General features: G+C 36.1%; 1 protein-coding gene and 1 non-coding gene across 2 annotated transcripts; one reads left to right on the top strand and one right to left on the bottom strand.

The window, feature by feature from the left end:
* Window positions 1–17941: 17941 nt before the first annotated feature.
* On the bottom strand, window positions 17942–115400 carry Dkk2 (dickkopf Wnt signaling pathway inhibitor 2). Its single transcript, XM_026403202.2, has 4 exons — window positions 114470–115400; window positions 24362–24512; window positions 22738–22893; window positions 17942–20387 (listed from the first exon to the last, which is right to left on the bottom strand). Exons 1-4 carry the CDS (start codon window positions 114689–114691, stop codon window positions 20137–20139), a joined length of 780 nt encoding a protein of 259 aa, XP_026258987.1. The 5' UTR covers window positions 114692–115400; the 3' UTR covers window positions 17942–20136.
* On the top strand, window positions 66611–66726 carry LOC113192927 (U5 spliceosomal RNA). The gene has a single exon (XR_003302080.1). It is a non-coding gene; the product is annotated as a U5 spliceosomal RNA (small nuclear RNA).
* Window positions 115401–144179: the final 28779 nt, after the last annotated feature.

Raw genomic sequence — 144179 nt, forward strand, 5'->3', positions numbered from 1 at the left:
AAAAGAAAGAGGAAAGCCAATGGGGGTGGAGGATGGGGGGGGACACTTTATAATGGAAAGTGTTAGCATTTTAAAGATGAGCAGCTGGGATTTCCATATCAGGCAATCAGAGCTAAACCCCTGTGTATTAATGCACTAATGCATTCTAAAGATTTTCTAAAAGTGTTTTAGAGTCAGGCTGTACATGCTCTCTCACTCTGTCTGGGAGCCTTCATGTGCATAATTTCTAATAAAGATGGCCGCGGCTCACTTTTCCCCATACCCAAGGGAATAGTTCTGCTGAATAAAATTTCTCAGTTTATTCATCACTCTACCTTGTGGACTCTGATATGAAGGCTGCACATGCAATCATTCTATCTTTCCAAGTGATAAATTTTATGTTTCTTTATGTTCCCCAAAGATAGCATTAGGCCTTGAGAAGGAATCCTTCAAAACTGAAGTCCTCTACAACCTAGGGTCAGAGTGAGAATAGGGTCCTGGCCACCACTTCTCCAGAGGTGACCACTAGAGTCCCGTCCACTCATTCAGAGATGAAGCCTGTCAGTAGGAAGGAAAAAATGTGTCCCCACGGCCCATTTCCACTCTGAGTCTTTTTTGACAGAACAAAGACTGCCATTTGGACCAAAGCTGAAGTCCTTTTGTTATGTGCTGGGAACTTGAGTTCTCTGGGAATAGTGCCAAGACCACCAGACATATTGAACTCACAACTTTTTACCATCACATCATCAGAATGAGTTCCAGTCCCTCTGGTCAATATTGGATTCTGACCAATGTGAGTCAGGTGAAAGGTTACTAACTTAAAAATTACTTTGATTTTTTTTCCCCTCTCCCTCCAACCCTTTCTCATTGTCCTGGTAATTAAATTGTGTTTATCACTCCTTAATACAAGTTTATATGTCATTGTACACTGCACTCCAGGCTACTGGTTGACAAATGTTTGCTTATCTCTAGATGACCATAATGGTTGACATGAACATTTTTAGCCTTATTTAAGAGGGTTTAGTTTATAGGAAACTGTACAGATAAAAATTTTAAAGTAACTTTAAAATATGCTTCTCATGTTGTATATGTGTGTGTGCACATATGCACACACACATACATACACATACTTCTACTCCTATTTTGGTCTTGCCTTTCTAAAAATAGAAATGGACATGCCAGTTTCATTGCCTTAGCTAATTAGGGTTATACCAACAGGGAATAATTACCTGGGGTAGGAAAGTAGAGTCAAATTCAATGACACATTAAATTCAATAGTGACACCCATATCTGCATGAGTGATGATATATTTCAAAATGCTTTCTGTAGCAGATGTTATCAAATATTTGTTCAGCATTTCATGAACTACTACCCTTCTCATAATAGTCCATTTTCCCCATAAAATGAGGATGGGAAATAGTCAACCTTTGTAGGCTTGTGTTTTGACAGAATCTGTTACTGTTATAGTCAAGAAGTATTTACTGAGAACCTATTTTGAGTCAAAAATACATATGGAAAGCCAGTTGTTTTTTCTCTTAATGGAATGTTCTCCCCCCAGCACCTACTGGTGAACGATTAACAGGCAGAGTGCGATTGTACTGAACCTTTCAGATTCTGTGACTTGAATAAGTTCAAAATAATCAAGTTTAATAGTTCCAACCACAGTAGTTGCCCCAAATTCCTAACACAAAGAATAGCACCAAAAACATATTAATCCCTCAAAGTAAAAGGTAAGTCTATTTTCTCTTGATGTTTATAGAGGTACATTTGGGCTTTTGTTGGTTTGTTTGCTTGTTTTGATTTATTTTGTAAGTCTTGAGTATATTTATTATTTTCCATACAAAGCAATGCTTCTCTTTCAGTCTTTCATACTCTTTTTTAAATATCAATATCACCTCCATATTATTATCAAACATGGAATGGAATTGTCTTTACACCCATAGAAACAGTTACACAGCAAAGGTCACAGCTGCCTAAGAACCAACACAAAGGGTTGTATCTTAAAAGGGGCTCTCTTAGAACTGAGGAAGCTCTGACTTGCGCTCTTCTCAGCCAAATCATTGGTCTCCAAGAAAGTGCTTTCTTCACTGAAGAAAACTGGCCAAGCATTTTCAAGTTGGGACACTGTAAAGAGTTGGGGGCTTTTGGCTTCTATTCCCAGTGACACCATTAGTTCGTAGAATGACCTTCCATAAGTCAGCTTCTCCATGGAGCAGAGTACCTGGTTAACTAAATTCAGGGAAGAGATAGATGCATGTGCAATATTGGCTCCAAGCATCTTGTCTGAAAGGTGTTGCATGCACTTTGAGAGAGGAAGGTTAGCGTGTGATGTCATTGCTTCCAACATATGTTTAAATGTCAAAGAAAAACACGTGGGGAGGGAGGATAACTAAAGCAATACTATTTTCTTTGAGGGTGTTGTCAGGGATTGAATAAGGGATGCATAGATAAGTAGGTGGCAGATTGTTTTCCTACCATAAAGCACAACTTTTGTATCATGTCATTCTGACAAGTGGAATTTAAAGACTATTTCCAGCAAGGTGTGATGTACACTGGAAATGTTTGATGAAAGAACATGGGGAAGTGATTGGGGACCTGGAAATATGGACTTGATTTGAACCCTTGGATGAAAAACCCCTTTTCTGGGTTGTTTCCATGACTTGTAATATTACAGTGATGACATTTGCATTCTCCAGCCCAGGATTAGCTGGAGGGGAAGGAAGGACTCAATCCAATTGCTTTAGTGAACACATAAACCATGACATCTCCCGAAAGATAATTCTAATTAAAGGATAGCAAACCCTAATACTATTTGCCTCTCAACATGGTAACAAAATTATGCACAATTGTGACATTTGCTGAATATGAAGAGGAAATTTTTCTTCATTGTCATCTGCATCCTGGTTTTCAGTTGAAAGAAGTCATAATTTTCAGATGGTGATGTCAGATCCATTCCCACAACAGAGATTAGACAATACCACAGACACAGATTTATGGTTTCATGGGAGAAATCTCCTGTTTTCAAACATTTTTATCTTTAACAATAGGCTACTGGCAGGGTGTGAAAGCTACCAGTCTCACTTGAGAGGTGGGGTATCTTGTCGTCTATGATAGACAAGACACAGATCACTGGTTCCTTTCGTTGCTCCCACATTTGTCCAAGACCAACACTTCTCTTACGTTGGCCATTATACACCAAACTAGCATAAAATAAATGGCTCAATTGCATAGAAGAATTATCAAAATGTTTATCACAGTCAAAAAAGCATGTAAAGTTACCCTGTATTTCTACCAAGGTAATTTTTTTCTTGCCATTTTTGTTTTCAGTACTGGGGATTGAAACCAGAGACACTTAACCACTGAGCCACATCCCCAGCCCTTTTTCATATTTAGAGACAGGGTCTTGCTGAGTTGGTTAGGGCCCTGGCAAAGTTGCTGAAGAGGGCTTTGAACTTGTGATTCTCCTGCCTCAGCCTCCAGAGCTGCTAGGATTACAGGAATGTGCCTGGTTCTACCAAGGTAATTTGTATATCAAGGCCTAAAAAAAAACCTTTTTAAAATCCATATTTGATAGTTGAGGAAACTAAAGCAAACTCATTGTGACTTTACCTTCCTTCTCTACGATGGCAGGATTTGGCTAAAATACTAAAACTCCAGCTAGCTTTAGAATGATCATCTTACACGTTATTAACTTGTTATAAGTTGTATTTTCTAATAGTAAGATAGCAGTGCACTGAGTAATTTCACAATAAACAGCTATCAAAAGTCATGACGCCATCTCAGCATTCTATGGTGACCTAGTGCTTTTCTGTTATTGTTTCTTAAAATACTGGATTATTTTTTATTCTCAAAAGGATTCAAAGGGATCAGTAAATAGGCACAAAATAGAGTAAGATGAAATAAACTTATAATGAAAGTAAAGGGAAAAGGAAATAAAGGATGGAATTAGAAAGAGGGTAGCGTGGCTGATTAAGACTTTCATAAAGTTGGCTGTTTCCCAGACATGAATCTCATAATTGGATCTCATCTTTCCAAATGCTAGAAATTTTGAATAACACTAATTGTAAGATTCTAGTTTCTCTAAAGCAACGGTTCTCATAATGAAAATACATGAGAGACCCTCAGGTCCTTTGAGGGTCTGTAAGATGGAAGTCATTTTTATTCAAAGCCTTGATGGCCTTTACATTCCCACTCCTTCATCATGGTGTGGAAGAGCTTCCCAGAGGACAAGTGGCATGCAGTGGCACTGTCACCCTGAGGGTCAGTGGAATGTATGCTATCTCTTCTTACCTTAAAATTTTTCTGTTTCAAAAAAAATTGTCTCAAATCCTACCTCGGTAAATATTAGTAGAGCTGACATAAACAGAAGCACTTCAGGGGACCCCCCATCATTGTTGATGATGTAAGGGTCCCGAGGACAGTTTTTAAATGTATGAACCATTTCTTTTTTGTTTCCACTTTCCTGAAACATTTCCTTTGCATAGTTTGATATTAGTGATTTTGTCTGATGATGAATAAAACAAACAACTGGGGTAACTTATGATGAATTGTAATCATTGGAAGTGTAATAGATACCATTGTCCTCTGGTTTTGAGGCTATTTGTCAAAGCCCCTTTGAGGAACTGATGAAAACTATGAACCTTCTCACTTCCACATGATGGACACACAAAATCTTCACAATGTTTTTGAACACCCTAGAGTCTGTTTGTTGACACCAGAGAGTTCTAAGACTCCTGCATAAGGACAAAGGAAGTACAGATATCCTGGTTTCCTATGACTGACTTGTTTGAGTTGCCTTAAAACACACTTTTAGAAGTTTATAGCACCAGCGAAACTTAAGCAATAAGAAAGACTCAGTAAATGGTGGTTACTTTTCTCTTCTCTGTCCTGGGATTCTTGTTTCTCTCTACAGCCTCATTCAAAGTGAAGTACATCTTTGTTAAACTCTCACTCATTATATAGCAGAAAGAAATAGTGGTCTGGTCATGTTGGTGTAAGGAAGCTTTTGGAAGTTCAGCTTTGTTTTTTATTGGATTCTGAAAATAATTATCTCAATTAGATAGCATAAATCCATTTACTTGGAATACTGCAATGACCTCCAAATATTAATGCATAACTTTCACAGATCATATAAACTTGTCCCTATTCAGTGAAGTATGCTAGTGTAGGACTGTAGAGATGGTCATCTAGACTGCTAAATTCCAATTACAGTTTATGAATTCATTAAGATATGTGTACTGAGTGTCTACTAGAGTATAGAACTGGGCACTGTAAGGGCTGAGTATAGTTCGACATTTGGCTAAGACTCAAATAATTTATAAAGATATAATTAATAAGTGAAAATAGACATGAATGCATACAGATGCTCTTTAATTTAGGATGGAGTTACATATACTGGTAAACCCATCATAACTTGAAAATATTATAAGTCAAAAATGTATTTAGGCTGGGTGTGGTGGCACATGCCTGTAATCCCAGCAGCTTGGGAGGCTGAGGCAAACTGAGGCGCTAAACAACTCAGTGAGACCCCTGTCTCTAAATAGACTACTGAGGATGTGGCTCAGTGGTTGAGTGCCTCTGTATCAGAAAATAAAATGCATTTAATACTCCTAGTCTACTGACCATCACAGTTTAGCAACACAGTACCCCATAGAGTGTTTGTCATTTACCCTCGTGATGATGCAATCCACCAGGAGTCGCCTCTCACTACCACTGCCCAGCATTGCGAGAAAGTGTCCTTATTCCATATCACCAAAGATCAAATTTCAAAACTCAAAGTCTAATTTCTGTTGAATGCATGTTGCTTTTGCACCATGGTAAAATGGAAAAATCTTATGTCAAACTATGGCAAGTCAAGGACCCTCTGTAGATGGGAAATTGTGGAATGTGATCAAGCAAAATGGCTAAGGAAAAGGTCTCCAAATTCAGAAACTTGAGTGGATTCTAGCATTTGCTGACAATGACTTGAGAAAAATACTCAAATCTGGTGTATTGAACTGGCATAAAGGCTGTATCTGATGCACAGTTATGGAGAGCATTAAACTAAGTAATATATATTAAATGCAGAGAAAAGCATGTGTCATATAACAAGTGCTCAGTCAACGGTATTACAGCAAAAGACTGTGGAGTGGAGTTCAGTGAAAAATGCAATATGAATTTCGAAGGAGGAAAAGCTCACCAGGGGTCAGAGGGTCTAGGGGAAAGTTTGAGGGGGAGGCAAGTCTTCAGCTGCGGGGCTACTAAGTGAAGCGGGGAGTTATAAAGTTCTTGGTGCACCATAAATTTAAAGTCTAATGGAGGAGAGGGGATCAGCCCCAATATGTATAAGTACAAGTGTCAGAAACATGGAAAGAATGCTCAGGTCTCTAGAGATATACATAGAAGTGCTAAAACACAGGCAAGTGAAAAGGATAAAGAGTGGGTGTGAGTTATTAAAATGATTGGAGTGGAGCTAAGTATATTGCACTACTTATGGGACCAGATTGTTCCATTCATCCTTCCCAAATTAAATTTCACTTTTCTCGTAGGAATCTTTTGAGGGTAATGGTTCCAAAGGGAGGATTTGTCTTTAATTTTATTTATTTTTGAGGAAAACACACCTTATGCAAATGGAATACACATACACACACACAAAAAAAATGAAGCATCAAACTCTATGTTTATGTGCTTTTAAAGTCATTTATATTTTTTGCTCTTCATTGGAAGAACTGGAAAAAAATAAAAAAGATTTTGGAAGGAATTTTGGAAAAGGCTTACAAGTACATGTTAATGGAAACATTTCTACAGAAAAATTTCAAGGATATTCTAAAGTAATGGTTTTGTGATTCTTTGTCAATTTTTTTAATGGTCATGATGATATATCCTGGCTTTGTTAGTGCACCTTCCCTGATTAAGAACCCCCATTTCTCTAATTAAAATAACACCATCTGGTTTTCATACTGCACAATAAGTCTTATACCCCTTAATCCCAGGGCTGAAGCAGTATTCACAATCTGGACCATACTGAGGTCATACAGTGTTAGTTCACTTGCTGCTACAATTTATGAATTCACTGGTAGATGAGTCTGGGAAGTAGTGGAACTGGAAATTTTTAAAAATGTCAAGAAGCCATAAGAAAGAAAGATCAGGACAAAATACTGGAGTCCTATGCATAATACTAGATTCTTCTGTCAAAATGGAGACCTTTGGGCTTTAGACCCAGGACCTTTTACAAAGGTTAACACAGGATTATTCTCAGGAAGCCAGTCATGACATTTGAGTAGAGATGTGTTTGTGGAAACTATACCAGGTTGGAAGAACAAAGAAGAGATGAGTTTGATGAAGCAAGCCTGGTAAGTTCAAGGAACAGAGGAAAGAAAATAAACTTGTTCGGAGTGGAGCAAGAGAAAATGGGAGAGATAGGAAACAGGTCAAAGTGATGAACCAGGTCATGCCAGACTTACAGGCTATCCTAGGAGAATGGGAGGTTGTGGAGTACTTGTAGGTGAGGAATGTATGGCAATTAATTTTTCCCCTTAATATTTAAGAAGAAAAAGTTTACACTTGAAGGAAAAAAAAGGTGGTAAGGCAGGGGAATGAATATACAAAACATCAGGGAGTGGTGGAAACTAAAAAGTAAGAGAACTCTAGCTCTCTTAGCACCAGTGGATTATCCATAAACAGAACTTCAAACCAGAATCTTCCTAGAATTTGGAGTGTTTTGCTTTGTTTTGCTTTGCTTCACTTTTCAGGAGAATCTAAAAATCCACATCTTATGCAATGAACTTTCCAGTTTTTAAATGTTGGCAAATAATTAAATTTTTCCTAGAGTCAGTATACAAGCCAGTCCTCTGACAACAAAAGTGAGTGTGTTTGAAAGCCAGATGAAGCCCTGACTCTGATCCCTTACCATTGTTATGCTGTTACATCCCGACTCTCACTGACTGCAAATAACAGTGAAAAGGAAAATCAGATTAACAGGTCAAGTATCAATCCAGTCTTGGGAGGACACAGGTGACAGACAGTGGCAGGGTGACTGAGGGGACTCCTTATGACGGTGTCAGCAGGGTTAGGAAAAGGCTACAGGAATGTTGCAGCCCTGGACTAGGATCTATAGGCATTACCACCTGAAGGGGCTTCTCCTGAAACCCAGAACAGCTGCTCTCCCAATCCACAGCCTGGGTGCAGAAATACAGCCTCTGCCAAAAGGCACAGAGTCAGTGCAAGAGCCAAGAGGATACATCCACTGAGCTCTGTGTCCTCATTGTGAGAGCTTCCTCAGGTGTCTCCATTTGGACAAACCCAATGAGGAGCTAAAGGTATAGGGAGCCCGACCACTGAAGCAGTGTACAGCAGATAATCTCCAGGGACACAGGAGGACAAACAGAGAACATCCAGCACAATCAGGTACCTTTTAATTTTTTAATATATTATTTGTATTTCAAACATAAATGATTTCAGATATATTACAACATTAATAATTATATCAATCCAGTAAGCAATAAAGATCTCTCCAACTTGGGCCATTTATATGGAAACAATTACAAACTGCTTAAAATCAGTAAAAAGTTACAATCATTTTCTTTAAACTTGCTTATTGCTAGTAAATTATAATCATTATGCGTTTTTTTTTTATTCAAGTTGTTGATTTGTTTAAAAGAAAAAAAATTGTTCCAGACAACATTTCATAATTTGGTAAAAATGACTCTTCATATCCATGTTGTTTTTTAATGACCAATAATCAGCATCACTTTCCTCTTGAAGGACCTGAACACAATGAGTTGATGACATTAGCAAAGCCTTTGTCATATAAGTAATCGATATCTTCCAGAAGCTTATAAACTTCATTATACCACACTACACAAAGAAATAAAAAAATAGTAATATTTTTTAAAAGTACATAAGAAAACTTGGTCAACAAACAAGCACAGGTGTGAAGTGAAAGCTTACTGGTCATGGTTTGGGCAAACCTCCTCCTCTATTTCTCTGACCCCCAGTGACCTTGGCCAGTCCTTTTGTTCAGTCTATATTTATATTTCCACCCCAGGTGATTGGACATTTAAAAATAGAGATTGATGAACATTTTCATCATGTTTAGTAATTATGTATATTATTATAACAGAAATAGTGTTTTGGTAAGGGGCAAAGAATAAAGTAAAAGGTCAGAATTTTAAACTGACTTTAAAAAAATTTTTTTCAAAGAAATGGTGGTTCACTTTCTACTCTGACCTCTGTTTTCACAGCAGAATGTGAGTTGGGGTAGATTGGCATTTTGATTGCTATCAGTGTGTTAATTATACTAAGGCTAATTCCAACCACATACTCCCCATGTCTTTTTTTGAAAAAACCCATTCCTCTTCTTATTCACTTAGTAAAATGTTGAGCTTTTATCCTTTTATATATACATAAATATGTGTGTGTGTATGTAGTTGGACACAATACCTTTATTTTATTTATTTACTTTTATGTGGTACTGAGGATCAAACCCTGCGCCTTACATGTGCTAGGCAAGCACTCTACCACTGAGCCACAAACCCCAGCCCAATTTTGAGCTTTTGAATCACCTTCAAATTGCCCACATATCAAATAATTATAACCTGCAGAATGTTACATATCCATGAAACATTCTTATTAACATCATCCAACTAATAGGGGAATTTGTCCCCTAAAAAAGAAACTAACAGGGAGAAATATCTGCTGGGGTAGAAAGTGATACATTAGGCCATGATTTCAGCACTAGCTATTGTGCTTTTGGAGAAAGTTAGGGAAGTAATTTAGGAAGGACTCCAAAAAGATTGTAGTGTGTAAGTGATTACCAAAGACAGCTGTTATTCTCTGTTCTAATTCTCATAAACCCTGTGTCAGCAAAAAAGCTCTAGAGTACCCCACATTATAAAGGAACAGTTAATGAAAGCAGCATATACTAATGTTTAAGAGTGCAAACGAGGGCCCCAGGCTGTCACAGCCTCAAATCCTGACTCCTTTCCTCTTGGCTATAGAGTGGCTGCCGCAGAGTGACCCACGATGATACAGAGGTACCAGTAAGCCAGCACCTGGCACACAGTATACATTTAAAAGAGACAGGAGTTACAAGTTTATTGTAAGAAATAAAGTGTGGAGACACATTTGGTGGCACTCTGAGGCAAAGCAAAAAAATCTCAATAAATAAGATTATTATCATGACTATTATGTTTGTATCCTACAGGAGAATTCTTAGGAACAATATTTCTTGGCAACTGACAAAATAAGAGCTAGATTCTCAGTAAAATGATCCGAAGAGTCCCAAAAGAATATTGGACTAGCACAGTATTGTTTGGATAGTCCCTAAATCACTGGCTTTTCTGTCATGCCTTCACTCCTAAAAGTTAAGTTTTCATTGAATTGATTCTAGGAATTTCCTTTATTTGTCTTAATTCAAGGCTAATGAAACTGTTTTTCTAAGAGGAAATTTCCATGTCTCCTGCTCTATGAACTTTTTTCCATATTTTTATTGGTGCATTGAATTGTACACAATGGTGGGATTCATTGTGGAATAATATAAATTGACCAATGTCATTTCCATGAACATTTTCTTGCCTTCACCTGCCCCTTTCTTCCAGTTGGTCAATCTTTTCAACCTATCCTAAAACTAACACTGAGTAGTGCTTTCCTGGGGTGCTTTCCCCCCCTATGAAATAACAGATATCTATTCTCTTCTAACTTGAAATAGTATTTTGAGCAACTTCATAATTTTTTAAAGAAATAGATCCTAAGCACTATAAGTTGTCTTTACCCCTTTTATTTTTTATTTCTTCTAATTAGTTAGGCATGTCAACAGAATACATTTTGACACATTTTACATAAATGGAGTATAACTTCTCATTCTTCTGGTTGCACATGGTGTAGAGTTATACTGGTCATGTAATCACATATACACATAGGGTAATAATGTCCAATTCATTCTACTATCCTCTTACCCCCATACCCCCTCCTCCTTCTTAACTTCACTCCTCTCTGTCTAATCCAAAGTACCTCTGTTTTCCCCTAGCTTCCCCCCTTATCATATCAGAAATATGTGGTTCTTTGGGATTGGCTCATTTAACTTAGCATGATGTTCTCTAATTCTATCCATTCACCTGCAAATGCCATAATTTCATTCTTCTTTAAGTTTGAGAAACCAAGTTGGTTCCATAGTTTAGCTATTGTGAATTGAGCTGCTTAAACATTGATGTGGCTGTGTCACTGTAGTATTCTGATTTTAAGTCTTTGGGGTATAAACTGAGGAGGGGAATAACTGGGTCAAATTGTGGATCCATTCCAAGTTTTCTGAGGAATATCCATACTGTTTTCCATTTTTCCATAGTGGTTCACCAATTTGCAGTCCCACTAGCAATATATGAGTGTACCTTTTCCCCCACATCCTCATAACATTTATTGTTGCTTGTATTCTTGATAATTGCCATTCCGACTGGACTGAGATGAAATCTCAGTGTAGTTTTGATTCACATTCCTCTAATTGCTAGAGATGTTGAACATATCCCCCCTTTTTTTAAAGAAATATTTTGTACAACATCTCCACATTCCTCCACAACTAACATTGATTTTCATGGTTCCAAATTGAATCCTCTGGCGTACTTGGAAGTTTATTCCCAATAGAAAATTCAAGGTTCCTTGAAATATATGCAATGGAGTTTCTCTGTGTGTTCCTCTTAGGAATTATAAAAGCCAACATCACTTGGGAAGTTATAAGGCACGGACACATGTTAAACAGCTTGAACATTACCAGGGGAGCTCCATAGATGTTACTTGGTCTTCATGTTATCTAAAGCAGCTTTAAGTATGGCATACAACTGGGCACAGAATCAGTAACTATTGGAACAGATGAGAACACAGCTGGAATGAATGATAGACAAGGTAGAAAAAGAAATGGAAGACAAAAGCATCTCTATTTCAAGGTCTGTCTGAAAAGCTTAAGTAGGACTGAGAATATCTTACATGTGCTAGCTGATCCGATGTTCTCCATCTGTTATGAGGCCCTGGAGGCTGACTGGCCATTAAACACAGAATGATGACTGGTAAAGCAGGTGCAGTGAAGTGGGGAGGTGTGGAGCAAATAAAACAAGTCCATGGCATCTATAAGAAATGTTGACCCCAGGAAATTTTAAAAGGTTTGTGTGCTGTGGTATCCATGACGTATGTATGAGAAGTATAATGGCAAGTGCATTTCTCATGCAAGTGCTTCCATTACACGCATACTGTTATTCCTTTAGAATTCCCAGGCCCTATCCTATACGATTACTTAATACTCAAAGAGAACCATGACTGGCTTTGACAAATAGGCCTTTAATGCATCTCATTGGCCCAATGTCAATGGGAGCTTTGCCTGAGCTACACCCTTTGCTAAAGTAATTTTCTAAACCTACTGCTGTGAGTCAACTATTCTCTTCCTGTCAGTTTTCCTTGACACCCTTTGACATCTGTATCAAATTGAAGCCTCTTATTAGCACCTTTTATGACTTCCAGCATTCCACTGATGCATCTCTTTCTAGTACTCCCTCTTGAAACTTTGCTCAGTCTCTCTGCTCCCTCGGTTCTCTTCTGCACACCATCCTGCGGTCCTCTCATTCCTACACTTCAAAATGTGATTCTGCAATCTGCATTTGGGGTAAAATTGGGAGTTCATAACCCACTTCAATCTAATGTATGAAATATGATATGTCAAGAGCTATTCCCCTTCTCGGTCTATTCCCTAAAGACCTAATAAGAGCATGCTACAGGGACACTGCTACATCAATGTTCATAGCAGCACAATTCACGATAGCAAGATTGTGGAATCAGCCTAGATGCCCTTCAATAGATGAATGGATAAAAAAAAATGTGGCATTTATACACAATGGAGTATTACTCTGCATTAAAAAATGACAAAATCATAGAATTTGGAGGGAAATGGATGGCATTAGAGCAGATTATGCTAAGTGAAGCTAGCCAATCTTTAAAAAACAAATACCAAATGACCCCTTTGATATAAGGGGAGTAAACAAGGACAGGGTAGGGACGAAGAGCTTGAGAAGAAGATGTACATTAAACAGGGATGAGAGGTGGGAGGGAAAGGGAGTGAGAAGGGAAATCGCATGGAAATGGAAGGCGATCCTCAGGATTATACATAAGGACATATAAGAGGAAAGGAGGGGTAAGACAAGATAATACAAATCGAAGAAATGATTTACAGTAGAAGGGGTAGAGAGAGAAAAAGGGAGGGGAGGGGAGGGGAGGGGAGGGGAGGGGAGGGGGGATAGTAGAGAATAGGACAGACAGCAGAATACATCAGACACTAGAAAGGCAATTTGTCAATCAATGGAAGGGTAACTGATGTGATTCAGCAATCTGTATACGGGGTATAATTGGGAGTTCATAACCCACTTGAATCAAATTGTGAAATATGATGTATTAAGAACTATGTAATGTTTTGAACGACCAACAATAAAAAAAAAGAGCTTTGTAATGTTGTGAACAACCAATAAAAAAAATAAATAAATAAATAATAAGGTAAAAAAAAAAAAACCTCTTCTCCTAGTGCAGCCAACAAACTCTTTTTGCAGATGCAATCTCTTCTTCACAGAGTTCCTTCTTAAGATCTCAAGATGGCTGGTGAAACATGGAGGGCAAACTTGTAAAAAAAAAATTTTGGTATTCTGCTGAGGACAATTCTTCCTTTAAAATAAAAGGACACTATGCAAAAAAGGGATTTCTTTTAAACTTTTCTTGTCAGAAATTTACCTTCCTGTGCTCCTGTTGTCATGCTATACTTAGACTCCTCCCCTCTCTTTTTTTTTTTTTTAATTTCACAGCCTTTACCTATTCCAACAGCAAATTAAGTTGGATCTATCGCCAACATACCCAAAGTCCAGACATGTCCCAGAGTCTCTACCATCCCTCCCTACTCCAAGTCACCAGAGGCTCCTGCCCAGATGTCCAAATATCTGTCCTTCACACAGCAGCATGTGTGATTGTTAGAAAACATAAGTCAGTTTATGCTGCTCCCCAGATCAAAAGGCTCTGCCTACTCTATACATCTTTCAAAATAAAACAGGATTGTCAATAAGGTTCTACACAATCTGACCCAGCTCCTTCTTCAGGCCTGTCCTGTGTCTCTCTTTCCTCATTCTTGCCATTCCATTCTGCACCATCAAATTGTACCCATTGTCAAGTTTTTGCCTTTATCTTCTTCTGCCTGGGTTGCTGATTCTCTGACATTTGCATTGCTAACCCCTTAGTTTGCTCAAGTTTCATCTCAAATCCTGCCTTCTTTAAGACTAGACTGACTAGAGTATCTAAAATAACACTAACCATTCCTTTATTCTCCTTTATCCTGCTTCAGTCTTCTTTTCAACTCTATCAACTATATTATTGATTTGTTTGCTATTTAGCTTTCTCTTTTCCATCCACTGTGCTAAAAAATAACTGAAGTGTAAAAATAAGAGCATGAATTTCGATGGTTTGATTCTCTGCTTTTACCCACTGTGTCTACAAAGTTTCTTAGCATGTAATAGGTGCTTGGTGAACATGCTAAGTGAAGAAATGTAAGTTAGGAGTTGTATTAATATATTTTGCATTATTACAACAAAATGCTTGAGGTATGAACTTCTCAAAGATAAAAGATTCATTTAGCCCACAGTGTGGGAGCTTCAAGGCTATGGTGCTTGCATTAGCTCAGTTCTGATAAAGACTTAATGGCAAATGGGAACTCGTCAGGCAGGACCACCTGTCACAGTGAGCACATTTCAGACCAGGAAGCTGAGAAGATGACAGGTTTCATACAACCCCTTCTGAAGGCATGCCCCCAGTGAGCAAAGGACTTCCCACTAAACTCTACCTCTTCAAGGTCCTTACCACAGCTTGAGGACCAAGTTCCCAACCCATTTGCAGGGGACATGGAACATATTTTAAACCAGAGCATGAGTAACTTCTGGGCTTTTAGAAGTGTATCCTTTGCTAATATCAGTCACAATCTTGGCTCAGGAATCTGTTGATGTCCTTCTACAATGAGAACAAGTGCAGGGAAGAGGGAGTAAATAATTCCACAGAGCATGAAGCAATAGAAATCACACTGTGATACAGACCTACAAAATGCTAGCTTCTAAGAGACTGTGGAAGCCACATCACTGGACAGAGCCTATTCTCAATTAAGCACTAGTGGCACTTGCATATACTAGGTATGTAAAAGAAAAATGAGGCTAACGCCATGATGAATTTCTAAACTTGACCAGTTATACATGAAAAGAGCAAAACCTCAAATACCACTCGTCCTGTAAAAAGAGACAGAAGTCACAGGTGGAGTATTCACCCACACTACCATGTTGAAATAACAGTGCCATATTTAACTTATTGATGGGACATTTTTCCCAAGTAAGCTCAAGTTCATAGGCCACAGATTCCACATATCTGGTTTAGATTTTTCTCCATCTGTCTTGCTTCACTTGGATTCTGTGCATTTCTGTTATGGTTTTGGTAATACTAAGTCTTATGTGTATCAATAGCAATTTGCTTAACATATCTGCTCTAAGAACAAGAGATTAAATGTGGTAGCATCTTTTGCATAATTTTTTGTGTCATACACATCTACTGTACTTTGTTAAAGTGAGAGATATCAGATATTGTTGTCAAACTAACAAATCTGTCCAGGCATTGTTGCTGAAGGAGTTCTAGCTCACGGAAGTACCAGAACTCCTCTTGTTGAGACAGAGAAGACTATGGAATAATGAAAGAATATAGTAGCCCCCAAATGGAAGCTTTTGAATTTTGATTCCTTTGGATTCATTTAAAAGAGAAAGATAACAATTACAGACTTTAATTCCTTTGGACCTCAACTTATTTTGACTTTAATGTACAAAAAGATTTCATTTTTGTAGTTCAGTTTCTCCTTACGTAATTGTCAATAGAGGAAGAGTTATATTCAAATGAGGGACATTTCTATATTATTGGGATTTTATTCTATAAATGAATTTTTATATTATATTATCAAATATTCTACGTGTCATTTATTTTCACTGAAGAATCTTTAGCAGGATAAATTAGATAATATGACAGACATAATTGAAATGGTAAAAAGAAAGAGGAATTATTTTCCAGACCTGGTTAAAAAGAAAAAGGTCTTGGAGGTGATTTAATTAATATGATACTTGTTTTTACCCATTTTGCAAATCATTGGGGACAAAAATCTAAATTTTGTCCCGCTGGTGCTGAGAAGATACACAAGAAGGAGTGATTGGCTGTGAGAGGATGATCTTTTGAGAGACAATCTGTGTTAGTCAGCTTGCCATTACTATAAAGAAATACTTGACACAAGATATGCATGAAGAAAAGGGACTTATTAAATTTGTGGTTCTACAAGCTAAAAGTTCCAATGGTATAAGAAGGTTATATGGTAAGGGTATAACCTACCTATTGGGTATATTACCTCATGACATGGATAGCAATCATGGGAGCAAGCAAGTGATTAGATCTCCAACCAGGAGCAGCAAGAAAGACTGGGGTCCCCCATCCCTTCTGAATACACACCTCCAATGATCTAAGGATCTCCTGCTAATCACCACCTCTTAAAAATCTAGACCATTTTCCAATACCACCATCAGGGGGATCACATTCCCTACAAACATTTCAGGGGACGCAAATATTATTCAAACCATAGACTGTTCCAGTAGATAGCTGATGAGATCTCATCAGCTGTCTACTGATTCTAACCCCATCTTCATCATAAACAAATGGTTATGTATTGACTTAAAAATTGATTCCAAAATAAGTGATTCAAACTCAACCTTCATCATAAACAAATGGTTATATATTGACTTAAAAATTATCTGGGGAATGATGTGTTTGTGTGGGAAGGACCAGTCCTTCTTTTCTAATCCTTCATGTTAGTTAAATGTGGAGTGGAATAATAATCTTGGTTGACGTGCATCCCTTCCTTGTTTCTCTTATATAATAGAAATTGTCTAGTTTGGTAGAAATTGGAACAAGGTTCTTGAATGGAGAAATACACACTTCAGCCTCTTCCCTCTGACTTCTTCTTTGGTGCTAACTGCCAGAATGAAGTGTGTCATTCTGTCCTGCCCATCCATATTGTAAATTTTACAGGGAAACTCCCGTAGTGTAGAGCTGATGTTTTTAATTTGATAAAACAAATAACTAGGAAAGTCCTAACTGACTGTTTAAAATGATGTGGAACTTACCTCCGCAATGCTTGAGGTATCTTCAACTCTTACCTGTAGCTATGGGACTGTTTTAGCTCCACGGCTACACTTAATTTACCCCACTGTGTTACAGAATGTTTAATCTCTACATCTCCAGATCTTTGGCATTTCTAATAAATCATGGTTTTTACAACTATTCTTGGTCTCATAATTGATGAGTACTGTTGGTCAAACCCTCCTGATATCTCTAGGTTCAGAAAGCAGAGGCAAGAACTATTTCCCAGGAAGTGAATTTGAATTCATCAAGGCCCTTACTTAGTCTATCACCATCCACATATAGAGACATCTTGTAGCTTCTTTGTGCTGTATGGAAATGAACCAATCCCTAAGCATGATGGCTCCTCCACTTTGGAAAATTTTAGCCCAGAGAAGATTATGAGGAAGATGCTGTCTATCTTCAAGAATTTAGGAAAAGTTTGTAGATTCCTTGCTCCAAAGAGCTCCAAAAGAAGAATAAATGAGTGGAAATCACAAGCTGGAATACTTTTATTTAAGTAAAAATTAACTTTCCTACAATTACCACTGTCTTACCATGAAATGAACTACCTCAGTAATAGTAAACTGCCTTGGATCACCTCATGGTGATATCATCCAAAGAATTCCCACTCAGGCTACAGAGTCAGACCAAATACAGTTAAACCATGAAAATTATGGATCCATGAGAATTTTCCCCATAAGCAAAACACAAGGAAATTTGAATTCAATTTTTTTGGAGAGAAAATTTTAATATATTTATCTTATTATACATTTCCCTAAATTACAAAGTCAACAGCTGCAAATATATTCTGCTACAAAGCTTTCTGTAAGAAATATCTCTATAAGAAAATACATCTCATTAACATTTCCTGTAAATAAATTACTTCAAATAATAATTTTGAAAGGGTGAACATAAGGGAAATAATGCAGAAACCAGATTGTAAATGTAATTGCTATATAGGAAATGTTTGACTGAAATGTTCCATTTTCATGTCGCTAAGCTTATATAACTTGTTGACACAAAATTTGGCTCTTGGATAAATTAGCTTATAATTTTAGTTTTTGCAGACATGTGCAGAAAATGTAAGTCTTCATCATCCTAGTAAATGTGTGTGGGAAGCTGAAATTCTTAGTAGATATCCATGCTCAGATTCAATTTCTACCAGGAGAACTTAAATTTGAGATTTCAGGTGGGGTTTAAGTAAAAGAAAATTAAGGTGTGACTTGCAGTCTATAATAGTTTAAAATAACAACTATAAGATAACTTTCTTCCTTTTATGCTGTAGACATAATATTTAGAACTGGTTAAAAATAAAAGTAGCAAAGTGGTTTCGAAGAATTTAGAACTGTGGTTTCTATAGGTTAGCAATATGTAGATTTTACAGGTTATTACTTTTTTTCAAACCTCAGTGGCTGCAAAACCAGATACTATATCTTTGGCAATAAAAGGCTGTTGCAGAGAGAGGTTGGTGCAGAAAAATTAGGTAGCAAAATCAGATGGTTTATCGGTTGATTAGAAGCTTAAGAGGACAAGGAACCTCATGCACTGTCTACCTCATGAGTCGATTCTGTGACATACTCATAATTAAGATTCTTTTAGTACCTCAAAAATATAAAATAAATATTTTGAGGATAGGAAGGGCAAGTGAATATGCACTGAACTCATCTGCATAGTAAGGATTCTAATGGAGAATCCCATGGAGAACTTCCATGTAGGTTTGCAGTCTCTGGTTTCAAAGATGAAACAAAGTCAGCTTGTGCTTCAGACATATGATGTATATTTATATAGATCTATGTGTTGCCCAAACCTGGACAATTGACAAAGCTTTCCCCATTTCTTTACTGTGCTTCAGTGCAATATAGATATTACTCAAGTCCCTATTATCAACTTCACTCTAGTCCATTGCAGAGCATGTAAAAAAAGAACCATATTTATCAATCTAATACTATCAAAACTTAGTGTCAAACTTTTCAAAATAATGATGTCTCCATTAGCTTCGTTTCCCACATATTTTGGATATCTTTAAACATTTTGCAATCTGTGAAAACTCTTCTCTGTGCATTTATTGCACTAGTCACAACTAATGAATACAGTTTGGAAAACCAAATGTACTCAGGGTAGGAATCTTATACAATCAAGAGAGATGCCATGTCATTCCTTCAGAATCAAGGAACTGTTTTTTATTTGTGCATTTAATTATACATAAAAGTGGGATTCATTATGCCATATTGCTGCAAGACAGATCATATTAAGGAAATGTTTTTTATTTTATATCAGTTCTTATTAATTACAAGTGAAGTTAAATTTTTGAAAACAATGTAAATAAGCAGTTTGAGGAAGAACAAGTTTGTTTTTTCCAAAGACCTTGATGAAAGATCTGGCGTTATTTTGAAATAATTTGCTTTTTTTTTCTTTGTCTACTCAAGGCCTTTAGTTGAGCATTTGAAGTAGAGTAGCAAATTAAAAAGTGATTCTCTTGCAAATTAATTCTGCTTTATGTTTTCAATTCCTGTTTATCAATTCTTTTCGTGTTTTAGAACTTATACATCAATGTAAACTGGGAGTATTTTGTTAAACTAGAACTTTGAAAAGAAATGTGGATTTTAGGTTATTTTTATAGGCAATCACCAACCTGAAGGAACTCTCTCCTCCAGCACAACCTAAACTCTTGGAAATTCATATGGAATTCAGTAATTTCCACTATGTGCTTTTTTCCTTATTAATAGCATTTTCACAACTGTGTACATTATTTACATAAACAAGTTGCATAATGGAAGCCTGCTGGTTGCGCTGAGTTTGACACCCTTCCAATTCATTCAGTCCTCTTTCCTTTCTTTCTTTCTGTGGTCTATATTCTTATCACCTTGTCATCTACACCATTCTTATGCATTCCGAACTTTATTTTCCACCATGCCATAATGCGTTAAATACATGAATTCACAGTCTGCTAGTGGTGATTTTCCTCACTGGTGATCAGATTTTCTGACACACGTGGAGTCTGGCTTTGGAAGAGTAGGTGGCATCCTTCCACACTTTGCAAGACAAGCCTTTTGCACAGTCACACCGCTGGAAAATTTCCAGCCCATGAGAACCCTTCTTTCGCTGTTTGGTACAGACTTCGCCCTGATGGAGCACTGGTTTGCAGATTTTGGTCCAGAAGTGACGAGCACAGCAGAACCCTTCAATGCAGTCTGATGATCGCAGGCAGGGGTCTCCTTCATGCCCTGCAGAGACCACCACCAAAAGATATCACTTTGCAATCTGAAGCACATAAAATACTTTACTTATAGTATCTTATACAATTTACAATGAAAAGTCTTGGATTCATACCATCTGTCTCTACCTATGCTCATATAAATCCATTATTGTCTATTTCCATTATTTGCTATTTGGATATAAAACTTAATGATTAGCCAGGATTGTGCTTCATCTCCCCTTTACTTTATGACGGCCTACTTTTAGATAGTTCCCTGATCATTGACTATTTTTTTTCCTAGAGGGTAAGTAACAAAAATGTAAAATAACCAATCTCAAACTAACTTTGAGATCCACAAAGTAAGTTTGTTCTTCTTGACAGATCAGAACAAACTTCTGATTCAAGGAGAAGGCTGAAATGCTCAGGGACTCCTCTTAAGACTACTTATCAATTACAGTCAGGAAAACAGAAACTTTGAGTATTCAAACCAGAAGATATTTTATGCATAGAATTGGTCACACAGTAATGGTTGAGCTAAGAATCACCAGAAGACGGTGAGAAGCTGCTACTACCACATTTAGGCTGGTTGAACCAAAGGAGGAGGTGATGTCAGAATCCAGAGGCTGGATTCAGATGCTAGCCAAGACTGGCATCCTAACAGGCCTACCTGTCAGGAGTTAAAGCGACAAGGAGACACAGCCCTGCCAGAAATACTACCTGAAGCAGTAAAAATGGGAGAATATGTTGGCTCAATGAGCCAGGTGAATCTGACAGAGAGCCCAGGCAATGCAGTCTATAAAGAGCTGCGACACAGAGCAGAGCAGAGAAAGGGCAGTTAATCCATCTGAGAGCAAACAGGCTCCAAGGGGCAACCAAAGACCCCTTATAAGAACATGTGGAACTACAAATCTTAGTATTGTATCCAGAAGTCAGCCAATAGCCCACCCATACATCATGGTTGAATTGATCCGTAATCCATATAAAGCAGGGGTTGGCAAACTTTTCTGCAAGGTGCCATATTGTAAATACATTAGGGTTTTGAGGCCATGTGATCTCTGTCACACTCCTCAGCTCTATTGTTGCTTTGCAAAAGCAGTCACAGAAAAGACTGATATGGACAGACCAATCTGTTTTCCACTGAAACAGGTAGCAGTGCAGAAGGGGATCACAGGACATAGTGAAGTCATCTCCACATCTGAAGGGTTATCTGTTATCCAAGATGCAGCTAGTCCCACTGTGAGATCTGGGAACAACTCATTTGCTATTGCAACCTAAGATTTCTATTTGCCATTCAAAAAATTTCATATATTATTAAATAAAAATTATTAATAATTTTGAACTACTGTACGGTGAAATATATATCTGTGAGAATCAAGAAAGATTCGAATGTAACAGTAAATGGATTTGCTGGAACAGAAACAGGAAAAGAAAATAAGACCTCAATGAGTGTAGAAAAAGATAACTGAAGGGGGATTATTTGTCAGTATGTTTAGCACCATCCATGTCATTAACAGTCTGAGTCAGACTAATGGATCAGAGAGTCTCTGGGATACTAGGTCTACAAAACAGGAAAATGTTTTGTGGTCAAACTATAGAAATACTGTGTTTAAAAAGTTAAAACCAGGTTTTCTCATTGCTAGATTTCTAAGAGACTTTGGTATACCCATGTTTATTATAAATGTCCCAGAAAAGGGAAGATATATTATTATGAAATTCTTTTATACCTAGGGCCCTTTGGTTCAGTAACATTTTGAAAGGGGGTACTCCACAGAATACTCTTTAGAAATGCTTCATTTTATAATGAATATTGAAAGCTTAGGGATTCGAGTTTTCAAAATTTTACTATTAGTCATTCAATCTCAAGAATTTCATAATTTCCAAGCAACTAGGATTCCAAAGTATTCTGATGCAAGGAAGGGGATCATATGGCCATACAAAATCCCAAAGTAAATCAACAATTTGGGATAAGTTGGTTTATAAATAGCATATCATATGGTTGCTTAGTGAAATGATATTCCTGAATCTGCAAAGGTGAGAAAATGACTCATAAGCTTAGTGATTTAATCACATAGCAGCAAAGGCTATTTATTTTTTTATGTATGTTTGTATAGAATATTTCTCCTAAATTTCATATTAAAAGGAAGGCCTGCTTAGAAAATGATCTGAATCATCAGGGTACTATGATTTTCATAATATTTATTTTCAAACAATTTAAGATTGCTAAAGAAACTCTAGCATCCTCAAAAATAAGAATGAATTCATTTTAAATCTTGCTGTTACTTTTTTCCTGAAATCAATGAAATTAATCACTTATACTTTTCTTTTACTTATTTATTGAAACAAGAAAAAGGAAGCACAGAGGTACAGATAGACCCTACCTTTTATATGTGACATCTTGGTGTGTGGTCTTCCAAGATTCTGCCATCCCAAGTCATGGTTTGAATAATGACCATGGCCTCGGTCTCTATGCCTAGTGCCATCCAGAGCTGGGATGTGAGGGGTTAAGATGCTCTCAGTGACCGGGATGCAGATGCCTGGAGATAGAATGCAGACATTTAGAACAGCTCAGTTCTATAAATTCTATCTGTCTCTCTGCATATTCACTCACTCACTCATTCATTCATTCATTCATTCACTTATTTACTAAGGTTGGGTATAGCATACTTTGGCCCTAGAGCCAGGCTTTCTTAATTTGAATGTTATCTCCTTCAAGACCCAAGTAACCTTGGACAAAAATGAGAATAAAAACAGAATTGGGGCTGGGGCTATAGCTCAGTGGCAGAGAACTTGCCTAGCACAAGTCACATACTGGGTTCAATCCTCAGCACCACATAGAAATAAACAAATAGAATAAAGGCATGTTTTCCACCTATAACTACAAAAGATTTTTATTAGAAAGAATAAAAACAGAATTAACTTCACTGAGTTACAGTAAATATATGCAAATGCTTAAGTTATCTGCTAAAAATTAAATTAATGTTAGCTATCATGTTTTTAAAATCATCTGACCAGATAACCCCCTTGGGGATTCAGGGTTGTTTTTGTTGTTGCTGCTGTTGTTATTAACAATACAATCTCTGTCTAAACTGCAAACTTCTCTAATGGTATAAGCTCTTTCTCCACTTACTTTCTGTGCAAGGTACACAGAGTAAGTCTATGCTAGAGGTCAGAGCATGCATAGTGATATGAGCTGGACTCTGTTATTATGTATGACAAATTATGTTTCTAACTACCTTCTGCTATTACTTAATATTTTTATGTGTTATGATTCTTCATTTAATTATTAATGCTGAATTGTCTACTTCTAACTTCATTGAAATTGGACGAATTCAGGCTAGGGGATAGAATCTCAAGTCTATTTTTGGAGGAATTTTGTCACCATGCCACGTGATATCTTCAACATAAGAACTAAAGCAGGAACTGGCATGAAGCTGGAAGAAGGACTCGCAACTGCTTTACTAAATTACAGCAGTTTACCACCTTCTTTTGCTTTTTTGCACGTATTTGCTTATGTGCTTGGCAGAACAGAATATCTATCTATCTATCTACGTGGCAGTTCCATTTTGCAATATCCTAGATCAGCAAACAGCAGAAAATATAGATGGTGGTCAGAACCTAGAGAAACTAAGATTTCAGAGGTAATCCAGGTAATCTTATACTACCTAAAGCACAGGTATTCAGAAGTCTGAGTAAAAAGTTAGACTAAGATGGGCACAGTGGCACACACCTGTCATTACAGCTGTTTGGGTGGCTGAGGCAGGAGGATTGCAAGTTCAAAACCAGCCTCAGCAACTTAGGGAGGCTCAAAGTAACTTAGAGAGAGTCTGTTTCAAAATTTAAAAAATTAAAGTAAAAGAAGGCTGGAGATGTGGCTCAGTAATTAAGAGCCCCTGGGGTTCAATACCTGGTACTCAGGGATTAAAAAAAAAAAAACTAACTTGTAAGACAGTATTCTTACATGAAAACCATAGAGGCCCACGAACACCCAGTGCCATCATTTACCATTATTGCAGCGGTTACCAGGGCAACACATGCCATCTCTATGACAGCGCTTCTTTTTCCTCCGACATGCCATGCAGGCTGATGACCCTTGGTGAGGACTGTGGCAGTATCTCCCAACTTCACATTCCTTATCACTGCTACAAGGATAGGCCTGCAACACAAACAGTGGAACAACACAAAAAAACAAAGGATGAGGTCCTGTTACCCTTATGGTCTTATAAGTGTACCAAATCATCATGGAAACTAAATCCCAATACTTCCCTTCTGAAAAGAAATATACCATTGTAAAAATGTTTGGAACAGAGACCCTCCATAGTGACACTTAATTGAAAACTTTAGAACTATTGATGGTTGATGGTAACAAGGATGAAGGTGACACTATCTATGCATTCTCACTGACCCAATTTGGGGGTTAAGATTTATACTTTGTGCCAATTGGTGAAACTCTTAAGAGTGACTTTGAGGACTCAGAAACAGCCATAATGTTGTATTTTCATTAATTAGTACACATGAAATAGTCATCCCAGTCTCTCCAATTTTCATCCGCTAATGGAAGATGGGGAAGGTAGTGAAACAACAAAGGAATGTCCTAGAAGCTGATGCTCATCTCCTGTCCAGTTAGGAAACAAATACTTTAAGAGCAAGTCCTCACAGTCCCTGCCTGTGAAAAGCAAAAAGGAGAAGTACTTCCAGAATAGTCTGAAACAATGAACTTAGGGCTACAGATAAACCAAGGAGCAGAATCCTTATTCATGCAAAAAAGACTTTCTCTGCCAAGTGGTATATTCTGAAAGCTACATAAGCAGTGTTGGATAATATCTCAAATATATATATATATATATATATATATATATATATATATATATATATATATATATATTTGTGTTTATGTGTATGTATATATATACATACATATATATATACACAATATATATATGTATTTGTCAATATATAACTGGTATGTGTGTGTGTGTATATGTGTGTATACCAGTTACATGCTCCTTGCCAATTGCAAATTTGGAAACATCTAAAATAACCCTGTTTTCCGAGATTTTAATGTCATACCAATCAAACTTACTCATATTTTAAGACAGAGAAACTTATTTGTAAGACTGTTTATTTTAGGTGAAATTTTTTCCTGATTTTCAGAGTAATACATTACTTTTAATTGAAAAATACAAAATATTTTTTTTTCAAAAGCCATGTGCCTATTTTTAAGCAAACATATGTGCTATGAAAATGAAGATATGGATAATTTTTTTGTAACTCTCAAATACTTAGTGTGACCGGATGCCATAATATTAGATTTGATAGCCTAACGTGGTATTCATCGCTCATTCTGCTGTCCCTGTTTTCCCCTTGTCCTCTTTCACTCTCCATTCTTCCAGCACATTTTCTTCCCCTGTCCATCTCATGTATATATGTGGACACATTCATCCCCTACATATTTTCCTTTTGATTCTGATCATATTCAGTTAGAAAGAGGAACTAAAGATGAAGTTTATATGTGATTCTGGGTGAAACAATATATTTGCTCATCATTACAATGACAGGTTAACCCTTAAAAGCATTACACAGAAAAAAGACGAGCTGCAAATCAAAGGGATTGTAAAGAATTGCACAGTGGCCATGTTGAATGCACACATTATAATTGAAATCAGATAGAGCTGTAAAATGAGTTCACATATTATTAGCCCGCTCTGCAAGTCCATCATTAGACTTCACACAATCTGAATGAAGTTGAATTCATAGTACAAGGCCATGTTTCAAGAATCCAAGACTGATGAAAACAAAACAAATGTCCCCTCCCGCCCGCCCTACCACACTCTTTCCCTCAAGCACTTCACCCCTTCCTATTTAAAACCAGTAATTCGGATTGAAATACAATTCACATGTTTCTGATTCATTTACATTTATTTCACCAAATTGTTTTGCAAGAAACATTTGATGTCTTACAAGTTTCTTTCCTCCCTCAAAAATAGGCCATGTTCTGTCAACGGAAATAAACACGTGCCCCCTAATACATCACGTGCTATTTACAACTCCAACAACAAATCATCAGATGATTCTGAATATAGAAGAGTACTTGGCTCCATCCCTCAACAATAGTCTAAATGGTAGAAAGAAAGTTGTTTTTGCTAAAAGTAGCAGTTTGTTTATGCAGAAAATTGTAAAGGGGCATCATCTTTTTCCCATTTTCGGTTGATGAGACATGGAAAATATTGAAGTGACAAATAATTGATGCAGATGACATTAGAAGAGTGGTACACACAGTAGTCTTACTTAAATGGGATTACAGTAAAAGTCTCAAAACCTAATTTTTGAGAGAGAATCCTATTTTGTCTAAGACAGAAAATATATTAGAGGATATGTAGTTTTATTATGTGTCAACATATTTTATTTAGGATAAAGTCAAAAAGACCCAGGCAAAGACAGTACTTAGGAACTCTTTTTAAAAGTAAAACATTATGAATGTTGTGAACTTGTACTTGGCATTGAATCCCAGAACATAAATTCTAGGGGGGATTTTTTGGAAAATTTCAAAAAGTAAATTTTAATAATTTAAATGCAAAGTTATATTACACATCTTCTAGTACGCTTAAAACTCCTGGCTCCAATAAACAATTTTCATAGATGAATAAAAACAAGAATGAATAGAACAAATTGATAGAAGCAAGTTTTGGGTAAAAGAAGTGATATTTGGAGGCATACTCACTCTCAAAAATCAGTGTCCCCTGGCACAAATTTGCTCAGCCACAAGGCTTTTGTTCATCTGTTTGTTTGATTTTGCATAACCATGAGCTTAAGAAAACTATGAGAAAGTGCAGATCTAATCAATTAATAAAAATTCTCATGTTATCAGCATTAATGCATTATTTTTCAGTAAAGATTTTTAAACAGGGCATTTTCAACTCAAAAATTACAAGGGCTTGGTTTTTTGCCTGAAAATCCCCTTAAAGTGTGTGGGAATGGTATCACCACAGGACAGTGAGAGAGAGACACAGGAGCCAGGGAGGCAGGCACAGGGTTAACAGTCTTTAGGAGAGACTTGGAGGAGTCAATTAGAGTGGCAATGAATGCACCACTTGATGGGAACTATGTATGTTAATAAAGTTGGCATTTAGGAAATTCTATATGGGGGCTGGGGATGTGGCTCAAGCGGTAGCATGCTCGCCTGGGCCTGGCATATGTGCGGCTGGGGTTCGATCCTCAGCACCACATACAAACAAAGATGTTGTGTCTGCCAAAAACTAAAAAATAAATATTTAAACAATTCTCTCTCTCTCTCTCTCTCTCTCTCTCTCTCTCTCTCTCTCTCTCAAGAAAAAAGAAAATTCCATATGGAAAATCCTTATTTTCCTTTAGTTTGTCCTCCAAAGGCTGTTATGTGGTCCCATCTGATGATGGTTTTGTGACAAAAATGAGTTTGAGCCAGGTACTGTGGCAAAAACCTGTCATCTCAAAGATTTGGGAGGCAGAGGCAGGAGGATCACAAGTTCCAGGCCAGCCTCAGCAACTTAGCAAAATAAACTATCTCAAAATAAAGTAGGTTGGCAATATAGTTCAGGGTAAAGCACTCAAGGATTTTCTCCCCAGCACAAAATAAAGACAAAGTGAGTTTGAGCACTAAATTTTCACTTAACAAAATCAACCATCATGTTCATCTGGAACATATTTTAGAAGTGAATAACAAGGCTGATTTTTTTTTTCACTTGCTATAAGAATTGACTTTATGGCTGTTCATTTTACTTGGACTATAGGTGAAGAGATTAGATAACTTTTCTTTTTTTGTCTGAGGATCAGTGATGGTCTATGTGAAAGAATGAAATTTAAGTGAAAGAGTTAGGGGAAGACTTCAGAACCTATGTCCCTGCTAAAACATCCCACAATTAAATCAGAAATTCTGCCTTGTGAATATCCAGAGAAATTTAGCTTCATGCAAAATAACCCATTAACCAGCCTTGATCACAGTGAGAAGAAAAATTAATTTGGGACACGTAATAATAGCAGAAGATTAGCCATAAATTAAGAATGTATGAGAGCTGCCTGTGATCAGGCCAAAAAAACAAAGTTTGTCCAACCCCCCCTTCCAGGCTAAAAATAATGTGGTTTCCATAAATAGCAGTGCTAGTGATCATTACAACCATGACATGAACTAAAAAAAGAGAGAACACATTGGGCACAGCTTGAAAATAAAGTCTATCAGAAATTAGCATTTCTTTTTAGTAGAAAGTATTTCTTTTAAGTCCATTTCCTCTGTGCCAGTTTGAAGTCATTATTCAAAATTTTAGCAATGAAGCAAAAGAGAATCAAGTAATGCACTCAGTGGCAGAGAACTGGGGGATTCTGAGCCCTGTCCTGGCTTTTAGGTCCCAGTGTGTCATGACAGAGCGTTTCCTAGGGAGGGCCTGACGTTCATAGAGACAAAGGTGATTGAGTGGAGTCGTATGGGCCAGATTTAGAGATTAGAGAAATAAGCTTGGCCACATCTCTTTCTAATACCAACAGCATGTCCTGCTGCAGCTGTTGGAAAGACAGAATACTGGTGGGAATCTCTGACAATGCTGTAAACAACACTTCTCGTTCCATTTCTTGACAATAGTTTTATGTCCATTTAAACTCAGTGTAAATCAGAGTTAAAAGTAGATGCTAACCATGCAAATCATGATAATTAAATGATATTCTAATAAGCAAAGTAAAATGAAATGTAGTTGATCCATTTCATTTGAAGTAATTGGTCTTTATTTCCCCAGTTATTCTCAAGACAGACAATAGACTAAATCAAACGTAACTTTCCTGTGTGCATATATGAATACATGAATAGTGAAACTCCAAATCATGTACAACCACAAGAATGGGAAGTTGTACTCCACGTATGTATGATATATCAAAATACGTTCTACCGTCATGTATGTCATGTAAACCTAAAAAGAATAATAACAACAACAACAACAACAACAAAAACTGCAGGTAAAAAAAAAACCTAGTAATTCAAGGCTTACATTTAGGATTTAATTTATTCTTATTTTTCAGCAACTACTTGTCCCTTAGAATTTGCACATGCAGCGAAGTAATCAGATCCCCAAGAATAATGAGATGAGGAAAATTGTTTCAGATATCTCAACAGCACTGAGCCCTAAATAGAACTTTGTCTATGGCGAGAACCTGTTTAGTTCCTAAGTTTTCAAAATAATGATATTGTTCTGTGTAATGATTAGCTGTTTAATGAGGAGGAGGGACAAAAAAAGAAGAAGAAGAGAGAAACATCACACAGTGTTCATGTGGGATGGCCACCCATCCGGATGCTTGCAAGACCGCCCTAGTTTTGTTGTTGTTGTTTTAATAGGGACAATCCTTGTCCCCCCAAGCACTGTTTGTAACAATCTCTTGGAAGTGTTCTGGAGCCAGAAAAACGTCATCAATTGGTCAGGCAGAAGAAGCCTGCAGGGGACAACCCAGCTGTGGGAAAAAATAACATTTGAGTGGACAGAGAGAGGTAACAGCAAAGGGCTGAGGGTGGGAACATATTGGGGCTTCTGGGAACCTAACAAAGGTTGGCAACTACATTTGGGAAACCAGATCAGATTGTCTTGCCCCAAATCCTCAGAGAAAACATTAATTTCCCTTTATGCTATTCCACATGGTAGAAGTATATTTCCACAAACACACAAAGTACAATACCCTTAAGGTGGTCATTTTGAAATCAAACAGTAAAATTGCAACCTTGGAAGGTGCAGGGACCTAGAATTCAATCTGGCCATGTGCAGTTGTATACTGTCTGCCAAAGGCTGTGTAATCATATCTTTTCCCATATCTTCAATTACCTCTAGGGGTTAGAGGTGTATTTTATGCATCTTTGTGCATTCATGAACATCAGGCCAAGAGGCCTAAGCCACATTAAATCTGAGGGGAAAAGTTCAGGTATTTCATGATGTGTTCATAAAGGTTCATGAAGGCAGCTGCTTTGGTATCAGTTCAGCTGATAAATATTGATTCAAATTTTAATTATTGAACAACAACTATGACCCAGATACTTTTAACAACTAGTTCAGTGATCTGCATATTTTCCCTATTAACCCTAAGATAAATTTGAAGAACATAATCTCATCCATTGGAGACCTAAAAAATTTTTGGCATGTGTTTAAATTTGTTTTATTTAAAAATATGATACCTAATGTTAAGCATTTTATAAGATGAAGTTCATAGTAATATTATATGATTCAATAAAATATCTTTTAACTAGTTATTATTTACTGATCCTAAAATTAATCACAAGATATATACCATAAGCATTTTTTCTTAAAAAATATTGTGGAAATTATTAAGCTAAATTTTGACATATACAAATCACCACCACTATTTTGAATGTTTGCATCAGAATTTTCAGTGGGGGTTAAGTGTCACTTAATAAAGATAAGCTAAGGAAAGAGAGTTTAAGACAACTCATTAATAATATATTTATTAAAATAAAAATTCAAGATTTTATTTTTGTTTGACATACAAAACAGTTCTTGTTCCTTTGGCCAATGTAAAACTTGGAATATGTTGAGGGTTTTTTTTTAATTTTTACTGACAAAATGAAAAAAAAAAAAAGCTCTCACAAACTCAGGCATATTCCTGGACAATTTTAAGAACAAATAACCATGCAAATTGAGAATCTGGAAATTGACTCCATTAAAGTAGCTAAGACTGTGCACCCCATGGAAAATCTTTGAGTACATTTTCCACATATTTATTTTAAAGATAAGAAAGGTAAAAAAAAAAATCTTTGATGCACACGTTCAAAGCCAAGAGAATATCTACTGATACTCCATGGATTACAAATGATTAGGAATGATGGATTTCTCACAATGGTTCATTAGCTTTTCTAATGTATTCAGAATCTGAAGAAACAATAATTATATGAAATAAAGACATGTGCTCTCTAACTTTGGTTGCTTCATTCTGTTCTCTGTATATTATTAAGCAGAAAGGATATTCTAGGGACTTTTTCACTTTGAATATAGACCATGTTCTCATCTGTGACATGATTGATCATGGAGTGAATGGGGCAAGCTAACCTTTTCCATATAGTGGTGATACCAAGAGAAAGCAAAAAGATGTGGTTTACCTGGCTCCTAGTTATCTTTGTTCAGCTTTCAGCCATCCCCCAATTTAAAATATATAGAACAAAACACTTTCAGGCCAGGCTCACAAAGCAGTATCTCAGAACTTGCAGCAGTGGCTGGAGCCCTTTATCACTTGTATATAATTATGAAGTCCTTCATAATTCTGCGACTAGTGAAGTACAACCACCCTGGCCTAAACAGAGGAAGAAATTGCACAATTTTAAGGTTTCTCTCAAATCTTGGATTGATTGTCTATAGTATAAAATTTTCTTTATAGATTTACAAGTTTGTCTGACCTCATGATCTTCAGAGATGTAACATGGTAGGACAAATTTTGGAGTCATTCTATGTTTTAAATTATGCCTCCAAAATTAATTTGTTTTGGTATCCTTATCTAAATTACAGAGTCTCAGTTTCCTCCTGGTTAAAGTGGATGTAGCATTTCTAACTTCAGCTATATTTCCATACTTAACTAATCATAAAAAATTCCATGGAGTCTCTTTAAAAACTACTTATTCAGAGATTACTCTCCTAGAGATTCTGTAAGACTGGATGGGGTCCAAGAATCTGTATTTTAATCCTCTCCTGTTGACCATACAATCAGGTAAGATAAAGAAACACTGCTTTAAAGAATTGTTGCAAATATTAATGATGTCTCATGTATCATCATATAGATGGTGCTGGTCTATGTAAGATGTGGACCAAATATTAACTCCAGATAGACAAGGCTCTAATGGGGGTCGGGGGGGGGGGTCCCTGACAGCACGAGTCTCAGTAAGAGATTCCCTGACAACAACCACTATTTCCAGGAAAGTTCATCTTTGCTCCTAGGGCTTAGCCACTGGGCTTAAGGGCAGGCTTGAGAATTTCTAAAGCTATATGAAAAAGTAAAATAACACATAACGAACACACCAGTGCACTTTAGGAAGAATGCAGTGTGGACTCAGAGCTGTCAACACACCCATTATGGCTGGATTGTCTCATATCCTCATGTGGTATACACCTGTGTCTTGTTGGCAGCACTTAACTTTGTGAATTTTTTTGTATCATATATCCTGTGGGTCTTTACAAAACAAATACTTTTTCTCCTCATACCAAGTATGATAAATAGATGATGTATGTTTTTATTATTTTCTATTATTTGTACATAGAATCAATCTTTCCTTTTCCAGTGGAAATTACATTCAAAATTCAAAAGGTGATATCCAAGTGTATATGAAAACATATTCTTTCAAACTGTTGCTTAGAAAAGAATTTCTTTATGATAATAGAGTAGGTCAAAGTTGGCAAATATTTCTCTGCCCAAAATGTAAACACTTGTGTTTTTAACATTAGATTAGTTTGATTAATTTTTGCTTGCAATATCATGGATTTAAAAGTGAGGATATGAGATTTCAATGTGTTTGTGGGGGATGTGGGAGTAGATATATGCACACATATATGTGTGCATAAAATTACCTTAAGTAATCTCAGGAAATATATTCAAGAAATATGTAACAGAGTTTGCCTGTGGGAAGGTAGACAGGATTATTGAGAACGGAGGAAAGAGAAAAATTTAGTTTACAAGGATGTCTTTAAAAATATTTTATTATTTCCACTATATGCATGCATTGCCAAATAAAATTAATACAATTTTTTTAAAGAACTAACATTTTAAGACTCCAAATAAATTTCTTATTTGTTGTTAATTTATGCTTTATTGTTTTATATTACAAAAGCTTGGAAGAACTTGGGCTTCCTGTAATCAGAGCTCATAAAAGCGATATTAATTTTTCATATTAGTTTTTTAGATGTCACACTATCAGCAGAATAAGGTTTTCAATGAAATTTACAAAAATATATACATAAGCACATGCAAACATACATTCACACGTGTTGTGTGCGCACATACGCACACAGACACATACACAATGCGTGTTTAGCCGATTATTCAAGTGAGGTAATGTTTATTGTCTTGGCTGATTTCACTTAATATAGACCATTCAAACTGTAACACTTCTCTAATCTTTAATTTTTTTTAATTTCCTCTAGGAATTATGCCAGACTAACCATCAAGTGACCATTGACCATATTTCTATTCTGATTTTGAGAAAACAATTTGCAGAAACAGATAAAATTTGAAAGATTGCTCTTTTAAGGTCAAGAAGATGGGAAAAGAGCACAGACAAATATAATCTGAAGTATTCATTCTTCAGTAAAAGGAATTTTTAATTTCTGTTTAGGAGATAGGCTAAGCTCGAAGCACATATTTCTCAAATATTATAAAATGTTCCCATGTGAGCTTAGAGGATTTTGTAAACAAGAAGCTAGGCAGCATTTTATCCTCCCAGGTGTGCCAGTGTAAAGATTTTTTGTGGTGGCTTGAAGAAAGGCTGACCCCCTGTGATCGCCAAAAGGTTTTCAACAAGGAGTTTACTTGTAGCAATCAGCACACAGAATAAATTACTAAGAACGTTTTGATTAAAAAAGTAGGACAAGGAGGTGGTTCAAAGTTCAAACACAGAACTCTGCCAAAGTAACCCCTCTATTTCTGCCTCTGTCATTTGGAAGAAAACAAACTGTAAGTCTGTGAAAAGTACTGGAGTGGAATTATTATAACATCTCTATATGAGAAGAGGGAGGACTTAAATTCGAATTGTAACTGCAGCAGAATGAAGGACTTTAACTCCCAAACTTTGAGAGAGAAAGGAAGAAAGTTATCTCTTATGATCTGTAATTCTACCATCCTTATTCTTTGCCATTTTTGAGCCTGATTCCTTTGCTAGGTATCTCAATCCTGCACTTGTATAACCTTTAAAATAATTAGGGATCTGTGCTCTGTGCTCATATTTTATTCTCATTTGTTTGGAATGTTCAGTTGACAAGACAGACCTCCAGATAAAAATTTATGCAAGGAGCACTCCAAGTACACTTATATTGTCAATCTCATCATTTCTGGGTTCCAAAAGCCAAGATAAACCATGAGAGAGACTGAAAGCAATCTTGCAGTCTCAACATCATTTAGGTGAAAGCATCCCAGTGGAAGAGGGACTTGATGTCCTGACAGATGAAATTTTACCAATAGTTGAGGCTGCTCATTTATTTCAGACATTTTTAAAGTGATTGAATTGAAAAGCTTTGGCTTGGAGAGTAGTTTTAGTTTTAGTTTTTGATAATAATAGTAATATGGCCACATGTTGTTTATTAAAGTAAAATATTTTTTCCAAAAAATAATCAATATCTCAATACACATATGGATTTGCTTCTCAGCCTTCTACCCCTCCATGAACCAATTTAAATTTTTTCTGTGTGGAAAAAAAGGAAAGAAAGGTCAGCACAAAAGGACAGAGGAAATTTGTGTCTAGAGAACAACATGGTATAAAGACATCACTCATTGTTATTTTTTTTTTTGCTATCAAAATATTCTATTTAAATTCTTTGCTAGAGGATCAGAAAGGAGAGAGAGATGAGCCAGAGGATGATGCTTTGTATTTGTGTGACCCTCATGTTCAAATATCAGCTTCGGAAATGTGGTGCATCTTGTGATGACATACTCAATGTGTTAGTAATCCCAAAGAGAACATATTGAAGACGTTGGTCCCCCACACCACCCACATCCCAGTCCATCTGCTTTGGTGTGGTGACCAGTACATTCTGAAGAGTGCAGGAAAGGTCAGAAGACTTGTTACCAGATGATAAAAAAATGAAATCATGTCTCTGGGTTCCAGTCACTTTCCCTCCATCCCATTGATTCTTCCTGCCTGTGCAGAGTAGGCTCCTGTGGGTTTCTGCTGCTTCTCTTGTAGTCCCCTATTTGTTACTGAGAATCCCCAGACACATGGGCATTGGACACTTTTAACACTTTCGTGTCTGGCCTCCGATTTCAGCAGGCTTTGCAGCAAATATGGGGCTTGAAAATGTGCGATGGAGGGAGAGTAGGAAAGAAAAGTGGAGTGCAGCTAAGAGACCAAAGATCCCCACCAGGGACTAGGACAGACGTGTCCTACCTCAATACAACCCAAGTGCTATTTTGGTTCATAGAAGTCTAGACAAACAAAGTGAACAGAATTCATTAGCCAAACATCTAACGGAAAGTTCTAGACAAGGTCGCTAAGGTCATTCTGTAATCCTACACTTTATTCAAAATATTTTCCCCCTCTAATCAAACATTAAACTGTGTCTGGAGCTGTGTATAGAATGCTATTCCGTCCAGTTTTATGTTTGGTTGTTTTAACCAAAGAAGAAATCTACATTACAAATGACTCCAAAGTGTCCTTGTTATTGGCACAGTATGTGATCCCTGTAATTTCAACCTTTCCCCCCAACTTTTGCATTATATGCTCCAGCTACACAGGGTGACCTGTGCATCCCTTAGTCATCCACACCCCTTCATGACTCAATGTATTTTGCAAGCATTTTGCCTCCGCCAAGAACACCCTTCCTCCATTCACTTCATCATCAGAATATTTCCAACACATCATCCAGAGATTATATCAACTGACTTCACTTTTAAGAAATCCACCAGGTTGGCTCTCTAAGCCCAGCTGAGTTAGATGCCCCATGCAACTCATACCCTGATGATGCTTATCTGTACCAGAATATAGATCACGCCTCATTGAATTCTTCATCTGCCTCCTTGAGTAAGGAAATCATTTTTTTAATCTCTGTATCCACAATGGCTACATACTTTCTGAAATAATTTAGTATTCCACTATTTGTTCATTCATGAATCAAGGAATGAGATTTTTTTTGCAACAGTAGTAGGACATTTATGGCGCTGAATTGATCAAAAAAAAAAAAAAAGCACCAAGAAATGGTAAAAAGCAAAAGCTTGAAAATTGAGTGACTTTGTAGATATTTTGAAATTATTTTTTAAAAAATCAGTCACATCCTCTATGAGCCATGTATAACTGCAGCTATAGAGAAAAGAGCAGTATATGTATTTAAGAAGAGAGGAAATTGGCTGTTGAGTAATTTTCTGGCCAGCAACTTGGCTGCAAATGTTTCATGTTAAACCACTAGATTCACATTTTTTAGTGCTATCATCAGTTCCTTACCTTACATTCCTCTGCTGAACATATTTTTCATGTATAAATTATATAAAGAGAAAAGCAAGCTCTTTCATGTGTAATATAGATGATGTCTGCTGCAGCAATAATGGTCCTCTTACAGTCATCCAGAGGAGCAACTGCATTTAATCTCTTTCCTAATTGTTTTCTGGAAATGGTTTAAGCCACTTAACAGATGGGAGCTATGACAAAGGGTACTTCCAAGGACAGGAGAGAGCTGGTAACACTGCCATGCCAACTGCTTCTTTCTTTTCCTTGCACTTGTCTATAAATACAGTTCTGTTGGTGGATTATATCTGATAGTCTTCTTTCTCCCAGTCAACCCACTCCTAAGAAGCACTATTGCAAAGCAGTAACTCACAATGGCTTCCTTTCCATATCTTGGTGGTATTAAATGGATCCAATTTCTCAATGCACCTTGGTCACAGCAATACAGTATCCAGCACATAATTAAATGGCATGTAACAAGTTCTTGCTTCATAGAATGCCATCATCAGAATATTTATATGATATCTGTTTATGATCCTAAAGTAATTGAATTAAACAAGGTTTTCAACCAGCCACATTAAATTAGTTAAATCTCATTCAACTGCCAATTTGCAACAAAAAAATGTAGATTGTGATTCTAGGTTTTGAACAAAATTTATTTCAAATATTGCCTACAATTCGTTATACAGTTATCCAACTCCCATAGTTATGACCACATTTATTGAAATTTTAGAAATACCCATACGTTTTTTAGGCCTATCTCATAGGTTTAATAAAATAAAGAAATCTGCCAAAAGAACTTTTTTAGCCCATATTGGTTGCATATTTAGAATTTTTGGAAAGATGATATGAGCCTATTAATTGGGAAATGAGGCAAGAAGAAAGAAGTCTACTTCCTAAGTTAAATTCCCTAAGATCCATGTTTGCTACATGTTTTGAGTCTAGGCAGGGATGTCACTGTGCATTTGAAAAGGTTAAGACCTTGTAAAACTCCTAGGCAGTCTGGCTGCACAGATAAAGGCTAGAGTGATTGGATTCCCTTGTTGTATAGGAAGAGGAAAGATATAGCCACACCTGGGCACAGCAGGTATCAGACAGGATGGATTACGCTACGGTCTGACTATAACATTTCCTGGGTTTAAATGAGATCACCAGAACTTTATTCACACAAACAATTCAAGTTGTTTCCACATTAACATTAGATGAAGTGATTTTTATTACAAAACCCAGCACTAGCCAGACTTCTGTCTGAGGGCAGATCAAAAGCACAACAGTCTGCTCATGGGCTGCTTTTCATCTGCCCTCCTGGAACATAGCACTGTCTAATACATGCTGATCAAATTCCACCTGGGATTTTAAGTAGGATGGTTTGAAAAAGCCAGGAGTAGGCCCTTGAACTAAGATGGCTTATCCCATGGTAATAAGAAAGGGAGCTGTACTTTTTATCAATGGCACATTGAAAACCATTTACAACTTGTAAATGATGCTTTCAAGAAACAACAAAATACTTTTCTTACACAGAAACATTAATAAATATCAGCAAAATTTGCTAAAAAGTCTATGCCTGCTGTCTGCGGAAACTTTCAGTAAGAATTCAGAGATCTTCAAAATACAATGTCCCAGAACCAATCAGAGCAGTAATCAGCCACTTACTGATTATATAATAATAATTAATATTAAACAGAAACTGCAATAGATCTTTGTGTTTTAAAAGTAGTGTTCTGACTCTCTCTGACGAAAACTGCCAATCCATGTTTGGAGAGCTCCAAGAACTGTATTTAACACTCATGTGTCCTGTCCTGTTCATATCTGCAATGGCATCCTTCCATGGGTAGATAAACATGCTTGGATGTACAGAGGTGGGGTAAAAACACACACCCTGCCCCAAGGTCTGACTAGATCAGCGCTAAGTTCTCAACCAATACCCAATCAAAGACAAAAATAGGTTTTGAGTGATAGAGAGGTATGGTTTTCATTGAGGACAAATTTAGCTGAAAAAAAAATACAGAAATTGACTGGGAATTTGGGTGCATAACCTGGGTGTGGTGAGGATGAGCTTTTCACATTTCTTACTAGAGTTCAGCAACTCTACACATAACCTCAGCCCAGCTGAGGATCCTTAAACTCACCATCCCGCCAGCCAAGAAGACTCCTCCTGCTAACAGATGCCACAGTTGCTACAGCTTCTCTACAGACTGCACATATTTCCAGGAGACCCTGAAAATAACAGGCTCCTGGAAACTACAGCTATTTTGCAGATGTGCCTTTTACAAAATGATTTCACAATTTGCCTAGGCATTTAATGTGTCACTTTACAGATGAATACAGACCAACCACTGATCTTTATTACAAAGTACACGTTTTAATTGGATCACACTTTTCCTTGGTGATTTCCAAACTTGGGAAAATTCAAGAACTTCCTGTACTAAATATCTAAAGATATGAAGGAATTACTGTTAATTCTTAGTTTTGATGGTAGTATTACATATTTTTAAAGTTCTTTCTTTTTTTTTAAAGAAACAACTGAAATATTTATAGATGGGATAATAGGATGTCTAGAATTTATTTTAAAATTGCCTTCTGGGAAGCAAGAATAAGGTAGAGTGTGGATAAAAAAAAGATTAGCCATGAGTTAAAAGTTGCTAGACCTACAGGATAAGCATGTGGGGTTTCATGAATACTATTCCCTCTCCTTATGTTCTGCTTGAAATTTCTATTTAAAAAAAAAAGAAAGAAAGAAAATCTGCAGTATAGGTAGAACTTCACAATTAATTTTCAACGAGCATCCAACTCTAGCCATGATCTCAAATCACTTGGTTTCTCCACAGAGCATGGGCAGCATCCGAAGAATGTAGAATCAAATTCTCTCCTGGTTCCACCTTGTGCTTGAAGAAGCTAAAAAGTCAACCATTAACAGGGGGCATCAGGCTGAAAAGACCTCTGAGCTTCCACCAGATTGGTCATAATCCATTGCACAGAAGTAGCCATGAGTTAACTGGTCTGAGATACTGGTGCTCCAGCCTGTGTTCCTCAAATTGCTAAAGACCAGGTTATTCTAGGAGGAGCCAAGAGGAAACACACTCACTCCCAGCCATTGCCATCCATTGACTATTTACCAAAGACCAAATGCAGGCATCTCAGTGCAGGTAAATATGCTTAAGACATTGTCACTGCCAGGAAGAGATGATATAATATAGGGAAGAACCAAGACATTGATTTTGTGGGTAGTCACGACCCAGATGGTGATGAAGCTCTCAGCCCATCTTTTCATAGAATGCACAGGAACTCCATTCTCTTAGACTTGGCAGGCAAGGGAAAGAGAAGAATTACTATAATTAGACTGAGTAAAAATTTTCTAGGTACATGGAGTGTTTTCATTTTTAAAATTTATTTGTTGGTCTTGGAATATCTAGGGTGTATATATGACCTGGAGGTACAGGATGGCTTTTCTCAACACTATCCACACTAACCACATCCGTTGCCATCAGGGTCCCCTTCTGCCTACCCTAGCTTCACCCTAAGACAGAAGCCTATAAGCATTATAAAGCATTCTCTTTAAAATGCTATATTGTTTGGCAACACTTGCTAAATGTCTGTCTAATTGAAACAACAGCGCTCTCTGTTTAAGAAGAATGAAAGCATCCAAGTACAACTACTTTCAGAACATAGACACATCTGTATTGCACCTTCTGATTGGCAAATAGCCTTCATCCATGTTCTCTCATCTGACTAGGAAAGTGAATTGAGTAGGTTTATTTTTTTAAAAAAAAATATTGGGTACAAAATGCACATAACACGTAATTAACCATTTTAAAGTGAACAGTGGTATTTAATAGATTCACACACTCACAATTATGCAACCACTACCTCTATTCATTTTAAAAGACTTTCATCACTCTAAAATAAAACCCCATGTGCACTAAGCCTGTTACAGGTGAGGAAGCCTTCTTAGAGACTTTTATGTGACATGTGGTTGGTAAGTGTGGGAGTTGCAAACAGAATCAGGGTTTTCTAAATTCATTTCCAGAGCAGAGGGTTCTTAAACTTCAGTCTCCATTGGAATCCTCTGGAGGATGTGTCAAACACGGATTTCTGGTTTCCATCTACCAACTCTCTGATTCAGTCTGTAGTGAGGCCTGAGAATCTGCATTTGAACAACTTCCCACGTGTTGCTGATGTTGGTGACCCTGACACTTGGATTTCAGAACTGCTATGCTGTACTGAGTAGCCCACTCCTTACTTTCCTAATTATAGGTTTTGTTAAATGAGTCAAGAATGGTAATGTAGTCTAACAAATTAGGCTTATAGAAGGTACATGATTTCTCTACCACAGAGGGTTTTTGGCTATATCACCATTAAATAAATAAACAATATAGGTAAAAACACTTAACAGTTACCAGTGGATGAGAATCATATTTCTTGCAGAGGATCAATGATCCTTTTCCCTAAGTAGCTGAGTTTATACCTCTACCAGCATGGCTGAGGGACCTGTTAAACTCTGTGCAATCGTGGGTCAGGAACCAAGGTTAGGTCCTGGAATGAATGTGGGAACAGTGCCCGGCACACAGTAGTGTTAACTGCTTGTTGACTGAATTTGCTTACGTAACAGTGAAGGTACGAGGGCTTCTTTGGTACTACTTGAAGTGCTTTGAAATACATGGCTGTGAAGCAAACTCTATGATTCATGTTGTGGAGAGAGGTTTGTGAATATTTAATCCTCCAGCAAGTCTGGTTCAGGCCAGAGTCCTGGTCTAAATGTACCAAGGAAGAAGCCTTCCTTGGTTCGGGGCCCTTGTTATGCTGCCCGGGGCATCCCCTCTCTCTTGAATCCCTGTATAAGTTGATGCCAATATTTGAAGTTTCCCGGGTGTACATACATGTCTATAGATGAAGTTATAAAATAGCCAACAGATATTCCAACATCTGCCCACCAGATCTGTGCGTGCCCTCCTGGTCACTCAGCTTGAGATTGGGGTAAGGTGGAGCAGGCAGGAGAAGCCACAGAGGAGCTGACAATGTCTTGTTTCTAAAGTGCTGGGATCCTTTAATCTTCCCTCTTCCTTTGATGTCTGAGATTTCCTTCTTCAGGCAGTGACACTGGGACTAAATGCAACACCAGGAAACCATTTACCAGTAAAGAGTGTGTGTTACAAACACCTGCAGAGACCGTGGTACCAGGTGACTTGAATTACTCACACATTTCTAGATCTCTGCTCTCTGGGTGGGTGGCAATTTTGACTTTTCTTTTTTCCTTGGGTAAAAAGATGATAGCTCTGGTCATACTGCTATGACTTCTATTTACTTGTTTGCCCACACATCAAATAAAGGCACAAACCATCAGGGGGAAAACCAACCTCTGTAGCGCTTATGTGTATAAAAACAGTTCCTTGCAAACACATCGAATCTTTTTACAAATGGTTTGTGGATTTAAACCAGAGAGAGAACATTTTGTGGTCAAAGTTGCTGTGCAGTGGGAGACAGAATTGAGGGTTCAGGTTCTGACCATCAATGAGCATGTAGGTTTTGCACATATCACTTAACATTTGTGGTGAAACCTGGTTTCATCTATAAAATAAAGATCAACTTCAAAAATTTTAGCTGTTTGTTTTTGTTTTAAGCAAGCTGTCTTTTAAAATTGATTAAAAATCACCATATTCCCAGGGTCTATTTGTCATCATCTGATTTTCTTTTGCATTACAGAAATAATAGGACATGACCTCCTTTTTTTTTTTTTCTTTTTGGTACTGGGAATTGAACCCAGGGGCACTTCACCACTGGGGTACATCCCCAGCCCTTTTTTGTATTTTATTTAGAGACAGGGTTTCACTGAGTTACTTAGTGCCTCGCTGAGGCTGGTTTTGAACTCGTGATCCGCCTGTCTCAGCTTCCAGAGCCACTGAGATTATAGGTGTGCACCAGTGCACCTGTCGTCTTATGACCTCCTTTTTGTGTTTTTTTTTCCATCTCATAAAACAAACTGGACATCTAGGTAAACAGAGAAAAACATCAACTCTGTCCACTTAGCTGAGCACTACAAAAAATTCTAACAATTGCCAATTTTTATTGTTTACAAGGTCTGGAATTATGCAAACTTCAAAATTCAATGCCATGTTTTAATGTCAAAAGGCTATAGGTAAATAATATGATTTGTAAAACAAAAAAATCCTTATATGTAGGAAGGACATTATAAATGCTGTTTTATTTCTTATTAATAATTGCCTTCCTCATCGCAGTAAATGGGAAGTTTGTAATAGCGTTTGCTCAAGCCAAAAACCTTGGAGCTATTTGAATTTCTTTCACTCCTCATTTCAAGTCCATCAGCAAATCCAGTGAGCTCAGTCTTCTTTTCCCACCATGGGCCTTGCTTCCACTCCACTCCAAGACTCTCATCCTTGCCCCTCCAAGCCTGCATTCTCCAATATCATTTTATTCTCCACACAGCAGCCCAAGTGGACCTATTAAAATGAAAGTTCCACTGTGTTCATGAACTTGCTGAAAATCGTCCACCAGCTTTATGTTTTGCTCAACATGAACACCTGTGTCTCTTCTACTTGGCATAAGCTGACCCTGTGCTGCTTTCTCACTACTCACCCCTTGGCTCACCCTCCTCCAGACACACCAGTCTCCTTGGTACACACCAGGCATCCTTGGAGTGAGGTCTGAGCACTAGCTATTCTCTTTGCTTGAAAGACTTTTTCCCAGAGAATCACATGGCTCGTGTCCTCCTCTCCTTCATGGTTCCATACATGTTGCTCCATAAATTATTTTTCCATTCTCTTGTAAAAAAAAAAAAAAACTCACTACCTAAATAAATTAATTGCTTTCCTGAGTTTGAATAATGAGTTTAGTTAGAAAGAAATAGTCTATTTATTTCTCTTTACTAGCAATTTTTCTTTTCCTTGCAAAAATTTCATATTGAAAAAAATTTCTAGATTTACTCATTCTCTCATCCTCTCTGGAAAGAGGAGTTGACACAGAAAGGAAAATCACCACTCAGCCCTCATTATATTTAGCCTCCTAATGGTTAAATTCAAAGGGTTCTCCTCTACTGCATCATCCTCTCCTCTTTCTATAGGAATTTACTTTCTGGACAACCATTTCCCCTCAGCTAGTGGTGCAAGTCTTCTGGGTTTTCACCTGTCTGAAGTGAGTCCTCCATGTTCCTTCACCTTTTCTAACAATAATTTTTAATAGGTTTGGTCTTGGATTTCTTATTCTCCTATAAAAATTTTCACTCCAGAATTCCATCCATTTATACGGTTTCAAGTGCCTTAGGCAGAAGGAATTCTAAACAATAATGACTGAAACCTCAGGGCCTCTGGATCTCTCCTGATGTCCCAAATGCCATATGCTTACATCCATACTCATGAAGATCAGATCAAAGCTCACCTCTTTTTCATGATGCTCCTATTTCTCTCTTTAGAGAGAAAATTGGGGAAGGTCTGAAAAGGTTTCAAAGGAGACCTACAAAACCCGTAGCTAAAGGTATGGGGACGAGACTGAGGTGGGTGAGGGAAGCAGTGCTCAGAGTATTCTTAATAATAAACATGTTAAGCTCTAACACTTTATTTTTTCAAGCAAAATGGAAAAACATTAGAAGTCTTACTTCTATGTGGTGGGAATCAGGGACTTAATTATTCTTTCACATATTTAGTGTTTTAAAACATCATCCAACATAGGGCTCTTAAGGAAAAATTAATCACTATGTCTACCATTGAGGAAAACATTCATATTACACAGAAAATAAAGCAGACAATTGCCTTATTTTTGAATGTCATTAAATGAAAACAAATATCTGGTTACCACTGCATGTTTGGTGTGGTGTCGATTAAACCACAGAGCTGAAGAATCATAGCTTCATATGTGAGCTCTGCAGTTTTTTTGACTCAACATGAATCTTTTACACAGTGTCTTATATATGGCTTTTCCAGCCTGGGCTCCAAGGAGAAGCCATGACCTCAAAGGGCTTTCATTTCATTTTAAATATAAATTTCTGAACTCTCTTCTCTATGTAAAGGAAAAGTCTAATTCCCTTTCAAGTCCTATCTAGTTTTCCTCGTGCTTTGTAATACATTGAGCAGAATAACTTGTATTCCTGTTGGTCCAGAGATTTCATTCAACTCTCTGAGACTTAAATCTTAAAAGTATAAGAAAAATCTCCTGTTAGTTTGGTTGAATTTGCTTATAGGAAAAGACTTTCTTCTATTTCAGCCATTCTTACGTGAACTCCTCTGAAAGCAGATAGTAAAGACTCTTTGAACACTAAAAAAAGGGCAATTTAATAAGCTTTTCAAGTTAAAAGAGAGCAAGGTTAAGAATCATGCTTCACCATGCCTAACTTTTTGTATATAATCTAACCCTACTCTTTGTAAAAGGATGAGTAATATTATAGTCAATATTCTTTATTTGTATTAAGGTTTACAATGAGTGCTACTTCAATGTCAATATGTATTCAGTGATTCCATGGAGTAAAAACAACCTCCTCAAAAATAAAAATATCAGGGCTGGGGTTGTACCTCAGTAGTGGAACACTTGCCTAGCATGTGTAAGGTGCTGGGTTGGATCCTGAGCACCACATATAAATAAATAAATAAACAAACAAATAAATAAATAAAGGCCCATTGAAAACTAAGAAAAGTATTAAAAAATACAAAAATAAAAATATCATCAAATCCTTAAAATAAAATGATAGTATGGTTAATTTTACAAATAGAAACACAAAATAAAAAGCTATATGCATTAATCACTTCTAGAGAAAGACCTGAATATTTTCTAATCTTCCAACACCTTACCACAATGATCAAGATATATAACTGAACTGGTGAACACAGTTGCCACTTCTGTTAGGGTCTGAAGAGACTCCAAAAGACAGTCTCTTTTTATTAGTCTAAATTCTCCAAAATTGGATCTTTCTCTTTCCTAACATGTGGTGGTCAATTTGCTTGTAAAAATAGTGCAAAACTTTTAAGCACAGAGTCTTCATTTTACATTTCAGGGACAACATTCTCTTTTATCTGTTTTTTTAAATCCCTGATATATTTCTTTCTGTCTTTTGCAAGTTGCATCTAATTTCCTGCCTCGGCTTAGCTATTTCTTGGTATTCCTCCTAGGTAACCACTTTTTATTTTGTGGTATTCCCATTTGTGTTTCAACTCCTTGTTCAAATTTTTCTGTAGACAGCCAGCTGTTACACTTAAGAACACCAGATGTTAGTGTAAGATTGGAGATGCTGTTACCAGGGCAACCAGCACAAAGTGCTGGCCCGCCCTATCACTGTGTTCACTACTCCAAAGGGGGACTGGACTTCACCTTTCTCTATGGAAATAAAACAGACAAATAAAACATTATAGAAGGGAGATCAGAAGAGTAGACGCTGAGAACCAAGGGTGAGGCGAAGGGGAGGCAAAGGGGAAGAATTGGAGAGTAAAATTGACCAAATTATGCTGTGTGCATGGACGAGTACATGGCAGTGCATTCCCATTTTATATATAACTATGATGTACCAATTAAAAATAAATAAGCAAATAAATAGAAAGAAGACTAATAGAGTAGAAGAAGGGAACCCAAGGAAGAAAAGAGGGAAGGGAATGTATAGTACTGGGGAGTGAAATGGAGAAAGTTGTGTTATATGCATTTATGAATATGTCAAAATGAGCCCCCCGATTATGTATAACTGCAATCCACTAAAAATAAAAATAATTTTAAAAATAAAATTTATACCACAAACTTAGGCTAAACCCGCTCTTAGAACCCTGATCCTATTCTCTTTTATGTTCTTTACATAGAACAAAATAAGTGTTCAATAAAAGGAAGGGGCAGAGAAGGCTTTTAACCATTATCACTTGGTGAATCAATTACATTTTGATTATTTTCGAGGTTATAGACGTGGTGTCTTACTCTTTAGATGAAAGGGGAAAGCATAGAGGCCCTCTATCTTCCCTAACCTTCCCTGAGAAAATTAGAGGACATTAAGAATTTTTTTTCTGTGTCCTTGTAAGGCAGTCTAAGAGTCAGGATGTTCCCCACAGAAAGAGCAATACTTCTGTCTCCTCCGACATTCCAGAATTATACAATCCTAGGACAAAGAGTTTACAGTAATGTTGCATATTTCAAGTAACAAGATTCACTTTCTGATAACAAATATTTTAGCCTTCAAATTTCTACTCATTGACTTTATGATTCTTGTCAATGTTAAGCTCTTGCATCTAGTTTTCTTATGGTTTGAAATTCCTGCTAGGCAGAGCAGTGAGGAAAATCCAGGTTTTGGATAAAATCTAAGTATCATCTATTGCAAATTACCAGGCAAGCTTCAGTTCTCCACAAGTATACAATAAATATAATAGTATCTACTATTTACTATACCATCTAGTGACCAAATGCTGTTAAAGTACATTGTAAAATGTTATAAAAATGTTCTTATTCTCACTGGAATAGAAAATAACCTGCATGAGAGAAAGTTATTTCTTTGTCCAAATGTGGCCATTGTCACAGCTGTGCCAGCTAAAAGTTCACAGACAAAAGATTTAGAAATCACACTGTTATCAAAGGCTCCTAGGACTGTACATATGAATTTCCAAGTTTTGAGCTGCTGTTTTGTTTATTGATTCATTTTGCCTTACCTAATATTATGATCACTTGCTTATATTTCCATTTAAACGACTTGTTTGTTTTATCATAGGGAAATGAGAGAGGAAAAAGAAATGACTATTACAATTGCATTTTAGTCAAGAGCCAATGCATTCTTCAATATACCACTCATTATTTCCAATAACAGCCTAATCAGGTTTCAAAAGTGTCCATTATTATGTGACCGAGAAAAGCAGGTCATTAGCAGTTCGTGGTATACAGAAACCACCATCAATGTTAAATTGAAGGCGAAGGCCATGCCTTCAGGGACAGGAAAGGGTACAGTTCTGGACAATGAGGAGGGGTTTTCCCATTGTGTACTATGACTTCCCAAGTCCATAATTAATAACACTGCTTTCCTCAACTGGAGAGCCTTGGGAAATTCTCAGTGAGGCAACTTCAAATGTCTTCTCAATGGAAATTTGTTTTATTCATAAATCAAGTAACAAGAACAAGACACAGCGTGCTAGATTTTCATGTTAATTATCTTAAAAATAACAACTTACGGGAAATGTTATGGGGTATTTTTTTCTCTCTCTTAATGTTATACTGATGCTCTCCCAAACATTGAAGGGAAAGTAGCTATTTTATCCTACATCCTTCCCCTCCTCCTCCTTCCCTGCCTCTTCCTTCCTCACTTTTTCCTCTCCTGCCCATTCTTTTTACCATATCTTCCCTCTGAAGTTATAAAGCATCTAAGAGTAAAAACTTTCTGGAAATAATATAGAGCGAACACATTTTTGAAACATGCTCTCTGCTGGTTCCATTAACTAGCCTAAAGCATGATCTGAGATGGGGAATCACGGGCAGTGTGTTTGTAGGATAATGGTTTTTTCTCTGTGGACTCACACCTAACACACACAACACATCACCTGTGAATGCAACACAACTGGTCTTTTCACATAATACAAAAATCAAATTATTACTGTTTTCCATTGAGGGCCAACGAATATGGGATATGCCATAGAAATCTTTGGCAAAATTGCAGCTGAATTGAGATATACAAAATGGATTTATTTGCCATAAACAGAAACAGAGAGAGCAAATGAAACACATTTCTCAGCAGTAAACTGTTTTATAAGAATGCTGATAAAAATAGAAATCCTATATTTAAGTTACAACATAACCCAGTGAAGATTTAAGTGACTATTACCCTTCTGTGCAGTCTGCTCTTTCATGCCCTTTCTGCAACCCAGCCCCAGAAATAGAACCTGGTCCACTGAATTGCTTCATGCTGATTACAGCATATATCACATTCTACTGTAGCTGTTCAGAATTTCCCTAAGGACAGCTCATCTCAATGTAAGTGCACATTATAATTTCTGGTGCATGTACAATGATTCAGGAGTAATGATTGAGTGCATACAGGAATCTGAACTCTAAAGATAATTTAACCCAAGGGTTAAGCAGAGTCCATATGTGTTCAGATGATGCTCTAATAGCATTTTGAAAGAGAACAAGAGTTTTTCCAGAAAATTTAACTAACCACATCTATTGAAGTAAAAAATTGAGAACTCAGAATTGTCTGCATTGCAAAACTACTAGTTTTACAATTCCTATGAACTATAATAGAAATGATTAATGGTATAGTAACATGCGTTAAAAGATATATTAGCTCACAGTCTCAACTAAGTAATAAATATAAATCTACCAACATCAAAACTCAATATTAGTAAACATATCAACTAAGTAATAAATATAAATCTACCAACATCAAAACTCAATATTAGTAAAACATTACTTCTGGATCAGTTAAAAAAAAGATACATTAGCACATATATTAAAAGATATACTAGGATACATATCAGATATAATTATGTTAAAGAATCTAGGAATAAACTGATTTACTATCACCTTCGAGAGTTTTATTAATAAAATTCTAAGGATCCCAAGTTCAAGTACAAATACTAGTCACAATCTCTTCTAAAGGGATCAGTCAAAAATAGGTGCAAACCTGGGAACTATGAGAGTATGCCTAATGTGTAAGATTTGCAGTCTTATTCAAGAAACAAGAGTGATAATATCACAATTAAGCACCATTTCAAGGAAATTGAATAGTAATAATAATCCTACTGTACTGAATATATAGTAAGTAATGTGAAGTAAACCCAAATTCATGGATGCAGGCCTAGAAACATTTTCAAAGAACAGTGATAAAATCTTATTTAACTAAGAAGGACAAAATTCATGCACCCGAACACAATTACTCCTAATTCTTAGTATCCATTTCACTAATTACCCTCATTCCTAACAGATTGTTTTCCTTGCATTCTTTCCATTCCTTAGATAAAATAAATAAAATGATAAGAAAGATCATTTTTAAGAATTTAAGAGATAAAAATATATTGAATAACAGACAAGTTTAAATTTCTTAATAGTTGATCATATCAAGCAGGTAAGATTTTGGAAAAACAAAAATATAAGTTCAATTAGTGTATCTGACATTTTGAAATCACAGATTTTTAAAAATATCTTTTAGTTGTCAATGAGCCTTTACTTAATTTATTTATTTATATGAGGTGCTGAGAATTGAACCCAGTGCCTCACATGTGCTAGGCAAGTGCTCTACCACTGAGCCAAAACCCCAGCCCCAACAAGATTTCTTTAAAAATATTTTTATTATCAGTATGGGAAAATATTTCCAACATATAAAAGGGTTTTCCTGGTGGTTTAGGAATGAAATATCTCAAGTCTTCACATCACAAAAACTCATTTTATCAAGCTGTTTTTATGAGTGCCTGTTTGCCTCACCTAAGTTTATGTTTTTGATTGATCTCATTCTTCCTTGTCAGGGACTCTAAAAATTGGTCTTCCATGCCATTAAGAAATAGTAGACGCTGTACACAATGCAAGGAAATTGCCCCTTTTCCTTTCATGTAAATCTTTCCATTTGTCTGAGAAGTCTACTTGATTCCTTATGCCTATTTTTTTCAAATGTTCCCTAAGAGGATATAGGCATTAAGTGGGACCCAGATTCTCAATTAGTAAAATTCCCCTAAGTAACTCCATATCAGAAAGAGAATGATAAGACTTAAATGGGAATTTCAAGTTTTTAAAAAAAAAATTAATATTAAATATTCTTGAAAAAGAATACAGTAAAAATCCAAAATGTGAGCAAATCCATTATAACAGAATTTTGCAAAAAGTGAGAGTTATTGAAAAAGTTATGGAAAACAAGGGCCCACATCTCTTTCACTTGCTCAATTATGCATTTATTCACCAGATACTTTTTGCATGTTGTAAAACCTGTGAAAATTTTTTCCCTTCCTTCCACAAGATATATGAATACTCAATTAAGTTTTTACACAATGAAGCTTAGGTAACATTTGAAATACAATTTCTGAATTCTTTTCAACATGTCAATTCATGAAACAATTTGTTCACTGATACGAAAACTCAACAGAAAGGTACCAACTTAAAAGAAGGATAAAACAAGTTAAGCAAAGAAAGAAAAACTTGGATGACTACATATCCATTACAGATTCATTTTATAAATAATGACTTATGTTTTACTAAATCAATGTTTGCCTAGCTCTTCAGACACACTGCCTGAAATTCAAGATGTTTCATATTATATCACTGTTGTTACAAAATGTGTTGACTTTCCCTTGTAGCAGTTTTAATTTGTAATTAAAAGAAATGATTATAATTAATAAAATTCTCTTTTTCTTCTAAGTTGGTCTTCAATAAAAGTGTGTGACTAAACTTTAAAAGAACAATGAAGTGGGTCAATTTATAGATTTACTATTTTCTTTTTTCATAATCATTTGTTCATTCTGTTGTGAAAGGCCTGCTCTGGACGAGGAATTAGTTTAATAATAAGGTCATTGTGTATTTATTATAATTATGCATATTTAGGGAGAACCAAGTATTTGAATTTTAACTTTTCTTGTCTTACAAGTTAATACGTAAAGAGATTAACTTCTTTTAAATTATTTTTCTATTTCTTTCAAGCTTAGCAAGCATTTTGATAAAGGAGAATGTTAAAATCAATATTAAATACTAATTTTGACTGGACAATATATATGAATCCTTTTGCCATCTCCCCTCTCCTTTCTCTGAAAAATCAAGAGTTGGCTAATTTTCCATGTGTTCTAAAATAGTATACTAAACTCATCAAATCTTTCAGAAAAAAAAATGTATTTTGACCATATTGAAATGAAAAAGTGGTACAAGTTGTGGGTTGTCCATTTTGAAAAATTTTCAGAGCTGAAAAGTATTTAATATTTAATTATAATAGCCATGTCTTAACACAGTGTTAATTTTCCTAAATTTTAAATCTTATTAAAACCTTTGACATTTTCATGACAAAGTGGTTCTAGAATCCCAATAGAGTAAAACAACCATATAACAATAAATTTTAAAATGTTTTAACCTTATTCAGAATTTCAAACTCTTCAGTTTGTAGCCACCAACAGCCTGTAACAACAACAACAACAAAGAAAATGTCTGGTAATAGTTAAGAGTCACAGACTTTCTTTGCAAGCATAGTCATAGACTTTTCTTAGCAAAGACTTTCTTTGCAAGGTTTATGGGTTTCTCTTATGCATCTGACAGTAACAATTTAGTTAACAATCATTTGGAAGTTGGGTAGACAATAATAAACATGTTATGCAAATTTAGAGATATTCAAAATAAGCTTCATAACTTTTCCTACTAACAAAATAATCTCACATAATCCTGTTCTTCCATCATCTGCTTTACAGCTCTGGACAATACATAGAAGCCAGCAGTTAATTATGCAGTTAAAAGATCACATACTACTTGATTCCTGGCTCCACCAACCTACAAAACTCTGTGCCTTTAGGCAAGTTACTTGGCCTCTCTGTTTATCTGTAAAATCTCAGCCCCGTGGAGATTTTCCAAGAGTGATGAGATGTAACATATGTAAAGCACTTAGGAAGATGTCTGGCACTTAATAAGTGCTGTAAGTGTTAGCTATTGCTATTATTATGCTTGTCATCAGGACAAAGCTTGAGAAAATAAATCCACAGATAATTCTCAAGTCTCAGCTGGTCAAATCATCATTTCTTTCTCATCAAACATTGGTTTGATTTTTAACCAGAAGTCTCTGAGCTCGATTGGGAAATTTTGACAACTTTATATTCACTAACCTCTAACTACATGTCCTTCAATTGTGAATGTGCACGATGGATCACTGTAGTATTAGCAGTGTCTATGACATTGTCAGCAGTAGACATCACAGATATGTCCATATCACATTACGGCTATTTCTGGAGCTCAAAATATTGTTTCCACTCATCACCATTTAAAAATTGTGGTGGTTATTACAACCAGATCTTGTTATTTAGTATGTAAGTAAATGCTTATCTTGCTGTATCATAAACTTGGTTAATCATATTTCATATAGATGATGCTCCTTTTTCCATTTTTATGCAAATTTTTTTTCTTTTTATTGGCACATTGTAATTATATGTAACAGTGGGATTTGTTATAATATATTCATATGTGCACACAATAAGACAGTATAATTTGATCAATTTCATTCTCCATCTCCTCCCTCCCTCTGATCCCCTTCTTCTATTCTCCTGGTCTCCCTTCTATTTTTTTTTTAATTTGGTCTAACTAGTTATACATGACAGTAGATGCATTTTGACTCATTGTACACAAATGGAGCACAACTTCTCATTCCTCTGGCCTTATGTGGCGTAGAGTCACCAGTAGTGTAATCATACATATATGTAGGATAATAATGTCTGTCTCATTCTACAGTCCTTCCCATCCCCACAGCTCCACCCCTCCCCGCACTCCTCTCGGCACAATCCAAAGTTTCTTCATTCTTCTCTACACCCATCCCCACTATAGATCAGCATCTGCTCATCAGAGAAAACATTTCAGTATTGGTTTTGGGAATCGGCTTATTTCACTTGCATGATGTTCTCTAGTTCCATCCATTTACCTGCAAAGGCCACAATTTCATTTTTCTTTAAGGCTGAGTAATATTCCATTGTGTATAAGTACCACATTTGCTTGATCCATTCATCTGCTGAAGGGCACCAATTTGGTTCCATAGTTTAGCTATTGTGAATTGAGCTGCTATAAATATTGATGTGGCTGTGCCACTGTAGTAAGTTGATTTTAAAACCTTTGGGAATAAACCAAGGAGTAGGATAGCTGGGTCAAATGGGGTTCCATTCCTCCATTTCTGAGGAATCTCCGTACTGCTTTCCAAAGTGGTTGCACCAATTTGCAGTCCCACCAGCAATGTATGAGTGTAATTTTCCCCCACATCCTCACCAACATTTATTATTGCTTGTATTCTTGATAATTGCCATTATGACTGGTGTGAGATGAAATCTAAGTTTTGATTTGCATTCCTCTAACTACTAGAGATGTTGAACATTTTTTCATATATTTATTGATCGACTCTATTTCTTCTTCTGTGGAATGCCTGTTCAGTTCCTTAGCCCATTTATTGATTGGTTTATTTGGTTTCTTGGTATTAAGTTTTTGAGTTTTTTATATATCCTGGAGATTAGTACTATATCTGATGTGCATGTATGCAAACATTTTTATGGAAAATGACCATAAAAGGTCCCTAAGCTTCACAAAATTGGTTAAAAGGGGTCTTGTGTACCTGCCTATAGATCTTTATCTACTCTCTTCTTTTCGACTTTCAAATAAAGATGCAAGACACAAAAAATGATGAGAGAGTGAAAAACTAAAGGAAAAAAAGATACAGTTATTTACAGTTATATCCAGAGTTTTCTGAACAGCTATATTTTGAAGTTTGAATTAAGACTATGAATTGAATGAACCAAAAGGGACAGATAAGAAAGTTGAAGACCAGCAAGCAACTTGGTGTTTGTGATGGTTGGTTTTTTATGTCACCTTTGGTAAGCTCTAGCCCAGATGTTGCTGTAAAGGTATTTTTTTCATATAGGTAACATTGCCAGTTGGTTAAGTTTAAGGGTAGGAGCTACACTTGATAATGGATGGGGGCCTCCTCCAATCAGTTGAAAGTCCCTAAAGGCAAAAAAAAAAAAAAAAAAAAAAAAAGTTTCCTGTAGAAAAAGCAATTCTCCCTTAGGAGTGAAATATTCTATATTTCCAGCCTACAGAGTTCAGACTTGCCAACCCCACAATCATGTCAATGTGCTATTGATTCTGTTTCTCTGGAACCCCTGACTGTTAAGAGTATTCGTTTCCACTGCACCTACTTTATTTCACAGAGTAAAGGGAAAAGAAGAAATGTGTTTTTCTTTCTCTTTCCACATTTTTTTGTACTTTTACTTTCCTTTATATCTTATAATTTTGCTTCTTGATATTTAATATTACTTATTGGAACATTTTTGAAGATACAAAAATGTTTTTTGCCTTGTGAATTATTCAGATAATTCATGTCATATTTCTTGAAATAGCTAATATCAACCATTATGTTAAAACTTGGCCACATGCCCTTTTTGTGAAACTAATGAGTTGTATCTCAAAGTTTGTCAGGAATAGGGTTCTCAAGAGCACCAAAGTCAAGAGCCACACAGGTCTTCCTAACCAAAAAGCAATAAAAACTGCAGCATCCCTCCAAAATAATTTGAATACATGTCACCCTGCCTGGTTTGTTTTTAATCTGTCCTATAATTCTTTCACTTCTCTTCCCAAGAAAATTAATTCCTATGAAAAGAGGTTCTTGTTTGTATGTAAAGTCCAGTGGTATGTATACTAACATATAGTAGCTTAAGATTTAGAAATAATTGGGAAGAATGTAAAGGATTTTAAGTGCATGATTTCAAGTGAACATAGGTTTGGATGTTTGCCATAAGTCATAGGCAATTAATCTTTACTCATAAGGTGTTTTAAATTATAAAATAATGACTAACAAGTAATCTAACACCATTAGATTGTCAAACAGTAGCCAAAATACTGATTCTAGTAAAGAGCTGGCCCTTGTGATGTTATGGGAAGCTGCTTCAGAAAACACTCTAAGTCTGAATTCAAATCAAAGAGAGCTTTGACAATCCCTGGTCAGGGATTGTCACCCACCCATTGAGACTGAAGCTCTGTGGGAGAACAGCAGTTTCCTGTGTCTTGGGAATTTAAGAATGAAAACCACAGCTCAGGGACTTTCCTTGAGCGTCATGCAAGCAAGTCAGTCATAGAACCTAAGACAACAATTATCACAGCAACTCAAGACAATCGCATCTTGAGTTTGAGCAGGTGTTAGACAACCGTATCCTGAGTTCAAGCAGGTGGTTAGTGAATCTACTTCAAAATCTTGGGTCACCAAGACCACCAAATCCTGGGTTGAGGACATTTTCTGGGGTACAAAGTATAGAAAACAATATAAGAAAACAGCTTTCATTTCAGTTTCTCAGAAACAGCTCTTGTAACAGTTTTTTTATAGAGAGCAACAAAATGGAGTCTTAGGCCTGTCTATGACAGTTCTTGCTTTATAATTATCTTAACTCACTTATCAAAATCTTATATCTATAATCTAGATTTTTACTAATCTATAACCTATAACTTACACTCTTATTGATTGTATTTTATCAGTTCACAACACAAACAGTGATATAGTATGCAATCACCAAAAAGTCCTAATAGAAGTTTCAAGACTCTTCACTTGGAGGAAAGCAGGTAATCCATTGGTCCTTTCACATATCTTTCACCTGATGGAGTTTTTGTTAGACTCTGGCTTAAAGACCAACATTTAATGTGACATTTAGATCTAAACTCCAGTCACAAGAGTGCAACTAAATACCAACAAAATCAATTGCTGAAGGTTTTCTCATTAGCAGAACTCTGCATCCTTGCTAAATTTTTAACCATTCGACTTTTCCAAAGAATGTACTTGTGTTTTTTATTTAAATCTCATCTGTTAGGAAGCAAATGAAAGGTCTTGACCATTGTTCTCAAATAGTCAATGTTTGAAAGAGAATTTGTAAGCCTCTGCATTCTTTCTTTCTTTAAACAATATGCATCCTAATGAAGAACCTGGAAGTTATAATTTTCTGGAGACTTCCTCACAACTACCAGGCTTTGCAGCCACAGGTTTTTGGTTTAGAGTAGAGTACAAAAAGAAGAAAGGTCACAATGTGAAATTTTTTCAAAGAATTATGTTCATTATTATAGTCTAGGTATTACAGGAGCACAATTTTTTATTCTTAAGTTTTTAATTTGAAGGGAAGAAATACTTTATTGGAAGCTTTATAATTACTAACAGGAAAAAAAATTAATGGCAATGATGTTCCTTGGTGGCACTACCCATTCATTACATTATGCCATCTGTCAACTAACAAATACGGAGCACTTACCATGGTTCCAGCATCGTGTCAGGCACTGGGCAAAGACAAGCATAACATTAGGTCATATGGAGTTTGCCACTTTGTGGAATAGATAGCAATGCATAGAATAAATATGATAAACTTAGAAAAGTACTCTGAATAAATGTGGAACAGTGCCATAGAAATGCAGAGCAAAATAACCCAATCTAGATTAAATGTCAGAGAAAGATTTCCTGAAGAAGTGATATTTGAGCTGAGATCTAAAGGATGCATGGAGTTAACCAGTTGAGAGGACCCGAGCTAAGGAAAAGTTTTCAGAAAGTGGAAATGGCTTATGAGAGTCCCTGTGACTGGAGATGGCCCAGTGAAAACGAAAGTAAAGTGACCCTAGAAGGAGAGAAAGGTGGGGGCAGTGTGAGATGAGGCCTGCTCAGCCACGTGCAGAAAGGCTCTTCATCCTGGAGGAAATGGAAAGTGACAGAATTGTAAGGAGGGTGATGACATGATCCCAAGCCATAGATCTGTCTTCGCCAGTTAAATCTGATCACTAGCACACAATGCCGGACACAATAGAATTGACATAGAATTGACATTTGTCAAAGGAAAGAGGAAGGAAGGAAGGAAAGCAGGAAGAAAGAAGAGGTGGGGGAGGAAGGGAGGGGAGAAGGAAGGAAACCTCAGAATGTAAGACATAGTATATATATATATAAATAATATTTTGGAGCCCCTATCTACTGCTGAGCTCCTTGAACTTTATCCAGAGCTTCCCAGGTAATCTTATTTTGGTTGTTATCACTATTTTTATGAATGGGGATAATGAACCCAGGATAATTAAGAAATTTGCTTAAGGGCAACCAGTATTCACCCCTAACCCCAGCTGTCCATCTGGGGTAGCACTATATATATATATATATATATATATATATATATATATACTTGTATATATGATTTTATTTATTTATTTATTTATTTATTCTCTCTTCCCACTGGGGTGGCTTGTGGTTAAGATTTAAAATGAGAGCCAAAATGATGAGACAATGCTTCATATCTTCTTAAAATCATTGCAACTATTATATCTACTTTTAAAGAAAGTTGCTGTGAAACAGTGTGCCCAAAATTTAGCAGAAATTTTATTTAAGCATAAAATGACCTGATTAATGAAGTAATTGAGACTTCATTTTCCATATGGCTTTCTGGGTAAGTTGGGCTTTGAATGTTTTGGCGAAATTCTTGAGCTGTTGTCACATATAGGGCTTACGGAAAATTGAAGGACTGCCTCTGGTTGTAGATCCTCCAGGATAGGAAGTAAGAGAATAATATCATTGACTCCCCCACTCAAGAGATGATAAAGAGACACTCTTTCAAAATGCATGCTTATCTTCTTTCTCCTTTCTCCATGTTTCCCATTTGGATTTCACAGAAGCATAAGTGGTTAACTGAAAAACACTCCCAGAGTCAAAAGTACTCAAGAAGAAACATTAGCATTTGATCTAGTACTGATTCTAATTTCTTTTCTGGAATTAAGTGCTAAGTTCCTGGAGGATAAGGCTGATTTGCGCTTCTTGTTTTGTTTTTCATTTAGCAGTCAATTGCTTCAAAGAAGCGCTTTTATGTTCTTTGCTCAGAATTGAAGCTAAACTTTCCTTACTCTGTTTGACTAAAAATGTCAGGCTCCAGTTTGAGACCCTCTCGCCTTTCCCATCTCACATATCTCAGGGTACATCCCAGGTTTCCCACTTCTTGTGACTCATAATAATTTTCCTAGGCTCCTCCACTCTCAAGATGGGTTCTCTCTTTCCTCAATCTACCACACCCATCCTTCCCAACCCTCCAAAAGGAAATTCTGCCTCATTTCCACTCCAGTACTACACAAAATATTTGCTTTGAAAATCAATAAATAACTTTCACCTAGTATCTAAATAGGGGAGAATATGAGGTGAGCATTGAAAAGAAAAAGGAAGGATATGTTTTCAACTTCAATACCTTTCACCTCTCTCCCATTCTTCTTGGTCTCTGATCATATAATCTTTGAAAGCTTTTCACGTTTATTTTGAGTGATTGTTTTAGGTGTGAGAAATATTCTACGGCTTTCTAAACTAAAGGGCGGGGGATTGGAAACCACTGGAAAGGAAAGAGCCTGACCAAGGGAAGACACAGAGAACCCAGAAATATTCTCAGAATTTCAATTGGTCAGAGATTCCCCTCACCCTCATAATTCCAAACTCCAAGTTCAAATCTATGGTCTTTAGACCAGGAGCACAAGATTTAGAGAACTACAGAGTAGCTGAGAAGTAAAGCAGAGAGATTCTTAATACACAGTCTCAGTGATACCGAGTTGATTAACACTTCATGAAACTCTATTGTCATCATTTTCATCAAAGCAAATATTCTGGGCTTGAATCAAACTTCAATACACTCTAGCCAGTTAGCTTGAGTGTGTTCTACCATTTATGAGATGCATGATAATTTGACAATTTATTAAAGCTCAGTTTTCCATTCATAGTTCTACCATTTATGAGATGCATGATAATTTGACAATTTATTAAAGCTCAGTTTTCCATTTATAGAATAGGGACAATATAGCTACTTCCTTCACAAGGCTATTGTGAAGATTGAATGAATGCAGTAATATAATGAACTGAGAAGATTTTCTGACACTAAAAAGGATTGTTTAATAAAAAAATAAATACATATTTGGTGAACTTCCTGAATGTGTATAACGGCAAGGATGCAAGTTTAATCCATCTAATAGAGACTAGTGGTCATCTAGTTTTGCCATTATCACCAGAAAGGTTCAGTAGGATGATGCATGTGAAATTCTCCTAAAAGTGCTTGGAGTAGAGCAGACACTCAACAATCAACAATCAACAATCGTTACTAATGTTATTATCATGATAATTATGATTTTATGATCACATCCTTTCCCATGGCACAAAAAACACTCATCAATAGTAACTCCATTGTCAGTCCCTGTTGCTACCTTAGAAACGATCAAATGATGGATTCAAAAGGTGTTCACAACTTTTGGTTAAAATTCAATTTTCCTGCTACTGCTGTGGCCCAGTGTGTGAGCCCCTCTCTCTGTAGAGGGTTTATTGAGTCTAGGCAATGTTAGAACTGTGGCAACATTGGCATAGCTGGTAACTGGAAAATCTTTAATCCATCCAGTATAATTCCAAAATTGAGGGTCAATACTTAAAACTCATATGGTTACCTTGTCCCAAAAGAGGAGGAAACTGGTGTTCACAATTAACATTTGATGGTATTCCTTAAGGAATCTTCCTGTTAAATTCAATCAACCTTTGAGAAGGACCAGAGAGGTGAAGTTTCTAAAATGTCAAGACGACTATTTGGAAACAGAAAAAAAAGGAATCAAATAACTGCTGTTGTTATGTTTTAAACTTTTCAAATATACTAAATTAGATTTTGTTTTGTTTTGCTTTACTTTGCTTTACTGAAGTAAACATTTATTTGGGTGGCCATCTTAGAATCCATCCCAGCACTGACTTTTGTCACAGTGTGCAAATATTTTCTTGTTCTGTTTTATCCCTGGGTAAACATATAGAGAATGTGATTTTCCTTATGTGCCCTGTCGTTTGCATTGCTTTGGGAATCTGATTAGCGTGAGATACACAACATCCATGAGTCAGGATAAACTCAGACACTAACTTTCTAAATGACACTGAGCTATTCCCTCTAGAAACATAAATTCTTTGTATTATGAATTTATCGCTGCTAAAAGAAAAGTATTTTATGTTCTACCTTACACTCTCTGTACCATTAAAGCAGTAGTACCCACCTAATTCAATTTCATATATCTCAAAACTAATTATTAAGCAACTTATATCTACACTCTGCTTAGTGCTGGAGGAGGAAAGGACAATGAGATTAATGGCACACTGAAGGGACAGAGCAGAGACATTTCTACCCCCAAAACCATCAAACCAAAGACATGCACACAACTACCTATAATGCAGAGCAGACCACATAAATGCTAAGTGATGCTTTCAAGTCCTCTAAAAGAATAATGCTTTAACCAAACAAAATCAACCTACATCCAGAGTATGAATGATGCTGTTATTACTTATGTCTACTTGTCTTCTATTTTACAGTGCTCTTTGATCCATTCTTTGCATTCTTCTTGTCTGAAAGTAATATTCTCGATACGTTTAATAAGGAGACCCCTCCCTTTGTTCCTAGAAGCCTTGGCTGCTGATCAACAAAAGCCCTCGACAGACTTAATCCCCTGTGTTTGGCACCACATCAGTCTGGAAGTAGTTTACATTCAGAGCCCTTTGGAGTAAATACTCATTAGAGGTTCCGTTGGCTCATTTGGTCACCCACATTTTGCAGTGGGTGGCCCAGTTGGCATCCTCATTATTTTATTTTCCACCACTGAAAATAATCCAGATGTAGTAACCTGACACTGCTTTCTTTGCTACTCTTATTCCATTGTAAGGGAACATCCATTTATTTGTGATACTAGCTAATGAGTCTGGATAAGTAAAAGCCTCAGTCTGGTAATGCTATAACAAAATTTTTCATATACTTTTTTTCCAGTGCAACTTACTGAAATGCAATCTGATCATTCCAAGTATAATTTACTGGTAATACCTCATGTCTGAAACTTAAAATTGTTCTCCTCCCTCCTTCTCCCTCCTCTTCCCTCCTCCTCCCCCCTCCCCACAACTTTACACAAATGAACAAACCAATTCACAGAGGTAAATGACCAAAATTATTGACAAATTTCACAGCAAAACTCTTGCTACTTTGTTTATTCCTGAGATAAATCTTTACCACCAAGTTTCTTAATTAGTTCTTGTATCAAAGAAGCAAAAGTTTCTATAATGTTACTGTCTTTCTAGGTTTAGCAATGAAAGTCTCAAAATTAAACAAAATAAAACAAAACACTTTCCTGAGTACCCATTAAGTGCAAAGTAAAGTATTGTTAAAATTCAAGGAGGCTAAAACATGTCTTCTTTTTACAGGGCTTATATTCTTGTTACAAAGCTAGTATGTTGATACCTTTCCCTTATGATTATGTATCTGAAAAATGCTTGTAATAATATCTATTGAATAAGATACTTATTAATACAAGGATTAAAATCATAACATACATCAAGTTCTTAAAACAGAGCTGGGTTTTCCTATATTTATAGGTATTTGAGAAGTTACTATATTCTTACCATATGAATTATCATCAGCCTTCCATAAGAAAACATGTAAAGGTTTTTTGTTTGTTTGTTTGTTTGTTTGTTTGTTAATTTTAGAATTCCTACAACTCTGAAATGTTTTATTAGTTTCAATACAGATAACAGGGAATTGATGTGGTATTAGAAGGTGAGGGAATGTGATCACCTAATAGATGTTGGGCATGATATTAGTGTATTCGTGTCCATCAACTCACTTAATACTCAAAACAATCACCAAATGCATATATTGCTTTGTCTGTTGAATAAAATAACTAACAATTAATTAAACAATTAAAAATTTAACAAACGAGGTTAAATAAGGAACCGTGATTGAAAGCAAACTCTCTAAAAAAACTCACATTCTTTCCATTCATTCCCTGAATTCTAACAAGACTACTTAATATCATTTTTTTTTTCAGACAGGAAGAGTGTAGGAAGCACCCTGTCATCTTGTGCAAAGTCATACTGTATCTTGGATTTTAACTGCTGCAAAGATTTAATAACTGTGGGAGAAAAACAGAAAGGTATCCTCCTGTGTACTATAAATAGGCCACTCAGTGGTAAATTACATACTCCCGGTTTACCCTAGAAGGAGCCCCACATCACCACTGGACAGTATTGCTGACCATGGCCAAAACCATGAGGGCTTGCACGTGTTCAGGATCGCTCTGCTAAGTGTGCAACACACATGCAGAGGCCATGCTATTCTTACTACCGACTTACTCAAACCCTCTGCACTCATGCACAGATGCAGTTTCTGTCTTTTCTCATATATCACAGTATCCAGGTGTTTGTTTGTTTATTCAACCTTAACATTTAGCCACAAGACTTTTATAAACCCTCAAATGGATCCACAGGGGAACAATTCATAATACTACTCACTTTAAATAGTTCACTACCATTAGTCTTAAGTTACTCATCCACAACCTACACGTAAAACTTCTTCTTGATGCATGTGCTGTGGTTAGTGCTACACCCTCTATATCACAGAGAGCTTTTCCCATAGAGGATACTGTAAAAACTTGGAAAGAAACTTTTAATTTTAACAAGACAATCACTGTATAGACAGATTTATCTTATTCCAATTTTTTGTTTTGTTATCATGTTATTTGAAACAGACTATTCTGAAGCACAAATATTATTAATTTCAATTTAGAATATATAGTTTTATATTGATAATACATCTATACATTTACTTATATTTAATATACCTATAGATATGTGTATGTGTACATATTACACAGATCAAATTTTAAGCATGAAACTCATCTTTTAAGTGAAAACAAAATTTAAGCATATTATGTATTGATTATATCATGTATACTGTTTGCTTAGATACAAAGGAAAGCCAATGGAAGACATGAAATTTTGATTTTTATTCAGCATTACTTTAAATGTTTCATACCAGAAATAGAACAAATAATGATTCTATGAGGATTGTTTGTTTGTTGTGGATACAAGTAATATAACTTTTTTTCTGGTATTGGAAATTGAACGTATAGATGCTTTATAATTGAACTACATCCCCAATCCTTTTTACTTTTATATTGAGACAAGGTATTGCTGAGTTGTGGAGGGCCTCACTAAGTTGCTGAGGCTAACATCAAACTTATGATCTGCTTGCCTCAGCATCCCAAACCTCTGGGATTACAGGTGTGCACCACCAAACTCAACACAAGCAATATAACTTCTTAATTCTGGGTTAACTGTGGTTTACTATGATTTCACAACACATGATGGATTGTTTTAAAACTAGGGTTCATGTAAATTCACTCACTTATTAACCAACAAACTTATTAAACAGATTCCATGTATAAAGGAAAGTAAATACATATGGTATTGCTGCTATTTTCAATAATGCTACCAATAATAACTTGGTGCTATGTGACAGGTACAGAGGTGCTTGGAGAATGCAAAGATTTATAAATAAGGGCTAGTTCAAACCATCCAAAATTTATTATCTAAATCGTTAGAATAGAGTTCTATTTTTTAAAACTCACAGTCCTGTTTTTTCCTTACAACAGTGTAAGTAAGTATTACTATTACCTTACACTGAAAGAGGGAAATTGATGAGCAAGAATTTAATATAGATAAGGACTCAACTTTTGAACATGCTCCCCACTTGAAAAGTCAACTGGGTGAAAAGAATTTACTCATAATTTTGTCCATGAAAAATTTACACAAGGTTCCCGACTTTTAAAGGCTTGATTTTTCATTTTTGGTGCAAAAGTGCATTTAATATAAAAATACATTCAGAATAAAGAATATTTTAAATTTTGTTTTTTTCCTAGGCTGGCAAGATTTGATAAGACTCTCTCTCCCAAAGCTAGGCAGCAAATTCAAAGTGCACCTCTGGGAAGCAAGGGATACAGTATACCACGTGGCTAAGTTGTGATGTTCTTGGTGGGTCAGGTGCAATAAATGCATTTTTAGATGCAATATTTTCAATTTGCAGTGGGTTTTTCAGGACTGTAACCCTATCATAAATACAGGAGCATCTGTAATATAGTCCTTCAAAAATAATTTAAAGTGTCAGACATGGTGGCACATACCTATAATCCCAGCAGTTCCAGAGGCTGAGGCAGGAAGACTGCAAATTCAAAGCAAGCCTCATTAATTGAGAAAGACCCTAAGCAACTTAATGAGACCCTGTCTCAAAGAAAAAATGAAAAGGACTGGGGATGTGACTCAGTAGTTAAGTTCTCCTGGGTTAAATTTGAGGAGGAGGAGGAGAAGAAGGAAGAAGAGGAGGAAGAGTAAAAAAAATGAAAAAAAAATTTAAAGTGCTGATTCTTCTGGTATTTAATTATCAGTCTATATGAGAAAAATGGATGCAATGAGAGTAAATCAAAATAATGCCTAATGGACATTTGAAAAGGTGCTCTAAATTAAAGAGTAAAAAATAATTAATAACAAAATTATTCTGATTTTGGTTGACATATTAATCGAATAATCATCTCTAGTCTATAATTGAGAAAAATATTTTTCACATAAAAATAGCACCTACTCTTGGGCTAGGGATGTAGCTCAAGCAGTAACACGCTCGCCTGGCATGCATAGGGCACTGGGTTCAATCCTCAGCACCACATAAAAATAAAATAAAGATGTTGTGTCCACCGAAAACTGAAAAATAAATATTTAAAAATTCTCTCTCTCTCTCTCTCTCTCTCTCTTTGAAAAAAAAAATAGAACCTGCTCTTTAGTCTGAGATCTTAAAAAAACAATTGCACATATCAAAACATTCCCCTAATCTATATAAATTCAGTATCCTTGTTTAAAGGGGTCTAAGGACACTCAGGCACCACTCCACTAGCATCCAAAATTCCCCATCATTTACTTGTAACCCTCTGTATTTGAATCTCTCCCTTTTGAATCATTATGCCCAGCTTTTTCCTGTTCCCTGAAACAGGGCAGCCTCCTGTTCTCTCCATGCTATGCCCTTTAGACAGCAGCCAGTCATTTTATAGATTGCTATAAGATGACTGTCTGGTCTTTGACTTTATGTCAAATCCTAGCTACCCTGGGAGGTTCACTACCAAATTCATCTTTCTGATGTTGCTTCAAGGATGATTTCCACTCTCACTGCAGAGAGAAGGGATTTTTTTCTCATCACTGAACTAGTTTTGTTTTAAATCTATTATTTCTCCTACTTATATGATGCTGATTTAACATGTTGTGTTTATTTATAATCTCATTTCTCCAGCAAAATTATAAATTCTTGAAGATTAGAAATTATGAAATTTGGGAGTGGGGGAGTCATAGGAGTGCACAGGATGCCCGTTTAGCCATTTTCCAGTGCACAATTCAGTAGCACTGAGCACATTTCACTAGGCTCTGTAGTCATCACTACTCTCCATTCCTAAAACAAAATCATCATCCCAAACAGAAACTCTGTACTCAGATAACTCCCATTTCCCTCTCCACCCAGCTCCTGGCAACTTCTATTCTCTCTGTCTCTAGGAATTTACCAATTCTAGGTCCCTCATATGAGTGCAATTATACAATATGTGTCCTTATAGGTCTAACTAATTTCACTTACCAAGTTTTTGTGGTTTACTCATGTTGTAGCATGTATCAGAATTTCATCCTTTTTAATGCTGAATAATGTTCCAGTGTGTGTGTGTGTGTGTGTGTGTGTGTGTGTGTGTGTTCTGTGTCTGTCTCCACCTTTTGACTAATGTGAACAATGAATACTGATGTCCAGATATCTGGAGCTGCTGCTTTATTCTGGAGCTGCTTTATTCTTAATAGCCAAACACTGAAAATGAACTTAGATGTCATTCAACAGAGGAATGGTACATCCATACCACAGAAAATGATTTTTAAATAAAAGGACATAAATCATCAACACACATCAGCACAGCCTACAATCCCCAGAAAAAGTGTTGAATGAGAGAAGTCAATCCCAAAAGACTATATACTATGTGATCCCATTTAGATAACATTCCTGAAATGACAGAATTAGGACAGGAGAAAAGTGTAAATAACTGTGAAGGCAACTTGAGACATCCTCCTGGTGATGGAAATATTCTGTCTATGACTCTATCCATGGTGGCATCCTAGTTGGGATGTTGTTCTATAGTTTTACACAATGTGTAAAACTATCACTGAGGGAAAGTGGGTAGAGGGTCTATCTTATCTCTCTGTATTATTTATTACAACTTCATGTGAATGTACTATTATCTCAGAACAAGAAAAGAGGGAAGGACAAGCACAGAAGAAGGGAGGAATGAATCTCACCAAGAAACTAGATCCCAGTCAGGCAGGGGTCCTTCATATCACCTCCTAATTGTGGCCCAGGCACAGTCTGAATACTAAATCATTTCTAGAATGGAAAGGGTGTAACTCCAATGGATTTGAATATCTACAGTGTCCTGTCCAGAGTGAAATTATAGACTGACAAAATTTTCATTTCCTTCCACTCTTATTTATTTATAGAATTCCCTGCAAAGTTTTGCCAGGCCACTATATTTTCATGCCAAATGGCCACCATCAATGCACTAGGAGCTTCTCTGAGTTGAGATGTGTCATGGAAGCAAAGAGTATACTCTGATTCTTCATCATATTGTATGAATATTTGGCCTTTTACTAAAGATTTCCAAAGAGGAAAATAACTTTCAGTCTTACTTTAATTGTTTGAGGCCTTGCTTTGACAGGGATAATTATTTAGTTTTAATGAAAGACATTGTTGTGAAGTGAAAGCAGAAGTGTAAAAAAAAAAATAGAGAGTTGGTTCCTTTTAAGTTCCTGGGGTTGTCATGCAACTCTCTCTTGATGTTCTTTTAAAAAGTCACAAATTTCAATGCAGATAGGCAATCTTAGTGGAGAACAGCAGTTTACCACAGAAAATATTTCTCTGTAAAGTAATATTTCAGGGAATTATTCTAGATTTTTTTGATTACACACAACTGAAGTGACATTCACACACATCATCATCATCATCATCAATGAACTCATGTCAGAAGAGTCTACAGTCTTCCTAATTTGAAGCAGCTGTTACATTCTAAATATGGATATCCCAGTCTTCTGAAACTATCATTAAGAGTCAGAATCCTCAATTTAAAGGTTCTTTATTATTCTCTCTGTAGGGGGATTTATATCACATTGCTGTTGGCTCTCTCCCTATTGTTCTCAGACTGTCATACATAAGATGTCAACAAGGGTATATTTCATTCATACTCCAAAATTAAATTCTTTATCCCACAATTAGACATAATCATGATCACATACGACTATGATTTACCATAACTAAAATAGATGGTGTAAGATTTATTGTTGGCTTGTGTTTGAAATAACGAAGGCAGATTTTTGAATTTCATGCTAACTATTTGGGACATAATTCCTACTCATTTTGTTTCCATATATCTCCACCTAGTTCGATAGCACATTGCTAAAATGCCCTTGTGGTAAACTTTTAAGTGAAATCCAAGAAAATGCTGATAAAAATAAATATTTTTCAGATATATTCACATATGTGTCTGTATAAAATAAGCTCTTTGAGAATCTGATCATTCTTAGTAAGAAAAACAAGCTGGATTATGAGCTCTTTCTTCTTTCTAATGATAACTTTAAAAATTATGTCAATTGCCAGGCACAGTGGTGTATGCCTGTAATCCCAGCAGCTGGGGTGGGAGGCTGAGACAGGAGGATCGAGAGTTCAAAGCCAGTCTCAGCAAAAGCAAGGCACTAAGCAACTCAGTGACACCCTGTCTCTAATAAAATACAAAATTGGGCTTGGGCTGGGGCTGGGACTCAGTGGTTGAGTGCCCCTGAATTGAATCCCTAATACCCCCCCACAAAAAATTATCCTAATTGTGTCCATGTCAATTGTCTTATTTGAACATCATAATGACTCTGTAAGCCAGAAGTCTGTAAAACACTTCTGTTTCTTTTACTTGTCCTGAATCCATGCAATGTTCCTACATTACACCACCCAATGTTTTATTTAAATACTTAGCCTCCAGACTCAACTGGAGTTTGATGGGGCTGTGCCTTGGAATAGTCTACTTCTCCTGCCCTCCTCTGACCAAGGAGAAGAGACATGCAGGACCCCAACTAACCACCCAAATGTTAACTTGAATGTGCATCTTGAATAGAAAGATGGGATGCAATCTGAAGAGCTCTTTAACTTTCTTTTTTTTGTGTGTGTGTGGTGCCCTAATAATGCCAATGCACCTTGTTCCCTGCAAGCCTAGAGCCCTTTGGATTCATATCCTTCCATGGCTAGTTCTGTCCTTTATTTGGTTCCATTGGCTAACATGTATCCTTAAGAGCTGACTTCCATTGCTGATACCTGAAAAACCCTTAAGGGCTATGATGTTTCCCTCTTCTTGATGATGAGGAAATTGAGGTATAGAGAGGAAAAGAAATTAGTCCACTTAGTTAACACAACTGAATACAGGCCTGATCCCAAGCTTTGCTTTTAAACTCCATGTTGCCTGTTTCCAGTTTCTGAAGGGTTCCAATGAGAGCATGTCTAGAGTCATCACACCATGATACTAAGTTAGATGGAAAATATAAAATGGATATGGTAGGAAGCATCCCTTCCTTTGTTACACTGAATTGGTCAGTATTTATTATATACCAAAGGATTCCTTGTACTAAATAAGGAGTAAGAAACCAGGACCAACGTTGCAGTGATCCTGGAGGTTCCTGTAACTTTCTTTTTAGTGGTTAATGTCACACAGCTATGCACTATTCCAGACTTAGCATGGGTTCAAGAACAGGACCTACCTGCGTCTAAAAAAAAAAAAAAAAATTCATTTCACACTTATTTAGCAAAGAAGGATACACAAAGTCTAGTGCAAAGAGTGCTAATGTGTGTAAAAATCATTCCAAACCTTCCACAAAGAACTACACCAGTCAGTCAAAGTCAAATGCAGGAGGATCAAACCATGATTAGATTGAAAATGAGAATGGGCCGAAACATGTGAAGTCTTCAGCCCCAAGGTCAAGGTCCTTCATCCCATTTGTGACCTGGGTACAGTTTATATCTTTGAGACGCTGTTTGCCTATGCTTTTAAAGCTTTCTATAAAGGAAGCAAGACTATCTCATGGTCCACTTAGCAGTGAAATTAAGGATCGAGGTGAGGTGGAACAAAACCTCAACTGGGGTTAGGGAGAGCTCAGCTGAATGCCAGATGCGCATATTGGCTGGACTGATTCCACCAAACCCCTGGCTGTCCCTCCATGTTCCTGACCTGAAAAGTCACCCCTAGAAACCACATGTCATGGACGTGTTAAGCCATGGTCTTTCTAGGACTACTTCAAAGTGGTTACCCCTGGAGCCAAGAAAGAAATAGAATTTGGTCTGAGGCATTGGTGGGGGAGATAGAAGGCACACTGAAGACCCACTTATATTTTGAGAAGAATCTTAAAATCAATATCTAATAAATCAACAAATTTCCTCCATGACTCTTGTTTCAAATTCACTGGAATAAGAAATCTTTATTGTATGGTGGGCTGGGAAGATCCTGGAGAGTAAAGTCAAGAGAACCTGATCTTGATTCTGGCCTCTATGTTTACCAGGTGTGACATGAGCAAGAAATTTCTTTGTGCCTCAGTTTTCTGATCTGTAAAATAAGGTATCTCAAAACACTCCTATCACTCAGGATGACTGAGTTGAATTGAATATTCAAAAATTATTGATAGATACTTAACAATAGGATTATTTCCTTCCATTCAGGAAATGTTTTTAGAGGATAATCCACTTTAGCACATTACACTACAAAAATCCTATCAATTGTTAGGAAACATCATTAAAAGTTAGTGCCCACTGAATGTATCCCACATTTGGGATACATTTGGGCATAGTTTAGAGTGGAACTTTCTAACAATAGGAGCCATACAGTAATTAAAAATTGTCTTATTTAAAGAAATGAGTTCAAGTAGGGCATGGTCACTGAGGCAGGAGGATCTCGAGTTCAAAGCCAGCCTCAGCAAAAGTAAGACACTAAGCAACTCAGTGAGACCCTGTCTTTAAATAAAATACAAAATAGGGCTGGGGATGTGTCTTAGTGGTCAAGTGTCCCTGAGTTCAACCAAGACACCCCCCAAAAAAGAAATGAGTTCAATTGACATTAATAATTTATTTAGTTCAATCCAACATATTTTAAATGTCATTTTAATAGAAAATGAATATTAAAAAATCATTAGTAAGATTTTTTTCATTGTTTTCATAGTAAGTCTTTAAAATCTAGTATATATCTTATATTTACAGCCCATCTCTGTTCAAATAATAAATCCTGAAGTAAAATGAAGGCCTATCAATACAAAAAAAAATTATTTAATGAAAAAAAAGTTGTTTAATGAAAAACATTTAAGATATTTTTGCTTCTGAATTTTAATATTAATTAAATAAATTTTAATATTAATCTTAACTAAATAAAGTACAGAATTCTGTTCCTCAATTACACCACTATGATAGTCACAATATCAAGCGGTCAATAGGTAACTAGTAGCCATAATACAGGATGGTTCAGGTTTAGAGAAGATGTAGTAACCTGAGAGGTTCAAGTCAGATAACTATTATCTTCTTAAAGCTGCGAAGAGTAAGAAGAAAAAAACTGGAGAAATTGATGAGAGTTACTTATATGGAGAGAACCCCATCTATGTACCTTTAGTTGAGATTCTCAGCCAACCTGAGAGCAATCTGCAGATGGAGCCAAAGAAAGAAGTACCTAGACCCACATCCCCAGTGGCACATCCCCAGTGATAATGTGACTTTCCAAATATGAAAATCCCAATTTGTAGCACTTGCTCATTTTCACAATATAAATTCTCCCACCATGACTGATTATAAGCTAAACATCTGTCACTGAAATCAAAGTTGGGGGAAGGTATGCTGAGAATTGGCTTTCTTCAAAACATTACCACATTGCCTCCTGCCATTCATTCTCCTGGTAGAATCAATCTCTCTCTCTCTCTCTCTCTCTCTCTCTCTCTCTCTCTCTCTCTCTCTCTCTCTCTCTCTCTCTTTATTTTTCTTGTTGGCCAAAGTCAACCGGTAACCAGAGGCAAGGGAGCTTTGAAATGTATTTCCTACAGGCAACCCTCCTAGGGTGCTGAACAAGATGGTGTAGGATCAGAAAGGACGAGTGGAAAACAAACTCAGTGTTCAGAATAAAGAAGAACAGTCAGCTTTTTCTCTTGTCTTCTGGACACAAAGCAGACAACAGCCATAAAGAAGCTGAGAGTGACAGCACAGACTTTGAAAACAGAATGCTAACTAGAGCAGACATCAGGTTGTTTATTTCTCAGATGATTTTTTTTCCCTGTGAGTATAGAATTTGTGTAAAGGAAGATATCCCTTCCAAGTTTTTTGAAAAGAATTTTAGCAATTATTAAAACATGATATTTTAATATGAATCATTGAGTTTATATCAACAACTGTAATTATTCAATATATTGACAAAACTGATGATAAAATTTTATTTCAGTTAATTATTTTAGACTTCGGTTTTAGGAGCCTGCATTCTTCAACAGCTGTCTTCCCCCTTACACCCAGTAGCCCCTCAAACATTTCCCTATAGTTCCATTCCACTGCAGTAAGCATGCAGGTTTTCACCATATGACCCTCCATACCACCTGCTCTACCTTTTCTCTCTTTCCAGATCTCCCCACATGGCACCACTAAGAGATTCTTTCTATAACACCACTTTTTATGTGATCCCACTGCCTAAGAACCTTCGAGGACTCCCTATGGATTACCAAAACTAGTTGGCATTCTTGGTCTCACCTTCAAAGAACTCCATAACTTGAATGTAACTTAAATTTCAGAATGTTCACATGAGCACTGCCATGAAAGTGAGATCATGTTATGGCTGTCTACAGAACACAGGCCACATGTGCCACAAGGTTTTGTTGCATGCTGACTCCTTTTGCCCAACCTCAAACACATGCATACCACAATACTACTTTAATATATCCGTATTTTTGCAAATCCCACCCAGCACTAAGGCTCAACCTTGAAAACTGAAGATTTTCTAAGCATTCAGGCTACAGCATCTTCTCCATACTCTGAACTCCAGTGGCATCTGATCTTTTGACATGTTTCACCACTGGGATTTGCATTAGGGTATTGCAGAAATGTTTAAAGGTTTGGTTTAAGTACAGCCTGTAATTAAGTGAAAAAAATTGTTTCTATATTGGCCAACAACTTTCTTATTGGCACATGGAATGCAGCCTAGCTTACCTGAGCCCAGATAACTGAGCCCAGTGTCTCCAGTGTCTCCCTGGAATTTCTGGAGTAACACCCCTCCATGCCTGCTGCCTACTGGCCATTGAAAGTTTGCTTCTGAATTTAAGATATTTACTGAAGGCCCAGAGAAGGAACTTTCAGTTTTTGCTTTATGAGATATCAACAGTGAAGATGGACAATCTGTATTGATGCTAATTTGGAAGATACAGGCTAGAACAAAGATAAGTTTCTTTGCTGCAGAAATTCTCTGTCTTTACTTAGCTAATTAGATATGTGAATCATTAAGAAAAAACATAGTAGATAGAATTGCACACAAATATCTGAATATAGAAATTTCTCTTCACAATACCCTGGCCCTAAAACAGGCTGACCCCACAGCGTTACTTGAGTTAGTTTATTTGAGTTAGTGTGTGGAAAGCACTTAGAACAGTACCTGGAAGAAGAAGAAGAAAGTTCTTTGAGCTTTGTTGGTGGTGGTATTGACACAAAGAGGTCTAAATAGTACCTACTGTGTGTCTAAGGGAAGAAGCAGAGTTGCATGTGGATTGAATCTTTCCTAGCAGATTTAAGGATGCCACATGGATACTGCACAGCATCAGAACAGAACTTTCTCTGGGGTCCTATGAGTCAGACACTAGTTCAAGTGCAGAGAAGAAGTTTATTCATTTCCACTCTTCCCAAAGCCTAGCTAACAAGGCCTTTAGCAAGGGCTTAGTTAAGTACTGCATAGTAATAGATCAGAGTACAACCTGAGTCTTGCTTAAATCTTGGTTTTTCCATTAGTGACCATATAAACTTGGGCAGATTGTTTAAAGGATCTAAGTCTATAAATCTACAAAATTTGAATAATTTTATTTACCTCTCTGGATTATTATCAGGAATTCAAGAAAAAATGTCTATAAAATACTTAGCTTTGAATCTGTGGTAAAATGATAAATTTATTTTTCTGGTTTGTTTATTTATTTGTGAAATACCAACAGGTTCACTAGTGAAGTCATTGCTACACTATCCATGAGGACTTCAGACCTAGTAGACATCTAGTGAATATGTTGGCTGCTTGGATGGCTAAAGTAGGTCTAATGGGGTAACTTTCCACCATTAGGAACTACAGAAGCCATACAAGCTCTCAGTGGCCACCACTCCCAGCAGCCAAAACAGAAATTAAACTTCCCAAGATCCAAAAGTAATTTCTGAAGTAACTCTGGGACTCCTTTATTATGTAAAACCTTTAAATAGTTTCTAATATTATGCATAAAGATTTGGTTCCTAGTTAAAATTAAAAAAAAATCTTCCCATGTTCATTGCTTTGATTGTGAACACTGTGAGTAATACTTTAGTTATTCACAATCCAGTGGTCGGAAGCTATGGGAAAACTAATTTTAATTTTAGATGTTTCATGCAACACTGCTAATGTTATCTATCCTGTTTGGGCAGGGAGAAAACTGGCAGGAGCCGTGAGATGGGGAATTTATGTGAGTTAATGGAAATGTTGTGGCTGACCAACAAAGGAACTTCCCCAGCCAAAATCAAAACAAAGATATTAACTTGGAGGGAGGAGAAAGCCTGCGGCATAATAATATCATGCATTGTAACCTTATCTAGTGGTTGAAGTAATTGGGTTTGAAGAACTTAAAGAGCATTTTGTGGTTTATGTCAACTGCCAGCAGACACTGTATTTAGCAGCCTCTCCACTATTAAATTCGCATACCATCCCCTCCTCTCACCAAGAAGGGCCATTTAGCTCTATCTCTGGCTTATTAACAATGTGCTGAAGACCTCCTGAAGACAAAAGCTAAGCTTTCAGAGCCTGCACTAATGCCCATGCTTTGCTGGCTACTTGTGAGGAGCAAAGTAGCTGCAACACATCTAAAGATTTGCTTATGTTCACTTGAGATATTTTTTCAGAATATATTTATATAACATCTAAGATTAAGACATAATCATCCCTCTTTACACCAGAAAGATCTTTCGAAGCAATCTCTCTCTCTCTCTCTCTCTCTCACACACACACACACACACACATATACCCAGAAATGACCCTCAGAATAAGTTTATAATTTAAGTTTATAACAATTGCAAGTTAAAGAATTCAAAGAGTGAATTATACTGAGTGAATTTCTTAAGAAAAAAATAATAATTTGGAGAGCAGAGAATTTTTTTTTCTCTTTTATAATCCAATATTATGACTTTCTTTGTGTAAAGAACAGGACAATAACAAGCAAGAACAAGAGGACCTTGCTAAGAAACTTACCAATTAACCTTTCCATGCTACCTCTGGTCCACCTGTCCCCAAGTGGCTCTTCTGGAGTCCAGATGCTCTTGTAAGGAAAGTTCTAGGCACTCAACACTAGAGAAGCACTGGTGGGGTTCCTGTTGGACCAGAGTCTGGGCATTCTCAGTTAACTCTGCTCCAACGCTTTTAGGGAGATGGCAAATCTCATTTCCTCATTTTTTTCTGGTAAAATAAACTCATGTTCTACCATGGAAAATTTCTTAAGACTGGAATATTGTTTCATAAAAATATGATTTCAGAGGTTACAGATAATATTTTTAATACTATTAATTATATATAATACTAGAATCACTACCTTAAATATTAATTTGCTATGGCCCAATTTATTTCCTTTTTAATAATTACTAGAATTTAATATTATGAAATATGATATTAAGATTAATAACATCCCTTATGTCATTTCCTAGGGCAGCTTCTTGGAGCACTGAGTCAGGAATTAATATGTATAGTATGTTTGTTAATCCTTTTATGTCATTTCTCTTCAGCTGTGGACATTATTGGAAATGTGTTGATTAGAGCTCTAGAGTTCTTTTTCCTATGTGAATTACATTTTATAAGAGTTTATAAGTTAAAATTAAAGCTTATCTCAGACTTCAACATGTCCTATTTGGGTTATGCTTTTAGATTATATTTTCAATGGCTATTCTGTTGCTTGTCAGGAAATAAGAAAACAAAAACTAAATTTGCCAATAATAATTTACATAGTCTTTCATTAGGGTAAGCAAGAAAATTAATCATTCTCATGTCCAGAAAGTTTTACTGAGAGACAGGACCATACATACTTTTCTCAATGAGGAATCTAGGAGAAACTTTGCTTCCATATTTTACATATTCAGCCTTGTGAATATCTGTCTCTAACTTTTAATTACATAATATTGAGAGATTTCAAAGGGTAAAAAACTGCCCTGAAAAAAAATTTTTTGAAGACCACCTTTTTTTTGTAATGAAAATCAAAGAGAATATGTATGGGCAATGGCTATTTGTTATTCTGAATCTTCAGAGTCACAGAATCTCTTAAATGACAACAGTGTCCAGATATAAAGCTGTACACACATATAATATTTCTAGATCAGTTCAGTTTATGGAAGACATAGTATATACAACTCAAAGGAAAAAGTACAAACTTGGAGATTTCTTATTTCAAAATTTTCTCATCAGGAATCCATCTTATTTCCAGGAAACGTCATTAAACACCTCTCGTAGACAGCAGATTGTGAGGTTAGTATGCTATCAAGAAAGTTTTCAAATGGAATTCTTTTGAGCTAAGGTAACCTCTATGAAATCATATAGATTTTGAAGGTGAGAGGTCTTGGAAGACACAGCTACTCTTGTGCCCCATGACATCAAAGAAAGAGCAGTAATGTCAGGTGATTAACCTCATGCACAAAATTACAGGGTCGTGGGGTGAAGACAGGTTTTCACAGTTCCCTTGGTGACCTGTTCTCTCAGTCCAAAACTTAACAGGACAAGGAAAAACAGCTGCATAAGATTGGCTCTCTCTTTTCTAAGGCAGTTGTGACAGAAATACAACCAGTGAGTTTATTTCCTGCTTTTCTGACACCTAGTTTAGCCTTGCTCTGTAAGCCAAGGTGAACTCTTAAAATATAATCTTAATTATAATACAAATAAATTACATTCTATATTTTAAAAATCACTGATTAGAAGCAATTTAGGAATATTTAACAACCAGCATAGACTAAGGATTCTCTACAAATTAGCACTCTCCTAAAAATTTCTATAACTCAGTATAGCCCATTTATTTTTATAAAATCTGTGATGTCTACAAATTTTTTACCTCATGCAAAATTTAGGTTTGAATTACTCTAATGTTTACTCATTAGTCACAGTTCTTCCAGTTACAAAGAATAGCTATTCCCATCATACTAAGAAGCAGAACAGGAACAAAAGACTCTTAATAAATATTATTCAATGAATAAGTGGATGAATGAATAATAAATTATCTCTTCATATCAATACTTAAAATGTTGCCACACGTTCTTTTCTGATTAAAAAGTTTCAATTATTTTATTTGCTCTTCATGTTCGAAATGTCTTCCAAACATTTACCATCCACGTGTTGTGTGTGTTTGTAGCATATACAGATCATTCTTATGCCTGTTATGTCAATATGAAAATTGATTAAATTCCTCCCAAAATACAGGAGATCACCAAGAATATCAGCAAAATAATCTAGAGGCAATCAGGTATGCAGATACCCAAGAGATAGATTTCCAAATTTTCTTAACATTCTACTCTTTTCATGCCAACAAAAAAAAAAAAAAAAAGCTTTCTTTGCCAATTCATCCCCAAAATGTTAATTGGAGAAAGAAACATGGTCCTAAAACCAAAATATCCATGCTATTCTGGTAATTTATAAATTGAATTTTCTTCTCAAGAATATCCAAGACTTCAGGTGTATTGAAAACAAATTCAAGTTTACAATTATGTATGTATGGGTAATCAGTGATTCTGGAACTTTAATAAGTTTACACTGGCTTTTCTCATTTTAAATAGCTGCTTCTTTTTCTCTTTTATGATCCACCAAATTACAACTGACTAAATGTACCTATTTAGTGAAAATGGATTCCATTAGAGTGTAATCTTACCCAACCATTGTTTTCTGCTGGAGGAAATAATGGAGAACATGTGTAGATGCTTAACAGTAGGCTCCTGTTTCTAGAATTACAGTCTTAAAGCTGTCAGAACTGTTCAAGAATAAGGATGATCCGGACCTCATTGGGCATATGAAACACCCTTTTTGTGAACATTTAAATAGGTGAGGCAAGAGAATGCTAAAAAACTGGCACGGAGAACTTCAAATATCCAAGCAAAGGAATTTTTTTTTCTTTTCTTCTCATTTGCCAAGACATCCCGTTTTTCCACAAAAATAAATGAATCATATTTTTCTAATCTACTTTGAATGCACTGGGTTTTTTTTTTCTAGTCCATGCTGTTTTAGTCTCAAAATATGGTAGCCCTCAATCTGGCCCCCAAACAAGTAATAATACTTAAATTTCTCTTGGAAGAAGAGTGCGTAAGTGTATTCACATTCCTCATCAAATTGCTGTTATCACTTTGGTTACACAGGGCCATAAGGATTTATTTGAACACCATCCTTTACTCCAATAAAGATAACCAGTCAATGTTCCTTCCAAAAGCAATCACTGATAAAGACAGCAAAAAGCGGTTTATGATGAGCTCACTTAATTCAGTAGCTCAAGTCAAAAAAGAGTAGTGGTTTAAAAATATAAGAACTTCAAATGAAAATCTCCAGTGGATTCTCAAGAGAATAATTCTATAAAGTATCAATAATCCTTCTTTAAAGTATGTGTTTAAAAATTGCTTTGTCAGATTTTCTTAAGATGAGCCATATCAAAATAGCGAGAGCTATTGAGGGAAAAAAAAAAAAGATTCTATGTAATGTTCTGTGTAAAGAAAATGTTCTAAGAAAATCTGTCTGAGCTAATTCCAGAAAATACAGATTACTACTTCTTATTGAAGACCTTAATAGAGAGCCTACATTTGAGGCAATAAATTCCCAGGTAATTTCATGTTATCTCATAAATCAATCATATTGTATGTATATGATTTTACAACTGATCAAAATAGGTTTGTGATTACCATGTGGCAATTTCCAGAGAGACAACTAAGACATCAGAAATGGACAATAACTAACTTAACTAGTAAGCTCATGTAACTTCTTAAGTTCTGCTGAACTTCCTTTAGGAAAAAGAAAAAGAATTGGATTCAACAAAAGAACACAAACCTTAGTTTTGTGTTCTTTGGACAAAAATCCGGATTAATATCTTGCCCCTGCCCATTAGTTTTACTGTCCCTAGAGAAGAGTCTCTACTTTCCTGATGATAATTCTATGCTTATCTTCTAGGATTGCTCTATCTCCACTGAAGTATGTAAACCACCCAGCAGGAGGTCTGGGTTATTATGGATTGCAGAGTTCTAGAATGAATTAGTAGTGACCCTATTTTATAAAGAAAATTTATAAGTATATGTATATGGTTTTAAGTGAACATTTTTTCTAATTCAAGTTGTATTTCCTTAATTAGAAAGGATAAGTTACATAACAAGAAAACAATTTTAAAAATCTGGTCAAGTTTTTGTATATTTTAATTTTTTTTGGACTTTTTATTCTAGAGTCATACATATTAGTAACACAAATAAATGTTAAGTACAAAGTAAAATATTTAAAGTATCTTGAGGTTTAAACTTTTCACATAATTATGGCAGAAAGAACAGTGCCTGTGAAAGGAAGGAGATTGTTTTGAAATCTTATCACTAAGAAAATGAATAAATGTGATAATGAAATATGTACTGTGAAAAGAAATACAGAAAGAAGTGATAAGAGCGTATGTAATTGAAGGAAAGTGTGTAAATGGGTGATAAAATAGAAGTATAAACAGCCACAGGCCAAAATGTTTAAAACAATGCCTAGTTTTATGAATAATCCAAGATAAAAATCCATTAAAAGCATTTACTGGACCTAAGATTTGCTCTAACCTTAATACATTTTTCAATTTCATAAGCTTCCTCCTTGATAAATAGCAGTTTTTGCTTTTAGCATGGATTCTTCTTTGCTGGTAATGCCTACTGAAAAACACAGTTAATAGCTTTAAAATGATGCTAATGATGAGAGATTAAATTAGTGTTTCTGTTTAATTCATCAACAACATAGCACTTATTTCAATTAGGATAAAGAATGTTTACAACATTTGGACAAAATGATTATGGGTTTTCAAGCTAAGCAAAATTTATACCATCCATATAAACACTAGACGCTGAGCTGCTGTTAAGCACCTGAAGACTCCTAATGGAGTTGAACTTAGGGAGCAAAGAGGCCTGCTTGCCTCAGTTTGTTAGAAGCACTTGGTAATGATTCAGTATCTTTCTGGTCTGTGCAATGGTAATCTTTTTCCATTTTACTGTTTCTCCTGTTCTATATGTAAATCAAAGATTTTTTTTTTTTTTTGGTACTGGGGATTAAACTCGGGGCACTTGACCACTGAGCCACATCACCAACCCTGTTTTGATTTTATTTAGAAACAGGGTCTCACTGAGTTGCTTAGCTCCTTGCTGTTGCTGATGCTGGCTTTGAATTTGCAATCTGCCTGCCTCAGCCTCCCGGGCTCAAGATCCTTGATTATGACCCCATTGAAGCCTTATAAGCCAGAGGACAAAGAAGGGGAACAAACTGCTCCGGTCCATTGTGTGTCAGGGATGATGTCAGACTGTGTACCTCATCTCATAAAATCATTGTGCAAGCTTTATTGGCACCATTTCACAGATAAAGAAACCAAAATGTGAATTTTCTTCTTGTGCACTGTCATACAGCTGGGAAGTTCAGATTTCAGTAACTTCAAATATTCTAAATTCCACAGCTCTTGAACTAGTTATAACTTAATCTAAGTCATGGTCTTTATGCTTTCTGGGAGGGGAAAAAGAGGAGTTGACCATTTTCACCTCTCACCGTGTCGTAAGGATAGGATTCTTCTCTTGCTGAATGAAAACACATACACTCATACCCTTACCCTGGATGAGAAACATCAAGCCCAAGAAGGCCAGGCTTTAAAACTTTCCAGCATTATACATTGATGCCATATACAAAGGAACACCCAAAGCCAAGAATTGTGGACAACTATCAGAAGCTAGGAAGAGGCAAACGAGGATGCTCCCCCACAGCCTTCAGAGAGAACCTGGTTTCACTGACTCCTGGATTTCAAAATTCTCCCCTCCAGCCCTGTTGTTTGAAGCCACCTAATTTATGGTTTTTGTTATAACACTTCAAAGAAATTGATAGGAAATTTGGTAATTCTAAACCCTTCTTCTCTTCTAAGAATTTTCTAAGCAAACAATGGAACCCTCAGATGATAATAGTCCTACTTTGTGATTAAATTAAGGAGATAGGTTTTTGAGGCAACTGACCTGAAGTTGAAATCAAATAAGTACTATTGTTGCATTAAATAATATGCTTCAGGCTCTTATCCCAAAACAAGGGACAGGTCTGGAGCTCAGTAAAGAAAAGTACATTGTCTTTCCATTTCTCCCCTTTTATCCCTGACTATTTGCAGGGGTATTTATTTATTTATTTATTGTGGCACTGGGGATTGAACACAGGACTCTCTACCACTGGGATACATCCCAGCCCTTCCCTTCCTTCCTTCCTTTCTTCCTTCCTTCCTTCCTTCCTTCCTTCCTTCCTTCCTTCCTTCCTTCCTTCCTTCCTTCCTTCCTTCCTTCCCTTCTTTCGTTCTTTCAGATAGGGTTGCCAGGCTGGCTTTGAACTTGTGATCCTCCTGCCTCAGCCTCCTGAGTTGCTGGGATTACAGACGTGCACCACAATCCCTGGCTTCATTTGCAGATTTTAAAGTCCTAGAGTACAAACAGCATGGCTTACCATCTCTCACTCCATTCAGCACATTATCTTGTTCATACTTTGTATGTACAAAAGTATGAAGAATTATAGAATTAAATTTTAAATTAAAAGAATAAAAGACTAATTGTTTTCCATAAGAAAAGGCATGTAGCAATGCATTTAAGACTATTACTGGAATAATCAGGAAGAAACCAAAATTTAAATTTCACAACAGAAATAAGTCATTATCCTTTGGAACATGAAAGTCTTACCATGACCTGATCCCATTGACTACTACACACCTCGGCCTGGAAAACTCACTTGTCTTTCCTGACAAGAAATACACTCACCCAATCAAAGTTAAATAGGAAGTGAAATGTTACATTCCATGAAAATCTTACTCCAAACTTAATTTTTTGCACTTGGTACATAATGACTTTTCCATCTTTCTTCAAAGAAAAGAAATCTTTGATTTCAAAACCATGTGTTAGAGAAATTAAAAAAAAAAAAATCTGTCCTGAATTATCTCATTCTGAACTAGCTACAAGACTCTTTCTTCACAATGTCTGATTTCCCAGAGCACAGATATGCAAACAAATTGTTCAAATCTTTTAAGTGTACATTTTAGTACTGCTGAACTCTTAAGTATCATCCTGTGGCTCTAGAGTTAGCAGACCTACTGGTTGTCTCTGCCTTTTACTTGCTTTTTCCATGAGCAGAAGCTGGATCTAATTTCCAAGTAAAAGACCTCTTCACCAAAAATTTATTTTTACGAAGGAATGGCTTTACAGTGTTTGCCATTTGGGTTCTTTTATTTGGCTTTTTTATTCTCTTCAAAATGTGAATGGAAAATGTTTATCTGCTGGAGGGCTTCACATGCTTCTGCTTTGCGGGCTCCATGAATTCTACTTCCAAAAAGAAAAAAAAAAACTACTAGTCACAGAACAAATGTTGAGTCAAAAGCAAATTCAGTGCAGCCTAAGAATGTTATAAAAAAAAATTAAAATTGATCTCATTCTAACATTCTGTCTGCTGGGCCTAGAGATCTAGGTTTTCTCCCCATTAAAAGAGTTGACATAGTACAGTGTTGACATAGTACAGTGATTAAGAGTGCAGGTCCTTGAATACTGTAGATGAACTGTGCCACTTCAGAATCATGTGAACTCAAGCTGGGTGCGACAGTTGATGTCTGCAATCCCAGCGACTTGGGAGGCTGAGGCAGGGAATCACAAGTTTCAGGTCAACCTGGGCAACTGAAGACCTATCTCAAAATAAAAATCAAAAAAAGGACTTGGAATACAGCTCAGTAATAGAGTACTCCTGGATTCGATCCGAATACAGAGTAAGGATCAGGGGGATCATGTGACCCTGGACAAGTATTTGACTTTTCTTACCCTCACTTCCTTTTGTGTAAAATGGGGATAATGTTCATCTGTAGGTACTATTATGGGGATTAAATAGGATAACATATACAAAATGCTGAGCATAGCATCCAATAAGTAATCACATTTCTTCAATGGATAATAGTACCTAGCTCATGGTACCTACTACAAGATTATGGGTATAGAGACTCTAAACTCAAGTGCAGTAGACTCTTGCTAATTAAAAGTGTCAGGAAAGGTTCTTTTTGAGGAAGTGGGAGTTGGGAGAGAATCTGTCCCATGCCTCTTCCCAAGTTGGTGGTAGTTTACTAAGCAATCTTTGGTGGCACTTGGCTTGTAGATCTCTGTCTTCGTTATCACATGGCATCTTCCCTGTGTATGCCAGCTATCTTGTGTGACACGTATAAGGAAACAGCTACAAGAAGGTTCAGTTTTTCTTTGCATACCTAGGTCAAACTTCTAATCTGCACACCAGGACCAATAAAGCCCTCCATTAGAGTTTATTCCAGTTTCACCCTATTCAAGCATAGTTCACCATCTTTTGGGCCCTAATATTGTGTCCATTCTATTGTCCTTGGAACTATGGAAAATATTTTTCTTCCAAATGCACCCCTAGCTGATCAGAAAGATCTGAGTATCTCAGCAGGTGGCCCCACCAACTTACACCTTAACTGCATCATGAGCTCTGAGTCTTAACTCAGAGCCACTGCTTTTTTTCAAAGTTCTGCTTTGAAGGGATTCTGACGTAAGGGTGTTCATGCTCCAGCTTTGGCTCACCAGTTCCTCAGCCAAGTACATATACCAAACGCCTGAACCTACAGGTTCCATTCTTATGGAACAGAATTACTGTGGCAACAACATATCATCTATAGAATAAAACGAATTTTCTCATGACTGGGTCTGGCATCATCATATCACCTGGGAACTCATTAAGTTATAAAATAGTAGACTCTACCCAGACATGCAAAATTGCAATAATATCTCCAGGTAATTTATATGCACATTAAAATTTGGGGAAGCACTGTTCTGAAGTTATACAAATTCTGTATCCCAAGCTAAACTATGAGATGGGCAAAAAGTCATCAATATGGAATTCATATTCCTTATTTGTTTATTTACAACTTGTCACAAGGGATAGTAAAAAATTAGAATTTAATGAAGTAATTTGGTTCAATATGACTTATATTTATAATTCTGTGTGGAAAGAAATTGAGGGAAAGGGTTAAGGATAGGGAGAGAGGAAGGAAGACAGAGACAGAGACAGGAGATACAGTAGAATGCAAGAGGAAGAACAATTTAAATTAAGTTCATCATGTCTGACTATTTAATCAGTCATTTCTGGAGTTCTTCTCATACTGTAGGCATTTTACTTCACTGTAATTCCAGTGCTTAGAGACAGGCATTTTTAATCTCTAACTACCATAGCACCAGGTGCTTAGCCAGATCACAATTCTAGTGATCTATTCCAGTACTAAAAGAAGAAAATAATCATTGTGTTGAATATTATTGATAGACTTATGCTGGAATTTTCAATAATGTCTTTCTAAGAAATGTTTCAGAGTTATCTAGAATTCCAATTATGAATCTATAACATCTGTTCTACCACAAGTTATCTTGATACTCTATTGTTTACTGTTTTTGCTATTGCAAAGAAATACTAATAATAAAATTTTAAAATTTACCTCATTAAATAATTTATAATCTGTAAAATTATACAAACTGTGGCAAAACAAAATAAAGGTCACCTATATTATAGAAAGCAGAATAATGGGCCATAAAGATGTTCACAGCCTAATTTCTGAATCCTGCAAATGTGTTACCTTACATGGCAAAAGGGATTTTGCAGATGTGATTAAGTTAAAGACTTTAGAATGTGTTGATTGTTCTGGAATATCTGAGTAGGCCCAACCTAATCACATGAGACTTTAAAACTGGAGAAGTTTTCCAGGCTACAGTCAAAAGGAGATCTGCTAAGGAAGGAGGGTTGGAGAGATGGAACTTAAAGAAGAGTCGATCTTTTGTTGCTGGCTTTGAATGAGCAGGAAAGAGGCCTTGGGGCCTAGGACTAGGGGCACCCTCTAGAAATAGGAAAAGGCAAGGAAATAGATTCTCAGTGAGCACCCCCAGCAAGGAGCTCAACCCTGCAACACCTCCATGTTAGCCCAGTGAGTCCAGTTCAAAGTTCTGACCTCTAAAACTGTGAGATAATTTGTTTGGCTTAAGCCACTAGGTTGATAATTCATTACAGCAGCAATAGAAAAAACATAGGAAATGGAAAAATGTGAAAAAGCAAAAATCCTACATCTGATTCTACCTTATGGATGCCTTTTGGGCACAGTTCAACCCAAATAGCTGGAGATTTTCTGAAGGTGCTCTGACATCCTTCTCTTCTTTCTTCCCTGAGTGTATTTGGTGTGGATCATTTTCTTAATTCAGTTATGTACCTTGTGTGTCCCATCTGCATTATTGGTCTGAAATTGCAATTAAAGAGATGGATAATATTTTTCAAGATTTAAGCAAGGGGATAAAATGAGATTTTTTTTATCTTGTTATTTTTAGTTTCTACTGGACTTATATTATTAAACTATATTATGATCATTCAATTATCAGAAAAACTCCATGAAGCACTTTCCCTGATTAAGTTATCCTTATTAAAAGTTATTCAAGCTCATCAAATAAACATTTTGTCTCTAGAATAGCAAATTCCCAAATCTAACAGGAGCATATCAGAAACACTGGAGAAAATTCTCAGAGAAGTCTACTGTCCCTGTTTTAAAACAGCTTAATTAAACAAAAATTAGAATTGTAATATCATTGGAAATATAAAATACATAGCACCCTTGTGGGTGTAAACCTGTCATTGCTTCAGATACCAATCCCAACATTTAAGAAATTGTTAAAAATACAAACGACAGTGCTAGCAAGTAATCAGGAGCACAGAATGTAGTTAAGGAGCTAGAAGGTAAATGTTGGGAATCAAATTCAAGAGATAAGTAGTTTTCTTGTGTTACGAACGACAATCATGTTTTAATGTATAATTTAGGTAACGGGAGTAGATTGTTTCAGCATGATTCAGAAGGAATTATTTCAACACCTCAAGAATGAGTTCAAAGCATTTAGTCTTTCTGTGTCTTTCCAACCCCTAGGCAGGAAGTCCTCCTTGGTCTCACATCCTCTTTCCATTCTTAGCAACACCTGGCTGTGGGGAAAAGAATACCTTTAGCAAACAATCTTTTGGTAACCAACAAAGTTTGTTTGTCAGGGTCGAATTTCTAGAATCTGGTTGAAATGTTTAGTGACTCCAAGATCATGTTAACTGCGCATATTTGTCAAGTGTTAAATTCTATATGATTCATTTGATGGCTGAATTGAGTGCAGATGGTTTTCTTTTTACTTTCTGCTCCCCCTTCCCCACACCCACACTGCATACCTCTCAGTTGGACTCAAGTGAAAGACAAGTGAAAGGACAGCTGAGAATATTTGGCTTGTGTCCTGAAAATTTGCAAAACAAATAAAAGTTAAAGAAATGTGTAACTGTTAAGTAAGAACCAAAATATCATTCTCCAATTTTGGATGGGAGATGCATCATTATGAGAGCTAACTGAAATAAAACGTTAGCCTAACTTTAAAATAAAATGCATCTATTTTGGAGGGGATACTGCAGGTAAGTTAGCAGTGTTTATATGAGAATCCTGTCAAACATTGATAGACTGAGCAAACTTTTCAAAGGAATGGGAATGGAGAGTAATGCTGATCATAAATATTCAGAATAGCAATAATTATAATGAAACCAAATGCAAAGTGCTACTGGAACACCTAGAAGGGAATCTCATTTTGTTTTGAGAACTTTAAGAAAGGCTTTCTGGAAAAAGTGACAATAGGATCCTAGACTGTACAATGGGAAAGAGTTATCCAAGTAAAACTGTAAAGGGAAAATTTTAAACACCATGGTGCTAGCTAAAGATAAGTAGTCTTGTAAATCATGAGTATGTAACTCATATTAGGGCAGTTAAACTTTTATCTTAAAGCAGAGAGACACAATCAAATTTGCAATTTTGAAAGCAAAATACCAAAGATCAAAGGAAGGGGGTTAGGTTTTCCTTCAGCGTCTCCAATGCACAACACACACACACACACACACACACACACACACACACTTTCAAATAAAACTTCTCTAGATTTCAAGTAATTTACTCAGTGTCTAATTAGACTTACAGTTGTTTCTAAGTTTTTAATTTTTAATAGTATGAAAATTATGAAATCAAATAAACATACTTTAATAATGGTAATAAAATAGAGGAGTGTCCTAAATTTGCTCTTATATGAAGCAGAAATTCTCAAGAATAGATAAAAATGAGTAATAAATATAATCAAAACTGGATTATTTAACAAAAATATAAAGTCCTTACTCTATAACCAGGAATATTTGATCATCGATAATACCTTTTCATAAGCTGTCCAATAACAAGAACTTTTCTGTTTGCAAATTTGATAGATAAATGGAAACAAGCTTGGAAATTAAGGGCTAATTATAATGTTCTCAGCACCTGCAGTGTTTTCATACTAACATTTTTAAAGGAAGGGATTATAGATTACCACAGGATCAATTTGAAAGGTAGACAGTCCTACCATCTTTGAAAATAGGAAAAAAAAAATTCCCTTTTATTTCAACACTAGAAAATTGTAACATAAACTTCTTTGGCTAATGCTCATTTTGTAGTGTTTTGAGGTTCAAAGGATTAAAAAATAAAATAACTATAGTGGAATTCAAAAGTAACATTGCAACTGAGGAGGGCCCTGGACTAATTGCCACTGGCCATTACCAGAACAGAACCACTGTGCGTTGGCGCAGCAGTATCAGGCTTGGAAAGAAGCATCAGAGAATCTGAACTTTTGTGATGTTTTTGAAATATTATTGCAAACAAAAATATTAAAAAATTAAAAAAGACAAACATAAAAGGCTAGACCTCTACAGCTGGGAGGGGAGAGGGGAGAAGATGAATTCTCATTTTATACATATTTATTAATTATTGCACATATCTGGGTAGGAGTTTGCAGCTGGAAGAGGTAGAGCAGAGGAAAAATGAAATTTTGTTTCAGGATAAATTTATGAAATATTTCAACAGAGGAACTTGCAGCTGGGGGAGGGCAAAGGGACAGCAATATTTTTCAAGCAAGTCACTCTAATAAAATACACAAGCCCTCACTTTGACACAGCATTGGAAGGGACATTGTTGAATCAGTATCAAAGTGGAATCAGGCATTTTTTGTTAGGCAAAAAAACACTTTTAGGCTTCTTGGCTAGCAGAGATTTTTCTTTAAATGAGTATTTGCTAACCAGTTTCTAAATCTCTATAATTCTATGGGAATTCTCCTCAAATTACAGGGAATAGGAATTTGGCCCCAGGTGACTGGTCCTCAATTCCTCAAATTTGTACTTCAAAAGAATTTATTTTCCTCTAGGGATCCCAAAGCATTTTGCCATCTGTGAAGTTTGCCATTCTTTTATGTCCTTAAATTATCTGCTTTGCACAATTTTTTAAAATAACCAAAAAATAATAGAACAAAAAAAAAACTGTGGGCGTTTTCCTTTCGTTTCAATGATTTGATTTACCTATGCGTAGACTGATTTCCTGAAAGGTAGAAAACAAGTAATGACATAATGTCCACTCTCACGGAGTGCGATTTTAGTTAAATCCCAACCATGATTCTTGATTAAAGCTCCTGTCAACTTGCAACTGTAAAAATCCAAGGGTTCCCTTTTAACATCTCGGTGAACATTTATTAAAACAGCCAGCTATGAAAATCATTAGGCTTCAGAATAAATAATACGTTTATTCCCATTTTCTAAATTGAAACGGTCTACTAAGCAGACACCAATGTTTTCACACAATCCTTTCACCAATATAAACTTAGGCTAAATATTTAACTATCCCCTTTAAGAGAAGACAGGAACATTTGATGGCTTTCTGTATTCCCAGTTCCAGGACAATACTTGTTACACAGGAGGTACTCGTTAAACATTGATTACAATAATGTAGAGTCCAGCCATAGTATGAGGTGTTAAATCTCAGAAACTGGAACATCCAATTAAGAAAAATTGATCAAGTTGCTTTTCTTATCCTTACGTTAAATTCTAAAATTCCTAAAAGTTTCTATTGACTTGAATTCTAATCACGGAAAAAAAGAACAAGAATTTATCTGCCTTAAAATTGTTCTCAAATTATTGAGTCCTAAGACCTTGGTAGAATCTTAAACTATTGAAGACCTCAAATTATTTTTGTTTACCTTATTTGTATCAATCCAAAATTACTATATTAAAAGGAAAACCTGAAAATTATAATTATGAAATTCACTTAAAATAATAACCATATTATCATTTTTAATGAAAAGGACTATTTTTGATAAGCAAAATTGTCTTGAGAACCGTGGCATTATTTTAGAATTTAAAAAATCTCTTTAACATCTGAGTTAATAGAAGACAGCTGTGTACTGTTACCTGCTTCTGCATTCAATCTCTGGTAATATGTTGTTTTGTTTGAAGTAAGGAAAATCTGACCTCAGGCATATACAAAGTTTGAATTTTAATTGCTCTTCTATATAATTGTGAATATTCTTTGATAACTACACCAAAACTACTGAAGATAGTTCCTTAAACGTTAGTGGCTATATAGAATCCGAAATCTTAACAGTGAACATTTCGTACTCTGTGACAATAAAATCCTTTGGTCTACTTTGCACTATGATTTTGCAACATCACCCATTAATTATTAGAAGATGTTGGTTCGTATTATTATGTAGACCTTGAAAGCTCAGATCTTACCATGGCAACAAATATTGTGAGTTGTTCTCTTTGAAGCAATAAATTCGATTTGTTCATTTCTGAGAAAATACTTGCTAAACATTCAAATCTGGATAACCACAGTTTATTTGTCATTCAGGTAAAAAGAATTGTATTACTGAAAAAAAGCAGCTAGTTTAACTCACTGCCCAAGTATGTACAATCACATTTTGGTATGCAGCAAAAGCAAAAGTGCTTTATACACACTTCCCACCCATGACACAGAATATTTAAAAGGTGTGCACTCAAGGGTTAAAATGTAATAAAATTAACTTTTCTCTCCGGCGTGGTGGTGCTCCCCTGTAATCCCAGCAACTCAGGATACAGAGGCAGGAAGAGCCCAAGTTCTAGGCCAGTCTTAGCAATTTAGCAAGGTCCTAAGCAACTAATCAAGACCTTAACTTAAAATAAAAAATAAAAAAGGACTGGAGATGTAGCTCAGTAGTATAGCATCCCTGAGTACAATTTCCAGGGGCAAAAAAATAAAGTTAACTTTTTCTGCTTCATCAAGGATATACAGGAACTGTTTTTGTTGTTGTTGTTGTTGTTGTTGTTATTGTTGGTTAATTTGTTGTTGTTATTGTTTTGTTTTATTTTGTGTGTATGTGTGTAAAATTTCATTATGAAGCCAGGCATGGTGGTACATGCCTGTAATCCCAGCAGCTTGGGAGGCTGAGGCAAGAGGATTCCAAGTTCAAAGCCATCCTCAGCAACTTAGTGTGGCACTAAACAATTTGGTGAGATCCTGTCTCAAAATATTAAAAACTGCTAGGGATGTGGCTCAGTGGTTAAGTGCATCTGGGTTCAATCCCTAGTACAAAAAAAAAATTCATTATTAGTGTGTTGACGAAAAATACAATGTACAGAAAGTACAACTGGGTGCCACTGACTTGATTCCTGCCAAGACATTAGCAGTTTTATGCACCATTGTTTAGCACCATCAACACAAATGTCAACACAGTGAAAAAAAAATACATGACATCTGAGTTTTATTAGTGAAAGAGTTTTGACCTTTTAGACTCCTTGAAAGAATCCTGGACACACCCAAGAGTCTGAGGACCAATTTTGAGAACCACTGTCATAGGCAATTTTTTTATCTCAATAAAACAGAAATGGTAATTTTCTACCTTGCTTTTAAAAGTGTAATAGCAGTTTTCCCCATCATCTTTTCAATAGGAAGTTTTTTTGCTAGATAAAATTTATCACTTAAGTAACACAAATCACTTTAACCACACACTTCAGGTTCAGCAAGAAAAATGGATCCAAAGCTAAACTGCTAAAAGATTTCACATGCCGTGTGTATAATGTTACTAAAGGTCAAGTTTATACACAGATTTTAAAGAGATCTCAGTCTGTATTACTACAATTTAAGAATTACCACTCATTTTATAAATAAAGAACCTAGGAAGTAAATAATGATTTTTGCAATAGAACAATTCAGCAACAATTTTTGTAAATACGATGAAAATAAATTTCACCAGTGTGTGTGTGTGTGTGTGTGTGTGTGTGTCAGTTTCAGTGTTGAAAACCTAGAATTCATTGTTCCCCTCATTTATCACAAGCGATTTCATGTTTATACAGTTTCCCAGGAAGTTGCAGCAGCAGGGTAGAGACATGCTTTTGCAGAAGGGGTTGTTTCCAGGAGCCATGAATGCTTTTGTAAAAGAAAACTGTTTCCAGGATAAGGTATAAAATATTCAAAACATGATGTTTTCAGAGATGGTGATGAGGCTGAGTGATAGAAGGTCCATCTGTCAGGGGAATGTTTCTGTGGGTGGGGATGTGTGAATGGGAAAGGGGCTCCTCACTGGACAGAGAGGAAACTAATAAAAGCTTTACTGCCTTCTCTGAGGTCCAAGTTCTTTTACACACCCTTCTCTAATACGTTAATCATGCTATTGTCAACATATGGCCTCTAAAAAATTACTTGTAAAATGATGACACTTTTTAAAGGATGTGCCTTCCAACTCTCATGTGCAGTTATACCGCCAGAATAGAAGATCCCCAGGCTATCCAGAGGTTCCCAGGCCCTCCTTTGTATAACCTTTTAAGTTTATACTTTTTAAAATATACTAAAATGTATTTGACATGTGCAAAATATATTTAAATATATTAAATTTAGGTTAACAAATAAAACCTAAACATAGCTTTCAACCCAAGAATTTGAAAAGTACAAGTAACCTGCCTCTATTTCATATATCTCCCTTATCCTAACTCTTTTGCCTCCCTCCTAAATTAACACTATCCTCAATATTATTTGTCTTTTCCTAGCTTAATTTTTTAAAAAAAATATGATACACACACATACCCAAACACACACAAATACACACAACCTCCCACGATTAATCATTGTATTTCAAATCTTCAACACTTCTAGTTCTAGTTCATTTATTTATCCTCATTCCCCCATAACACTCCATGGTGTTAATCTAGCATAATACATACAGACATTCTCTTGTCAGTGAATATTTGGGTTGTTTTCTGTCTTGATACTATTAGTAGTGCTGCTTGGATCCTTCTGGTAAATATTCTCGTGCACAAGCTCCAACATTTCTCTGGGTTATATTCTTAGAAGAATTGCTAGGTCATAGTGTGTATGAATGTTCAGAGACACAAACATTGCCCAATGTTTTAGTGATTTCATTCCCCTAAACAATATGCTAAAGTTCTACACATGCACCTGTATACATAGTATTGTCAATGTTTTTAATTTTTGATAATCTAATGTTATGAAATAGAGGATCAACATCTTAATTTGCATTCTCTACTAATATTAAGATTGAGACTCTACTCAAATATTTATTGGTTACTGATTTACTCTTCTCTCAAATTCATATGTTTTGTCCATTTTTACTGGAGTGCACATCTTTTAAATATTCTGTGTCATGGGTGGGAAGAGTATATAAAGCACTTTTGCTTTTGCTGCATACCAAAATGTGATTGTATATACTTGGGCAGTTGAGTTGAACTAGCTGCTTTTTTATCTCCCTGATAACTCTTTATTGCTTTACAGATATTTGTTGTATATTCTGGACATAACCCTTAGTCATACAAGATTTGGGTTTGTATATGTACTGAATGCACCTCCCAGTTAGTAGCCTGTTTTCTACTTCTTTTATGGTGTACTGAATAAATCAGTCCTCCTTCTTTTAAAATACTAATCTATTGTATTGATTTTGTACATAGTAAGGTACTGTTCCAACAAAAATTTGTCCCACATGGTTAAAAAATCATTTTCATCATGCCAATACCAGATAAGGACACATCAAGGAAAGAAAAAATACAGACTAATATCCTTGATGGACTTAAATACAAAAATACTTTTATCAAATTGTGTTTAACGGCATATTAAGAAGATCGCACACCATGACCAAGTTGGTTTTATTCCATAGATGCAAGGATAGTTTCATATATACAAATCAATAAATAAATGTAATTTATCACATTAACATAATTAAGGAAGAAAATTACCTAGTAATCTCAATAGGGAAGGCCTTTGACAAAGATCAGCATCCATTCATGATAACAACAATAACTGGGGATAGAAGGAATTTATTTCAACATCATAAAGGCTGTATATGAAAAACTCAGAGCCAACCTCACAGTAAATGAGAAAAAAAAATAAGAGCATTTCCTTTAAAATGTGGGACCAGACAAGGATGTCCACTCTTAACACTCCTATTTAATATAATGCTAGAAATTCTAGTCAGAGCAATTAGGCAAAAGGAGAAAATAAAAGGGATTAAAAATTAGAAAGGAAGAAGTCAAATGATCACTGTTTTTGAATGATCCTATAATTAGAAGATTCAAAAAACTTTACCAAAAGACTGCTAGAGCTAATAAACCAATTTGGCAAAGTAGCAGGTTACAAAATCAACGTACAAAAATCAATAGCTTTCCTATATACCAACAACAGATCTGCTGAGAAAGTAATCAGAAAATAATTCCATTCACAATGGTCTAAAAAAAGAAAGAAAAAAAGAAAACCTTGGGAATAAATCTAACCAATGAGGTCAAAGATCTCTACAGTGAAAATAGAACATTGTAGAAAGAAATTGAAGAAAACCTCAGGAGATGGAAAGACCTCTCATGTTCATTGATAAGCAGATTTAATATTGTTAAAATGGCCATACCACCAAAAGCCATACACAGATTCAATGGAATCCCCATTAAAATACCAATGACATTCTTCACAGAATCAGAAAAAACAGTCCTAAAATTCATTTGGAAGAATTAAAGACCCAGAATAGTCAAAGCAATGTTAAGCTAAATAATGCTAGAGGCATCACAATACCTGACTTCAAATTATACTACACAGGTATAGTTACAAAACCTTCATGGCACTGCCACAAAAACAGAAACATAGATGAATGGTACAGACTACAAAACACAGAGACAAACCCACACGTGTATAGTCATCTGATCCTTGACAAAGGAGCTCAAAACGCACTTTGGAGAAAAGGCAGCCTTTTTAACAAATGGTGCTAGGTCAAGTGGTTATCCATATGGGATAGCATCAAATTAAAAAGCTTCTGAACAGCAAAGAAAACAATTAGGAATGTGAAAAGAGAACCTACAGAATGGGGAGAAAATCTTTGCTAGCTACTCTTCTTGACAGAAAATTGATGTCTAGAATTATAAAGAGCTCAAAAAAAGTTACACCCCCAAATTGAATAACCCAATTAATAAAGGACAAGTGAATTAAACAGACACTTCTCAAAAGAATAAATACAAATGGTCAAAAAGACATGGAAAAAATTTCATCATAAGCAATTAGGGAAATGCCAATCAAAACTATACTGAGATTTCATCACACATCAGCCAGAATGGCAGTCATCAAGAATACAAATAATAAATGCTCCATTCATCTGATCAGCTTTCCCATCCTGCCCCAGCTTTTGAAACTATTTTCTGTGTTCTGCAGTTTTTTTACATTTTATTTCTCTTAGCTTTTATTTCTCAGCCAGCCCATTCCACTAAGGGGAACCCTATTCCCATCACCCACGCAGGACATGGGTGGAATTTTAGTACAGTGACATATGCGCACCCACGTTTATAGCAGCATAATTCACAAAGCCAAGCTATGGAACAGAACCAGCCTAGGTGTCTGTCAACAAATGAATGGATTAAGAAAATGTGCTATATATACACAATAGAATTTTATTCATCGATAAAGAAAAATAAAATTATGGCATTTGCAGAAAAAATGGATTGAACTAGATTCCATTATATTAAGAAAAATAAGTCAAACTCAGAAGATTAAGGGTTGTATGTTTTCTCTCCTATACAGAAGCTAGAGAGGAAAAAGGAAAAAATAGGTAGGGGTGGATCTAGTGAAAATCAAAGGGGAATCACTAGAGGGAAGGGACCAAGGGTTGGAAAGCAGGGAGGGATCAGAAATGTGAGGGGGAGTGGTACTGGTCAAATCGTGTCACTATATTGTGTACCTGTATAAATATGTAGCAACAAGCCCCATCAATATGTGCAAGTATAATTTTACCAATAAAAAATATGGGAAAAGAAATTCCCAGTATCAGTTTTGAAACAGTGCCTTCTTCCCTCAGTGATCTATGTCTCAATCAGTATCTAGGTTCTCTAGTCTGTTCTATTGGTTAATATGTTAATACATAACATCAATTAATAAGCTTTGAATTTTTCATCTCTCTTAAGATACAAATACTGATTTCTGTAAATCATACTTAGCATGATATACATTGGAGCACAAGAAGATGTTCTTAGTTATTAGAAAAGAAGTATAATTTTCCTCAAATATCTATGTACCAGCATGGTACATAAGTCATCATTTTGATGATATGAGTGAAAATTAAAGGAGAGAAATTCAATAGTCATGATAAAAATTGGGACCTATGATAAACGGCATGATAACAATATCCTAGCACTTCTTGTGTGACATCATTTTCCTTATCCCTAAGCAAAGAATAAAGTCTACCCTTCCAATAAGTCAATACAGCAAAGACATTTGAAAAAAAAATGGTTTGGGGAGCTGAGTCACATCTCATTGTAAGACCGTTAGAGAACATCATAGAATATCTAAGAACTCATTCTCATTGTCTCTTTGGCTTACATTACTAGCTGTATGTATAGCTACCATACTTAGAAACTAAAAAACTGAAAACCTTCAAAAAAATTGGAAAGTATCAAGAAAATGACTAATACAGAGGTTTTGATGTTGCCTTGTCCCCAAAAAAGTATTTGAGGAATCCCACTATTAGAAAGGACAAGATTCACAGCTTTTTATTTTTCTTTTATAGGTATGATGTAAAAAAAAAATGTTATTTAAGTACTTTTTCCAGTCTTGGCCACGGCACACTTGGTGATTTAATTGGTTTCTAGAATACCATTTTTGAATGTTCTAAACATATGCAGATAAAATAGATCCTACTCTATAAAGATATTTCTCATGTTTGTATGAAGTTGTTTTCTTAGGAAGGTCTGCTTTGCCTTGTGTGTATCCTTTTCAAGCCAATTTAAGTTTCTTTTATTTTCTGTAATCTACTATGAAATCACACCTTGCTAAGAATGACCTTTTGGATCTAAGGATTTACTTTAAAGATAGATCATAAGGTGTTAATTAGGTCTCTCCCAAGAGCTTTCCTGATGGACTGCATGAGAACATGAAGGAAAGAGAAAAGCTACAGATAAATCCAAGGTTTTGGGAAGAACAATTTGAAAATCAGCCTTACTATCAATTGAGATAGAGAAAACCATGCAGAGAAAGCAGATTTGGAAAAAGGAAAAGATGGGGTTTGGATATGGAAATGCTAAATAGTCCCTTGAATTTATTGTTAAGTAGTCACTGAAGCTCAAGAGAAGTTTTGCCTAGAGATATAGACATGGTGGCTGTTGGTATATAGTGGTATTTAAAGCCACAAGAACATTAACTCATGAAAGCAGCACCTACATGCATCAAGGACTAAACATCACATTGTTACCAGTCCCCCTGTTCAAGAAATAATACAATTAGTTTGTCCTGGTTTATTGTGAGTAAACCTATATTGTTTCTTAGGCACCCCTATTTCCTAAGTATTTAACTTGATAATCGTCTCTGTAATGTGGCCTGAAATCAGTATTGAGTTCATCATTTTGTAAAAATAAACTTTATTTTTTTGAAATCAGCATCTCTCTTCAACTTTATATGATTCCTTTTAGAGTAATGGCAAAGGGAATATAATTATTTCAAAGTAGTAAACTTTCAACTTCCTACTAGGCTGAATAATCGCTTCTGTTTCTCTCAGGGGAGAGCCAATTGATTTTGTAGGGCATACTTGAGTGGAGATGAGTAGTTTTTTTAATAAATGAGACATAATTTTCAAAATTATGTTCTTGTGAAGGAGAGAATCAGAGACAGGGAAAGAACACTGTCTTTAGACGTGTCTCAAATGTGGTAGGATCTCCTTCCCTCATCCATTTCCACTTTCCCTACTTGGCCATCCTCCTCAGAAGCAGTTAGAAGCAGCTGTTGCTAAGATGGAAAGGAATGGGAAAGTTCTTAAATATTGCTTTCTTTAAAAAGAAAGAAAGAAAGAAAAAGAAAAAAAAAACTTCAAAACATCTGGGCTCTGCACTGGGAAATATTTTTGGTGAGACTGAAATGATTATGTAAAAGATTATGCAGAAGGAACAGCAACTAACTCTCTTCTTTATTGCCTACATTTTTGAAATCTTCTAGTTCCACAGTAGTTTTTGTCAAATGCTATGAAAATTTAATGAATTTATCTTCTTTTCCTCATTTAAAAATGAACCATATTTTAAACCCTTGAAGACTCCTAAACTTTGGCACATGGTTGCTCAATATTTACCAATAATTAGGAAACCCACCCATTCCAGGACCATTTTTAGCTTTGTCTGTCTGGTTGATAACTGCAACTTTTTCCCCCCTCAACCGGACATTCCCACCTTTCTGAGAAGTACCCCAAATTCTGAGAGGTGAAGGGAGGACTCATGAATGACAATATGCAATATAAAAGAGGAAATCAAAACCAAAAAGTTGGCCCAAACTCTCAGAACAAAGCATCCAGCCACAGTCCCAGCTCAATCTGAGACAGAGGGTTATGTTATCACCTTACTTAGAGCTGTTATTGTTAGGAGGTATATCTGTTGTCACTGGGAAAATAGCAAAGCCAAGTTGTGCTTCCCAGTGGAGGAGAGTGTGGTGTCAGAATTTCAAGAAGGTCCAAATCAGGACACCTGCGTGCCAGATCGGCCCAGCTGCACAGGAGGGCTGGCCAGTGCTGCAGAGTTCCATCTGCTCAGCACATGAAATGCCAGTTTCTTTGCTGAAGATGGGTTTGAAGGATGGGATTCTTTAAAGAGAAAGCTCACAGCTCGACTGTGACATCCTTAAACTTTCTCACATTTTAAAATAAACAATTTTAGGAAGAGGGGATTAAAGGCTTATGTCTGAGAGATGACAAGTAGGGTATATTGCAAGCTCCAGAAGAATTGCCTCAGAAGTCCTTCTTCAGATCGGCATTTGGCTTTTCACTCGGGTGACTGATGAAGTATGACTATAACTCTCAGAAAATTCCAGGTGTTAAGCATGTGCACATTCCAAAAATGCTCTATGTTCCTGTTGCTGGGTGTGTAACAATTGGACCAGCAAGAGGATCTCTCTTTTCCCTAGCTCTTCTAAAACATAACGAGACATTTGGCCCACACCTTCACTTCCTGATCAATGAAAATCCTGTCAGAGACAACATGGTGGGCAATCCAGACTCTATTAAAATATCAGTATTTAACTGCTTATTTCCCCCCTCACAAAAACTGAAAAGTATAGGAAAAGTATAAGCTAACTTAACACTCCTATAATTTTTTTTGGTGGGGGGGCTGGATTTCCCACAAACTATCCTCAAATTCTTGTTTAGCAATCTATATCTTTCAGTAATTATCAATGAGTATCAGATATTTAACATGTTGGTTTGGATTGATGCTATTTTGGGGAGGAGGTTGTCTGCTTTGTTGTTTTACAGATTTACAATCTGTACCCCTTTTAGATTCCTCTGCAGAGATGAGAACTTCAACAATGTTTCCCAAGTGTACAGGTACCGTTCTATAAAGTTTTTAACCTCCAAAAAGTAATCAAAATAAAATTCCAATATCGCGGAAACAACCTCATCCACTTTTACAAAAAGAAAAAATAAAATTTAAATGATCTTCTTACTGAACTCAGCAAGGCAAAACATTAAAAACTGAAAACAAATAACCCTGAGTGTGAGGCTTAGTCATTATGGGACCATAGATCCCAAACACTGAGCTTGTTCATAATATGGTCACGCTTTTAGCATCTTCCTGCCTGCCTGAGTACTCTGCACATGACAGAAGCTCTTACAGTACTGAGCGATTGAGATTAAAATTTAAAAAATTCCTAGCAAAAAGTAAGTGTTCAACAAATGTTCACTGTCCCTATCTTCTAGAAGTAAACATGGTTCCAACCATCTACCTTCCAACCCACAAATGCTAGATGTAGGATATTGCTAAGAATATACAGGAGAGTAGTATAGTGAAGACATATTGAATATCAGACTGTACTTTCCACAGATAAATAATGACTAGGATTTGTATATTCTACTTTATTTTGTGTATGATTTAGTCACAAGTAGCTATTAGCGGTACTCTTCCTTCCCTCCCCATGCAACTTAACTGCAGAATATCACACTTTCATGTCCTTGCATTAAATCTCACAGTGATGATTACTCTTACATTAAGTGTGTAATTCTTAAATCTGATGGCACATATTTGAAGTCAATCACTTGCTCATTGCTTTGGCCACTTTCCCTCTGTTTCCTAAGATATTTTAATAGCTTTTGAAAATCCAGAACACCTTGGTCACACCATCAGAGAATCCTGTGTCTGTCTCTGACTCCCCCAGAATTGGACTTAAAATTTAAAAAAAAAAATTACTGGTGTGGTTGGGTTGCACTCTTCTTTATTGATGTTTACTAAGAACCAGTGTTATATTTTTAGGTCTTCATTTTGTAAGCTCTGGGCCATCAAATATAGTTGTTCTTTTGTGTTGAAAGCTTGTATTTTCTAACAAGAAAATTCACAGTGCACACTCCAGTCCAACTTGTAATCAATCTCTGGGGTGGCTGTGGCATAAGACCTGAGCATTGGTCATTTGTGCTTTTAACAGTAACCAACAGAGGCTAAAATTCAGTTACAATGCCTCGCAGCTGCTGTGGCTAGGACCCCCTTGGAAATGTAATTTCAAGGGGATTTTTCTTATTAAAAAGTCATTTCCTCCTGAAGAGTGTTGGGAAGATAGCAGCAGGACACATAGGCAAGCAAGAGAATTTACAAGGATTTCCAAAGAGCATTTTGGAAGCATTGTATTAATCTGAACAATTGTAAAAGTGTTTTTACTGAGTTAAAAAGTTTAAAAGCCTTTTCTCTGAAAATTTAATAGGATATGTTTGCATTTTTAAAAGTAACTTTTGGCAGACTTTTTTTTTTTTTTTGGTCTCAGTGCATGCATTTTAACAAACAAGTCACACATGAAGTAATGTGTGTCACCAGATTGGACTCCAGGGAATTGCACTGGGCATGATTTGTTCCTGCCTCTTCTTTCAGGAAAAGAGTGGGCTTGGGGTAGAGAATGTACTGCTGGCCTACACTCATCAACTACTTCCGGAACAGTGTGATTCTCTCAGAAACAGGAACCATCTTACATAAATGGTGAAGACCCGATTGCAAGATAATACTAGACATTTGCTTTTTCAATGTTAAGATTTATAAAAACAAATGAGGGTTTCTATCTTAAAGTCAATGAGATTGAAAGACTTATAATTATATTCATATTACTGTCTTGGCTCAGAATGTTCTTTGGAGCTTTTTGGAATTTTTTTGAAAAATTACATCATATTTCTTTGATCTTCACCTTCTGTGAGGTAGTAGGTATATGAAAAATTTAAAAAAACACTCAGAACCAAGAATTTTGGATGCAACATGTTAATCAATATGCACAACATTGTTATGGTCATAAACTATGACCTAAAAGAAATAAATATATAAATTATTTTTGAAGTTAGTTTCCAAAAATGGTCTACATGACAATAACAAAGGAATGAGTTTTTCTTGCAGTGACTAATTTTGAAAAATAATATTGGCATATGCCTGTCTTAAAACTCTGTGACAATATTTTGAATGTGTATTTTTATCAAATTTCATTTTTCAATATATTTCAGCATGCATTATGTTTCTGTGCCCTCCCTGTAGCAAGATCTCATCTGCTTGACTTGACATTCCTCCCACCAATCCATGGTGAGGTCACCGTTGACTTCAACACACCATCTTTGTTATTTCTTCCCATACTTCTAATTCCTTGTAAGCCTGCCTTTTCCCACTAATGTTTCTTTAGTCCTTTCTAAATTATAAAATTAGAATCAGACTTCCTCAGGGAGCTGTGAGGTATTTACAAAGGAAAAAAAAATCTCAAACTTTAATTCCTTCTAAAATACTTGGAAAATAAAATTTTGACCTCATTTCTTTACATTATTGCCATAATATCCAACACCATCAGCCCCCTGCATGACTTTTTATGGAGATAATCACCCATACAGGTCATCCTGACTTCCTGTCAATGCATGTAGAGTGTAATTGGTGAAGAATAGCTTCATTATATTTTCTGTTAATGAGGAAGTGTTTTTGTGTAAAGATTGATGTGAAGCTTTATGTTATTCATGAGTTATTAATCTACAATAGAAAGCAGAATGCTCTTGATTTAAACATAAACAGATTACTGAGAGACAATATAAGTGTCTATCCTTAGAAACTTTTGTGAAAAAGGAAATTTCATTAAGTCGTCCAGTACTAACACTGAACTAGAAACAGAAGTGAAGTGAACTGGATGATTTTTTGGAGCTTCTTTTAACCTTAAAAGTTCAACTGAATTCCTCAAGTACATAGTGTCACTACTACATAGGCCCAGGACCCAACATAACATATATGCCTTCTAAATATTTGTTGACCATAATTATAGGTGTCTAATACACCTAAAAAGTAAACAATTAGCCAGCTGATTCAGGTAAGGTAACTTACCTGCAAAAGTTTAGTCACATCTAAATTCTGCAAGGTACAAATAAAAGTTCTCTAGCTTGTTTGTCTGGCCTCTGACTTATATGAGTGGCATGGCACAGTAACTGATTATACAGAATCAAGTATAATGCTTGGTTTTAATCCTCAGATCTGCTACACATGAACTATGTAGCTTGGGGGACAAAGTCAAGAAAGAAACAAGATAATTGATGATGTTGAGTGGCATGTTGAAAAGTTGAGACTTCATGTGGGAGAAGTGGGCATAGATGCAAAATGGTCTGATCAGATTTTTACCTTAGGAACTTTACTTCAGAAGAAGTGTGGAGGACATTTTGCAGAAGTGCAAAACTTTTATAACATTGTATTGGTCTATTGAGAGATAGTAATGCTACTGTATGAATCAAGACAATGGCAATCAGGATGACAATAAAGGAGCAAAAGAGATCAATATTAAGGAACAGGTAGGATCTATAAATAAGGGAATAATTGCCTTAATGGAAAGACAGAAAGCGGGAAATCTAAACTTCTGAAATTGGACAAATAGTTGAGGGCTGATTCCAGACTTCCTCAGGGAGCTGTGAGTTATTATAAATGACTTATAAGGAATATAAAGGGGAAGCAAGTTTTAGAAAAATAAAGTTGTTTAGTTTTGAGAATGTTTAATTTGAGTTGTCTGCCAGATGTCCAAATGGATTTAACCCATGGGAAGATGGACATATGGATCATTCCCTGAGAATCTAATCGTATTATTAAAAAATCTCTAAGCTTTTGCCTCACTTTTGTTACTATAGTCTCTCATTTTGCAGTTTTTCTGGAAATCGCAGTCAAATTTTCTTCGTTTTATTAAAGAACAATAATCATGTATATAAAATTCATTACTTTTGCTCATTTACCAAGGAAACTAGAAGTTAACAATTATACCCAGAGTTGGCTAAATTAGGACTATTCATTTATATTGGAAAGTAATTTAGAGTAAAAAAAAAAAAAGAATCACCATGAAAACACATGGAAAACCCTGTATTATGTAGGTAATTCTAACTATGTGATATCCTGGGGGAAAAAAAGACAGTAAAAACTTGTTACCAGGGAAGGAAGCAGCAAGAGAAGAATAGGTGAAGCACAGAGGATATTTTAGGGCAATTCAACTATTCTGTGTGAATACAATGGTGAATACATGTTCTTATACATTTGTCTAAACTCATAAAATGTATAACACAGAGACTGAAACCTAGGGTAAATTATACTTTAGTTCATAATAATGCATCCACTCATCAATTGTAACAAATATACTATCCTACTGCAACTTGTAAATAACAGGGGAAATGGGAAAGGGGGAGGAAAAGGAGCTCTTTAGAGCTCAACTCAATTTTTCTCTAAACCTAAAACACTTCTAAAAATAAAGTGTATCAATAATTTAAAGAAAATCACACTGGTTCTCTGAACACAGTTTTTGCCCTAATATTCTAACATGTATTTTTACTGTATTTACTAAACTGAGATCCCTACACATGTGACACAAATCACCAGTTATTGCATTGCTTGATAGGAAATGCTGCTTAGCAATATATTAATGTGTTTTTAGCAGCTTTGAAAAATATCTGCTTTCCTGTTTGATAAGTTCTTGACAAAAGATATTTCCTCTGTCCCAGTCTATGTGGTTCCAAAGCAATATGACTTGTCTTTACTATTACTAATGTCTCTAAACATTATCCATTATGAATCCTAACCCTATAGGTCCAAACTATGGTCCTCAAGTAGTTTCAGAAGCTTAATTGATTTCTATTACTGAGTCCCTTACCACACTTTTCCAAGAGGTTTAAAAAATACACACACACAAACACACACAAACCGCACACAACAACACACACACACACACACACACACACACACACCCATCCTGATGATGATAGGAAAAAAAGGCCTAGGGCTCTTCTTGAATGCCACGGACAAGATATTCTAATAGCATTTCAAAAAAAATGAAAAAACCCTAACTATTCATTAGAAACATGAAAGCATTACTACAATACTGAAATTTTTGAAGAAATCTAAGAAAATCAAAACAAATAGACCAAAAAAGGGGAAAACAAACCAAAAATAGAAGAAAGAAAACTACTTTCCACTTTCAATCTCTCTGCTTTTATTTTTTTAAAAGGCAAATCAATCAAAATGGAAATTATTTATGGCTTTAGAATAACAAATTATTCCTGGGTTGATGCAAACCAGTTCATAGTTTGCTTTCATAAATTCAGGGTGAAAAGGTCTCAGATTTGCTTTTGGTAAACAAATGTTAATGATGTTGGCACAAAGAAGCAATGTTTTATGGTTTCCAAAGTGACAGGAAAAGATACTACTATTATGACAATCATTATACCGATGAGAAAATTACAGCTTCAAGGTGTTAAGAGATTTCTTCAATATCCAGCATGTTAAACAGTAGGCTAACCAGGTCTGCTGAATCTATATCCAGTGCACTCTCAGGCTCACTGCTGACCTAAGCAGAAATTGTAATCATCTTCAACCACAAATTCTTAGAAACTAAGTTATGTGGTATATGTGACATTTACCCAGAGGGAACAATAATCATGTTTAGTAACAGATGCAGATTAAATATGCCATAAACATTAAATGTCACATAGTTATTGCTTGCATACTGCTGAAAGTGGAGAGACAGGAGAAGAGGTTAGGCCACCTGCACAGGTGAAGAGATCCACCACATCCCTTCCAGAGCTAACCTGAAGTTACAGAAGAGAAAGTGGAAGGGGCCTGAGAAGGTGGACACTTCTCTCTAAGAAGGCCTGCTTGCCTCTAACATCCCTAACTGGCAGACTGAGCATCTCCTAAAATAATGCTGATCTCCAAGCATGGTATCCCAAGATCCTGCCTAGAAAGGGCTATAGTCTAATGGGCCAGTAGTATTTAAACTGCAGATTTTGATCAATCAATTCAAGGAGTCACCAGCATAAAAAAAGAAAAAAAGAAACAAACAAATAAAAACCCAAAACAATAGAAAATCACAGAGCAGAATGGAATGAAAGAACTAAAATGTAAAAATGTCAAATTGCATTACCTATCATAAGAGTATTTACATTTGAAACTGTTTTCAGGAGTGTGGGGGTGGGGTAATACTGATCACCATGTAAAATATATTTATTTCTCTGGCAGAAAGTTTTAAAGCCTTTGGCCTCCATCTCATGATGCTTGGACCAATGCCAAGCAATCTGCATTTACAGCAGGCTGCTATGGCTTGTCTTCCTTTGTGCCTCCTGCCATTCCAGAGCAGCCCTTCAGCCGGGATTCTTGCTAATCACATCATTAAAGTATCAGAGCTGAGAAAGTGAGCAAGGACAGCACAGTCAAAGCCACTTCCCATCATTAATTTTGTTTAAAACCTACTGACATAGTTGTCAATATGGCATTGTAATCTTTGATAGTATATTTGAACATGCACAAATGTGCAGCTAAAAGAGTTCTATATACAATTTATTTCCCATCATCCTTTAAATCAACTCAAGACAATTGAATTGAATTCTTGCACAGAGCTTTGCTGATATAGATTTCACAAAAAGCCTTGCTTTTGAATATTTGAAAGGCTTGCTTTAGGAGTCAGAGGATTCAAGTTCCAGCAAGAATTCCTTTGTCATGGGAACCAACTATCTTAGTACACTGGTCAGATCAATAAACATCTCCAGGCCTCATTCCCTCAAGTATAAAATGAGTGAGTTAAACTAGATGACTTCCATTGCGCTTGCAGGTCTAACCATATCCTATTTAAGTCTGTCATACAAGTTTTTGAAATATTTAGATGACAAAAGATTCCCTTGGTCCCTTCTACAACTCCATATTGAATAACAATGATTAAAAACATTTGAAGAATTTTCTTACGCGGTTACTAAATATTCAAGAATTTTTAAAAGTCCATCAGTTTAAAGTAAATAGTAAGGGACGTTTTCACACTGAAGGTAAAATCATCATTTATATATAGCAATTAGCACATAGCAAAAAAAAAATACTCTCCAATACATAGTCCAAGGAATATAAATAAATATTGCACATTCTTTGAAATATGTACGCATATTTTATACTATGTAACATTTTATGAACATAAAGTATAGTTACTTGCATAATCCACTCAGGCCCAAATCCTTTAACCACAGATTTATCAGAGAAAAAAAAATTGGTCATTTAAACTCCAAGCATTCAAATAAATAGTGTTAGAAAACAAAAGTCTTGATGGGGACACAGTGTTCTTTCATAACCAGAAAGTGCTGAACTAGAACAGAACATGGGAAGAACTGTGGACTTGATTCTTATAGTCTGCATTAATCTGCAGGTTTAAAAAATAGACATAAAAGCCTGATTACCTGGATTCTGAGTTTAGACATAAAAGATTGATCTTTTGTTTTAGAGGGTTTTTGTTGCTGCTGCTTTTGCTATAGCTGTTATTTCTTGAATGTTTTCTAAAATTTTTGAGCAAGAAATTGGACTCAGGAGTTTGTTAGGCTAAAGGCAGGTATCTATGTCTATGACCAATGATTTTTTAAAAAAGGGAACAATACCTGAAAAGGAAAAAAAAATGTGTCACCAAAAGAAAAAGAAGCTGTGAGAAAATGTCCATGTTTATGAATAGATGATTGGAAAGAAATTAGTGTGTGAAATAAAGAGGAATGAGACAGAGAAGAAAACAAGTTAACAAAATAGCATAAAGTAAACAAATCAGGTATAAAGAACAGGTGACAGGCTGGGCACAGTGGCCCGTGACTATAATCTCAGCGGTTCAGGAGACTGAGGCAGGAGGATCACAAGTTCAAAGCCAGCCTTAGCAATTTAGCCAGGCCCTAAACAACTCATTGAGACCCTGTCTCTAAATAAAATACAAAATAGGGCTGGGGATGTGGCTCAGTGGGCAAGTGCCCCTGAGTTCAATCCCTGGTATCCAAAAAAAAAGAACAGATGACAGGTGAGAGAGTACAGAGTACAGAGGATGATTATTGGGGGGAAAAAAGTTGTGGATTTCAAGACATTAATACAAAGCCAGAGCCAAATGTCCACGGGTTCAGATTAAGTTAGGATGAACAGGTGAAAACTGTTATTGGAAAGTGACTATAATTTCAGGTCGTTGTAAGCAGTAACCTTCCCCTCTGCCCTCCCATTTGGATGAAGTTTTCTTGTCCAGACAGAAACATTTACTGGAAGTTTGTTTCTAATGTTAAAAGAAACTTATTCCACACTTTCATGAGATGAATTTCACTCTCAAACATTCTTATAATATCCCAATTTACCTGAATCATGAAAAATGTAACTCAAAATTTTAAAAAGTAAAAAAGGTGAAGGGGTAGGATAGAAATGAGTCTCCAGTTTTTGAGTCCTTCCAGAACAGATGGCTGACACTCAACTAGGATTGTCAACCTTCCAAATTCCCTGCAAACTCTGTGGGCCCAGACACTCTGCAGGGCCTATCTTACAGTGGACAATATCAAATTAATGCTGTTGAGAGAAGATGCTCCCATGTTATTTAATTGGTTCCTGTGTTTAGAAAACTAATATTGCCTGGGTTCTTTGGACCTCCAATTTACTGTGATTGTATTTTTAATGTCTGGGGTACCTTTGCCTCTATGCTTGTTCTGCATTTTCATCAATTATTCAATTATGTGCTCTTTTGCTTATTTTCTACAAGACAACACTGATTTAGCATCCCCCTTAATATTAACACTCAGTATGAGGAATGTGACAGCAAGTGAGTAGTGTGTGTGGTTATTTTGTCTTATTTTGTTTTACAGTTCTTAGTCTTGGTGTAATTGAGTTCATTTGTTTCCTTCATGAACATCATATGCACTAGTTTAGTCAGCCCTGCCTTACTTTCTAGGGAGAGTAAGCAGCTACGTTTTATTTGGTGCATGAGCACTTACTTCTGTAACAGTGCTAGGGATAAATGATATGAGTACATTAACTAAGTGTGCTTTCCTCTTAAATTTTTTTTTTAAATTATCTTGTGTGATTCTCACCATTGCCCAGCAAGCTAAATATTATTAGGACTATAGTTGCTGTTATTATTGTTATCATGTGTTCCCTATTTTGTAGATTTGATGGAAGAAAATCCGCTAGGGATATTAAGTGACTTTTCCAACACCATTAATCTAGTTGGTGGTGAGCTAAAATTTGGAACCTGTTAGGAAACTGTAGTGCTATAATGTCTGCACAGACCATCTGATTTTCTGAAAGTAGTTAGGAGGGGACAAAGCCAAGGAAAAAGCAAAAGCAATAGCAAGCTCTAAAACATGACAATCTCCCCCCTCCCCTCCCCCGTATCTGATGAGGGTAAAAGAAATGCCGCTTGATCCTGAAAAAGAAGCCATCAGGAAGGCCTGTGTGCATGGCAGTGCTCAAGTTCAGAGAGATGGGCATAGGGAGGTGTGCTGTTGGCATGAACATAGAAGAGTTCATCCAATAGCATCCCCCCTTCTTCTAAGGGAAACGCCATCCTTCAATCAGAAAGAGATGTTTTGGGGTGGGGTAGGGTGGGTTTTCCTTGACCAGAGTGAAGTACTCTGACAGGGTGATAAGTGGAGGCTGAGATGAAAATGATGTACTGCTTTGTATCCATGGAATTCTAACATTCTTCAGGCTACTCAGAGTAGCTTTTGGCAGAAATAGTGGGTTTGGGTTTCACTGTGGCTTTCAATAAACCTGGGGTTATACCCATGTCATTAGGAAGTAAAAGAAAAGCCCAATGTTCCTTCTTAAACCAAGAGTAAGTTTACTATGTTGCAGCAACATAGCCAGGTAATTGAGTATACAGGTTAAAACACTGAATTGCTTAGGTTTGAGCTTTAGCTTTCTTACCGTATTGCTATGTGAAGTAAACAAGTGGCATAATCTTTCTCTGTCTCTTGAAAATTAATGTTTCCATAATTTATCAAATATTTCATTTATTAAAAGAAGAGTGAGATTAGGATTAGCCTTAAAAGGCTGTTTACAGGATCAAAAGAGTTAATGCAATCTAAGCATCTGGAGTTGTACCTGGCACAGAGTAAATGATCAATCCATGGTATGTCTTACTATAATTTAATCTGTGCCATAACCACTTGCAAGTCAGTTTAAGGAATAAAACATCTGAAGATCACTCAATCCATCCATTCCCCAGAAGAATTAACATGTGCTTTATCTTATTCCACAAGATAAAGTATTATATGGAAAGCAAGCCTCTCTTAGGATAGGTTTGGGGTAGGGGTGTCAACCACATTTAGAAGCCACTTCCCCTGATTGTAATGCTTTGAATTGTTTTGCCATTTAAAGTGCTTATTTATTCATTAATTTTTAAATTCATTTTAGACAGGGTAAGGACAGTTAAAAGTATCATTATGACACATTTAATCTATTCTATGTACCAAATTATAAATACATCAGTGAATCCACTAATAAAACTAGATACTGAAAAACATTTTTAAATATATCTGATATATTGTTCCATTTCAGTGAGAAAAGTAAAAATATTTTTAAAATTTACTACTTTTTGGTATTTGCTGATTTCATTTCTGCATTTCTGTTTTTGGAGTAAGTAGATAGATATAAATTAGCATTAAGAACCCACAAAAGTAACCTGTTGTACAGATTCAATCATTGTAGAATAGGTGCTAGAATTGCGATTCTGTTTTTAGTGCTGCACAAGTTAATTACATGAGTTAAAATATAACAATTTAGATACAATATTGAAATTCCTAGTCTTAAAAGTTTATCTTATTTGATTTACTATCTCTCAGAAAAGAATTTATGAGATAAACTCTCCAAAGGACATCTGATTAGATATTGGTGTTATTCATGGCCTTCCCATCATTGGTTTGAACCCAAAGTGGGCAGTGACCCAAGTCAGCATGAGACACTCATTAGGAAGCCACTCTTTAAATATTTCGATGGTGACTTTTCTTCCTGTGGACAGATGTTCCAATCCAAAAAAAAAAAAAAAAACTCCCAGATTTTATATCAATTGACCTCTTTGTTTGAATGGTTAATATTTATCCTAACAAAACAATTAGAGAAAAATATGATGTTTTGCTCTAATTCCTGGCAAAAGTAAGAGAAAGAGAAAAGAAAGAGAAAATTGACCTCCACTCACCTTATATGCAATATTAAATTTTTGTTATGCATTCCATATTTAATCTTTCCAGGTCATCTTAAAGCAATGTCACAAAATGCAAATATCTATCCACTAATTATTATTAATCTTATTTTCTTTTGGCTTTTGCTTCAGATTTTAAAAATGACTCAGTACAAGGCTCACACAGACAAATGTCATAGAAATATTTTCAATAATTAGATAAATGGCTATAAGCAGTTTATCTTTTTTTTTAATAGATGAGCAACTAGAAATATAATGAACTAAAACAACTTTAACAGATTGTCAGGGAGTGACAAGCAGAAATAAGACAGTAATTCATTTTGATGTTGCTTCAATATCAAAAAACGTGCAGCCGTGACTAAAAAAAGTAAATATATTAAGGGTATTTCTTCTAAAACTTCACAAATGACTTTATTATACATTTAAATTGATTATGGAGAAAAAAGAAGAGTAAGTACCACTATTCCCCTTAAATAGAATGAACCCATTACCCTTCATGTTATTGCCTCATCTTTATAAAACTATAGATTTGAAACATTCTGGGAATGAGGACAGGGGGCAGAAGTTTGTTCAGAATGAAAACTAAAGAAGACTACAGTAGGGTCAGTGTCACAGCTGGAGTGAGTTAATGCACCTTGTCCTCTTGCTCTCTTGAGTCTAGCACAAAAATAAATTAATGGATACTTAGATTATGATTAAAATTCCTTTCTTTCTATTTGTGAGGTAACGTTCCACTTGTATCGACTATCAATCTCCATGATTTAGAATGAAAGAAAAGGAATCATAATGTAGACTGTTACCAAATATTTCAAGTTCTTTTGAAAATTTTAACCTTAAAAATATTTGTTTTTAATGTCAGTGAATATCCAGAAAGAATAAGCAGATTATTTACTCTTTAGCAGGGGAAAGTTGACTGTGACTTAAAAAAAAAATGTCACAAATAATTTCAGAAAGTGAAGAGATCACTTACCAAATTAGACTGCTTAGGATATTTCAATTGCACTTTATCTTAAAGATGCAATCTACAAATAACAATTATTTCTAATAACTCCCTCAAGTTCTGTTTCAATATATTTTAAGAATTTATTCTAACACATAACTCCTTCTAATCCATTGTTCTTCAAGTATCCAAATTATATTAGAAAATCATGAAATCTGAATTTACTTTAAACAGTTTCAGATTCTCTTTAAAGATACATGCCAAGATGTTTGTCTACATTTAAAATAAAGTTGTTTTGTCATTGTTATACTCATCGCTTTTAAAATAATTTCAAAATACTACATTGTATTCAAATTAAATTCAGCTACTAGTCTCAATAAAACGAAGCAATGAGTAAAGAATAAGAAGTTATTAGAAAAACAACTCTAGAAAGTTTTACAGTCACATAAAACGTGTGAATTATAAAAGCAAAATGATTTTTTTCATTGCTTGGACATTTTTAATAATTAGTTTCAAAGGTTGCCTAAAAATTCAACACCTCAAACTCCAGAGGTGATGTTAAACAACGGTATACTTAATCAAATATATTTATCCATGTGATATTGAAAATTTTGTTTAAAACTAGTTTTGATTTTGAACATTTGAAATACTTTATTTAGGTGTTGAAATAAATATATATATATGTATATATATATATACATATATATATATATTATATATATATGTATACACACACACACATATATATGCAATAGTCCTGCAAATTAATTTATCCCAAGATATATATACCTACATGCAGTACCTTTAAAAACCCATTAGCAGTAGCTGCAAATGAAAAATCAAATTAAAAATTAATGTAAATTATGCAATAAAATATTTTTTGCTAATTCTGTGTCAACCATTTGAATGCTACCATTCTCAATTTTCTATGTCGGTTTCTGTTGTAACTCAAAACTGTGTCTGTAAAAGAAAATCTAAGAATGAGAATTTTAATACCTTTGGAGAACAATATGTCTTATCTCTGGGCCCTATAAATCTTTCTTAAAATTTAAAGACACATTTTCTAGGAGTAATTTACAAATAATCCACCATGACCATAGAACAAACAGAAACCCTATAAATAAGAATGTTTCTCTTCATACGAAATCAGTCTAGAGCGAATCAAATGAATTGTGGATACCATTTATTCTCATTTTCACATTTGAGATTAGGGAATTTTAAAATTTCTTCAAAAAATTTCTTCAGCAATGGCAGTAAAATTTTTATTTTAATTTTCTATCCTGAAAAATTAAATTAAATATTTGTTAAATTTCCATTTAAGACAAAAATGATGAAAAGCAAATCTTTTAACCTGCCAACTTGAAGTTGCATCCAAAAGTTTCTTATTCCTGTATCTCTGAATGACATATATTTCAACATCATCAATCATGGACAAAGGGGTTGGGAAAATCAAACTCATTAGGCCTCAGGATGACAGCATATAATTAGATACTTTGATTATTTGACACTTGGCTTCCAATCTTCTCTACCATATTTTGTTGTTATGAAAGATAAAAATTCAGAGCATTTTAATTTCAAGTCAAGAGATTTCCCTATAAATGGAAGTGCCTTCTTCCCTCTTTCAGTGTATTTATCACTTACATGCTATTTTTGAAAACAAGAATACTAAGAATTTGGGTGACTACATAACTAGGTGGAATAAAAAAGATAGCAAGACTAACCAGTATACAAATAATTCCTCTTTCTGCTCCAAAGAGAAAATCTATTTGGTTCTTCACAATGGTATATGTTTTAGACCATCTGCTAGACAAGGTGGGGAGGTGGAGTACACAAAATGTAGTCCATCTATCCTCCTTCTATTGGATCCAACATTTTGTTTTGCTTTACTGTTAACTGCAATATGTTACAATCTTCTCAAAAACATAATGTCAAATTTTAAGGACCTGCTACATAAGTACATATAACGAAACCTATTTCATAGAACTGCCAACTTATGGAGGACATATCAGAAATTCAACTCATTTGTAAAATAAATAAATAAAACTTCCATCTGAGGAGAGCAAGTAGAGTTAGAAACCAGAAGCCCTCTGCTTTAGATTAAACTCTAAGCAACATAATCAAGTAAATCCTTGGAGGAATACCAAAATAATTATACATAGTGTGTAACTATGTACAAGCAGGTATACTACAAAACTGTAAAAGAGGATGCGGCATTCTGAGATGTGTTCATCAGTCTACTCTGTAAGGCCATGGCTAGTGACAATGCTAACATAACTCATCATTTGACAGAGGAACATCAGGTATGGGGGTCCAACTGCATGACAGAAACAAAATGAGCTTTATATGAACTCCCGGAATATACATGGAGTAGAATTGAAAGCAACCTCAAAAGATAATCGGGTCCCTATCTCTTTGTAGGACTATACATACCGCTAGGTTAAACTGATAATGTGGAGTTAGAAGTCAGTAGCGTTAAAAAAAAAAAAAAAAAAAAAAAAAAAAAAAAAAAAAAAAAGTCCTCTGGTTTAGATTTCTAACCCTTATTCTATTTCATGATGGACTTCCAAGAGTCCATTAGGTTCATTGCTGTTGAAAGTGTCAGGGTGTTTCCCAGGAAGAGGAACAGGGTATGAGCGCTGTCATACAAGAGCTGAGGCATATGAATGTGTGTTAGGATGCGCAAAGGTTTCATAAGTATACGCCAAGGTTTCCTAGTACGTGCATGAGTACATACGTGCATAGCTTATTTTCTTTAAGTCTCTAAACGAAATAAGAGAGAAAGGAAGGAAGGAAGGAAGGAAGGAAGGAAGGAAGGAAGGAAGGAAGGAAGGAAGGAAGGAAGGAAGGAAGGAAGGAAGGAAGGTGGAAGGCAGGGAGGGAGGGAAGGAAGGAAGGAAGGAAGAGAGAAAGACTGTGATTACAGACCTTGCAATCCTTTGAGAAAATAGCCGAAATGTTTGACATTTTCAAACCTGGGAAACATTCTCAAACTGCAAAACTAGCAAAACTGTCCCCGTGAGAGGGCAGTAGGGGGCCAAGCTACGATCTGAGTTTCCCTGGCTGACCAACCAGCACCAGGCTGGCTGTCATCCTTCACCCTGCCGCCTGGGCTGTAAGCAGAGGCGACTGAGGACTTTCTGCACTAGGAACCACATCTGCAGACGCCTCTGAGGAAGCAAGAAAACAAAGATCTACCGGGCATGGGTCGCCACTGGGGCTGACACGTGCTGTGCGAGGTGCGTGTGCTGTTTGCCAAACTGGCTTTTGGTATTGGCCTGCCACAAAAGGAGCAGAAGGTGGAGCTGTTGTGGTTCTCAGTACCCACAGAGCCCCCTCTCCTGGCCGCTGTGCGCCGGCCACAGTTGGTGCCCACAGTGCGCGCTTGCGGCTCTGTAGGTATCTATTTGTGCAACTGTTTGTCAATGTAATTGTCTGTGTGACACAGAGACGCAATCGCCCACAGGATGTTCCCTCTCACAAAAACGTCTCTGGTGTCCTTGTTCTATCGCCGGCGCTTAGGACGCTGTCATTGCACCTCATCATTTTGCCTCTTCATGGTTGATTTATTTACAATTCTACAGGAGTGAGAAAAGTGTATCAATCGAGCTGTTTTCTACCAGTGACTTTACTTCTTTGAAGGAAGAAAGTGGTTGGGAGAGGAGAACCTGAAAAGAGGTAAATCCCTCTTAAAACTGTAACATGTAATGGGGGCCCAGGATCTGGACTCTGCCCAGTCTGAAATTCTGCTCTGCCACTTACACCAGCTGTGCGCCTGGGGCAAATCACTAATCTCTCAGTGATTCAATTACTCCATTGTGGAATAGAAAAGCAACAGCTCCTGTGGTATTGAGTTGTGAACACTGAACTTGTGAACATGTAAAGCGCCTAAAATAGTGCCTAGCAAATAATAGTTGCTATGGGACAGATAATATCTTCATCAGCTGCATCCTCTTGGAACGCACTAGGTCTTAATAGGTGCCCACATCCCGAAGCAAATGTGAGGCAGAAACGTAACCCTCCCACTCCATGCAAGCAACAAACACCCAGACACCCGCGCCAGTGCAGACTCAACTTTGGGGACACCCTCCCCAGCGGTGGGCGCGCCACACCTGAAGTCGCGCTCCGATTATAAACAGGCTTAAAGGCAAAGGGAGCGCGCGCAAAAGGGCTGGTCCCTATCTCCCCTGGCTCAAGAGTGTTTTTGCATTTTCCTACCTGCCCCAGGTTTTTGCCCTTCTTACTGCCGCCGAAAGCCAGTCCTTGGTATATGCCCGAAGATCGATTGGCGGCCTGGGCAGGCGTCTCCCCGCCCAGAGAGGACTTGATAGAGTTGAGTTTGGTCCGCGAGCTGCTGAGCTGTGAGCTCTCCACCATCAGCACCGCGGCCAGTAGGAGTAGGCAGCGGGACGAATCCTTGCCCCGCATCAACGCGGCCATCTCCCGGCGAGGTGTTCCGGGGAGGCGCAAAGCCCGGAGGGATGCGAATGAAGGGGTAAGAAGGAGCCCAACACCGGACCCGTCACGTGGGGCGCAGAGGGCTCGCAGACACTGTTCCCTCAACCCTTCCTGGTTGGGGAACCAAAAACCCAATGAACTCAGTCTCACGCCTTAAGCCTGGAGCGAGCACCCGCTTCTCCACCAGGGCAGGAAGTTTCTGCAGTAACTGCAAGCAATCAAAGGCCAGGCGCCTTCTCGCCAAGGAGGCGTGACCCAAGGTGCTAGAAGACCCAGCGCCGCTGGGGTTGGTCCGTGCTTTGCACCTCAGAGTTCACTGCGAAAACTCCGCGGTTCAGTCCTTCTCTTAACTGATCAGCAGGTCTGCAACAGTTTCTTCGCCTTTGGTCTCGGTTGGGTTTCTCTTCTCTTTTTTCCTATTCTTAATGTCTCAAACTTTGCAGGTTATCAGGCTGTATAACGGGGAATCAGAATCGCCTCCAGACCGGACCCTGGAGATCTGAGAGGAACTGATGTCCCCCACGCGCGATCTCACAGTCACTCTGAGGCGTTTGCTTCTGGTTCACACAGGGTAACCACCCCCAGTGAGCAGCGACACTGCGATGCCCTGGGAGCCCACTTGCGCTCCGCGCGGACTAGTACTCTGGCACTCCTTCGCGCTCTCTCTCTCTCTCTCTCTCTCTCTCTCTCTCTCTCTCTCTCTCTCTCTCTCCTTCTCTCTCCCTTCCCCTCTCCTTCTCTCTCCTCTCCTCTCCTCTCCCCCAGCCCTCTTTGCTTTTTATAGCTTTCCACAGTGGGCTTTTCCTCCGCCCCCAATTCAAGAGTGACAAAGAGTGAAAACGTTTCTCTCACCCCCGCCCGCTCCCCGCCCTCCTTACACCCTGCTGCTGCAGCTCCTTTCGTGGCTTCCTCTACTTTTTCTCCCGCTGCTCAACCTCCCATTCCTCTTCTACAGTTGGGAAAAAAAATGAGATTTACCCCTAGAAGAACATGAGGCTCCCAATTACTGACCACAGCTCCAAGGAGTAGATGGGCCTTTGGAAACAGGGGGAGGGCAAATGTGTTTAAAGGAGAGGGGCAAGCTGTCCCCACGTGTCATGACCGCCACTTTCCTTCCTTAATATACTCCCACACATCCTCAGTCTCTGACTAGTCGAGGAGCGCTAGAAAAGCAGTATAGAGACTTTAAAGAAGCAAACTTATGGGCGTTAATATTGTGTTCTGTGTGCGCTCAAATTTGATTTTAACCTGTCCCTCCCAAAGAGTGCTTAGGGCTGGCGCCATAAAGGTGCGCTAGCAGGTGCCAGAGGGATCCAGAGGGAGATTTGGGAATGTGGAAGGAGAGAACCAGAAGGGGAAAGATAATTCTCCTGCTCCAAAGGGTTTGGTCTTTTCAGTTTCCTCCTTATCCATGCCTAACCCCACCACACTTAGTGTATCTGTGTATCTGAGGGACTGTAAGGAAGAGGCGCCCCGGGTATATGTTCTAAGAGATTGGACCTCGCAGCTTGAATGGGCATCTTCACAGTTCTTGGCAACTGCCTTCTTTGCAAAGAGGAAATCCCAGGCAGGAATGGACTTGGTGGGGACTCTGGGGTTCTGACTTCCTCTGTTTTCTATCTCCTGCCCCCTGGGAAATTCTAAGGGAAGTCTTTGCGGTCCATCCTTAAGGCTCCCCAGTTGCAGTTCCCTTCTTCCAAGGTGGAAGGTAGTAAACGCAGGCGCCAGGCGCTTGGGGGCGCCAGTGGCAGCGGCGAGACCGGCGGGGGAACACTATGAGACTAGCTGTCCTGGAAACTGCTGGTGAGCTTTGATTAGCAATTGTCAAGGTTTCCAAAGTGATGCAGGGGGTTGTTCAAAAGTTGTTGCATTTCTCCTTCGCAGAATGTCCTGGAGCAGAAAAAATCGAGGGATTGAGCCACCACTTGGTGTTAGTGATGGCTAGCAGGGAGGACAGGATTCTAACAACTTTCCCTTTAGAATTTTCAGACCTAACTTTGACAACTGATTCTGGCAAACACCAGCGTATTTAGGAACACGAATTTAACAAGTCACTCAGTGAAAAGGTAAGTGACTCCTTTATTTTTCACCAAACACTGCTAAAAACCTAAAGTGAGCTTTTTAGTGTTGATCTGTCCCAGACAGCACCGATTATACATGTTTCTCTTCCTGACCTGCCACCAAACCCTAATAATTGTAATCAATAATTGTAATCAATTGTTCATTTACAGCAAGTTGTGAGGTTTTTGGTTTGTTTTGTTTGTTTTAAGTACACAACCAAACAGGGATTAAAACTTGTTGAAGAAAAATTCAAATGAATGAAGAGAAAGTTTGAAGATAATTTGTCTATTTCTGTCACTTCCCTCTTTCTTTACCTCCAACCAAAATAATATTCCAGGTACACACAGGACTAACTTCTTGTATATACTGCTAAACAAAAATTAATATCAAGTACAGCATTGACTCAAGAACTTCTCAGTATAAAAAGATTTTCTCAAGACACCTATGCAACACCCTACAAGCTTCCGAAACCAACTTTTACAAATACAGTTAAAATCAAAGTTTGCATGAAATGTAGTTGCTCAAATATTCTCCCATGTGAAACAAAACTACACATATGGAATCAATTGTTAAAACATATACAACTACACCTTAGACTAAAAAAGAGGTAATGACTAATTTTGTTCATGACCCAAATGCTTTCTGTAAAATTATTTGACAGACAGACACAAACATACATAACCCATGTAGACAAGTAGACATGCATACACAAAATCAACTAACTGCAAATAAACCTAATCCTTTAGATTACTGTCATAATCCCATGCATTCCTCCCACCCTTGTGTGTTCCCCTGAGTAGGAAGACACAAGTTTTATATTTTATTTGGAGAAAAATTAAATTTTATGTCATTGGTAATAACATAGAGAGTAAATATATAAAAACAAGATGTATACAAGTAAAAACAGCATTATCCTGGGCAGAAGGAAACTGCTGCGTGGATATTTGGTCTTTGACTGAACATTTCCTCTTCTTTCTGTTTCTCTGTGGGGTCAATCTGGTTCCAAAGAAAAGCCACAACTTTCTCAGTGGGTGTTTCAAAAGCCTGGTTTCCTTCTGAATAACCAACTCCAAAGGTAAGTTAAATGCACATTTTGTCATTTTAATCTTGTTTACTACTTCTTACTATTTTTCTTCCTACTATCTCTCTCCCTGAATCAGTACTTCCTACAATGGTCTATTTAGCAGTTGTTCATGCATTCACTTCACATTTTATTAAGCTTGGGGTTCTGAGATGCAGGTGTGGGGTGGAGGCCTTAGTTCTGGCCAGGCATAAGCTCCTGGTCAAGGCCTTAACTCACTGATATTTGCCTCTAGGATCTCTCAGAACTTGTTGTTCAGATCCTTCCTCTATTCTCATCCAATACTGAATTTTGACACTGAGTTCAATCTTTTCTTGATAATTGCAACTTTCCAAGTAGCTCAAATTCTTGAGACTATGGAAATGAAAAGATTAAAGATGTTCCCAGAAGCATATTTCAGAATTTATATGTACATTTTGATAGTGTACATAGAAACAATGCTTCTACTTTGGAGATCAAACCAAAGAAATAACCCATGCATGGTCACTTAGGTCAGTAAGAACAGAAGTGTTATACTGGGGCAAACTTAGGAAGAGAAACTACTATCTGATAAGTTCTATAGGACCCCAAATCAATTTGCACACACAGAATCCTCCATGATATGGATAGATCTATGGATGGATCTTGATAGTAAAGGATCTGGAAAATAAGGTTATGTGAGTTCCCCCTATCTGTAGCAAACCAAACTGCCTGGTCCCATAGTCTAGTAGTATTCACACTGTGGATCTTATCTCATAGGAGTTCTGTGTTAGTCCTCCTGCCTAAAGAGAACCAGTAGCCTGTGTTGCTTTCAATTGCATTTTTTATTTTAATAGAGGCACACGATTACTGTTACCTTATAAATCTTTTGTGTTTCTTGATGGAAATAATTTCCATATCAGATATGAAAAATTACATCTCATATTTGCTCCCTGTCTTAGTTCCTGTTAACTGTCTCCTGCCTATTTTATGGACAACAGGACCAGCTGAAGAGAAAAATTCTCATTGCTTATATTTGGGTCACCAGGTGTGCTTGACACAAACATTAAAAAGTGAAATGGTTCATGGGATTTCATAGTAAATTAATCAGAAACATAATAATTGCTCAGTAAATTATTTTTGAACCTTGAAAAATTAGTCATTTTCCCATTACTTTACCTGAAACCCAAATGAAAGAAACTTATTGGAAAAGATCTTTCATCTATAGCCTGAACTGAATTAACAAAAATGTAAAATATATAAACTGAAACAGACGTTGATGAACTTTTCATGATTCTTGTGCATGTAAGTGACTGCATTCAACACCAAAACCTTCCTTTAATGAGACATGATTTCTATGGGTTCTATGTATTGTATCTCTTTCTCTGTGATCCATTTATTTTCCCTGTTGAGTTCTGGCAGGTTCACCTTTGGAAATAATACTCAAGTACCGAATAACACTTGGACATGAAAAGGAAGTATGTTTATTTCTTAAGTTTCAGTTACAAGATGAGATCTCCTGGATTTTTTAGAATTCACCCAAAAATGCTGAAAGCCATAGTCTTTGATAAGACCTTAGAGGAGAGGGATATAGCAACATTAACTTTTTTTTAATGTTCTTTTTAAATTTTAAGTTTTAAATGCCCATTTTTGTTACTGTTGTTATTTGGGGAGGGGGATCATGTTGGTTGATTAGTTGGTTTAAATCAACGATTAACTGCTCAGATTTGGAAACCACAGTGAGTTGAGTATGATACTCTAAACCCTCAACCTGCCAACAACAGGATGGATTGATTGATTTTTACCCTGTTGTTGTTATTACAAATATTTCCAAAGCAAACATTACTTAAAAGGGGAAACTATTCAAAATTTGGCAATTTAATCCAGTCAGAAATGATTGGGCTCATTTGAAGTGAGGAATATCTAAAAATATTTAAAAATAGGAAGACTTAGGGTAGCTAATCCAATCATGGAGCAATGATTGTTATTGATCGGCTATCTGAATCCATGACTAATGAATATGGAAAAAATTATACTCACACCACAAATAAAATAAATTGTTGTACAGATGGAAAAACTATTTTAAAAAAATAAGAAAATAGACTCTCAAATGGTGACTCAAAAATCTGTGTGAAAGCATAACTGGGCTTGGTAACAGAAAATATAAAATGTGTTTAATTTATCTTTGGAAGATTATTTATAATGGATTTCACTTTTTGATACTGTAGCAATAGGAGTTATAATACCTAAACTCAAAACAGTTTGGGATGTGAAAAAATCAAGATATGAAACTTCATTCAACCTAAGGAATTTTATAAGTAACTGGTTTGTAATACATAGCAATAATAAAAATAATGGCAATAACCGAATATCTTGAATGTTTACTATTGTACTGCCAGGATTGTTAAATAGTTTACCTGTGTTATTTCTTATTTGTACCCTATATCTCATACCTTTAAAATGATACATACACAATCCAATGTTAAAATACTACTGAGCAAAGAGTAGCTTGCAACAGGGTAAGTCCTCATTTATGGCAAAAGAAATCTGGTATGGACACCTGTAAAACGCACAGGAGGGAAGGGAGCCATCTGAAGATACTGAGGTGTCTTTGATCCTCACCCCAGGAACCAAAGCTGGTTCTTCTGAAGAAACTAAGAAAAGTGACTTGGTAATGGGCTGCAAATAACATAAAATAATATGATAAATAAATACATGTATTGCAGCTTTTCCTAGTGTGGTTACCTCAGAGAACTAAATGATCACTTAGCAAAGAATCTAAGGAGGTCCTTTGCTCTAAGACTGCTCTGTTCAATTTCTACAGCTTCCATGAAAAAGTACTACCACCACTGACTTAGTGATTTAAACAACAGAATTTTATCTTCCCACCATTACACAGGTTAGCAGTCCACAATAAGATTAGCAGTTTTCCTCTGAGGACTCTCTCCTTGGTTCAGGTTGCTGCCTCCTCACTACATTCTCACATGGTCATCCCTCAGTCTGTGTCTAAGTTTCTTCTTCTTATAAGGACACCAGTCACATGGATTTTGCCAGGTTTAATGGTGCACACTTGTGGTCCCAGGGCTTGGGAGGCTGAGGTGATGGGATCTCTAACGTTCAGGAGTTGGAGATCAGACTGGGCAGCATACTGAGAGCCCATCTGGTAGTGAAGGGAACTTCATTTTAACTTAATTACTTCTTAAAACGTTTATGTCCAAATATGGTTACATTCTGCAGTACTGGGAGTTAGTGCTTCACATATAAGTTTGGGAGGTGGGAGATGCAATTTAGCCTCTAATAGATGGATTTATAGACAGAGTACATATTAACACATTTGGGGGGAAAGTAACATTTCCATACAAAAGACATTTCCATACAGCAGTTTGCCAATTTCTAAACTTAACAAGGGAACTATGTTATGCATCTACCTAAATTAATTATTTAAATTTTTCCTATTACCATTTAGCTTCTGGGTGAATGTTAATGATATTAACTGTCTCACCGCTGCATGGGCCCTCTCTTATCCAGCAAGGAGGTCCACAGAACAGGGTAGAGGAGAGTGTGGCTGTGGAGTAGCTAATCAAGACCTCCAGAGACCAAGCCGGAAGCAGTTACCATGTCTACATACTCAGGCAGTAGCTAAGCAGATTATAGGCAGCCACCAATACAATTTCTTGCCAGCTGTCCTTGCAGCGACCAGTCGAGGAGTGGGCCCTGGAGCAAATGCAGGGACTATAACATGTGGCCTCATGCCCAGGGCTGTGCCTATGGGTAAGTGGTTTGCAGCTCACCGGCCTAGCAGGAGGCAGGTGGTTTACCACTCAGGCGCCCTTCACATATGCCACGTATGCAGTACTCCATGCACTGATCCCCACATACCTTCCCTCTGTATGGGACTTATGGCTAAATTTGAACTCAGCTAATAGAGTCTGAATGTGGCTGTCAGAATTCCACTGGGGCCCTGAAAAAGAACAAATAGTAAGTGCTATTTGCCAACGAGATAAGGTCATTTCTACATTTTTTAAAAAGTACCTAGTTAATGAAAGATGGAAACAATAAACCACAAGAGTCCATGATACAAAAATAAAATTACTGTAGATCAAAGGAAAAAGAAGCAGCAACCAAAAATGGAGTGATGGAGCAATCAGCAAGTTGTTCTGTTACTAACTTAATTTGTCCATTTATTTAATTTGATTTGTTCAATTTACTCAGTAAATTAATAGTCACTTGGAATCACAGTACCTTTAATTAATTCAAGACAGTGCTAAATGTATGAAAGCAGTGGGAATATCTAATTTCACTGAAACTGCTCATGAAATCATTTTTTAATATATGTACTCTTGACCACTTAGTCTTTAAATTATCAAGAAATCTGTGTTGGAATAAGATCAAATTTCATTTTTTTTATTGTTGTTCATCCTGAAATCCATAAAATGCATTTTGGTTATTAGTGTTGAGAATATATGTGCAGGTTTGTATATGTCATAAATCAAAAATCTTCTAGAAAATTAACACTGTTTATATGTTACGGCTAAAATTGTGTTAGCCTTGTTCTTCAATACTCATGTTGTATTTTTTCATTAGTAAGAAACTGATATTGTTAAATCTGGTCAATTTGCATTTCATATTTCAAACTGTATAAATAATGATCTTAGCATATAATAAAATTACTCGGTTTGATAACTACATTTTGTTTCATAATCTTGGATATATTTTTTTCACTCCTCAAGTGCTAGGTAGAATTGGACCAGGGATATGTAAAGTGGGAACCTTTCTAGAATCAAAGGGTGAAATGCAGTTAGGATCTTCTAAGTACTAGTTTGAAAATCACTGAATTACCTAATTTTCCTCTTACATGTCAACATAATTTAGGAGGTTATTCATTTAAGAAGGCCACAGAAGGAAGGTCCAAACAAAAGTTATATTTGTTGCACTCCAACACTCTTTATTCTCTTAAGCCAAGTATAAACACAGCTTAAGACTGCTAATTTTAATTTATACAATATCCGTCACTTACTTATAAATAGGGCATGGTCATCTGATTTTCTGCTTCAGTGGCCATTTACTGCTAGAATGTCTCTAAGGAACCCAGTCTCAGTAATGCCTCTAACTCCATATATGTGGGAAATGGTAATTGTGACCCATCATGGTATTATTCTTTGACAAGAGTTCCTGTTAAATATTAGTAATGGGTTTAAAAATAATCAGTGATCTAATATAGTTATTAGTAGTCTATAATACTAGAATAGGTCCAAGTATCTAAGAACAGTAATGCATACTTGCTTTGGTAAGAAAGATGAAGAGCTGGACTTGGAGATGATTACAAAGTAATTTTTCTGGAGAACAATGTTTAAAGGTCATTTCTGTACCAGAGTTATCGGAGAACAGTGAATAAATTCACCTATTCCTCCCATGAAAAGGCTGCAATAATCCTCAAATAAAAGATTCCAAATGTATTCTTTATCTTTCTTTCATTTAGTTCATAAGTTTTTCTTGTATCGAACTATAGATAAGGAGTCAACTTCTGTTGTCAGACCTATGCGGGCATTGTAAAAACTCTTCCAAACTATCCAAAAGCTAAGGCAGGTATATGATGTTGCAAATAGTTCAATGAATGTGCAGAATGCTCTGGAAATTAACACCTACTTAGTCTCACTTACTACTACCTGAGTATCTGACTTCTTCTAGCTACCTGAAAATAATGCAACAAAATCCAAGGACCTTCAGTACTTCTACCCATTAGAACTATCTACCACCCTAAAGTGTTTGCATCTTTTTGTTCTAGTTCTTTCAAAATCTACTTCAGTGAGCTGTTTCTATCCGGACTCAATTCATCCTGACTTTACCTCTTTATGAAGAACCATCAATTAAAGCAGCCCAACCCTGAGTAAGCAAGCAGGCAGGAGGAGCTGCTGGTCTTAAAAATATTATATCAATAAAAATCTGAAGGTAGAAGCTGGAAACTCATGATGGTGTAGTTTTTCTGATTCCTATGGTGCCACATAAATTCAGAATAAAAGACCTGAAGACAACAAAACCAAAAACAACAACACAGAGAGACATCCTGATAAGATTAGGTAAGAAGATGAAGGAACGAAATCACTCACCTTGAGACCTACTTAATGTCCATTTCTGTGAAAGAAGGAGTTTGAAGGAAAGTCATGGGACTCTTAAGAAGAGATTCCTCAGCTCTCTAACAGGTCCACAGTGGAAATCATACTACTAAGAGGGGAAGAGTAGAATGAGGAAGGAAATGTTTCCTGTGGGCCCTAAATCAAGGAGCAAAGCCTCTCAGTGTGGAGAGATTGTTGAGAATGGAATCCAAATGAGCAGAGGAGGGACAACAGGGGAAAAGAGAAACAAACTCTGCATAAAATTGAGCAGAGGGAGGAAGCAGAGCTCAAAAATAAGAGACCTTGTTAAAAACCAATTCATAAGAACAATAGAAGAGGAAATGCCAAGAGACATAGAGCTAGAAAAGTAGTTCTGTCCCAACCCTCTTTGCCTTTTATGGCAAAGAGCAAAGAAAACTTATTTGACTTAAAAGTAGGCAATCAGAGAGGACTGTGGCCCAATCCTGTATAAATTTAATATGACCAAAAGCAGAATAAGGACTAGAATGGCATCACTAGAGGCAAGACAGACCAAATGCCCAGAAAACACTCCAAACCAGCAACTTAATGTTTCAGAATACTCTAAAAAAATCAAGAAAAATATTAGAGCTATGAACAAGCATCATAAATAAAACTTAGAAAAGTTCTAATGGTATGTTTCTAAAAAAACAAAGATTTGAAAGGGGATGTCACACAAAAAGCTTTTACAAATAGCTGATGGGGTAGAGAGGGAAGAGGGGAGGGAAGGGGAGGGGGGATAGTAGGGGACAGGAAAGGTAGCAGAATACAACAGTCACTAATATGGCATTATGGAAAAATGTGGATGTGTAACCCATATGATTCTGCAACTTGTATTTGGGGTAAAAATTGGAATTCATAACCCACTTGAATCAAATGTATGAAAGATGATATGTCATGAGTTATGTAATGTTTTGAACAACCAATAAAAAAAATGAAGATTAAACTGGAAAAAACAAAAAAGCAACATAGAATGCTTTCTGAGAACTATAAGATGCAAACAGATAAAATTAGAAAAGTTGTAAATAAATAAGGAAAAGAGTTTTTTTAAGCTTAAGAAAAATAATAAGTATGAAAGAAAAGGAAGATACAACACAGTTATAATAGCATTGCCCAAATAAGATACCCAAGCAATAGAACAAAACAAACTAAAAACAAGAATTTAAAAGTTTTTCCTAAAATGACAAAAACAGAAAGAGTTGAAATTACATATTATAAACTTTCACACGTTAAAATAAATCCAATTAAATTAATAAAGAAAATCCTCTGGGTAGGGGGGAGAAAGATTCAACCACCTACAAGTGATATTTCAATATCTATTTTTTTATCAGAAGACAAGTAACATTTAATATATTCAAAGAAAGGAAGTGCGAACCAAGGGTTTTGAATTCAGCTAAACTGATCTTCATGTACAAGTTTCCAAATAAGATGGTTTTTGAATGTATGACAAAGAATACTACCACATAAGCCCTTCATTAGAAATTTACCAGAAAACATGACTAAGACAATCACAGTGACTGGAGAAACATTGAAATAAGGATTGGTATTTAATATGCAATTACCTGTAGGACAAAGACTACATGATGGTCTTCAGAGAGAAACATGGTATTACATAATGACTATATGAAATAATAAATTGTGTGAGAAAGAGAGAGTAAAGAGACCAGTTTTCTTGTGAATATTGATGTGATGCAATCTTAAGGAAAATAGTAATAAAGTAAATCCAATAGCCCTCTTAAATAGTACACCATGACTAAAGAGATTTATTTAGAAATGTAAATTTAGGAAATCCATAAGTGTGTGACACTAGTATAATAGAAGTAAGAAGAAAAGTTACATGAACATTTCCATAGGTGCTGAGAAAGTGTTCAGAAACATTCAACGATACCACTCATATTAAAAATTACTCAATAAATTGAGGATTTATGGATTTGTGTGCATGGATATATGCCTCATTATAAAAGTTACAATTGTTACTTAATAGAGATTCACTTGATGTTTAAATGAGAAAGTTAGAAGTAAGTCAAGGAGGCCCGCCATCTCCACTGATGTGAGAACTTCTAATGTTAGAGGTAACATTGAATTAAGCTAGAAAACTTAATTATGGCCATAAGAATTAGTAAGTATAAATAAAAATACTTTCATTTGTAGATGAGAATACGTACATATCTAGAAAACACCAAAAACAAACTTACTAAAGAAATAGTTTTGAATACTAAATATTTAATATTAATAGTCCTTTCATAAAAGAAAAAAACATTTAGAAGTTACAATAGAAGATAAGACTTCTTGTCAATCGCCAAAAACTAATAACATAATAAAGATAACCTGAAGCATAAAAAGATTAACACAAAAATAACTGTACTACTTATGAATGATGAAAACTATAAAAATAAACAAATAGAAAGTTGTGTTCTTGGAGTATAAGAGTTAACATCACAAAGATGTCCATTATTCCTGAGTTAATGTTTCAGTTTGATACAGTTTCACAAAATGTAACAGGTTTCTTTTTCCTGAAGTTCCTGGGAAATTTTATTTATAAAATGTATTATATTGCATCAAAAATCTTTTGGGAGAGTAACAACTTACAATCAAGGAAGTTCTAAATGAGAAGAACACAATTTGGAACGATAGAGGCATACCTACCAGAAATTCAAGCCTCTGAGAAAGAGGTTTATTTTTTATTGGCCCATAAACACACACACAGACTGTATCCGCCGGATTCCTGTACTATAACAAATACACGACATAATTAACTGATAAAAGCAAAGGCTTATTTAGTTCACAATTTTTGGACATTTCAGTCCATGATCTAGGGGCCTTGTTCCTTTGGGCCCTAGGCAGAGTGCTGGATAGCTTTGTTAGGGAGCATGTGGTGGAGCAAAACTGCTTACATCGTGAACCAAAAAGCAACAGAGAGGAAGAGGGAGGGCTGGATCCTACAGTTCCCTTCAAGGGATGTCCCCAATTATATAAAGGCCTCCCACAAAGCCCCACCTTTGACAGGTTTCACCACTTCTCAATACCACCACCCTGGAGACCCATCCTTTAATACATAGAACTTTGGGGATGTTCAACCTCTAACCTATAACACAAACATTATACAATAGAAAACTCCAAAATAGAGTCAATTGCATATAATCTTTTAATATATGTGATAGAAGCAACTGATAGATGTATCTGTAGAGGAAGGATGAGTTTTTAATAAGAAGCATTAATTTATATGAGCAAAGTTACAAATGGATCCATTTCTTCACACTCCAAATAGTATATTCTAAAAGCATAAAAATTTAAATATAGCAGAAATGAAGTAGTGTAAAAGGTAAAAAGAAAACATAGATGAATTTCTTTATAATGTGAATTCCTTCTTAACAGGGCATTCTTACTTTTGACTTAAGATCCAGGAGAAGTAAAGGAAAAGATTAGAATATTTGATTTTATAAAAATGACTTTTTTCCCATGGCAAAAATCACCAGAAGTCAAGTTAAAAGGTTAATGACAAACAGAAAAAAATTTTTCATTTTATATCAGGTACAAGTGGTGAATATCCCTAATATATAAAGAGATTCTAAAAAGGAAAAAGGAAAAGTCCAACAAAAATAAAAAATAGCCTAGATATATTAGCTGCAAGTCTAGACAAAAAAATTTAGATTTTTAAAAAACATATTTTAAAATGTCATATAAAATTAATGAAATTTGAAATTATACCAGAGTACCATTTCTTACCTATCGATTGTAAAAACCCAACTGCTTGACAACATCTCTGCAGCAAGTTACAAAAACAAGTGCCCTCACACATGTTGGCAATATACAATGGCATCATTTCACATGGAGGGGAATTTGGTTATCTAGCAATATTGCTCATGCATTTGCTCTTTAAGTCAGTGTAATCACACTTTCAAGAATCTACTCCAAGATATACTAGTAAAAATAAGAAAAGACATAGACACATGGGTATTCATTGTAACATTTTGTAATATCTAAGGACTGTAAACAATACAAATGTTGAAGATGGAAGAAACTCAGGACATATTCATAGTACATAATGGAATACTTTACATCTATAAAAATAAATGAGTAATATCTTTATCTATTACTATTATATGACTTTCAAAACATCACTAAGAAAAATAAAAATAAAAACAATGGCACATGCCTGTAATCCCAGCAACTCAGCAGACTGGGGCAGGAGAATCCAAAGTTCCAGGTCAGCCTCAGCAATTTAGCAAGACCCTTTCTCGAAAAAAAAAAAAAAAAATAGGCTGATGATGTAGTTCAGTAGCAAAACATTCCTGGGTTCAATCCTTAATACAAAAACAGAAAAGAAGAGATTGGCTGGGGATGTGGCTCAAGCGGTAGCGCGCTGGCCTGGCAGGTTCGATCCTCAGCACCACATACAAACAAAGATGTTGTGTCCGCCAAAAACTAAAAAATAAATATTAAAGAGTTCTCTCTCTCTCTCTCTCTCTCTCTCTCTCTCTCTCTCTCTCTCTCTCTCTCTCTCTCTCTCCCTCTCTCTCTTTAAAAAAGAAAAGAAAGGAAGGAAGAAAACACACATGTATAAAACAAACATATATGCTATCATGTATCTAGGAAAGAGTATGTTGAACTATATATTAATATAGCTATATATGTCTTTGCTATAAACCACAAAACTCAAAGGTGAACAGAAACAGGTTAAAGGTGTCCATGGATATAAACTAGACTTATTTCCTAAGAGTTGTCTTTGTAGTCATTTTAATATTATGTAATCAAGAAATAATTTTTCATTATTAAACAATTTTCAATAATCATATTCTAAGAGGTAGGGTTGTGATGAGGGCCACAACCAAGTTAAGATGGTGCCTGGCAGTATGCCAAGAGGAGTGGTTTGTGAAGTAACACCAGCAAGCCATTAAGATGATGAGGATTCCTTAATGACTGACTGCTGTGTCAAGATGATGTCAATTAAGTTAAGCTGTGTGTAATTAGTTGGATATATGTACCTCTGCAGTCCGGCAGAGAGGCGGCTCCTGCTACCCTGGGTGCCTGCTACTTTGAGTTCTCAGTTCCTGCTGAATTCACTGGCAATAAAGTAGTTCCTGCTTCAACCTTCAAGTTGCTTGTCACCTCTCTGTTATTTTGCCTAGCTGGACTTGGGCAGCCTAGCCAGACTACTGCAGGGTTGCATTTTTCTGTGGCTTCTATGGGATAGTAATTACATTTATGCAGTCGGAGACTGGAATTTGGGGTACTGAAAAAAGCAGATGTAAGCTTTAGGAGGCTAAATAAAGCAAACCATGTATACCAGAATTTACAGTTTTTATTACTCTAAACTTCCTGCTAAAAATTCCAGGACTTTTTTGAGAAAAGGCTTACTGCAAGTCTGAGATGAGAAATGTACAAAATTGATCTATCATCTTGATAAGATTGAGAGCAAGGAAATTATAAAAGACAACTGAAATCATGTCAAGGATCTAGGAGCCAACATAGAGTCTACACTGAGAAATTAAGCAGTAATTGGGTGATAACTGCAATGTATTAAAACTGATAAAATGTAGTTGGACCATCATTCATCATAATATTTTAAAGATCATCCATTACCTCTGGAGGATACAAAGTAACCAGATAATTATTTTTAAGACTGATAAAGGGTGAAAAGTAAGCATCTGTCCTCTCTTTTTGAAAAGTAAGAATCTATTTATCTCTTCTATTTTCCCGATTCCTCAGAATAACCAAATAAATTGTTGAGAAGTTTTCCTTCTCTAGGAAATTCTTTGCTCAAATTTCAGGTATTTCCATACATGAAAATAAATGATAGACTATTATCAATTGCAATCCCTAAGGATTGGTGGAATCTAGGTCATCATCACATCACCAGTGTTTGATGATGCTACCGAAACTATGAAAGCCAACTGTTATGGGTTGGTTCATTCAGGTAGGCCACACAACCACCTTTCATAAGTCTTGTCATAGAATTTAACTTAAATCTCATCAATCCTCCAGACTGAAGTGCCCAATTTCAGATATACAGGTGAATGTGATGGATGTGTTTCAGTATGGGGATGGAACCAGTCAAATCCTATAGTGAGAAACTATATAGCAAATGACCCAGTTTTTATGAACAGCAACAGCAATAACAATAACAAACCACAAGGAAAAAGGGGGTTCAGAGGAGGAAACTTGTAAATTCAAAGACAGGAGATGTATTAAATGATTGTATTGCATGGATCTTAAATAAATGGGTTCAGTTCAGGGGAGGGATAAGTGAATTAGAGCATAGGTCAACTGGGTAGGTCATGAGTTGGTAACTGTTGAAGCTGGGTCATGCGGACATTTCCAGTTCATCACTAGTTAGGTATTTTAATTGGTTCAGATCACAAGGCATTACTCTATATAGAGGAGAATGGATAATGATAATATGGGCCCAAAAGCTAGAGACCATCTTTGAGAGGTAGGTTTTATCCCTAAATTGAGTCTTTAAAAGAGGAGGTTTACTAATAAGAAGATATTTAACTGAATTGAATGCCCAAGAAGTGCATATCCCCATCTCTATCCCAGAGAAACTATTTCTTTGAGAACTGCCTGTCATCTGTTTCTTGTGACTGCAGGGCAAGGATTTGGTTGTTCATTTTCATACAATGCCATCTGTCTTCCTGAGCATAGTAGATGAATTTGGTGTCCCACTTGATCCAATCCAGCAAGGCCCATGATTTCTTGCATTCCTTGTGAAACAAAGTGTGTCTTGGGAGTTCTTGATAGAAGAAGATACAAACTCAGACTGTAAGAGCAATATTTTCTGTCTTGTGAACTGAGAGAAAAAATTTGTCTTTGATTAGACAGTGTGCAAATGAGCAGAAAGAGATGGAGATGAATGATGGAGAGGAGGAACTTAAGGTGAGGCAGACAGATATATTATACATGGATAGGCAAGTATGTTAGTAAAAAATATAGAGATAGAGCAATATGGATAAATAAAATCACTTGCAACTCTTTCCCAGTTAACTATACAGTTATGTAAGAATAAAAAATCAAAACATAGTCTGTGTTGGGATACATGGGCACAAGCATTCAACATCTGAGTGAAAGTCAGACTCCTGAGATTGACTCACCATGGGAAGGGAGGTTGGGTTGAGGGAAATGGGGTTGGCAAAGGGAAACTTTTAGCTTTTTATTGTATACATTTTAATATTATTTAATTTTTTGCAGCTCATTTTCTCTTTCTGTTTTATTCATATGTATGTTAAGATATACTTTTATTTAAGTATTATTTAAGTAGATAAGAGCATAACTTAAAAATACCCAGAAACACTGAGTAATATAACTCAAGGCCTATTGGGGGGAAAAGCTTGACTTTAAAACCAGTTAGTAAAATAATTTTTATAAAAACTGAAAGTCGATCAATCAAAAAAATTCTACCAATTCTCAATTTACTTCTATGAGAAACAAATAATGGCATACGATCCATTTTGGAATGCAGTATTTTATTTTCAGCCACACACTTGTTTTCTTGTGTTTCACCTAAGTGAACATGAAATAAATTGCTGTCCCCTAGGCATTCACATTTCCTGAGAGAAAAAAGCAATAATTGTGTCACATGGTGTAGGGGAAGGCCTACGAATAAATTATCAGGAGAGAAAATCCAAACTATATCAAAGTAAGCAAAAAAAAAAAAAAAAAAAAAACTTTGATTTTCTGTTTTCATAATATTTTTTTCAAAACACTTTGTCTCTATCCAGACTTTGATAGTGACAAATGTTATGAAATAAAGTATACATAGAATCTTAAGTACAAATTGACAAGCACACATAGTACACTGATCTTAGATAAACTTCAGCATCTAGTAAGTTATGTCACAATGATGGAATCAAACCTCTTCCCTTATTGAAAATTCTGATTAATAATGGGGTCCCCATTGCAAAAAATTTCAGTGGTAAGTCCCAAAATGAACTCCAGCCCGGGACTACTTCCAACACATTCCACTTCAATAAAAGTCGCACATTTTCCTTCTTGGACACTAGAGGGAGATTGTTTGCAGGTATCCACTCTCTTAGACGTAATTTGCAACAAGGCTATGCCCTCATTATTGTCCAGTGTTGTGGCTGCCCAGTGACATACAGAACATCTGCATCCTTGTATCCTAAAGAAAACAGACTTTCTCAAGCATTGCTCTAACATGCAAGAAAGCAACATCAATTTAGGAAATGGTTTACATCTACTTATAAGATGAGGTTCAAAATCAAGGAGGTTTAAAATGGCTAAAAATATCTAACCAAAGAAGATCATACCTCAGATTTTGTTGATCTAGTTGTATTTACTAAGCAAAACACACTTTTAAAAATGTAGTAGCTAAACTTTTAGAACCTCAGAGGACATGATGATCATCTTCTCATAAAGTATTTTGGTATAAAATGTGTAATGATATCCATTCTGTTCTTTTCTCCCCCACTGTCTTTGTTCATTCCATCCAAACATCCCAAACCCCCTTTCCATTTCTTAACCCTCCTGATACATCCTTACCTGGCACCTTGGCATTGGCTTTTCATCTGGCTCTGCCTTCCGTGTGGCTCCCTCCCTTGCCAGTTTCAAGTCTTTGCCCAAATGTCATCTTCCCAATCAAATCTACTTTATTTTATATTGCACCATTATTCCTATAACGTATTCTATCCTTTTTCCCATGTCATTTGAAAGTTTATATTTTTCTATGTATTTTAATGGTTTATTACATTGATTATGATATATGTCCCCTACTATAAGCTCAGGGAGAGTAAAGTTTTTAGTTTATTTTTATGTACCAATCTATCTTAACAGCCAGATCAGTGCCAAGCATGGAGAAGGCATCATTACGACTTAATTAAATCCTCTTCAATCTTAAGCAATAAATCATCTCTGCTTTGTGCTTTTATTTCATAATATTTTTATGATCTCAACATCTGCTATTTTAAAATAAGTTTTTTATAAGAAAAATGCATAAAGATAATAACATTGTCTTTCTCTGACGTGGAGTCCTGATCCTACAAACACGGTAGCCACTATATCTTGTCTTTGTCTTCTTGTGGTTTGGCACTTGAAATGCTTTTATTTTTCTCAACTCTTATGAATAAGAAATCTTTTTTTTAAGTTTGTTTCTTGTCTCTTATATCCAACATAATTTGTCTGTGTTTTTTATTGAAATTGAAGAATCGTACAAGATGTCTTTTTTTCGCAATAATTTTAATTTATTCATTTATTTTTATGTGGTGCTGAGGATCGAACCCAGGGTCTCACAAAGCAAGCGTTCCACCACTAAGCCACAACCCCAGCTTCACAAGATGTCTTAATGCAGGAATAATTATAGGAAAATTGTAATATTTGATACTGTAACAATAAAAATCATCTAATATTCTGCATTCCTTAGTCACTTCCCTTCATAAAACTGTTTTATTACTAGCTGTTTTAGTCAGCATTTTCACTACTGTGACTAAAAGACCCAACAAGAATAATTGTAGAGGAGGAAAAGTTTACTTGGTGGCTCACCATTATACAGGTCTCAGTCCTTCGACAGCTGCCTTCATTCCTCAGGGCTCAAGATGAGGCTGAACATCATTGCAGAAGAACGTGGCAGAGAGAAGCAGCTCATATGATGATCAGAGAGCAGAGAGACTAAGCTCAGCTCACCAAACATATACCCCAAAGGCACACCCACAATGACCCACCTCTTCTAGCCACCCCCCTAACCACCTTCAGTTACCACTCAGTTAATCCCTATAGGGGATTAATTCACTGAATTCAGACTCTCACAACCCAATCATTTCTTCTCTGAACCTTCTTGCATTGTCTCACACTTGAGGTTTTTGGGGACACCTCATTCCAAAGCATAACACTAGTAATCAATTGATCTCTGCTAGGGCATAAGCTCAGTGGCTTACAGCATGACTTCCCTAAGAATACATTTGTGTTTAAATAAAACTGGAAAACTGCAAGACCCCTAAGACCAAAAAAAGTACATCTCTGTGTCAGGTAAGGGGAGGAAACATTTGATAAAAGAAAAAAAATCTGCAGGCTTTCTTTGAATCATATCACAGGAAACGTCTCAGCTCGTAAGACTGGATAAATGATGTTTGAATAGCTGGATCACCTTTGAAAGATAAAGCTCTATCAGCAAATAAGAATGAGTAGGCCAATAGCCACTGCCGAAACAAGGTGGCTCATACCCAGCAGCTCAGGAGGCTGAGGCAGGAGGATCACCAGTTCAAAGTCAGCCTCAGAAAATTTGGAGGAACTAAGCAACTCAGTGAGACCCTTTCTCTAAATAAAATACAAAAAAAGTGCTGGGGCTAGGGATCAATGATTAAGTACCCCTGGGTTCTGGGTTCAATCCGTGATATCAAAAAAAAAAAAAATCAAAACAAACAAACTAACTAACAAAAAGCTGTGAGAGCTGAGATGGACACAGAAGACTGAAATGGATGACATTTTGGGTGGACAAAGGGGCTGTCTCTGCATAAGCCTCCCAGCCAACCTCCATTGCCCTGTTCTTACTTCCCATATCTCTGAGAGCACACACAGGAGCCGGACCTAGCAACATGGAGCATTCTATCCCTGTCTACAAAAGTGGTTCTTAGCAGCAGAGTGGAGCATTTGCTGGAAACTTTGGGAATAAGGAGGTCTCCTTTTGTCAAAATATCTTAATTGGTAAGATATAAGGTAGGAGAGAGGCAAAGTTAAGAGATTATGAAAGGCAATACGTTTCTCATTCTGCCCCCTCCCCTTTTTCTTCTTGCTTAAACCATTCCAAGTTTTCCTTCCAATCAAGAGTTCAAGTATATAAAGATACACTGAATTTGGAACAAATAAAAATACAGAAAAATTCCAAACCAGGACCAAATAAGGCAAATTAATCCAGAAGTTCTTGAGCAAATAAGTATATTTCCTTTAAGTTCAAGTTTACCACATACATGCATTCAGGTTTGATTGGGAAAAAAGATGTTGGAGAATTAATTAGTGAGCATTTGACATGATCTGGTCGTGTGATGGATATCATGTGAAGACAATTGCTTAGGGTTTCTCAATTGGATGTCCACATCAAGATTGAGAAGTTCTTTATAAAACTGAAGTGTATTTTTTTATTATTCATACACTTTGGTTCTGGTGATTTTATATGACATGAAACTATGAAAAAAATATATATATATGTACTATAATTCCACTTTGGGGATTATTAGGTTGCAATTAATAAAAATTTACTCAATCTTGCATAAAATAATTCAAGAGAGTAGTGGGGAAAAAATCTGACAATAAGAGCACAAAAGGAAGTTCCCAAGCATCTGCAGATGAAACAAAGCACAGCTAGTCTCACAGATTCAAGACCTGGGAGCTAAGCGCGAGACCAGCCCTCTGCTTTTCTTAGGACTGTGCATCCTCTGTTCTTGTCTCCTTTCTGCTTCTGTTTCATCTTGCTGCTTCTTTCTGAAAACTACCTTTCTTTGCTGCTTGTAGGGTTCTTCTCAACATTGATCTTCAATGGAATTTGACTTTTTAAGGAGCTTGCTTCAGTCGCATCACTTTCTGATTTCAGGAGCCAGTGTTTCTCAGCTTAATGATTCAGTTCAATCATTCTAAAGTCCAGATTCCTGGCTGAGAGAAACTATTTAGGTTACTTTAGAATCAGGTTAGCCTGGTACAGAGACTACCTAGGGCTACCACCCCCCTATAGCTTCCAGTGAGAAGGGTTGTTAGCAGGAAGACAATGATGTTGTTTGCTTTTGGATCCAGAGAGTAATGTAAAAACTATTCTGTTTACCACAGGAATACTTACACATTCTTTCTCACTGGGATACAAGATAAAAAATATAAAAGATAGAATTAAGAAACAAATCATAATTTTTGTCATTAATTCAACCTTTAGTGCTAGTGAATGAATGTTTTATTCAGAGGATTTTGGTTTTTATTAAAGACTAAACTAAACTATAAATATCTCAAAAGTTTCAGGAGACATTTGAAAGTATTCTGTGCAAAGTTTAAAATCCACAGTATTACCTCTGTAGCATTCATAATTATGTAGTACATGTATATACTTCAGGGTTAAATAAAGCTTGTAGAAACAAACCAGACATTACATTCACTCTGATAATTGTTTAGAGATGTTGGTTTTACTGGATAGTTCAGAAAGAGGGGGACAAAAAGGGAAATGGAATAACATCAACGACTAACCCATAAGATCAATTGAAAAATTCAAAATTGTTTCTGATGTTACAATGGATATAATTTTTCAAGACATCATAAAATAATTTAAAACATATTTCTATTGCTATAGATAATATTTATCTAAAACAAGGAAACGATAACCATACAAAATTGAATGTGGCTGACTTAACTTTAGGAAATCTTTATGACCTAATATACAAAGCAATTTTGGAGGAAAGTAACTAAAGCAAAAAAAAATCAAACTTTCTGAGATCTGATATTTTTTTTCTGAAGTATGACATATTGAAATAATCTCTCCTAAAAAGAGTACTGATGAAGCCATTGAGTAAGTGGTATTAGTTCAAAAGATGAAAGAGGCAAATGACGTTTTAGAGTCAATAAATGAACAAGGCAAAATAGCATATAATGCACGATATAACTCTTCGGAGTTCCTGTACTGCTTGGCATTTCCAATGCATAAGGTGATTATGACAACATTTTATTAAAACCAATTTGCCAATTTGATTTGAAGAAATATATTTTTCTTATATTTAAAGATATTTTAAAATTTAAGAAATAAAGGAACTTCAAACACTTCATCCCTTGAGGCATGCGGTCTGTTTTTTACCTGCTGTTCTTGGTTTGTTAAATCTCAGTGGTGCAAAGATCAAAGTTTTCAGAGCCCACACTGTGAGATGGAAATTGACTTACCTCTATAATGTCAGAAAAAATTAAAAAACTCAGAAAGAAATTCTATTAACCCATCTCTCCATTCTGTGGGGTGAATATTATTAAGATAATCACTATGGGAAGTAATCCTGAATGTATTTTAGTTATAACACTCCAGTTTCTAAGGAAAGGAACATATTCTTCCTAATGGGAGTCAGGAATCATTTATAGGTCTGAAAGATGTTAGGAGTCATTCTTATTTAAATTAATTCATACAGTACAAAATCACAATAAAACAAGGTTATGTATGTTCAGATATGTGATAAGAGTGTTATCTTTGACAAGGCAACAAGGTTATAGCAGTTTAAATCACTGAGCAATAAATTCAGCTTTTGGAATGCCAAGAAATGCTTCCAAAAAGAGATGATACTTGAACTGAGGTTTTAGGAATGAATATGTACTAAGAAACTAGAGGCAGGTCACTGAGGCCATGGGAATGAACCACAAAGACATTGAGAGACAAATGTGCATTGTAGGAGTTTAAGAAATAACAAGTAGTCCTGAAAGGATGGAGCATAGAATTTACTGGATACAATGAGAAGAGGCTTCAAAGAGTTAATTCCAGGAAAGTAGGTTTTCAGTCATATGTAAGAGAACCGATAATTTTATTTCAGTTTCTGATATGTCCAGTATGTTCCTCTAAAAGTGCAATCTTCAAAACCTGAACAACTCCAAGAATATCTTCTGTCCTCATACAAATTAATGCATCGTCAAACATTTGAAAAGACTCTGATGTTGAGACTATGTGTTCACACAGCCAGCTGCCCTACAGATGCCAGGCCTTCCCCCAGGAAGTGGGTATGTCATCTGCTGGGGTGTCCTCAATGCACAACAACATGTACCATATCATAGGTGCTAAATAAATGTGTATTCAATAATGAAGGAAAGAAAGCTTATGGAGTAAATTTCTGTATATTTAAAGGAAGACTGGCATTGATAATTAATACAAATGTGTCACCAATGCATAAAGCCCATTATGTAAAAGTTTCATGGTTAACAAGAGAACTGAAATGCATGGATAATTTATGATTTCATGTGTCTTCCTGATGTTTTTGCCAGAAAATAATAATCCCTTGCCCTCAAGTTTAGAAAACTCTACTACTGACTAAGCGTGTGACCCTGGGCATGTAACTTGATCTCTAAAATAGCAACTTATTTTCCTTTAAATTTTATATTATGATTTTTTTAATATTTATTTTTTAGCTTTTAAGTGGACACAATATCTTTATTTTATTTTTAAGTGGTGCTGAGGATCGATCGAACCCAATGCCTCACGCATGCCAGGCAAGCGCGCTACTACTTGAGCCATATCCCCAGCCCCCTATATTATGATTTTATAAAATAATGTAAAAGATCATGTCATTTAAGTAGCACAGAATTAATGAGAAATCATTTTTCTTTAAATATAATTTTAAATATTTTAAAACTTAAAATATTTATGTCTTTTAACTTCTTTCTATTCATCAGAAAAAAAATTGTTTCTGTATCATGAAGATAATTTTGGCCCTAACTTTACACAGGAACTATTTTTTTCTGTTGTTATTTTAATATGTGGACATATCATTAATCATTTTGATGTGAAATATCCATTTATCTACCAATCTGGATTTATCTTTCTTGTGAGTATAAGAAAAAATTAGTATTAATATTATAGTGAAGTTATATTTGGAAGTTTGAAAAATATGTTAAGTTGAAAATAAAGAAGAGAGATAAATAGAATTCACTTATTAATTTTTATGTTCTCACCTAGATTCCCCTCTCCCAAATTGAGGTAGTTGAATAAAAACATAGTATATAATAATCCATAGAACATCATTTTTGTATTTGCTAAACTTATTTATCAGAGAGGCAACAGGGAGAACATAAATCTTTTTAAATATCAGAGTAGTTCCTTGGGGGCAATTAAATCTAGGATATTTATATAACAGCTTAGATAGAAGCCACTATATAGCTGGACAGAATGTGTCATTACAGGGAATGTAAATAACTTGTACCTACCCAACAGGAAAACATTAATCAGAAAAGGCTGAACAGGCAGGAAATTTTTCACCAACAGCTTCAAGCTGCATGTGAAGCAGAAGTAATTCATTGCCAAGAGTCTAGAGATTTAAAAACATCACAACAACAACCTTTAAAAGTAGGAAATGTGAACTCACTACAAAGACAGTTTTTCAAAAATATTGCTTAGCCAACCTTGAAATTCATTGATCACTTGTTTGTGAAAATGGGAATGTAGACATGTCCTTAAAATGTTGTATAAGTAACAAAAGTCAATGATGCATTTCAATAAATAATTGATTTGAAGAGCCGATCTGGAGACAAAGGTGTTCACAGCACCATCTTCACCCTCCAGTGGCCTGTGCTCTTGGAGGGGAGACAGGTATGAAAAGAAATGTCATGGTACAGCCAGGCAAAGAGAAAGATGAACAATGTGTGCAGGGGGCACAGAAAATGAATAATTATGTTGTTACATCTGTAGAGATTTGGAGGAAGAGGTGTAGAAGACAGGTTCCCAGAAGAGGAAAGTCCAGAGATGAAAGTTCAACCCCAAGTTTCCTTTCCCCTACTTCACTCTCTCTGTTCCTGAAAAGACAATAATTGTTTGGAAAACGGAAAAGGATCATCACAGCCGGGTTTGATTTTACTCCTTGGCAAGAAATAAAGGAGGAGTACAAGGGGCCAGAAATCATGGTAATTAGAAGAGGAGGTTCAGAACCTAAACAATTGTAATAACCAAAGAGAAAAGCTTTTAAATCAATTGTAAATTGAATTTAGAATAATCATGAAGCATTATTTTCCTCCATATCTTCCAAAATGATCCAAATCTGCCAAATACCATCCGCAAACTTATCCTGCACATTTGTTTCTAGTAGAGAGTGAAAATTGTTTATTTAAGCTGTCCCACTTTCCATACATGGTCAGGAGTGTGGCCTGTATGCCTTGATGTATTCAAAATCCATGTGCAGAAACCTTCCACATACTCTCCTACTATGTGCCTAAGACAGCCTCTGGGGATAAAAATTAAGGACATTGGTTAATTATTTCTTAACTGGAATGATCTTTTTTAAAAATATTTTTTAGTTATACATGTGCACAATATCTTTATTTTGTTTATTTGTTTTTATATGGTGCTGAAGATTGAACCCAGTGCTTCACATGTGTGAGACAAGCACTTTGCCACTGAGCCTCAACCCCAGCCCTGGAGTGATCTTTTAGCCATAGTAGAAAAATTTATCACACAATTGCAGAACAAATCCAAAGTAAAATCTTTTTACATTTTCTGTATGATCACATGAAGAATAGTACCTACAGTGCTCAATGAAGGAATAGAAAACAAGGAAAAGATCATTTGGAATATTTTAAAATATCCTCAATATCTTAAAATAATTAGATGCAGATATTAGAAGCTTTGATTTTAGAACATTACTTATTGAATGTCTATTATGTCCCAGGTAATTCATTAAGTGCTGTGTATACATTTTTCTCATTTAGTCTTTGTCATAGACTGCAAATAACTGATCTCCAATGTACACATGAGGATGAGCTTTGAACCCCACATATACCTGTCTTCAAAATTTCCCCAAAATTATAGGATTAAATTTAATGGGGGTTGGGGAAAAACACATGGGAGACTTTTTTTATGCCAAATAAATAGTCTGCATGATGCATTAAAGCAAGGTAACCAAGGAATTTTACTCTGCCTGTTTTTATAGGGAACTGAACAAACACTCACATGCAACTATAGTGGGGTTATTCCCTCTCTCCTCTCTCTCCTCTTGACTGCACTTGACCTAATTTTCAGAACTTGAGGGTGACTAAAGTCAAGCACTATTAGTAGACTGAGGAGGCTTGAGGAACTGGATAGGAAGATATAAGCTGTGGATGTGGATCGTGAGCTCAATATCCAACTTTCTGTGGAGTTTTTAGCTTCATCTCTGTGAATAAAAAATGTTTGGTTTAGCCTGAAGGAATAAGGCTTTCCATGAATAATGGAAATACTTCTCTTCCTGCTATTTTTAAGGATTCCAAGGAACTCTATAAAAACAGCTTGTTTCCTCTCAAGAAAAGAGGAAAGGTACATTTATTTTGACAAACTATCTTTTCCCCAAATACTAGTTATAAATTAGTTTCCCAAAGGCAACTCAAAATTCCCCACCCCCCCCCAAACAGTTTTATTTGCTATCTCCCATGTATTTTCCTCAGCAGCATCAGGTCCCCACTGTGGTGGCATTAAATATGCCCTCCATGACCACACTGTATTTCCATGAATCTCTTTAAATGACTGCTCAAGCTCCAAAACTTATGGAACAGAATTTGGAATTTGTTTGTCTGGAGTTATTTCATTTTTAATTTTATAGGGAGATAGATATTTTTTTGCACAAGAGGAAACCATATAATAGAAAGTAGATTTAATACTAAATAAAGTCCAGTATTTATAATTTCATAGATTTGAATTGTTAACAAGGATTCTCTCATTCAACATTTAATGAAGTTATACATCATTCTACAAAAATGTGCATCTCCTTTCTCCTTTTCCACCAATTTCTATGTTTTGCTATTCAAACTTTCATTTAGATTGCCTTCCATCAATATCAAATTCTGAGTGTAGAGCCAGGTGTGGATTGGCAGGACCGATTCCAAACCCCATGCCATTTGTAGGAATGACATTGCCTGTCTTGCAAGTTCTCATTGATAACTACCATATAAGAAGACACTTGTAGTTCCACCAGTAGAACATATAGAAACCTGACATATGCCATTCACACTGCTGCCATCTCTCCTGTGAACTCTTACATTTCCACCACATTATTTAGGCTTATGTTTCCAATTAAATATTTTCATTTATTCAACTGAGATACCTTCAGAAGTGTTCCTAAGAAAGCTAAATGATTGTAAAGACAATTAATTATCCCTGACATGATCCTGATAGTTTGAAACAATTGAGTTTTCAGTCCTAGAGATAGAAAATGGCTCCTGTACACTGATTTTCCAAGTGTGTGGGTGGTGGTGGTATAAGTAGTAGATACACATGAACTAGTTCAAAGTCAGCCTCAGCAACTTAGCAAGGCCTTGTGCAACTTTGTGAAACTCTGTCTCTAGTCAAAATAATAATAAAAAAAAGGGGGCTGGGGATGTGGTTCAGTGGTTAAGCACCCCTGGGTTCAAATCCAATTTAAAAAAAAAATGAAAGTGGAACCACCATTTTCTAGCCCCAATTTCCCTTCTTGTCTTGGGCTTTTCCTCAGAAACAGCTTTTAGTGTCTGCTTTAGTCAGTTTTTTCACTGCTGTGACTTAAAGATCTGCAAGAGCAATTTCAGGGAAGGAAAAGTTTATTTGGGGCTCACGGTTTCAGAGGTCTCAGTCCATAGACAGAGCCAGCTTCATTCCTCAGGGCTCAAGGTGAGGCTGAACATCATGACAAAAGAATGTAGTGGAGGAAAGTGGCATGGGACATGGCCAGAAAGCAGAGAGAGAAACTGTCAAAGTATAAACCCCAAAGACTGCCCCATGCCCCACCTCTTCCAGCCACACCCTACCTGCCTTCAGTTACGACTCAGTTAATTTTTATCAGGGAATTAATTCACTCATGGACTTAAGGCTCTCATTTCTCCTTTCAAAGTTTTTGCACTTTTTCACACATGAGCTTTTGCAGAACACCTCATATTTTGACGTGTGTGATGTCAATGTCTTGTCTTAGCTACATTTGGGCATATGAACCCTTTTGTCCCTGCACAAAGACAAATAAGAAAATAGTGCTGCCTCTTGGGTTGCTGCCCTAAGTGGAATGAGCTAGAGTATCATTGTATCTGCCCTGAGCTGATCAGGGCTCAGAAACTCCACAGAGCTTCCTCCTGCCATGACCAACTCTGGTTCATTATAAGAAATTGTATTAGTGGTTGCAACCCTGACCTGATTACATCAGAAGGTGGGAGGCTTATCCTTCGTTAGATTATAACTTCTAAATCCAGAGGTGCAGGGCATTTGTGACTATGGGTCCAATGGCTTTCTTGGGCAGTTCTTGCAAATACTAGGTGAGTTTTCTCTGAGAGAAGTGGGGATTGGAATTACCTCTCAGTGGGCCACCAGACAGACCTAGATGGTAAACCTTACATATTCATTTGACCATTTATCATTATTCTTAGGACACCTGCCATAGACAGATACCTATGTTCTTTTCTCAACCTCCAAGGAAAGAAAATAATAAAGAAAAAAATTTTAAAATATTTATTTCTTTTTAGTTGTACACATACCTTTGTTTTTCTTTATTTATTTTTATGCGGTGCTGAGGATTGAACCCAGGGCCTTGCATATGCTAGGTGATCACTCTACCGCTGAGCCACAACCCCAGCCCAAGAAAAAATTTTTTAAAAAATTCTCTACAGGCTCCAAAGTGAGTAATGATAGAACAGAACTTAAAACCTTCAAGAAGGATTCTACCACATCTAAAATGGCTCCTATATACTGATTTTCCAAGTGTGGGGATGGTGATGGTAGAAGAGTCTCTTTTTTAATTAATAATAATTTATATTGTTTTTATCAACTCTTTTATCACTTTAAATATCTAATGTAGTTAAAATTTTAAATTACACTTTAAAATCCAAAGTGAACCAACCAACAGGTACATAGAATTTTAAAATATTCTAATTTTGCTAAGTAGATTCTTTAGTTTTAAAGCTTATTCCATTTTTCTGTATTTCTAAGAAACTAAAGATCTACTACAATATTATAATTACTATTAATTCATCCTTTAAACAAGTAAATACTACATGCTTATTATATATACCAAAATGTATCCTTGATTTCTTTCCACAGGATAGTTTGTTCTTAGCTGTTTAGTGGTTTATATCCCAGTAATACCTGCTTTACAAACTTCATGGGGTAAACAAAGGCATAATTTCAAAATCTTTCCCTTCTAAGGGAGTTCTTGGGGTGGGGAGGTGGGTATTTACTTTTATATCTGGCTCTAAATTAATAAAAATAATCATGAAGAACCTATATCATTTGCTGAGTAGTGACTATATTCCAAGAATATGCCTTAAAAGATTTTAAATAATAGATAATTTAACACATTCTCACTTTCAAAATAAGAAAATCAAGTCAAAGGAAGATTAACTTGCCCAAGTTTCTCCTCTCAAGCCCCCAATTATAACTACAAATAATGTAATCAAGCCAATTCATGGGACAATTCATTATAAAATCACAGACTATCCACAATTAATTTCTGTGCGTGGGTAGAGAGATTGATTCATCATATTTTTTTTTTATTTGCAATAGCTGAAATTCCTAGTCAATTTCCCTGCTGGTTGCATAGAGTGTGAAGCTTTGATGAATCCCATAACTCATGCAGTGAATTGTGACATGAAA

The sequence above is a fragment of the Urocitellus parryii genome, chromosome 10 (assembly GCF_045843805.1).
Source record: "Urocitellus parryii isolate mUroPar1 chromosome 10, mUroPar1.hap1, whole genome shotgun sequence".
Lineage (NCBI taxonomy): Eukaryota > Metazoa > Chordata > Mammalia > Rodentia > Sciuridae > Urocitellus > Urocitellus parryii.

Coding starts and splice junctions, on each gene's coding strand:
- Dkk2 (XM_026403202.2), bottom strand. CDS start 114,691: ATGGCCGCGTTGATGCGGGGCAAGGATTCGTCCCGCTGCCTACTCCTA. Junction 24,513..114,469: donor AGGGCAAAAACCTGGGGCAG/GTAGGAAAATGC, acceptor TTTGTGTTGCAG/GCCTATCCTTGTAGCAGTGA. Junction 20,388..22,737: donor CAAGATGTCACATATAAAAG/GTAGGGTCTATC, acceptor TGGTCTCTGCAG/GGCATGAAGGAGACCCCTGC.